General features: G+C 40.3%; 2 protein-coding genes across 2 annotated transcripts in view; one reads left to right on the forward strand and one right to left on the reverse strand.

The window, feature by feature from the left end:
* Positions 1 to 38,566: 38,566 nt before the first annotated feature.
* SYCE2 (synaptonemal complex central element protein 2) lies at positions 38,567 to 94,894 on the forward strand. The gene is made up of 3 exons (XM_053719397.1): positions 38,567 to 38,577; positions 38,731 to 38,917; positions 94,700 to 94,894. The coding sequence occupies exons 1-3, from the start codon at positions 38,567 to 38,569 to the stop codon at positions 94,892 to 94,894; spliced, it is 393 nt and encodes a 130-aa protein (XP_053575372.1).
* A 46,889-nt stretch (positions 94,895 to 141,783) lies between these two features.
* The window catches only part of GCDH (glutaryl-CoA dehydrogenase), a 26,683-nt gene continuing 24,287 nt past the window's right edge, over positions 141,784 to 144,179 (reverse strand). The window contains exons 11-12 of the mRNA XM_053717877.1: positions 142,820 to 142,980; positions 141,784 to 142,031 (exon numbers count right to left, since the gene is read on the reverse strand). Of these exons, the coding sequence (XP_053573852.1) occupies positions 141,958 to 142,031; positions 142,820 to 142,980 (235 nt within the window). The 3' untranslated portion in view covers positions 141,784 to 141,957. The remainder of the gene's footprint in view (positions 142,032 to 142,819; positions 142,981 to 144,179) is intronic.

The following is a 144,179-nucleotide window of genomic DNA, read 5'->3' on the forward strand; positions in this document are numbered from 1 at the left end:
GAACCCACATGGCTAGTTTAAAACCGCTCTGGTGCGGTTCTTTGAGGCTGTAGAGACATCGAGTGAGATGGGCGGGGCCTATTTTCGCGCCTCAGATGCGCAGTTGTTTTCACTCAGCAAGCAGCAAGCTCCAACTCCTGAGGGCCCTTGTGGATGTTTTGGGCCAAATCGAAGCTTTAATCCCATATTTACCATCCCTGAGGGCAGGTAGGCGCCACAGCAGGGCTGTGGCAAGGTGCTGGGGGTGTTTTTTCCGGATTTAGGCCTCATTTCAATCCGGTTTGCACATTAAAGGGTTAAATGTTAAATTTCCTTGTGGGGCAAACTTAACTACACAAATTGAGTCTGCTATAAAAAATTTGAAACGATTGGTGTATTTTAAAGCAGTTTTGCAGAACGTGTATGCTTTTTTTCTCTTAAAGGCGCAGTACCGTTTTTTAAGATTGTTATTTTTTTCACTAAATAAAGTGTTTTCATGCTTGTTTGTAGTCATTACTAGCCTGTTCAACATGTCTGACATTGAGGAAAGTCATTGTTCAATATGTTTAGAAGCCATTGTGGAACCCCCACTTAGAATGTGTCCCTCATGCACTGAAAGGGCAATAAATTGCAAAGAACATATTTTAGCTACTAAAAGTATGTCGCAGGATGATTCTCAGTCAGAAGGGAATCAGGTTATGCCATCTAATTCTCCCCAAGTGTCACAACCATTAACGCCCGCATAAGCGACGCCAAGTACTTCTAGTGCGTCTAATTCTTTTACCCTGCAAGATATGGCCACAGTTATGAATACTACCCTCACAGAGGTTTTATCTAAGCTGCCTGGGTTGCAGGGGAAGCGCAGTAGGTCTGGTGTGAGAACAAATGCTGAGCCCTCTGACGCTTTATTAGCCATATCCGATGTACCCTCACAATGTTCTGAGTTGGGGGTGAGGGATTTGCTGTCTGAGGGAGAAATTTCTGATTCAGGAAAGATGTTCCCTCAGACAGACTCAGATATGACGGCTTTTAAATTTAAACTAGAACACCTCCGCTTATTGCTCAGGGAGGTTTTAGCGACTCTGGACGAGTGTGACCCTATTGTAGTTCCAGAGAAATAGTGTAAAATGTACAGATTTCTAGAGGGTCCTGTCTACACTGATGTTTTTCCGGTCCCTAAGAGGATTTCGGACATTGTTACTAAGGAGTGGAATAGAACAGGTATTCCGTTCGCTCCCCCTCCTACTTTTAAGAAAATGTTTCCCATATCAGACACCATGCGGGACTCGTGGCAGACGGTCCTTAAGGTGGAGGGAGCTATTTCTACCCTGGCTAAGCGTACAACTATACCTATTGAGGACAGTTGTGCTTTCAAAGATCCTATGGATAAAAAATTAGAGGGTCTCCTAAAGAAAATATTTGTTCATCAGGGTTTTCTTCTCCACCTATAGCGTGCATTGTTCCTGTAACTACTGCAGCTGCTTTTTGGTTCGAGGCTCTGGAGGAGGCTCTTCAGGTTGAGACCCCATTAGATGATATTCTGGATAGAATTAGGGCTCTCAAGCTAGCTAATTCTTTCATTACAGATGAAATCAATTAAATCAACCAATCGGATTTTTCCTACCTTAATTCTGATTGGCTGATAGAATCCTATCAGTCAATCAGAATTCGAGGGACGCCATCTTGGATGACGTCATTTAAAGGAACCATCATTCGTCGTTAGTCCGTCGTGCTGGAAGGATGCTCCGCGCCGGATGTCTTCAAGATGGAGTCGCTCCTCGTCGGATGGAAGAAGATAGAAGATGCCGCTTGGATGAAGCCTTCTCCCGGTCCGGATGTCCTCTTCTGCCCGGATAGGATAAAGACTTCTGCCGGTCTGGATGTCCTCTTCTGCCCCATTGGATGAAGACTTCTGGCCGGATTGGTTGACCACTTGTGCCCGGCAGGGTGAAGACGGCTCAAGGTAGGGTGATCTTCAGTGGGGTAGTGTTAGGTTTTTTAAGGGGGTATTGGGTGGGTTTTAGAGTAGGGGTGTGTGGGTGGTGGGTTGTAATGTTGGGGGGGTATTGTATTTTTTTTTACAGGTAAAAGAGCTGATTACTTTGGGGCAATGCCCCGCAAAAGGCCCTTTTAAGGGCTATTTGTAATTAAGTATAGGGTAGGGCATTTTATTATTTTTGGGGGCTTTTTTATTTTAGTAGGGGGCTTAGATTAGGTGTAATTAGTTTAAACTTCTTGTAATTTTTTTTTCTTTCTGTAATTTAGTGTTTGTTTGTTTTCGTAATTTAGTTTATTGAATTTAATTGTAATTAATTGTAGGTAGTTTAGGTAATTTATTTAATGATAGTGTAGTGTTAGATGTAATTGTAATTTAGGTTAGGATTTATTTTACAGGTCATTTTTTACTTATTTTTGCTAGGTAGTTATTAAATAGTTAATAACTATTTAATAACTATTGTACCTAGTTAAAATAAATACAAAATTGCCTGTGAAATAAATTTAAATCCTAAGCTAGCTACAATGTAACTATTAGTTATATTGTAGCTAGTTTAGGGTTTATTTTATCAATAAGTATTTAGTTTTAAATAGGAATAATTTATTTAATTTTGTTAAATTTATTTCGTTTAATTTAAATTATATTTAAGTTGGGGGGGTTAGGGTTAGGTTTAGACTTAGGTTTAGGGGTTAATACCTTTAATATAGTAGCGGCGACGTTGGGGGTGGCAGATTAGGGGTTAATAAATGTAAGTAGGTGTCAGTGATGTTAGGGCAGGCAGATTAGGGGTTAATAAAATTTAACTAGTGTTTGTGAGGCGGGAGTGCGGTGGTTTAGGGGTTAATACATTTATTAAAGTGGCCGCAATGTCCTGTTGGCAGATTAGGGGTTAATAATTGTAGGTAGTTGGCGGCGACGTTGGGGGCGGCAGATTAGGGGTTAATAAATATAATGTAGGTGTCGGCGATGTTAGGGGCAGCAGATTAGGGGTTCATAGGTATAATGTAGGTGGCGGCGATGTCCAGTCGGCAGATTAGGGGTTACATTTTTTTATTATAGTGTTTGCGATGTGGGGGGGGGCCTCGCTTTAGGGGTTAATAGGTAGTTTATGGGTGTTAGTGTACTTTTTAGCACTTTAGTTAAGATTTTTATGTTCCGGCGTTAGCCCATAAAACTCTTAACTACTGACTTTTAAATGCGGTAGAAGTCTTGACAGGAGAGGGTCTACCGCTCACTTCTTCCAAGAATCGTAATACCAGCGTTAGGCAAGTCCCATTAAAAAGATAGGATACGCAATTGACGTAAGGGGATTTGCGGTAGCCTCGAGTCGCGGAAGAAAAGTGAGCGGTAGACCCTTTCCTGCCTGACTCGTAATACCAGCGGGCGTTAAAAAGCAGCGTTGGGACCTCTCAAAGCTGCTTTTTAAGGCTAACGCCAAACTCGTAATCTAGGCGAATGTTTGTTAGTTCTGTAGACTTTTGCATGCTATTTTGTAATGAATAGGCACTTGTTTGGGGTCCCTCCTCCAATTTTACCATTTGTTCCAGTAGTTCCTAGTTATACCCTTCGATTTGTATGCTGCTACTGTGCAACCACTGAACAAAGCACACCTTTATATCAAATATAAAATGAAAAAAGAAGCAAGTTTAGTAAGCCATACATCTGTTTTGGAGTCTTTTGTGGCATATGCTTGGTATTATTGGTACATGAGGTCCATACATTAGGTCAGGGGTTTAATGTGGCATAAAACTGACATAAAAGTGCAGAGGGCTTATGTATGTATCTTATCTGCTTTAACCATATTGTCTGGTGTCTGAGGTGAAATATAGTTGCCATAAGTGCTGCAGATGCATACATTTACAATAGGGTTTCGGTTTATGCATCTGTTCAGAGATGTAAGAAGACTGATATTTTGAAATACACAATTTTATTACACAATCTGTTTTGGACTTCAACGTGTATGTTCAAACAAATGTGGAAGTACGGTCTGTGAACAGTACTTATTCAGCCTTAGACCAGAGAATTACTGGAATAGCATACTATGCCAGCAAGTTTTATTCAGTTCAGGGGGGATTTTAAAACTATTTTTTAAAATTTCTTAATCAGTGTTGGTTATGTAAAAAAAAAATGGATTCCCCCATAGCTTTATCACCCGAATTCAAGCCCTCTTCAAAAACCCAACAGCCAGAATAAGAGCCAACAATACTCTTTCACAAACATTCCAAATAGAAACGGAACGAGACAGGGCTGCCCCTTATCACCCTTATTATTCGCCCTTACTGTTGAAATTCTAGCCATGCAAATTAGAACAAACCCTGACATCATTAGAATAAACTTTGGTGAAATAAACCAGAAATGCCTACCATTCGCAGATGACATAATCCTAACTCTACAGTCACCTCACACCACTATACCCACATTAAAGCAGATACTATTATGGTACAAACAAATCTCCAATTTCTCAATTAATGCAGAAAAATCTACTCTTTTCACGATTAACCTCCCATAACATGAGAGACAATTCATTATGCAAAACACAGACTTCTGACAGACTCAACATATCTAGGACTCACTATACCTGCTGACCCATTAAATCTTTTTGAATACAATTATAGGCCACTTAATACAGAAACCTTTAAACTTCTAGAAACCTGGCACAAACAAAACCAGTTATCATGGTTAGGCTGAATTAATGCGGTCAAAATGACGATAGTTCCTAAATATCTTTATCTGTTCCAAACCCTCCCCTAGCCCTACCTGACAGGTACCTTACAGCACAGCAACGTATGATAAACTCATATGGGCTTACAAGAAACCGAGAATCACTAAGCATACACTATACTTAGACAAAGAGGATGGAGGCCTAGGGGTTCCTTATCTCACTTACTATTACAGAGCGACTCACATGAGCAGCATCGTAACTTGGAATCACGACACTCAGTCAAAAATATGGGTAAAAATCGTAGCGCACTCTTCTAATCTACAACATTTGAGAGACATATGTTGGCTACCCAAGCAACATAGACCACCCTTAGTTTACCAAAATAAATATAATAAATATACTCTAGACACCTGGGATAGAGTAATCAAAGACACCCCATACATATCTAGCTCTATTTCACCCCTAACTCCGCTACACCGGATCATGTCCGCCAGACACTTGATAAATCGGCCCCTAAAGATACTGCATAAAACTAAAATTATATTATAATCAAATTTTTGGTTAAAAATTACATAGAAAACAATTAAATGAGGTATTAATTTAACTCGACTGGATATACTACTCAAATTTCCATAGCATAAAAATATAGATGTTTGATTACCTAATGATAAGCGTGAAACTGCTTTTTTACTTTTAAATTATTAATGCCCATTTTTGTTCAGTGGTGCTGAACAAAATCTCTTGGAGATCTGGAAGTGGCCTGTGGTACATAATTTGGACTTTCATGTTCTAGAAGCTAGAATGGGGTTTCTTTTAGCTCACCTATTGACAATGCACAGTTGCTATTAATAATTAATAGAAATACAGAAAACTAGAATTCAAATAATGCACATTATTTCTATCTTTAAAGGTTCAAATACTAAACTGAAAATTATAATTATTGCAACGCCAATATTTGCGCTGGTTTGGTATCCTATATACGGCTTAACTTAGAAGTTACGCGCGTAGATTTCTGGCGTCGCCCGTAGTTTTTTGGGCCATAGACTGACATACAAAACACGCGCAGTTTGGTATCCAATATACGGCGTAAGTACTTACGCGCGCAGAGTTCAGAAAATCTACTCCAATCTCATCTCGCCACAAATTTCAGCCGCAGGAACCCTTGCACTGACTTAGAAACCAACGTAACTCTCGGAAGGCCTAACAAGTGCATGCTTAACAACATACATATCAGCAGCTTGATCACAATAGTTAACCTCTTAAAAGCATTTAATATTCCTGCCCCTGCAAGTTTGTCAAACCAATCACAAAGGGGTGCATCATGGGGCCCAGGGGGACATCATGGGGCCCAGGGGGACATCATGGGGCCCAGGGGGATATCATGGGGCCCAAGGGGTGCTGGAAGCCCTACAATCCCCTGTTGTTCTGTCTACACATGCTGAATCTATAGTTGTTGCTGAGGTCCATGGTGATGGTGCTGCCCCTGCTACAGCTGGTCATCGAATTACATACTGCGGAGTTCCACTGCATGTAAGTGAAACTACTACATCCCACCTCCATTCCCTTAACCACCCTAATTACTGAAAATATATCATTAGTTCAATTCATGTTTTGGTCACTATGATTTATTGACTATCATTTTGAGGAATGAAAATGGATGTTTATACCTTATGTTCACACCTTCTGTAAAAACATTATTATTTAGATATATATATATATACCCATGTGCAGGGATAGGCAAGGTGTCCTTCACTAAAACTCTTTACCTTAGAAAATGTCAGCAACAGCCTTGGCTCGTGCCTATCCCTGCACATGGGTCAATTTCTATTGGATGTGAGAAACCTTGATTTACATCTTAAAAGTGAATATCACTATATGTACCCTTCATACACAACTATGTGATGTGGTTTAGAGAACATGAATATGTCATAAACATGATTATATTACCTTTTCTGGGCCATTTCCACACAGGCCTTATTACATTTTTCAAAGATATTAGTGTACTAAAACACCCCTCACATGGATGTGGATGACAATTATATGGAAAATAACAGAGGACAAGATTTAGGATTAAATATAACAAGATTTATTTTCTTTTAGGCTTCTTAGATGAGGGGGCTGAGGGGCCTGGAGTGGGTCTCCTGCCTCTCCTGGGTTGTGTTGATTCCGAGGATCCTGCAGGAGTGCTGGCCACAGATGAGATGCTGGAGGCAATGTCCTGCTGGTGGGTGGAATGCTCCACCAACACACCCAACAGTTGGTTCTGTTCCCTCCATCGGTTGTCACTCTGAATCTGCATGTCAGACATTACTCTCAGCATCTGAGATTGATTCTGGACCATAGCAGTTAAAGATGCTGCCATGTCCCGTTGCAGCTCAATGGAACGCTGTTGTAAAGTCTGTTGACTCCTGTAAAACCTGCGTTGGTCCCTCTGCATTCTCTCGCAGGTTGATGTGAGACTCTCGCAGGTTAGTGTTTGCCTCCTCTGTAGGGCAATGTATTCATCGCCCATGGCGGAAGTCAGCGGATCCATGGGCTCTTCCCCAGCAGGGACTCTAGGCACCGGTTCGATTTCTATATCCTCAGCTGGTGGTGCGGGCTGTGAAATCTCAGCTGGTGGTGCAGGCTGTGGAATCTCAGCTGGTGGTGCGGGCTGTGGAATCTCAGCTGGTGGTGCGGGCTGTGGAATCTCAGCTGGTGGTGCGGGCTGTGGAATCTCAGCTGGTGGAGCTCTTCCAAGTGCAGCAGATGGTGCAGATGTCCGGATGAACTGATAGTCCCATTGCCTGCTGGTGTGCACCCACTCAGCCTGCTGGTAGAATCCCGGAGTGGCCTGATATTGTTGGGGGGGGGTAAAGGCATCTACCCTTCGGGGCTGGCTTGGCTCCCCCTCCAAGCCAAAGGAATAGTCCTCCAGCCAGGGCTCCTGCCAGGTATCCTCATGTAATGCTGGTGGCATGACATTCGGATTGTCAATTGAGGCAGTCCAACCCAGGTCATGCCTGGTATACTCCTGCTGGACTCTCCGGACCGGTGGTTGAGGTGGAGAAATACTTTGTTCCGGTGGTGGAGGGGGATGCATGGGCGTTGGCACCCTGGTGACTGGAGGTTCTGTGGAGGAGTCAAATGATGAGAGGGATTAGTACAGTCAGATATATATCCATGTGGGCATACAATGTACATGCTAGGGCCTATACACATTCTCATGTCAAACTCTATAACATGCATGTGCATATTGAGATTTGTGATATGAGGGTTTTTAATATGCAAAGTATACATGTATGTGTTTCATACAGTAGTTCTGTGTACATGTCAGTGATGGAGAAAATGTGTTCTTTAAGTGACACTATTGTTGTGATGACTATAGTGTCCATTTACTGAAAACTCTACATGTGGCTTGTGGCCTGTGTTACTCTGAGATATGTTAGTATTTCACTATTCCACCTAATATCATGAATTTCAATGTGTTAAGTAGCATTAAATGGACATTAAACCCATTTTGATTATTTCATGATTCAGCTAGAGCATGCACTTGTAAACAACTTTGTAATTTACTTCCATTACCTAATTTGCTTCATTCTCTTGATATTCTTAGCTGAAAAGCATATCTAGATAGGCCCAGAAGCTGCTGATTGGTGGCTGCACATCAATGCCTCGTGTGATTGCCTCACCCATGTGCATTGATATTTAATAAACAAAGATTAAGAAAATAATGAAGCAAAATAGATAATAGAAGTAAATTGGGATGTTGTTGAAAACTGTATTCTCTATCTGAATAATGAAATAAAAAGATTTGGTTTCATGTCCCTTTAATGTTAAATCTCATTGTAGATGTTTTTGTTAGTAGGCCAAATACCATGCTCCTCATTGTGTACATGAATGTGTGACAATATAGGATGTTATAACTCAAATACATATAATACTGGTGTGTGGGATGTTACTCACCAGCATGCTGTGCTGATGTTGCAATCCCTGAGTCACGAGCCCCTGGAAGTCCACGGACTGCTGTGACGCTCAGGGACCTACGAATCAGCTCCTGCCACTCGTTGTATTCCGCCTCATAGTGAGGCCCACCTCCTGTTGCCCTCTGGGACATTGCTTCTTGGCCCATCTTCTCCTTAACTCTCCTCTTACAATCGTTCCACCTCTTCTTTAGGCCATCCACATTCCTCCTCTGCTGGGACACACCATTAACAGCCTCCACCACCTTCTGCCAGGCATCTTTACGCCTACGGGCAACTCCTTTGCCCTTCTCTTGGCCAAAGAGGGCGGTATGGTTCTCCAGGACATCCTGGACTAGAGCGAGGTTTTCAGCGAATGTGAAGTTGGGGCACCTCATACGCTCATCGTCCTGGTCCGCCTAGCTCCCTCCCTGGGATGTCCCTGGTGTGGGTTCCTCCCTATCCTCTCCCTCCTCCCCCCTTCTATCCCCATGTGCACCCTCTATCCCTCTTCTGAGTGCGCCTGGCCTTGGGGCAACCCCACTCCCATCCTCCCTTCTAGCTCTCCCTCTCCCCACTCCGCTCACTCCCTGACGGGGACCCTGCTGCTCCTCCTGTCCATAATCCTCTCCCTGCAACTCCCCTTCCCTCCTCCTCCCCGCCCTAGCTCTCCCTGACATCCTCACACTACACACACTCACACTCACTCCCACTTCAATCACACACAATCACAACCAAACACTCAGCCTTTCACACTGTAAAAGATAAATAAAATGTGTAAGGTGTTATAAAAAAAAAGTGTGGTGTATTTTGTATATGTGTGTATGCAAAATGTGTGCAATATGTAAAAAAGTGACAGTAATGTACAAGCTTAACAAATCCACCAAATCCGACCTAACTAAATATTATGCAATGCGCCTCTCTCTCTACTCTAACGACTGTCTCCTACTCACTGTAGTGTGCTGTAGCTCCAAGAATCGACCAAACACACTAAAGAAAATGGCGGCTGCGCAGGGGTTTAAGTATGAATTTTGAATCTCGTAATTACGTGGCGCATCTCTTAGAACTGGCGTAATTTTTTACGAGTCGTAGGCTAATTTGCATAAAACTACACTTTATTGAGACTTTACGTGAACAAAATACTGGCGTAAGTACTTGCGACGACTAAAATGTGTATTTGCGCACATTTTTGATGATCGCCGGTTTTTCCTACTTACGCCAGTTTAGCATCTGACGGCGCTGTATATTGGATAGCTCAAGTTGCGAGCTGAAACTGCGGGCGACGCGGGTTCCCTCGCTTGCGCCGAAAACTACGCCGTATATCGGATCGCGCCCCCTATGTGTAATAAAGTGCAATGTGTGTACTCCGTTGCAGTACGTGTTTATAACTGTTTGTTGGCTTTTCTCTGAAATATAAATATTAAGCATAATTTTGCAACTTGTAGGGTGTGTACTTATACTTATCTGGCTGCTCCAAATCTGTACCACAGTTATTGTTCCTCTGCATTACTAATGACGACTCCACAAGGATGGATTATGCAGCACTGCTATGTAAACTACTACACATGCTTGCCAGTTTTGGTGCTTTTTATATAATTCCAAATATAACATCAATTCTATTTTACATCTGTTTTCCGATAAAAAAAAATTGAAATTAGATCTCATTAAATAAGTTATGCATAATTATTTCTTAAGACATGGTGAGTCCACGGATCATCAATTACTGTTGGGAATATCACTCCTGGCCAGCAGGAGGAGGCAAAGAGCACCACAGCAAAGCTGTTAAAGGGACAGTCTACACCAGAATTTGTATTATTTAAAAAGATAGATAATCGCTTTATTTCCTATTCCCCAGTTTTGCATAACCAACACAGTTATATTAATATATGTTTTACCTCTATGATTACCTCTGCAGACTGCCCCTTATCTAAGTGCTTTTGACAGACATGCAGTGTAGCCAATCAGTACAGACTCCTAAATAACTCCACAGGAGTGAGCACAATGTTATCTATATGACACAAATGAACTAGTACTGTCTAACTGTGAAAACCTTTTAAAATGCTCTGAGCTAAAAGGTGTTTTCAACGGTTTAGAAATCAGTTTGAGCTTACCTAGGTTTAGCTTTTCAAAAATACCACCAAGGGAACAAAGCAAATTTGATAATAAAAGTAAATTGGTAAGTAGTTTAAAATTGCATGTCCTATCTGAATCATGAAAGTTTAATTTTGAATAGACTGTCCCTTTAAGTATCACTTCCCTTCCCACAACCCCCAGTCATTCTCTTTGCCTTTAGTGCAAGGAGGAGGTGCTGTCGTTGTCAACCCTTGGAAGTCAGGTTCACTTTATCATTCTATATTGTTCCTTCTTCTGAGGAAGTGTTTATAGACGTTCTGTGGATATTTTCACAGAAATTAGGAAAGCTAGGGATAACTTTTGTCCCTGTCTCCTGTCTGCGTATGAATTTTTCCTGTCACTGACTTCGTTTGATGTTCTGTGCCCTAGTGGACTTTTCTACTATGGCACAGAGTACTTTGATCTCTATGGGGGATAGCTGCTCCTTTACAGATCCAATGCATAAGAAGCTATGTCTTGTCTTACCTGACTTGCTTTGATACCCGGGGGGCATGGTGGCTGATGGTCAGTTAAGGGGCCTTCTTGTGACTTAGTGGTACAGCCTAGGCCTTATAGTTCTGCAGTTGCAGATTCAATACTTTATTTCCATAATTACTGTTGGGAATTAAGAACCTGGCCACCAGGAGGAGGCAAAGACACCCCAGCCAAAGACTTAAATACCTCCCCCACTTCCCTCATCCCCCAGTTATTCTTTGCCTTTCGTCACAGGGACATCCTTCTTGAGACCGTCCTGGGAGATTGTGACCATGGACACGAGTCTGGCAGGATGGGGAGCTGTTTGGGGTGCCAGGATGGCACAAGGAAAATGGTCCCTGGAGGAGTCTCTCCTTTCAAAAAATATTCTGAAACTCTGAGCAATCTACAATGCTCTGAAGGCATCAGCTTCATCAGATTCCAGACCGACAACATTACCTTGGTAGCTTACATTAACCATCGGGGGGGGGGGGGGTACGAGGAGCTCCCTAGCTATGAGGGAGGTGTCTCGGATCTTGGAGTGGGCCACAGAGTCCCACAGCTGCTCGCTCTAAGCGATTCACATTCCAGGTGTGGACAACTGGGAAGCAGAATTTCTCAGCAGGCAATCCTTCCATCTGGGGGAATGGTCTCTTCACCCCGAGGTGTTTGCAAAGATTTGTCTCAGGTGGGAATCATCAGAGATAGATCTCATGGCGTCCAGACTCAATTGCAAGCTACCCCGATACGGGTCGAGGTCCAGGGATCCCCAGGCAAAGCTAATAGATGCCTTAGCGGTGCCTTGGGGGTTCAGCCTAGCTAACATTTCTACCTCATGTAGTGGCTCGTATCAAACAGGAGCGAGCTTTGGCCATTCTGATTGTTCCATCGTTGCCACGGAGGACGTGGTTCCACCGCTACCACTTCTACCTCATGTAGTGGCTCGCATCAAACAGGAACAAGCTTCGGCCATTCTGATTGTTCCATCGTTGCCACGGAGGACGTGGTTTGCGGATATGGTGGGGATGTCATCCTCTCCGCCGTGGAGGTTACCCTGTCGCATGGATCTGCTGGAACAGGGCCCCTTTCAACATCAAAATCTCGATTCTCTGCATGGAAATTGAACGCCTAGTCTTAGCCAAGAGAGGCTTTTCGGAAAGTGTGATTGATACTCTAATTCAGACAAGGAAGCCAGTCACTTGTCTCATCTACCATAAGGTGTGGAGGACTTACTTGTCCTGGTGTGAGAAGCATGGATATCCTTAACATAAGGTGAGGGTATCCAGGATTCTGTCCTTTCTTCAAGAGGGCCTGGAGAAGGGTCTTGCCGCCAGTTCCTTAAATGAACAGATTTTGGCATTATTAGTCTTGTTGCATAGGAGACTCGCTGAGCTCCCTGACATACAATCTTTTGTTCAGACTCTGTCTAGAATCAGGCTTGTATTTAGACAGTCTGCTCCCCCATGGAGCTTAAACTTGGTCCTTAAGGTATTGCAGAAGGTAACGTTTGAGCCTATGCACTCCATTGACATTAAGATTCTGTCCTGGAAGGTTCTTTTCCTGTTGGCCATTGCATCGCCACGCAGAGTATCTGAACTGACTGCCTTGCAATGTGAGCATCCGTATCTGGTTTTTCATGCGGGTAAGGCTGTGCTTTGTACTAGTTTGGGGTTTCTTCCCAAGGTGGTGTCTAACTGTAACATCAATCAGGAAATAGTTTCCTAACCCTTCTTCTTCTAAGGTGAGGTTACTTCATAATCTGGATGTGGTTCATGCCTTAAAGTTCTATCTTCAGGCTACAAAGGATTTCAGACAGTCTACATCTCTTTTTGTGGTGTATTCAGGGAAGCGCAAGGAGCAGAAATCCTCTTCTACTTCTTTGTCCTTTTGGTTGAGGAGCTTGATTCGCAGACAGCAGGACATAAGCCTCCTCAGAGGATCCCGGCTCATTCAACTAGAGCTATGGCTTTGTCTTGGGCCGTCAAGAATGAGGCCTCTATGGAGCAAATTTGTAAGGCGCCACCTGGTCCTGCTCACACACTTTTACAAAGTTTTACAAATGTTACGTTTTTGCTTCTGCGGAAGCTGTCTTTGGGAGAAAGGTTTTGCAGGCTGTGGTGCCCTCAGATTAGGGTCTGCCTTTTCCCTCCCTGTTTCATTCAGTGTCCTCTAGAGCTTGGGTATATGTTCCCAACAGTAATGAATGAAGCCCTTTAGATGGGAAACATAAATTATGCTTACCTGATAATTTAATTTCCATCCGATGGGCGGACCTAAATTTAATTATCTTCTGGCACCATTTATACCCTGTTATTTCTCCTACTGTTGCTTGTTCCCTCGGCAGAATGACTGGGGGATGAGGGAAGTGGGGGAGGTATTTAAGCCTTTGGCTGAGGTGTCTTTGCCTCCTCCTGGTGGCCAGGTTCTTAATTCCCAACAGTAATGAATGAAGCCGTGGACTCTCCTCCCGTTGATGGAAATTAAATTATCAGGCAAGCATAATTTATGTTTTTTCATCCAAAATCACGCTTCTGGCGTTTCCCTTCAAAGGATGGTTGGTCTTGGCCTGGCAGACTTATCCTCTGACTTTGCGAAAAGAGGTTATTCTACCTCTCGCCAAGAGTAAGTCTAAAAGTTTTTCTTTTTCCTCCTTTATGCATCCAATTAATTTTAGTTCAATCTAAAATTCCTCCCAGGGGCAGATTAATCCTTCTGGAGTATCTGCAATCTAGGAGTGATAATCCCAGTCCCAGTCTGGGAAAGGGATCTAGGTTTTTACCTCAAGTTGCTCAGGTTTTGACCTTCAAAGTTTTTGTTTTTCCCTGTTATTTTTCTGCTTGGAGGGTTTCTGAACTCTCAGCTTTGCAGTGTGTTTCTCCTTATCTCATATTTCATGCAGATAAGGCAGTTCTTCGTACCAAGTTTGGTTTTCTTCCTAAGGTTGTTTCGGACAGAAATATTAATCAGGAATTGTTGTTCCTTCTCTTTGTCCTAATCCTTCTTCCAGAAGAAGAGTGTTTGCACAACTTACATGTTGTGAGGGCTCTTAAATTCTTTTTGCAGGCGTCTAAGGTTTTTTCGTTGTCTGCTGCTTTGTTGTTTGCCTTTTTGGGAAACGTAAAGTACAGAAAGCTTTTGCCTCTTCTTTTTCTTTATAGTGAGAGGTATTAGTCGTTTGGTGTACGAGACTGCTGGTCAGCAGCCTCCTGAGAGAATTACAGCTCATTCCGCTAGGGCTGTTTCTTCTTCTTGGGCCTTCAAGAATGAGGCCTCTGTGGAACAGATTTGCGAGGCTGAGACTTGGTCTTCTTTGCGCACTTTTTCAAAATTCTATAATTTTGATACTTTTGCCTCGGCTGAGTTTTCTAATGGGAAAGGTTCTTTAAGTAGTGGTGCCTTCTGTTTAGGTTACTTGTCTTGCCCTCCCTTATCATCTGTGTCCTCTAGCTTGGGTATTGATTCCTAACAGTAATTGATGATCCGTGGACTCACCATGTCTTATGAAAGAAAATAAAATATATGCTTACCTGCTAAATTTATTTATTTCTTGACACGGTCATGGCCCACGGCCCTCCCTGTTTTCAGACAGTTTTTTTTATAAACCTCAGGCACCTCTGCACCTTGTGTTATTTCCTTTCTCTCCTTTTCCTTCGGTCGAATGACTGGGGGTTGTGGGAAGGGAAGTGATACTTAACAGCTTTGTTGTGGTGCTCTTTGCCTCTTCCTGCTGGCCAGGAGTGATATTCCCAACAGTAATTGATGATCCGTGGACTCACCGTGTCAAGAAAGAAAGAAATTTAGCAGGTAAGCATACATTTTCTTTTTTCATCTCTCGTTAAGAAATCTGCTAATATCTGTTTCATGGAGCTTTCTAATAATGCAATATGTACTGTATGTACTGTGCATACCTCCAAACACTTCAGGTGGCAAAGATATTAATCTTGATGTCAGCCAAAAGCAATATTGCTAATTACTTATACTGATATAATACTATAATGTCCCTTGCAAAAAAAGTTCTGAATATACATTATAAATATACTGAATACTAACTGCTCTTTATTAGTATATGTAAAGCAGCGCAAGCTTAGTTTTCTTACAGTAACCTAAATTCCAATATTACAGCTACATCTCTTAATTATTTATATTGCTATTCAGAAATTGTAATATTTAGACAGTATTCCACTTCACAATTGATTGATGCTGTTACTGTTTTTGATATATATCACAGATAAGTGTAACAACATCTGTTTCCTACTTGCATTCATGTGTCCAGAATTATATTTCTCTTGTAAGGTGTATCCAGTCACGGGTTCATCCATTACTTGTGGGATATTCTCCTTCCCAACAGGAAGTTGCAAGAGGACACCCACAGCAGAGCTGTCTATATAGCTCCTCCCCTAACTGCCACTCCCAGTCATTCTCTTGCAACTCTCGACAAGAAAGGAAGTATCAAGAGATATGTGGTGACTTAGTGTAGTTTTACCTTCAATCAAAAGTTTGTTATTTTTAAAACGGTACCGGCGTTGTACTGTTTTACTCTCAGGCAGAAATTAGAAGAAGAATTCTGCCTGGAGGTTTGATGATCTTAGCGGTTTGTAACTAAGGTCCATTACTGTTCTCACACATAACTGAAGAATATGGGAAAACTTCAGTTGGGGGAACGGTCTGCAGATTACCTGCTTTGAGGTATGTTCAGTATTTTTATTTCTAGAGAGATGAATAAGTTCTAGAAAATGCTGACAGAGCCTTGTGTATTTGAGGTAAGCCTGATGCAGTGATTTAACAGCGACTGGGATCATGCTTACAAAACAGGGCAATACTCATGTTAATATTCATATTACTTAGTGACAAAACGTTTACATGATTTCATAAATAGGACGTTTTTTCTCTGAGGGAGATAAGTCTTTATTTGGGGCCTAGTTTCCACATGGCTAGTCAGATTCTCCTAGGAGTATTTTCTTAAGGCCCTTCTTACATCCAGTAACATAGTGGGAGGGGCCTATGTTAGCACTCTAACTACGCAGTTTTAATTCAGACTGAGACATCCAGCTTCCCTAGAGATTTCAAAGGGGTTATTTCTGCACAAAATCGTTTTTGAGGGCAGGTAGGAGCCTCAGCAGAGCTGTGGCAAGGTGCTCAATTGACTTTTAACGTTTTTTAACGTTTTTCAATCCGGTTTGGGGCCTAAGGGGTTAATCATTCATTTTCAAGTGAGTGCAATGTTGCTTTAGTCCTTTAGACACACTGTCAAACTTTCAAAGAATTTACTATATTTTTACACTGTTTTGCAGTTTAAGTGCTAGTTTTTTTCTCTTAAAGGCACAGTAACGTTTTTGTTTAATTGCTGTTTCACCTTTATTAAAGTGTTTTCCAAGCTTGCTTGTCTCACTACTAGTCTGTTAAACATGTCTGACATAGAGGAAACTCCTTGTTCAATATGTTTTGAAGCCATGGTGGAACCCCCTCTTAGAATGTGTACCAAATGTACTGATATTTCTATAAACTATAAAGACCATATTATGGCGCTTAAAAATTTATCTCCAGGGGATTCTCTGACTGAAAAGAGGGAGATTATGCCATCTAGCTCTCCCCATGTGTCAGAACCTATAATTCCCGCTCAAGTGACGCCAAGTACATCTAGCGCGTCTAATTCTTTTACCTTACAGGACATAGCGGCAGTTATGAATGCTACCCTCTCAGAGTTATTCTCCAAACTGCCAGGGCTACAAGGAAAGCGAGACAGCTCTGGGGCTAGAACTAATACAGAGCTTTCTGACGCTTTAATGCCTGTGTCCGATATACCCTCACAATACTCAGAAGCCGAGGCAGGTGAGCTTCTATCTGTGGGTGACATTTCAGACTCAGGGAAGGCGTTACTTCAGTCTGATTCTGAAATGACAGCGTTTAAATTTAAGCTTGAACACCTCCGCTTATTGCTTAGGGAGGTTTTAGCGACTCTGGATGACTGTGACCCCATTGTGGTTCCAGAGAAATTGTGTAAAATGGACAAATACTTTGCAGTGCCTGTTTACACTGATGTTTTTCCAGTCCCTAAGAGGTTTTCGGAAATTATTACTAAGGAATGGGATAGACCAGGTGTGCCGTTCTCTCCCCCTCCTGCTTTCAAAAAGATGTTTCCCATAGATGCCGCCATACGGGACTCGTGGCAGACGGTTCCTAAGGTGGAGGGAGCAGTCTCTACCCTAGCTAAGCGTACAACTATCCCCGCCGAGGACAGTTGTGCTTTCCTAGATCCTATGGATAAAAAATTGGAGGGTCTCCTTAAGAAAATTTTTATACATCAAGGTTTTATTCTCCAGCCTCTTGCATGCATTGCCCCAGTTTCTGCTGCAGCGGCTTTTTGGTTTGAGTCTCTTGAGGAGGCTCTACAGGTAGAGACCCCGCTAGACGATATTCTAGACAGGATTAAAGCTCTTAAGTTAGCTAACTCCTTTATTTCTGACGCCATCTTTCATTTAGCCAAGCTAACGGCTAAGAATTCAGGTTTTGCCATTTTGGCGCGTAGGGCGCTATGGCTTAAGTCCTGGTCAGCAGACGTTACTTCAAAGTCTAAGCTTCTTAACATCCCCTTCAAGGGACAGACCCTATTCGGGCCTTGTCTGAAGGAGATCATTTCTGATATTACTGGAGGAAAAGGTCACGCCCTTCCTCAGGATAGGTCCAATAAGTTAAGGACCAAACAGAATAATTTTCGTTCCTTTCGAAACTTCAAGAGTGGTGCAGCTTCAGTTTCCTCTAATGCAAAACAAGAGGGAAATTTCGCCCAGTCCAAACCGGTCTGGAGACCTAACCAGGCTTGGAACAAGGGGAAGCAGGCCAGGAAACCTGCGGCTGCCTCTAAGACAGCATGAAGGAGTAGCCCCCGATCCGGGACCGGATCTAGTAGGGGGCAGACTTTCTCTCTTCGCCCAGGCTTGGACAAGAGACGTCCAGGATCCCTGGGCATTAGAGATTGTTTCCCAGGGATATCTTCTGGACTTCAAAGCTTCATCTCCAAAGGGGAGATTTCATCTCTCACAATTATCTGTAAACCAGATAAAGAGAGAGGCATTCTTACGTTGTGTTCAAGACCTACTGGTTATGGGAGTGATCCACCCAGTTCCAAGGGAGGAACAGGGGCAGGGCTTCTATTCAAATCTGTTTATAGTTCCCAAAAAAGAGGGAACTTTCAGACCAATCTTGGATCTCAAGATCCTAAACAAATTTCTCAGGGTCCCATCCTTCAGGATGGAGACTATCCGAACCATCCTCCCTATGATCCAGGAGGGTCAATATATGACTACCGTGGACGTAAAGGATGCTTATCTCCACATTCCGATTCACAGAGATCATCATCAGTTCCTCGGGTTCGCCTTCTTAGACAGGCATTACCAGTTTGTGGCTCTTCCCTTCGGGTTAGCCACGGCACCAAGAATCTTTACGAAGGTTCTAGGGTCCCTACTTGCGGTTCTAAGGCCACGGGGCATAGCAGTGGCTCCTTACCTAGACGACATTCTGATACAGGCGTCGACTTTTCAAATCGCCAAGTCCCATACGGACATTGTTCTGGCCTTTCTGAGGTCTCACGGGTGGAAGGTTAACGAAGAAAAGAGTTCTCTCTCCCCTCTCACAAGAGTTTCCTTCCTAGGAACACTGATAGACTCAGTAGAAATGAAAATTTTTCTGACAGAGGTCAGGTTATCAAAGCTTCTAACTTCCTGCCTTGCTCTTTATTCTACTTCTCGCCCTTCAGTGGCTCAGTGTATGGAAGTAATCGGCCTAATGGTAGCGGCAATGGACATAGTTCCGTTTGCCCGCCTACATCTCAGACCACTGCAACTTTGCATGCTCAATCAGTGGAATGGGGATTACACAGATTTGTCCCCTCTGCTAAATCTGGATCAAGAGACCAGGGATTCTCTTCTCTGGTGGTTATCTCGGGTCCATCTGTCCAGGGGAATGAGTTTCCGCAGGCCAGAGTGGACTATAGTGATGACAGATGCCAGTCTTCTGGGCTGGGGCGCGGTCTAGAACTCCCTGAAGGCTCAGGGTTTGTGGACTCAGGAGGAAGCCCTCCTTCCGATAAACATTCTGGAACTGAGAGCGATATTCAATGCTCTTCAGGCTTGGCCTCAACTAGCTGCGGTCAGGGTCATCAGTTTTCAGTCGGACAATATCACGACTGTAGCCTATATCAACCATCAGGGGGGAACAAGAAGCCCCCTGGCAATGTTGGAGGTTTCAAAGATAATTCTATGGGCAGAGGTTCACTCTTGCCATCTCTCAGCTATCCATATCCCAGGAGTAGAGAACTGGGAGGCGGATTTTCTAAGTTGGCAGACTTTTCATCCTGGGGAGTGGGAGCTCCATCCTGAGGTATTTGCCCAGCTGATTCAACTATGGGGTTAACCAGAACTGGATCTGATGGCGTCTCGTCAGAACGCCAAGCTTCCTTGTTACGGGTCCAGTTCAAGGGGTCCCCAGGCAGCGCTGATAGATGCTCTAGCAGTGCCCTGGTCCTTCAGCCTGGCTTATGTGTTCCCACCATTTCATCTCCTCCCTCGTCTGATTGCCAAGATCAAGCAGGAGAGAGCTTCGGTGATTTTGATAGCACCTGCGTGGCCACGCAGGACTTGGTATGCAGATCTGGTGGACATGTCATCCCTTCCACCATGGACTCTGCCGCTGAGGCAGGACCTTCTACTCCAAGGTCCTTTCAAACATCCAAATCTAATTTCTCTGCGACTGACTGCTTGGAGATTGAATGCTTGATTTTATCAAAACGCGGTTTCTCCGAGTCGGTCATTGATACCTTAATTCAGGCTCGAAAACCTGTCACCAGGAAAATCTATCATAAGATATGGTGTAAATATCTTCATTGGTGTGAATCCAAGGGTTACTCATGGAGTAAAGTCAGGATTCCTAGGATATTATCCTTTCTCCAAGAAGGATTGGAGAAGGGATTGTCAGCTAGTTCCTTAAAGGGACAGATTTCTGCTCTGTCTATTCTTCTGCACAAACGTCTGACAGATGTTCCAGACGTTCAGGCATTTTGTCAGGCTTTAGTTAGAATCAAGCCTGTGTTTAAACCTGTTGCACCACCATGGAGTTTAAATTTAGTTCTTAAAGTTCTTCAAGGGGTTCCGTTTGAACCTCTGCATTCCATAGATATCAAGCTTTTATCTTGGAAAGTTCTGTTTTTGGTAGCTATCTCTTCGGCTCAAAGAGTTTCAGAGTTATCTGCTTTACAGTGTGATTCCCCTTATCTGATCTTCCATGCTGATAAGGTAGTTTTGCGTACCAAACCTGGGTTTCTTCCTAAGGTGGTATCTAATAAGAATATCAATCAGGAGATTGTTGTTCCGTCACTGTGTCCTAATCCTTCTTCAAAGAAGAAACATCTATTACACAATCTTGACGTGGTTCGTGCTTTAAAGTTTTATTTACAAGCTACTAAGGATTTTCGTCAAACATCTGCATTGTTTGTTGTCTACTCTGGACAGAGGAGAGGCTAAAAGGCTTCGGCATCTTCTCTTTCTTTTTGGCTGAGAAGCATAATCCGTTTAGCTTATGAGACTGCTGGCCAGCAGCCTCCTCACAGAATTACAGCTCATTCCACTAGAGCGGTAGCTTCCACATGGGCTTTTAAAAATGAGGCCTCTGTTGAACAGATTTGTAAGGCGGCGACTTGGTCTTCGTTTCATACTTTTTCTAAATTCTACAAATTTGATACTTTTGCTTCCTCGGAGGCTATTTTTGGGAGAAAGGTCTTGCAGGCAGTGGTGCCTTCCGTTTAAGTTCCTGCCTTGTCCCTCCCTTCATCCGTGTCCTAAAGCTTTGGTATTGGTATCCCACAAGTAATGGATGAACCCGTGGACTGGATACACCTTACAAGAGAAAACAAAATTTATGCTTACCTGATAAATTTATTTCTCTTGTGGTGTATCCAGTCCACGGCCCGCTCTGTCACTTTAAGGCAGGTGTTTTTTATTTTTAAACTACAGTCACCACTGCACCCTATAGTTTCTCCTTTTTCTCCTACATAGGTGTGTCCGGTCCACGGCTTCATCCTTACTTGTGGGAATATTCTCTTCCCTAACAGGAAATGGCAAAGAGGCACACAGCAAAAGCTGTCCACATAGCCCCTCCTCTGGCCCCGCCCCCCAGTCATTCTCTTTGCCGCTCTGAACAAGTAGCATCTCCACGGGGATGGTGAAGAGTTTGTGGTGTTTAGTTGTAGTTTTTTATTCTTCTATCAAGAGTTTGTTATTTTAAAATAGTGCCGGTTTGTACTATTTACTCTACAACAGAAAGTGATGAAGATTTCTGTTAAAGAGGATTATGATTTTAGCACAAGTAACTAGAATCCATTGCTGTTACCACACAGGACTGTTGAGCCAGAGAACTTCAGTTGGGGGTAACAGTTTGCAGAATCATCTGCTCCAGGTATGACCAGTCTCTTTTCTAACAACACATGATACTGCTAGAAGACTGTCAGTTTTTTCCCTCAGGGGACCGGTAAGCCATTTTCTTAGACTGAGTAACAGATTACAAGGCTTATTTTGTTGGGCTTTTGTACTGGTAGACACTGTTGTGGGCCCAATCGATTCACTTATATCACATTTTTATGGCTTTTCAAATGTTTTTGTGAACATATATACACTTTGGGGAACGTTTTAATTATGCCTGGCATGGTTTAGACGCCTAATCTAGTCAGGAAGGCCCCTTCACTCTAGTATGCAGAGGGAGGAGACCCCATTTTCGCGCCTCAGTTGCGCAGTTAATATCTAAGGCAGGGCATGCAGCTTCATGTGAGAGGGTCCTGTGGATAACAGACAGACTCCGGAAGGCTTATTTCTGAGGAGAATAACCCCTAAGGAAGGTAAAAGCTACAGCAAAGGCTGTAGCAGGGACTGTAGTGTGTAAAACCGGTTAAATAGAACAATTAGCTCCGGTTTGCTCATTTAAGGGTCTAGAGACTTCATTTTTTGTGTGCAATACTTTCAAAGCATTAAGACACTGGGGTGTAAATTTCATAAAGATCGGATATTGCCTTCATAGTTTTTTGAACATTCAGATATAAAGTGTCATTTTATTATTTAAAGAGACAGTAACGGTTTTCGTTTAAAATCGTTTTATTGTATTAATAGCCTGCCTAAATCTGCCTAACATGTCTGTGCCATCAGATAGCTTATGTTCTGTGTGTATAGAGGCCAAGGTGGTCCCCCCTTTAAGTGTATGTGATAATTGTGCCATTGCGTCCAAACAAAGTAAGGACAATTCTGTCACATTTAATAAAATTGCCCAAGATGATTCTTCTAATGAAGGTAGTGGGGATAGTTCTACATCCTCTCCTTCTGTGTCTACACCAGTTATGCCCGCGCAGGCGATACCTAGTACATCTAGCGCGCCAATGCTTGTTACTATGCAGCAGTTAACAGCAGTAGTGGATAATTCTGTAGCAAATCTTTTATCCAAACTGCCAGCATTTCAGAGAAAGCGTGATTGTTCAGTTTTAAATACAGAAAAGGATGAACAAGTAGACGCTGACGATACCTTATCTATTTTACCCTCACATCAATCGGAATTGGCTGTGAGGGAGGGGCTGTCTGAGGGAGAAATTTCTGACTCAGGAAAAATTTCTCAACAGGCAGATCATGATATTGTAGCATTTAAATTTAGGCTAGAACATCTCTGCGCTCTGCTTAAGGAGGTACTAGCTACTCTGGATGATTGTGATTCTTCGGTAATTCCAGAGAAGTTGTGCAAATTGGACAAATTCTTAGAGGTCCCTGTGCACGCCGATGCCTTTCCGATACCCAAGAGGGTAGCGGACATAGTGAATAAGGAGTGGGAGAAGCCGGGTATACTGTTTGCCCCACCTCCTATATTTAAGAAAATGTTCCCCATTGTAGACCCCAGAAGGGACGCCTGGCAGACGGTCCCTAAGGTAGAGGGGGCAGTTTCAACGTTAGCTAAGCGCACAACTATTCCTATAGAGGACAGTTGCGCTTTCAAAGATCCTATGGATAAAAAATTGGAAGGATTGCTTAAAGGATTACTTTCCGTTATAATTTTTAAGCCAAACAACTAACATATTAAAGTTAATAAACATTAATTAAAACATACTGACCTATATTTTCTCCAAAACGAAGTTTCATAACGTTCTAAAAGTTATATCTTTTATTCGCCGATGATGTCACGTTATCCTGCCCACTATTTTCAGCACTGCATGTTCAAAATACTTAAACCAATGAAATTGTGTTTAAAGCGCCATTTTGAAACCTAGGTATTGTAAACGGATTGGTACAGAGCAAAGGATAACCGCAGAGTGGGTGTGGAAAACAATTAAATTTGCAGACAAGATTTCTGATATACGGTAGAGATATGTTAATGAAATGCTATTGATAAAAAGTGTATTTGGGGTAGTTAGTAACAGGTATAGAAAATATTTGTAGTGGGGAAACAGGAAGGCGCCAATAGGGTGATAACGTAAAGAACCCTGACAGGTAAGTATGAGGAGAGAAAGGTACTCACAAGCAGGGCGGCACTTGAACGTGCCTAACCAAGCGGGCCGGGACCACAGCGTCACCTGGAAGACTCACAACGGCAACAACAACCAATCCTCGAGCCGGACCAAGTTCCGTGTGGCCAATCAGGAACGCTGGATGATAACACACCTCCCTCTTCGTATGCCGATTCCGAACACGCAGCTCAGCAGCGTTACGTCACTCCAGACAAAAAAAATTGTCTGGAGTGACGTAACGCTGCTGAGCTGCGTGTTCGGAATCGGCATACGAAGAGGGAGGTGTGTTATCATCCAGCGTTCCTGATTGGCCACACGGAACTTGGTCCGGCTCGAGGATTGGTTGTTGTTGCCGTTGTGAGTCTTCCGGGTGACGCTGTGGTCCCGGCCCGCTTGGTTAGGCACGTTCAAGTGCCGCCCTGCTTGTGAGTACCTTTCTCTCCTCATACTTACCTGTCAGGGTTCTTTACGTTATCACCCTATTGGCGCCTTCCTGTTTCCCCACTACAGATTTCCTAACCGTCGACGCACGCTACAGAAGAGCAGCCTTATATCGGATTGTTTGTTATTGATTTTCGCATTCGTCACCGTGGGCGCACCTCCATCAAGGACTTTTCTTGTTTTTGATTTCTTTCCCATAGAAAATATTTACTTACAGTGGCCCTTTAAAAAGATTTTTGTTCAGCAAGGTTTCCTTCTTCAACCAATTGCGTGCATTATTACTGTCACCTCAGCGGCGTCTTTTTGGTTCGAGGAATTAGAAAGCTCGCTCCAGAAGGAGACTTCATATGATGAAGTCATGGACAGGGTTCACGCACTTAAGTTAGCTAATTCCTTTATATTGGATGCCGCTTTTCAAATAACGAAATTAGCGGCGAAAAACTCAGGTTTTGCTATAGTGGCGCGCAGGGCGCTTTGGCTAAAATCATGGTCGGCAGATGTGTCGTCCAAGACTAAATTACTTAATATTCCCTTCAAAGGTAAGACCCTTTTTGGGCCAGAATTGAAGGAGATTATTTCAGACATCACTGGGGGAAAGGGCCATGGCTAAGAATAAGTCTAATTTTCGTTCCTTTCGCAATTTCAGGAACGGACCAGCTTCTAACTCTGCAGCCTCTAGACAAGAGGGCAATGCTGCCCAGCCCAAACCTGCGTGGAAACCCGTGCAAGGCTGGAACAAGGGTAAACAGAACAAGAAGCCTGCTGCTGCTACCAAGACAGCATGAAGGGGTAGCCCCCGATCCGGGACCGGATCTAGTAGGGGGCAGATTATCTCTCTTTGCTCAGGCTTGGGCAAGAGATGTTCCAGATCCCTGGGCACTAGAAATAGTCTCCCAAGGATATCTTTTAGAGTTCAAGGAACTTCCTCCAAGGGGAAGGTTCCACGTGTCTCGCTTATCTTTAGACCAGATAAAGAGAAAGGCATTCTTACATTGTGTAGGAGACCTATTAAAGATGGGAGTGATATTCCCAGTTCCAACAGCGGAACAAGGTCTGGGTTTTTACTCAAACCTGTTTGTAGTTCCCAAAAAAGAGGGAACTTTCAGGCCAATTCTGGATTTAAAAATACTAAACAAATTCCTCAGAGTTCCATCGTTCAAGATGGAAACCATTCGGACGATCTTACCAACAATCCAGGAGGGTCAATATATGACTACCGTGGACTTAAAGGATGCGTACCTGCATATTCCTATCCACAAAGATCACCATCAGTTCCTAAGGTTCGCCTTTTTGGACAAACATTACCAGTTCGTGGCTCTTCCATTCGGTTTATCCACTGCTCCCAGAATTTTCACAAAGGTACTAGGGTCCCTTCTAGCGGTTCTAAGGCCGAGGGGCATTGCTGTAGCACCTTACCTAGACGACATTCTAATCCAAGCGTCGTCCCTTTCCAAAGCAAGGGCTCATACAGACATTGTGTTAGCCTTTCTAAGATCTCACGGGTGGAAGGTGAACATAGGAAAGAGTTCACTGTCCCCGTCCACAAGGGTTCCCTTTCTGGGAACAATATTAGATTCTGTGGAAATGAAGATTTTTCTGACAGAAGTCAGAAAGTTAAAACTTCTAAAAGCTTGTCGAGTTCTTCATTCTATTCCTCAGCCTTCCATAGCTCAGTGCATGGAAGTTATAGGACTTATGGTTGCAGCAATGGACGTGGTTCCTTTTGCTCGAATTCATTTAAGACCATTGCAGCTGTGCATGCTCAAACAGTGGAATGGGGATTATGCAGACTTGTCTCCCCAAATTCAAGTAGACCAGGTAACCAGAGACTCACTTCTCTGGTGGTTGACTCAAGATCACCTGTCTCAAGGAATGAGTTTCCGCAGACCGGAGTGGGTCATTGTCACGACCGATGCCAGCCTCTTGGGCTGGGGCGCGGTCTGGGACTCTCTGAAAGCTCAGGGTCTATGGTCTTGGGAAGAGTCACTTCTCCCGATAAACATTTTAGAACTGAGAGCGATATTCAATGCGCTCCTAGCTTGGCCTCAACTAGCGAAGGCCAGGTTCATAAGATTTCAGTCGGACAACATGACGACTGTAGCGTACATCAATCATCAGGGGGGAACAAAGAGTTCCTTGGCGATGAGAGAGGTATCCAAGATCATCAAATGGGCGGAGGATCACTCCTGCCATCTATCTGCAATTCACATCCCAGGAGTAGACAACTGGGAGGCGGATTTTCTGAGTCGTCAGACCTTCCATCCGGGGGAGTGGGAACTTCACCCGGAGGTCTTTGCCCAGTTAACTCAACTGTGGGGCATTCCAGATGTGGATCTGATGGCGTCCCGTCAGAACTCCAAGGTTCCTCGGTACAAGTCCAGATCCAGGGATCCCAAGGCGACACTAGTGGATGCATTGGTGGCGCCTTGGTCGTTCAATCTAGCTTATGTGTTTCCACCGTTCCCTCTCCTTCCCAGGCTAGTAGCCAGGATCAAACAGGAGAAGGCTTCGGTGATTCTAATAGCTCCTGCATGGCCACGCAGGACTTGGTATGCAGACCTGGTGAATATGTCATCTGCTCCACCATGGAAGCTATCTTTGAGGCAGGACCTTCTAGTACAAGATCCATTCAAACATCCAAATCTAGTTTCTCTGCAACTGACTGCTAGGAAATTGAACGCTTGATTCTATCTAAGCGTGGGTTTTCAGAATCTGTTATAGATACTCTGGTTCAGGCCAGAAAACCGGTGACTAGGAAAAGTTACCATAAAATATGGAAAAAATATATCTGTTGGTGCGAAACCAAAGATTACTCATGGAGTAAAATTAGGATTCCTAGGATACTCTCCTTTCTCCAAGAAGGTTTGGATAAAGGCTTGTCAGCTAGTTCTCTAAAAGGACAGATATCTGCTCTGTCTGTCTTGTTGCACAAACGTCTGGCAGCCGTGCCAGATGTACAGGCGTTTGTACAGGCGTTAGTTAGCATCAAGCCTGTCTACAGACCTATGACTCCTCCATGGAGTCTAAACTTAGTTATTTCAGTTCTTCAAGGGGTTCCGTTTGAACCCTTACATTCCATAGATATTAAGTTACTATCTTGGAAAGTTTTGTTTTTGGTTGCTATTTCTTCTGCTAGAAGAGTTTCTGAATTGTCTGCTTTGCAGTGTTCTTCTCCCTATCTGGTGTTCCATACAGATAAGGTAGTTTTACGTACCAAACCTGGTTTTCTTCCAAAAGTGGTTTCCAACAGGAATATTAACCAGGAGATAGTTGTTCCTTCCCTGTGCCCGAATCCAGTTTCAAAGAAGGAACGTTTGTTACACAACCTAGATGTGGTTCGTGCTCTAAAATTCTACTTGGATGCAACTAAGGATTTCAGACAGACTTCATCCTTGTTTGTCGTTTATTCTGGTAAGAGGAGAGGGCAGAAAGCTACTGCTACCTCTCTTTCCTTTTGGCTGAAAAGCATCATCCGATTGGCTTATGAGACTGCCGGACAGCAGCCTCCTGAACGAATTACAGCTCACTCTACTAGGGCTGTGGCTTCCACGTGGGCCTTCAAGAACGAGGCTTCTGTTGATCAGATCTGTAAGGCAGTGACTTGGTCTTCACTGCACACCTTTACAAAATTTTCCAAATTCGATACTTTTGCTTCTTCGGAGGCTGTTTTTGGGAGAAAGGTTTTGCAAGCCGTGGTGCCTTCCGTTTAGGTTGCCTGACTTGTTCCCTCCCTTCATCCGTGTCCTAAAGCTTTGGTATTGGTTCCCACAAGTAAGGATGAAGCCGTGGACCGGACACACCTATGTAGGAGAAAACAGAATTTATATCTTACCTGATAAATTCCTTTCTCCTACGGTGTGTCCGGTCCACGGCCCGCCCTGATTTTTTGTCAGGCTTAATAAATTTTTATCTCTATACACTACAGTCACCACGGCACCCTATAGTTTCTCCTTTTTCTCCTAACCGTCGGTCGAATGACTGGGGGGCGGGGCCAGAGGAGGGGCTATGTGGACAGCTTTTGCTGTGTGCCTCTTTGCCATTTCCTGTTAGGGAAGAGAATATTCCCACAAGTAAGGATGAAGCCGTGGACCGGACACACCGTAGGAGAAAGGAATTTATCAGGTAATATATAAATTCTGTTTTCTTGCTTGTCTTCGGTCGAATGACTGGGAGTGGCAGTTAGTGGAGAAGCTATATAGACAGCTCTGCTGTGGGTGTCCTCTTGCAACTTCCTGTTGGGAAGGAGAATATCCCACAAGTAATGGATGAACCCGTGGACTGGATACACCACAAGAGAAAGAAATTTATCAGGTAAGCATAAATTTTGTTTTTTTACTCTGTTTATGCAATAATTATCAATAAAAAAAAAAAAAAAATCCTGTGGTGAGGGTGACTCCACATTCTACTCCCTGGAAGAGTGCTACATGTAAGCGAAGGCACTGCATCATATTGACAGAGCCTCTTCCAACTGATAACCAATTGTTGTAGATTCAAAATCTTGATGAAAAGCTGTTGTAACCAAGCTCACAGAGCAGCTAGTGGGTCCTACATTAGAGGAACCATTAACATTGTCATATATCCAAAATTAATATGTGTTTCTATCTGTGAAAATGTCATGCCACATTTAGCTACCAAATGGGTCAAATTTACTGTAATTTCTGGAGAATTTCTGGAGAAATGGTGCAAATTCCACAGGGCCTGGTATCTTGCTGAATAAGAGTAGTTACCTTTTTGAGTTCCTGATATAAAACAATTGTTTGTGTAAGTGCAGTACTATTGTTCCTAGCATTTTATCTTTTAAACAAGTTTTCAATGTACTTCTATTTTGATATTTGTCTTGTTCTTTTGGTAGCCTTTGTTGAAAAGCATACATAGGTAGGCTCATGAGCAGCTATTGCACTACTGGGTGCTAGCTGCTAATTGGTGGCTGCACCTATATGCATCTTGTTATTGGCTTAACTCATGTGTTCAGCTAGCTCCTAGTAGTGCAATGCAGCCAAAAGGTTGAGAGCTACTGAAATTCTATTGGCTGATTTGAATAGATGAAGACTTCTCGCCGCCTGGACGAAGACTTCTCACCGCCTGGATGGATGTCCGGACTTCAGAAACTGTGAGTGAATTTTTGGGGGTTAGTGTTAGTGTTTTTTTCTTTAATCTTTTTGGGTGTTTTTTTCTTAGATTAGGGTTTTGGGCTTTAGGTAAAAGAGCTGAATGCCCTTTTCAGGGCAATGGATAGCTTAGGTTTTTGTTAGAGTTAGGTTTTTTATTTTGGGGGGTTGGTTGGGTGGTGGGTTTCACTGTTGGGGGATCTTTGTATTTTTTTCCAGGTAAAAGAGCTGATTTCTTTAGGGCTATGCCCTACAAAAGGCCATTTTAAGGGCTATTGGTAGTTTATTGTATTGTTTTTTATTTTTATAGGGCTATTAGATTAGGTGTAATTGCTTTTATTTTTGATAACTAACAGCTAGATTACGAGTTCGGCGTTATGAGTGAAAAAGCAGCGTTATGCTTCATAACGCTGCTTTTTCCCTACTGCTGCTTTTACAAGTCTTGTAGGTATATCTCTGATGAAACGCATGTACGCGTGCGCGAAACGTGTCAGATAGGAGCTTACCTTGAGATTGTGAAACCTGTATCCCAATAAATGGTGGATATACAAAGAGACTCGGCGTTTTCTCTTTCCTCATCATCTTGTAGGTATAGCTGTACCGCACACTTTTTTGGCCGTCACGCAACGTCAGTACGGCACTTTTAAAAAAGTCCTTATTCAATGGGACTTCCATAGCGCCAGTATTACGAGTTTTGCCTGGGAGGCCAAAAAGTGAGCGGTACAGCCTATACCGACAAGATTCGTACCGCCATCTAAAGTCAGTAGTTATGAGTTTTACGTTACAAAGCTGTTTCATAAAACTCATAACTAAAGTGTTAAAAAGTACACTAACACCCATAAACTACATATTAACCCCTAAACCGAGGCCCTCCTGCATCGCAAATACTAAAATAAAATGATTAACCCCTAATCTGCCGCTCCAGACATCGCCGCCACTTTAAGAATTTATTAACCCCTATTCCGCCACTCCCCGCCATTGTCGCCCCTAGAATAAAATTATTACCCCCTAAACCGACGCCCTCCAGCATAAAAAACACTATTTAAATATAATTAACCCCTAATCTGCCTTCCGCCCACTCCGCCGCTATAATAAACCTATTAACCCCTAAACCTAACCTAACACCCCCTAACTTAAATATAATTAAAATAAATCTAAATAAAACCTACTATTAACCCCTTAAGGACAAGGCCATTTTTCAGTTTCTTTCCCTTAAGGACCAGGGCTATTTTTACATTTCTGCAGTGTTTGTGTTTAACCTTAATTTTCCTCTTACTCTTTTACTGTAGCCACACATATTCTATACTGTTTTTCTCGCCATTAAATGGACTTTGTAAAGATACCATTATTTTCATCATATTTTATAATTTACCATAAAATATTTAATAAAATGAGGAAAAAATGGAAAACACACTTTTTCTAACTTTGACCCCCAAAATCTGTTACACATCTACAACCACCAAAAAACACCCATGCTAAATAGTTTCTAAATTTTGTCCTGAGTTTAGAAATACCCAATGTTTACATGTTCTTTGCTTTTTTAGCAAGTTATAGGGCAATAAATACAAGTAGCACTTTGCTATTTCCAAACCATTTTTTTTTTCAAAACTAGCTATAGTTACATTGGAACACTGATATCTGTCAGGAATCCCTGAATATCCCTTGACATGTGTATATTTTTTTTTAGTGGACAACCCAAAGTATTGATCTAGGCCCATTTTGGTATATTTCATGCCACCATTTCACCGCCAAATGTGATCAAATAAAAAAAATTGTTCACTTTTTCACACACACACACACAATCTTTAGGATTCTCTGAAATTATTTACAAACAACTTGTGCAATTATGGCACAAATGGTTGTAAATGCTTCTCTGGGATCCCCTTTGTTCAGAAATAGCAGACATTTATGGCTGTGTCATTGCTTTTTGGTAATTAGCTAAATGCCGCTGCGCACCACACTTGTATTAGACCCAGCAGTGAAGGGGTTAATTAGGTAGCTTGTAGGGAGCTTGTAGGGTTAATATTAGCTTTAGGATAGTGTAGTAGACAACCCAAAGTATTGATCTAGGCCCATTTTGATATATTTTATGCCACTATTTCACCGCCAAATTTGATCAAATAAAAAAAATTGTTCACTTTTTCACTAACTTCGGGTTTCTTACTGAAATTATTTACAAACAGCTTGTGCAATTATGGCACAAATGGTTGTAAATGCTTCTTTGGGATCCCCTTTCTTCAGAAATAGCAGACATATATGGCTGTGACGTTACTTTTTGGTAAATAGAAGGCTGCTAAATGCCGCTGCGCACCACACTTGTATTATGCCCAGCAGTGACGGGGTTAATTAGGGAGCTTGAAGGGTTAATTTTAGCTTTAGTGTAGAGATCAGCCTCCCACCTGACACATCCCACCCCCTGATCCCTCCCAAACATCTCTCTTCCCTCCCCCACCACACAGTTGTCCCCGCCATCTAAAATAAAAGGCTTTTTTTTTTTAATTATTTAAAAAAAAATAAAAAAAAAATATCTGTTTAGCTGTGATGGACCCCCCTTAGCCCCCAACCTCTCTGATCCCTCCCAAACAGCTCTATAACCCTCGCCCACTGCCATCTTGGGTACTAGCAGCTGTCTACCAGTACCCAATTTGCCTCCCAAAAAATTCCCTGAAGGCCCCCCCGCACGCTCCCGGCACCCGGCGTGCACATTGCACATTCAGGAACCGGATGCCGGGTAGCGATGGGCCGCCCACCGCCTCCCTGCAGCTGCTCCCACCCACCAACGATCGACTCCATCGCTACTGGTGCAGAGAGGGCCACAGAGTGGCTCTCTCTGCATCGTTCTTGGAAAAAAGGTATTGCAGTGATGCCTCAATATCGAGGCATCACAGCAATACCTTGAAAGCAGCTGGAAGCGATCAGGATCGCTTCCAGCCGCTTTAAACCCTAATGTCGTACAGGGTACATCGCTGGTCTTTAAAGACCAGTTTGTGTGTGACGTACCCTGTACGACATGCGTCTTTTAGGGGTTAATAACTAAATAATTCCTATTTAAAACTAAATACTTACCTATAAAATAAAACCTAAGCTAGCTACAATATAACTAATAGTTATATGGTATCTATCTTAGGTTTTATTTTTATTTCACAGCTAAGTTTGTATTTATTTTAACTAGGTAGACTAGTTAGTAAATAGTTATTAACTATTTACTTGCAACCTAGTTAAGATAAATAAAAATTTACCTGTAAAATAAAACCTAACCTGCCTTACACTAACACCTAACATTACAATAAAATTAAATAAATTAAATTAAGAAAATACAATTATCTAAAGTACAAAAAATAATAAACACTAAATTACACAAAATAAAAAATATAAATGATCAAAAATAAAAATGAATTACTCTAATAGCCCTATCAAAATAAAAAAGCCCCCCCCAAAATAAAAAAACCCTAGCCTACACTAAACTGCCAATAGCCCTTAAAATCAGCTCTTTTACCAGTAAAAAAAATACAAACAACCCCCCAACAGTAAAACCCACCACCCACACAACCAACCCCCCAAATAAAATCCTTTCTAAATAAACCTAAGCTCCCCATTGCCCTGAAAAGGGCATTTGGATAGGCATTGCCCTGAAAAGGGCATTTAGCTCTTTTACACCGCCCAAAACCCTAAGCTAAAAATAAAACCCACCCAATAAACCCTTAAAAAAAACCTGACACTAACCCCCGAAGATCCACTTACAGTTTTTGAAGACCGGACATCCATCCTCATCCAGCCGGCAAAGTCTTCATCCAAGCGGCAAAAATCCTCAACGAAGTCCTCAACGAAGCCGGGAGAAGTCTTCATCCAAGCGGCAAGATGTCCTCAACAAAGCTGGGAGAAGTCTTCATCCAAGCAGTAAGAAGTCATCATCCAGGCGGGCAGAAATCTTCATCCAGACAGCATCTTCTATCTTCATCCTTCCAGCGCGGAGCGGGTCCATCTTCAAGACATCCGGCGGGGAGCATCCTCTTTATACGGTCCCAGCAGTACACTGAAGGTTGCCTTTAAGGGACGTTATCCAAGATGAGAATTCTATCAGCCAATAGGAATTAAAGGGTAAAAAATCCTATTGGATGATTCAATCAGCCAATAGGATTGAGCTTTAATCCTATTGGCTGATCCAATCAGCCAATAGAATGCGAGCTCAATCTCATTGGCTGATTGGGTCCGGCAATAGGATTGAAGCTCAATCCTATTGACTGATTGCATCAGCCAATAGGATTTTTTACCCTTTAATCCCTATTGGCTGATAGAATTCTTATCTTGGATAACGTCCCTTAAAGGCAACCTTCAGTGTACGGCTGGGACCGTATAAAGAGGATGCTCCGCGCCGGATGTCTTGAAGATGGACCCGCTCCGGGCCGGAAGGATGAAGATAGAAGATGCCGTCTGGATGAAGACTTCTGCCCGCCTGGATGATGACTTCTTGCCACTTGGATGAAGACTTCTCCCGGCTTCGTTGAGTACTTCTTTCCGCTTGGATGAAGACTTTGCCGGCTGGATGAGGATAGATGTCTGGTCTTCAAAAACTGTAAGTGGATCTTTGGGGGTTAGTGTTAGTTTTTTTTAAGGGTTTATTGGGTGAGTTTTATTTTAACTTAGGGTTTTGGGCAATGTAAAAGAGCTAAATGCCCTTTTCAGGGCAATGCCCATCCAAATGCCCTTTTCAGGGCAATGGGGAGCTTAGGTTTATTTAGATAGGATTTTATTTGGGGGGTTGGTTGTGTGGGTGGTGGGTTTTACTGTTGGGGAGTTGGTTGTATTTTTTTTACAGGTAAAAGAGCTAATTTCTTTGGGGCAATGCCCTGCCAAAAAACCCTTTTAAGGGCTATTGGCAGTTTAGTGTAGGCTAGGGTTTTTTTATCTTGGGGGCTTTTTTATTTTGATAGGGCTATTAGATTAGGAGTAATTCGTTTTTATTTCTGATAATTTCTTTTTTTATTTTGTGTAATTTAGTGTTTATTATTTTTTGTAATTTAGATAAATGTAATTTTTTAAATTTAATTTATTACATTTTATTGTAATGTTAGGTGTTAGTGTGAGGCAGGTAAGGTTTTATTTTACAGGTAACTTCGTATTTATTTTAACTAGGTAGCTAGTAAATAGTTAATAACTATTTACTAACTAGTCAACCTAGTTAAAATAAACACAAACTTACCTGTGAAATAAAAATAAAACTGTAACTATTAGTTATATTGTAGCTAGCTTAGGGTTTATTTTACAGGTAAGTATTTAGTTTTAAATAGGAATTATTTAGTTATTAATGGGTTAGTGGGGGCGTCAGATTAGGAGTTAATAAAATTATGTAGGTGGCGGTGACATTGGGGGCGGCAGATTAGGGGTTAATAAGTGTAATGTAGGTGTCGGCGATGTCGTGGGCAGAAGATTAGGGGTGTTTAGACTTTTTGTTAGGGTGTTAGGTTTAAACATACATTTTCTTTCCCCATAGACATCAATGGGGCTGCGTTACGGGGCTTTATGCTCCGCGATTGCAGATGTTAGGCTTTTTTTTAGCCAGCTCTCCCCATTGATGTCTATGGGGAAATCGTGCACGAGCACGTAACAGCAGCTCAAAGCAGCGCTGGTATTTGTGTGCAGTATGGAGCTCAACACAGCCATATAGCCCGCAAACACCGGGTTTTTGCAAACCTGTAATAGCAGCGCTATTAAAGGTGAGCGGTGGAAATAACTTGCAAGTTATTAGCGAGCCAGCCATAACGCAAAACTCGTAATCTGGCTGTTTCTTTATTTTTTGTAATTTAATATTTTACATTTTTTTGTAATTTAGTATTTTAATTTTTTTGTAATTTCAGACTTTAAGTTTTTTTTAGTAGTGTTAGTTTTTTTTAATGTGCAATTTAGTTTTGTTTTTTTTTTAAATAGTTTTTTTATTGAGGTTATACAGAAAAAAATACACTTAAATGAAATACCATAAAATACACATGACAAAATCTATGCCAGACAAATGTTGTTAAATAAGGTAAAAGTAAAACATTGAGTTACTATAGGTAGTTGTCTAGAACCTCAGTTTTATATTATTTTCTTAAATGGGTTCCTCCTTTGGCACTAGGGGTTACTCATGAACCCAATAAAGCTTGTATAGTCTGGGGGAGGAAATTGGTTTTGAAGTTGGTCACTTTTGGACCTAGTTAAGCAATAAAAGGATATCAACTGGAATTAAGTAAGTATGATAGTATAAGGTGTGTAATAGTAGGTTACAGCAAATAAGGAGAGGGTTGGGGAAAATCAGCAGGTAAGCACTGCTTTATGTTAAAGGAGGGGAGGGGGTGGGCCCTTGTTAGGATTGCGTAATGTCTGAGATAAAGGCAATGAAGATGAGGACGGAGAGATGGAGTTCAGCTAAATGTTACAGTGAAGGTGGAAGGTGCTCTAATGGAAATATATGCTCAATGATATCCATATACTCTGGGGAATGACTATTGGTGCATATATGCCGAATATAGGGTAACATAAATTAGTGGCTTGCTAGGTGAATTAATGAGAAATGCCGGGTATGGGACAAGTAGAGTAGTGACCAAAATATAATGGTGTGTGCGAACCAGGTAATTGGCGTAATCTGCATCTATGCGGGTAATTTAAGGTAAGATAGCCCCCAGCAGTAAAGAATATATAATCTCCACAGACTTGAGGGCAGCACAGGTAGCTAAGTAACTAGGATAGGCTGAGGGAGATTATTATCCTGTGAGAAATCGTAGTTGGCGCTATAGGGTAGCTAATTTGGCCCGGAGTTAAGGTAGGATACCTAACATGTTTCCTAAATACACAGGTTAAAATTATCAGTTAGGGTCCAGATGGTTTAGAGAATCTACTTCAAGATTATGAGTAGATTGTGGTCTTCTCTAATGTCAAGCCCAGTGAGTCTAGGGGTTATAGAGTGTTAGTATTCTTTGGTTCTCTGATGTATCTAAAACCTAAAGACATGACCTGAAGATACATATCTGCCAAATAATTACTGAGACAACTCATATTGCTAATATCAGGCGTGCAAGTGGAATAAGCTGAAAGAAAGTATTATCAAATAAAGCATTTCAGTGTTATTCTTACGGCCAAAGGGTATATATAACAAAGTGAAACATCAGGTACCTCTGTAGATAACCCTTAATGGGCTGACCCATAGGTAGGAAGCATGTATAAGGCTGGAAACATAATATACAGGACCTCTCTAATGCCACTTTTCAACAATCAACGCTAACACTAAACATGAGAAGCAGGTAAACTAGTGAATATATATAGTCCCAATTATCTAAATATGTGCTTATGGCAAACAAGAAAATTTAAACAGTTTTCATGAGTTCTCATACATATAGGCTTGTTATTCCACCTATTCTGTTTTTCGAATCTAACCTACTCCGGATTGGGTTAATCCTGCCGGGCAATAAAGTGAGTCCCTCTGTCCATCAATATTTTCATACCCAGCTGGAAGAAAGTCTCGGAGGATCTCCAATGTGTAACACCTCTGGGGGTTGTATATCCAGATCACCTCCAGCCTGCGCCGTTGCTCAGGGGCCATGTGGACATTAACTAGACCCAAACTCCCTGCCCGGGGATCGTCCGCCTCTCCCGAGCAGAAAATCCGGGGCACATAGGTGAGTATAGGCTTCTCATCTGAAGCAGTAGTGAGAGCGAGTAGCTGTCTAGATGTCAAAAGCTCCACACCAGGGGAACTCACTGGATCAAGTAGAAGTGCGGCGCTCATCATTCTGACAGGCGGTGTTACAGTTCCGGGAGCCGGATGGGGTGCCAGAGTGTGTTCCTCAGAGCTGCTTTCGGTATATTCGTTCCAGGTAAGGTCTGGGATCTGACCACATTTATCGGGTCTATAGTTTGGGGTCATTTTTGTGGTGTAGGAGTCTTCCACTGGATCAATGGCGTCGCACTCAAGCAGTGGCGGGTGTCGAGCGTCATCTTTTATGCGAGTCCCTTTAGCTGCAGCAATCAGGTCACCAAAGTTTCTATCCATTTTGCGCTCTAGAGCAAGTAGCAAAGCTGTTATACTTGAGCCGAACTCCTCCATCATGCTGTCATAGAGTGGCGTTTAGCTGGGCCCACTATACCCGGGATACACGGGGGGGGGGATTGCGAATGTATGTGCAGGCCGTCGGTCAGACCGCAATTTAGTTTTTTTAATTGGTAGTTATTTTAATTTTAGTATAATAGTTTATTACTATATAATAGTTATGTTAGGTTAATTGTTAGTTTAAACTTAGGTTTTTTTAATTTCACAGGTAAGTTTTTATTTATTTTAAGATAGGGATATTGAAATTTTAATTTAAAGTTAGGGGGTGATAGGTTTAGGGGTTAATAGTTTAATTTATTAGTGGCGATGTGGGGGGGCTGGCGGTTTAGGGGTGAATAGGTTTATTTAGTAGTGGCGATGTGGGGGCTGGCGGTTTAGGGGTAATAGGTTAAGTTAGTATCGGCGGTGTCGGGGAGCGGCGGAATAGGGGTTACTAACTTTATTATAGTGGCAGGGATGTGGGTGGGGTTAGGGGATAATAAGTTTTAAATAGTGTTTGCGATGCAGGAGGGCCTCGGTTTAAGGGTTAATAGGTAGTTTATTAGTGTTAGTGTACTTTGTAACACTTTAGTTATGAGTTTTGTGAAACATTTTTGTTACACAAAATCCATAACTATTGCTCTCAGATGGCAGTATGGATCATGTTGGTATAGGCTGTAACGCAAGCATTTTAGCCTCACCGCACAACCTGTAATACCGGCACTATGGAAATCCCACACAAAAACGTTATTTTTTTGAGTGCGGGATTGACGTTGTGTTACAGGCTACAATGCTTGCAGTATAGCTATACTGACACGACTCGTTATGGCTACATTACTGTTTTTACGCTGAAATTACCATTTTTTCAGCGATAAAACCGTAATGCAAAACTCGTAATCTAGGTGATTGCTAATTAAAAAAAAAATGGGAAGAAAGTAAATAACAGAGTTTTAGGGCTCAATTTATCAATCAACCCCAGCTCTTCTCTTGTGGGCAGCAATCCGCTGCCTGAATTTTGCTATTTTGCGCTCACGTTCAACCCCGCCCATGCCCGCTCACAGCCATTTATGTGCGGGCAGGAGCTGCCAATCTCCCTGGTCTGACGAGACTAGGGAGATTGAAATTCTCCACCTAAGAAGTAGAGAAGAGGGTAGGGAAGCAGCGGTCTAATGACCGCTGCTTGATAAATCCTGTCTGGAGGTCTTCTTGTGATAATCTGCAGTCGAAGGGAGGAGAAGGGCTTGGTAAATCGAGCCCTTTACAACTGAATGTACACAAGGTTTGAATATAATCTCTAATATGTTTTTTGTAATTAAAAAAAATACACAAAAACACATATTTCACTGGTTTAGCTGTATATTTTAAAAATATAAACACTTTGTACAAAATTATTAACTTAGCACATTTCTTTCTTATTTGCTTTTTTTTTTAGCTCTCAAAGCCCCTTACTGTTTAACCCTTCCGCTGATTTTGCCTCCTGTAACAACTACTTTGCTGCACTGGATGCTACTGTGGAAGATCTGCAGAGTCGGGCACAAAATCTGATTGATAAGGTTAATGAGGGTCGTAACAAGGACCAGGCCCTGATAAAAAACTTTAATGAAAGCCTCTCCGTGAAGGTGCATCACTATGAATAAGATATAGTCTCAAACATTTACCAATTGTCCTTATAGCATTGAGAAAAAAATAAATAAATGCAAAATATTGTTTTGTGAGAATTCAGTAAAGAATAAAAACAACTTTACTAAAGGATTTTTCTAAACATAAATCCATTTAAAGATTAACTGGTTTTAACATGTATTTCTAATCAGCTTTGAACACATTACATTTAATCCCCTGGAGCACGGGTAGCAGTGGCAATTAGCTAGAAAGCTTGTGAAGTGAGATTTACCATCCAATGATACCAAATGAAAAAATGAACACACTCACAAAAAACAAAATAGGGTTTACAGGTCTTAATATGACAATTTATATCTAAAGGGACAGTAAACACTGCAAACTTCTTTAAACATTTAAAAATGCAAACTGTAGATAATTTAGCCAATCTCCTAGCTACTGAAAGTATGCTTCCTGTTGTTCTGGCTGTGCATCTGAAGAAGCTGGGCAGACAGGAAACCTACATGCTTGTGTTAGAAGAGAAGGGACAGTTGGCAGTCTTCTTGTGGCTGGACCATTTGCTTGAAACATTCTCTACTAGTAGGTGCTGTCTTGGGTTGCCAGCTAATGAAAGACAAATGTACAGCTTTCAGGGACTCAGTCAGTTAACCCCAGACAAGCCTGGGTGCAAAGCCCATAGGGAAAATTACAAAACAAAATCCAGCTGTTTGCTTGCAAGAGAGTGCCAGACTTTCTATGTGTTAGGTTAAAGGGACATAATACTCATATGCTAAATCACTTGAAACTGATGCAGTATAACTGTAAAAAGCTGACAGGAAAATATCACCTGAGCATCTCTATGTAAAAAAGGAAGATATTTTACCTCACAATCTCCTCAGCTCAGCAGAGTAAGTTCTGTGTAAAAAGTTATACTTCACCTACTCCCAGCTGCAGGTAAAAATAAAAAAAAAATGAAGAAATGAACTGCAGCCAATCAGCATCAGCAGTGCTGAGGTCATGAACTCTTACTGTGATCTCATGAGATTTGACTAAACTCTCATGAGATTTTATAGTAAGCTTCCTTTACCTGATTGGTGAAATAATATGAGAGTTCACGAGGCTCATCCTTTCAGATGTCCCGGGACAGACACACTTAAATGCTGCTTAGAAATCCTTTACAATGGGAGGTGGCTACTGAGGAACTTTTGAGGTAAAATATCTTTCTTTTTTACATAGAGATGTTCAGGAGATATTTTCTAGTCAGCTTTTTACAGCTATGCTGCATCACTTTCAAGTGTTTAAACATTTGGGTATTATGGCCCTTTAATCATTTTATTTTGTCATTTTCCCTATGGGCTTTGCACCCAGGCTTGTCCCTCAAAGCTGTGCAACTGTCTATGAGTGCTAGTGAGCACCCAGGGCTGTGAGTTTTGCAGGGTCATAGGATGTATACCCAGTCTGGTTTTAAAAGAGTGTTGGCCATTTCTGTGTTTTGTATTTGTCTATGGAAATCACAAAGGGCATGTGTCACCCTTGTTTGTATCTCAGTGTGTTTGGTTGAAGGCATGCATTGTGTGGCTGTAGGATAGGGACCCAGAGAGGAAGAGACTTTGACGTGGTCCTGGCCCTATCACCATTTGGCCTTATGCTGTATCTAACTTACATTTTGATTTTAATACAGACTTTATAAGTGTTGTGTGTATATATATATATATAAGAATGAAGTTTAGACAAGCGCACAAGAAAGCACACCTAGTGAAGCCTGTTTACAACAATGAATTCACTGTATACAAGTATAATTAACCACTCACGTGATTTAACCTCATCCAGTATGAGGTATAGATAAGACACTTTTGTTAGAGTTGATGTCTACTTCCGCTCTCCTTATGCTCTCCCCCCTGTTGTCCTTCTGTTCCTCTCCAGCTAGTTGACAGGCTGTATATACCCAAACGTGGAGATAAATTAACTTGAAGGGTTAATCCACTTTATTATTCCAGGGGTTTGTAAAGGAAGGTGATTGTTCCAAACTTAGTGTATATATATTGAAACACACTTTATTCGAATACAGATTAAAATGTATGTATATATACACTTGGCAAATACAATTCAAAAGGTTAAAAGCCACAAACAATGGCCGTGTAATAGAGCAGCACGAACGGAATGAACTGGCAAATGTAATAATATACCTGATGTTATGCCGTTATTTTGCTGCTATTAAATATATTTAAAATGAATATATACACCGAGTGCTAGTACTTCCAGATCACACAATCTTGTATGTAATGCTGGCTACTAAATCGCACCGGTTCTGCAGTATTACAAACTGTGCGTGTGGCGGGGGGCAGCACTCACAAAATTTCGGCCAATACCAATGTCACTGCATTTTCAGTCTGCAGTTACACAAGATATTTACACTCTTGTAGCAACAGTGGAATTACGTGTGGTATTTCTCTTGTAAGGTGTATCCAGTCCACGGATCATCCATTACTTGTGGGATATTCTCATTCCCAACAGGAAGTTGCAAGAGGACACCCACAGCAGAGCTGTCTATATAGCTCCTCCCCTCACTACCATATCCAGTCATTCTCTTGCAACTCTCAACAAGCATGGAGGTAGTAAGAGATAAGTGGTGAAATGTAGCTGCTATTTTGCTTCAATCAAGAGTTTATTATTTTTAAATAGTACAGAAGTTGTGCTATTTTGTTCCAGGCAGAAAAAAAGAAGAATCTGCCTGTGTTTTTTATGATGTTAGCAGGTTGTAACTAAGATCCATTGCTGTTCTCACACATGACTGAAGAGAGCGATAACTTCAGCGGGGGAATGACGTGCAGGTTATCCTGCTATGAGGTATGTGCAGTTAATATTTTTCTAGAAGATGTGAAGGCTAGAAAATGCTGCTGATACCAAATTTATGTAAGGTAAGCCTGAATACAGTGATTTAATAACGACTGGTATCATGCTTACTTTCTGAGGTAATACTCTTTTATATTTACAATATAAAACGTTTGCTGGCATGTTTAAACGTTTTTATATATACTTTGGTGATAAAACTTTATTGGGGCCTAGTTTTTTTCCACATGGCTGGCTTAAATTTGCCTAGAAACAGTTTCCTGAGGCTTTCCACTGTGTTACTATGAGTGGGAGGGGCCTAGTTTAGTGCTTTTTTGAGCATTAACTATTACAGACTGAGACATCCAGCTTCCTCCAGGAGTCCCCTGAATGCTAAAGGACATCTCTAAAGGGCTCTTAGGCTTCCAAAATCGTTTGTTGGGGAAGGTAGGCCCACAGCAAGGCTGTGGCAGTTTGGTGTGTCTGTTAAAAAACGTCTATATTGTTTTTTTGATCCGTTTTTTGAACTAAGGGGTTAATCATCCATTTGCAAGTGGGTGCAATGCTCTGTTAGCTTATTATACACACTGTAAAAATTTCGTTTGATTTACTGCCTTTTTTCACTGTTTTTCAAATTCTGACAAAATTTGTTTCTCTTAAAGGCACAGTACCGTTTTTTATATTTGCTTGTTAGCTTGATTTAAAGTGTTTTCCAAGCTTGCTAGTCTCATTGCTAGTCTGTATAAACATGTCTGACATAGAGGAAACTCCTTGTTCATTATGTACTGAGAAAAGAGAGTTGGAACCTAGTTATAATGATAGAATGGATAAAATTACTACTTGGGTGTTATGCAATATTATAAATGTAATATGTCAACTTTTATTATTCAACACTCAAGGAGCAGTGCGTAAGCATATAGGATACAATATAGTACAGTTTGTGACTACCCTTGCTGAGTAAGCAGGTTAGTCACCCAAAAAAAGGGATGCTTATATACACTGGGATAATATCATTTTAAGTTATGAATTATAGGTTACTGTGACTTTAAGAACAAGAATATTTTTGTGTATAAAAAATAACCTTTATTAGTATCTTTTAAAAAGACAGCTTTTGTGGATGATGATGCTGCCCTCGAAAATTAAAAACACTCTCACTGTGTTAGTTGAATCAACAGCATATGCTCTTAATTTTAGAAAATTGTAACTGATCTTAGTACAGCTTTTAGCAATAGATTTCAGATGAGCAGTGTACTAAAGAGTCATATTATATCACAGAATCCTCTTTGGCATTTATTGGCTCTTTAATAGTATCCAAATTATTGTGCCCATATATATAGAAATCTATATGTTATTAATAGATATATGCTTAAGCTCAGTAAATTCCTGCTTGTGATGTAACAATCTAAAACTTCTGATATATTTAGGTACAACCAATCTATAGTGTACCTATGGAGGTGTCAGCCTATAACAAACCAATAAAACTTTAATTACTAATCCAGATAGTTTGTTTAAACCACACTCTGTGGTGGATAAATCATAGAATAGTGTGACAACAAAATATAATGTGTTTTATTGTGGCTGATTTTTTCCATTAAATATCACTGGTTATGGTGATAATGCTCATAATACTTGATAAGTGATACCTAGGGCGGTATTCTTAATACTGCAGGGTGTGCAAAGAATAGCCTTAACAAATATATTTGAGTTAATCAGTTTTTTGTTACAAATCATAATCTATTATATTTCAAGCTTATAAAATTGTTACTGCCCACTAGATTGTATTATTCCACCAAATAAAGGGCTAGTGAATTATAACTTGTAATATAAGATTTATAAAATATATAGAACGTTATGTAGCTTGATTAAGTCTAAGCTCTAGTTAGAGGCTAGTTCTTTGTTCCGTATGTGTTAGCTAATGCTAACTGCTATTAGTATTATAATACCTCCTAAGGCTGTAACATAAATCAACGTGAGAGAAAGAGAACCTATCTCTCTATTTCACAGTACCAAACACCAAACCGAAGCTAGATTGTTTGTGCTATGTTTAGCTAAACTCAGTTAAAGTATTGAGCGTAAATACATATATCTGGCATAAGAGCCTATTCAGAGCTAAAGCGGCTAAGTCTTATATTAGTATTATTAATTAAGCATGCTGGTATTCTTATATTTTAACAACGAGTGAGGCTGATTAAAAGGAGACCCCTGACGCGGCGTTTCACTAACGCTTCCTCAGAGGGGTTACGCGGCCCGACTAACATCCGGTGTTATATACCCGTATGTTGTACTTGGCTCTGAGTCCTGATTGGGCTATAGATTGAATTGTCTAATTGGTTAGAGTACATGTCAATCTTCCTTAGTGAGGTGGAATATCTTTGTCAGATGAATAACGGTAAGGAAACATAGTTGCAATTACTGGATAAACTATGTAACATTATGTATTCGGCAAACACAGAGTTTATACTTTGAAAATAATGTGAGCAACCGCACTATCCTTAGATATTGAAGGTATACCAGATTGGATTAAAAAATTATATTAACTAAGATGCTAGCTTAACTTCTTGTAATAAAAGGAGGGGGAAAAAAGAAAAGAAATAAAGAAAAGAAGAAAAAATGTGTATAAAGAACGGATGAATGCTATACAGCTGATGAAGACCGACAATAAAAAATAATAAATAAAAAATATATTAATAACCTAAAGGATATATATAATCCGTGAAATTTTAAATGAAAAAATGTATATTCTATGAATTGGATTAAAAAATAATAATTGACTGTGATTTGTATGGTGTGTGAATTATTTTATTTAAGTGATGTAAAAAACATTAGCGTTGTGTCATTATTTTGTAAAGTGCAATACTACTTTATATGTGTGCAATTTATATAAATAAATTAATTGAATGTAAAATTCAAAAAAGTGAAATAAATAAATCCTGTGTTATCACTATATAAAAGTATCTCTTAATCACTATAAATAAATACTTGTGTGTCAAAGTGAGAGTAGTGAATTTTTACACTCAACATTCTGGACTTATGTGCATCCAGATGTGATGCTACCTGAGTATATATTACTGGGTTAAGTAAACTAGAGTGCATGAAAAAAATACAAATAAAAAATATGTACAATGTGGTTAAAATTTTACATACGTTATCTGAAGTGAAAATATCCTAAAAACCTGTGTTGAAATCTATTTAACTAAAAAATAAAAATAAAATATGTTTAAAAATGTTTTAAATGGAAATCTGGTGTTGTAGTGACTTTGTACAAATTTAGGTTGCTTAGAGTACATTTTACATATATAGTCAGGAGCGATATATTTAATGTGGGAAATAGATTATATATCCCCTAATGGTTAAAATAAATTGTCTGTCTTGTTTTTATTTAACCATTATGTGTTTTAACCTAATATGTTAATATAATTTTGTTATGTAGGATACTAGGACTGATTTACAAATACACATGATAATTGTTATGATCATTAAGTCCATATGGTTTTACACTATTTAATAAGTGTATCCATCTACACTCCATTTTCAACAGTGTTTGCTCTAGGTTCCCTCCTCTTATTCCAAGGGTGGCCTTTTGTAATACTGAGAATTTGAGTAGGGAATCATTACTGTTGTGTTTATGGTAAAAATGTTTGGCCACACTGGTTATCTGTCTGTTTTTTTCCAGGTCTTTATGAGCATTTTTTATATTTCTGCTATGTTCCATTATTCTAGTTCTGGCCTGACGTGTCGTCATCCCGACATAGAATAGTTTACATGGACACTGGAGGACATACACAACTCCTGCTGTGGTGCAGGAGAAGTGTGCCGATAATACGTGTTGATTTGCATATTTATCAGTTATTTCCTTCATTTTCCACACTTTAGGGCATGTACTGCATGTTCCACATGGGAACATGCCTTTGGATTGACATGCTCTCTTTGGCATGTGAGTGTAATGGCTTGAAACTAGAGTATCTTTCAGATTTCTGGGTCTTTTATAACCTATGGATACTCTGTCCCCAATCTGACTTGAGAGTAGAGGATCATTTTGTAGTATATGCCAATGTTCATTCATAATTTTGGTTATTTGTTTGATCTGTGGGTTATATGATGTTATCAGTCTGGGTTTGTTATCAGTCTTTTTTTGCCTTGGTTGTAATAATGCTTGGCGATCTGTACACATAGCTAACGTTTTTGCTTTTTTAATGGAACGTTTACTATAGCCACGATCCTGGAGTCTATTTGATAATTTAGTTGCTTCATGCCTGAATGTACCAAGGTCAGAACAGTTTCTACGCAACCTAATAAATTCCCCTTTGGGAATGGCTTTCAGGGTACAGGGTGCATGGGCACTTGTGTGATGTAGCAAGGTATTGGTGGCAGTTTTTTTCCTGTATATGGTCGTGCTTACTATTCCTTGTGGATCTACTAGTATTTGTAAATCTAGGAAGTTTACCATATGCTGACTGTACTCATAAGTGAGTTTTATATTCAGCTTGTTGTTATTCAAAATATTCATAAATTCCATCAATTCACATTCTGGGCCTTCCCAGATGAACAGGATGTCATCTATGTAGCGCATTCAACAAGGAATGTGCTGCATATATTTGTCATTGTCGCACGTAAAAACTGTTAAGTTCTCCCACCACCCCAAAAACAAATTAGCGTATGTGGGTGCACATGCTGTGCCCATGGCGGTACCCTGTGTTTGCAAATAGAATCGATATTTGAATGTGAAATAGATGTGATGTAGCACGAAGTGTAATAGATCTTTAATGAATTGGTTATGGTCATGATTGTCTGTAACATTTGTCCATAGAAAATGGGAGATAGCTTGTTCTCCTAAGTGATGTTTAATATTTGTATACAGTGACTCGACGTCTGCTGTAACAATAAAAGAATTTGGTGTTAATATCATGTTGTTCAATTTTTGAAGCACTTCCATTGTATCTTTTACATATGAAGGTAAGGTATATAGATATTCCCTGAGTCTCTGATCAATGTATTGACTGGGTTTTTCAGTGAGACTGCCATTGCCTGACACAATGGGACGGCCTGGAGGTTTATGAATGTCTTTATGTATTTTAGGAATTAAATAAAATGTTGCAGTAGTTGGATGTGATTGAGATAAAAACTGTTTTTCTGTAGCATTGATAATTTGGTCCTTATAGGCCTTTTCTATGATTTTATTATATTTCTCACTGTACATATAGGTTGGATTACCTAGTAGTTTTTTGTAACATTGATCATTATCCAGTTGTTTAGTGGCTTCTTCAAGATACATGTTTCTCTCCCATAGGACTATATTACCACCTTTATCCGATGATTTTATGATGGTACTACAGGATCTACAAGACCTATTGGAGGAAAATATGGGTAATACACCTCCAGATATAAACTGGAGGCAGCAAATCAAAAATAAATCCAAATATATTCCTCCAAATAACTTATCACCTCAAATTCAAGTATTTCAGGAAATAGTGTGTGCAGAAATTGAAAAATTACCAGTGTATAAAACCAATTCCAATCTGTCAAAACAAGAACAATCAGCACTGAAAGACATTAATACATGGCATGATACCATCATAAAATCATCGGATAAAGGTGGTAATATAGTCCTATGGGAGAGAAACATGTATCTTGAAGAAGCCACCAAACAACTGGATAATGATCAATGTTACAAAAAACTACTAGGTAATCCAACCTATATGTACAGTGAGAAATATAATAAAATCATAGAAAAGGCCTATAAGGACCAAATTATCAATGCTACAGAAAAACAGTTTTTATCTCAATCACATCCAACTACTGCAACATTTTATTTAATTCCTAAAATACATAAAGACATTCATAAACCTCCAGGCCGTCCCATTGTGTCAGGCAATGGCAGTCTCACTGAAAAACCCAGTCAATACATTGATCAGAGACTCAGGGAATATCTATATACCTTACCTTCATATGTAAAAGATACAATGGAAGTGCTTCAAAAATTGAACAACATGATATTAACACCAAATTCTTTTATTGTTACAGCAGACGTCGAGTCACTGTATACAAATATTAAACATCACTTAGGAGAACAAGCTATCTCCCATTTTCTATGGACAAATGTTACAGACAATCATGACCATAACCAATTCATTAAAGATCTATTACACTTCGTGCTACATCACAACTATTTCACATTCAAAGATCGATTCTATTTGCAAACACAGGGTACCGCCATGGGCACAGCATGTGCACCCACATACGCTAATTTGTTTTTGGGGTGGTGGGAGAACTTAACAGTTTTTACGTGCGACAATGACAAATATATGCAGCACATTCCTTGTTGGATGCGCTACATAGATGACATCCTGTTCATCTGGGAAGGCCCAGAATGTGAATTGATGGAATTTATGAATATTTTGAATAACAACAAGCTGAATATAAAACTCACTTATGAGTACAGTCAGCATATGGTAAACTTCCTAGATTTACAAATACTAGTAGATCCACAAGGAATAGTAAGCACGACCATATACAGGAAAAAAACTGCCACCAATACCTTGCTACATCACACAAGTGCCCATGCACCCTGTACCCTGAAAGCCATTCCCAAAGGGGAATTTATTAGGTTGCGTAGAAACTGTTCTGACCTTGGTACATTCAGGCATGAAGCAACTAAATTATCAAATAGACTCCAGGATCGTGGCTATAGTAAACGTTCCATTAAAAAAGCAAAAACGTTAGCTATGTGTACAGATCGCCAAGCATTATTACAACCAAGGCAAAAAAAGACTGATAACAAACCCAGACTGATAACATCATATAACCCACAGATCAAACAAATAACCAAAATTATGAATGAACATTGGCATATACTACAAAATGATCCTCTACTCTCAAGTCAGATTGGGGACAGAGTATCCATAGGTTATAAAAGACCCAGAAATCGGAAAGATACTCTAGTTTCAAGCCATTACACTCACATGGCAAAGAGAGCATGTCAATCCAAAGGCATGTTCCCATGTGGAACATGCAGTACATGCCCTAAAGTGTGGAAAATAAAGGAAATAACTGATAAATATGCAAATCAACACGTATTATCGGCACACTTCTCCTGCACCACAGCAGGAGTTGTGTATGTCCTCCAGTGTCCATGTAAACTATTCTATGTCGGGATGACGACACGTCAGGCCAGAACTAGAATAATGGAACATAGCAGAAATATAAAAAATGCTCATAAAGACCTGGAAAAAAACAGACAGATAACCAGTGTGGCCAAACATTTTTACCATAAACACAACAGTAATGATTCCCTACTCAAATTCTCAGTATTACAAAAGGCCACCCTTGGAATAAGAGGAGGGAACCTAGAGCAAACACTGTTGAAAATGGAGTGTAGATGGATACACTTATTAAATAGTGTAAAACCATATGGACTTAATGATCATAACAATTATCATGTGTATTTGTAAATCAGTCCTAGTATCCTACATAACAAAATTATATTAACATATTAGGTTAAAACACATAATGGTTAAATAAAATCAAGACAGACAATTTATTTTAACCATTAGGGGATATATAATCTATTTCCCACATTAAATATATCGCTCCTGACTATATATGTAAAATGTACTCTAAGCAACCTAAATTTGTACAAAGTCACTACAACACCAGATTTCCATTTAAAAACATTTTTAAACATATTTTATTTTTGTTTTTTAGTTAAATAGATTTCAACACAGGTTTTCAGGATATTTTCACTTCAGATAACGTATGTACAATTTTAACCACATTGTACATATTTTTTATTTGTATTTTTTCATGCACTCTAGTTTACTTAACCCAGTAATATATACTCAGGTAGCATCACATCTGGATGCACATAAGTCCAGAATGTTGAGTGTAAAAATTCACTACTCTCACTTTGACACACAAGTATTTATTTATAATGATTAAGAGATACTTTTATATAGTGATAACACAGGATTTATTTATTTCACTTTTTTGAATTTTACATTCAATTAATTTATTTATATAAATTGCACACATATAAAGTAGTATTGCACTTTACAAAATAATGACACAACGCTAATGTTTTTTACATCACCTAAATAAAATAATTCACACAACACCATACAAATCAGTCAATTATTATTTTTTAATCCAATTCATAGAATATACATTTTTTCATTTAAAATTTCACGGATTATATATATCCTTTAGGTTATTAATATATTTTTTATTTATTATTTTTTATTGTCGGTCTTCATCAGCTGTATAGCATTCATCCGTTCTTTATACACATTTCTCCTGTTAAGTGTAGTCAGTCCACGGGTCATCCATTACTTATGGGATTATAACTCCTCCCTAACAGGAAGTGCAAGAGGATCACCCAAGCAGAGCTGCTATATAGCTCCTCCCCTCTACGTCATACCCAGTCATTCTCTTGCACCTAACTAATAGATAGGACGTGTGAGAGGACTGTGGTTGTTAAACTTAGTTTTTATTTCTTCAATCAAAAGTTTGTTATTTTAAACAGCACCGGAGTGTGTTGTTTTTTCTCAGGCAGCATTAGAAGAAGAATCTACCTGAGTTGTGTATGATCTTAGCGGACGTAACTAAGATCCATTTGCTGTTCTCGGCCATTCTGAGGAGCGAGGTAACTTCAGAACAGGGGACAGCGGGCAGGGTTCACCTGCAAGGAGGCATGTTGCAGTATATTATTTTCTAAGGAATGGAATTGACTGAGAAAATACTGCTAATACCGATGTAATGTAAGTGCAGCCTTAAATGCAGTAGTAGCAACTGGTATCAGGCTGATATGTATGTATATTTACACTGAAGTATTTCTGGGGAATGGCACTTCACTAAGAAAATACTGTATACATATAACTTATAGCCTATTCTGCAGTGAAAGCGACTAGCAACAGGCTTTTTAATAACATTTCATAAATTTATGTTTAAAACGTTTACTGGCATGTTAATCGTTTTTTCCCTGAGGTACTTGGTGAAAAATTTTATGGGCATTATTTTCCACATGGCTGTTGTTTGTTTTTGAATAAAATCAGTTTACTGAGCTTCCCCACTGTTGTATTATGAGTGGGAGGGGCCTATTTTGGCGCTTTATTGCGCAGTAGAAATTCAGTCACAGTCTTCCTTGTTCTCCCTGCATGATCCAGGACGTCTCTACAGAGCTCAGGGGTCTCCAAAACTAGTTTTGAGGGAGGTAATCACTCACAGCAGACCTGTGAGACTGTGCTTTGACTGTGATAAAAACGTATATATATTTTTAATTGTTATCCGTTTTTTGGTATTAAGGGGTTAATCATCCATTTGCTAGTGGGTGCAATCCTTTGCTAAATTAATGCATTTACTGTGAAAATTTGGTTGCTATAACTAATCCGGTTCATTGTTATTTCAACTGTGACAGTTTTTGTGTGCTTCTTAAAGGCACAGTAACGTTTTTTATATTGCTTGTAAATTTATTTGAAAAGTATTTTCCAAGCTTGCTAGTCTAATTGCTAGTTTGTTTAAACATGTCCGACACAGAGGAATCTCTTTGTGCTATATGTTCAAAGGCTAATGTGGAGCCCAATAGAAATTTGTGTACTAATTGCATTGATGCTACTTTAAGTAAAAGCCAATCTGTACATGTCAAGAAAATTTCACCAGACAACGAGGGGGAAGTTATGCCGACTAACTCTCCTCACGTGTCAGTACCTGCATCTCCCGCTCAGGAGGTGCGTGATATTGTGGCGCCAAGTACATCAGGGCGGCCCTTACAAATCACTTTGCAAGACATGGCTAATGTTATGACTGAAGTTTTATCTAAATTGCCAGAACTTAGGGGTAAACGCGACCACTCTGGGGTGAGAACAGAGTGCGCTGATAATACTAGGGCCATGTCTGATACTGCGTCACAATTTGCAGAACATGAAGACGGAGAGCTTCATTCTGTGGGTGACGGATCTGATCCAAATAAACTGGATTCAGACATTTCAAATTTTAAATTTAAGCTTGAGAACCTCTGTGTGCTACTAGGGGAGGTATTAGCGGCTCTGAATGATTGTAACACGGTTGCAATCCCAGAGAAAATATGTAGGCTGGATAAATATTTTGCGGTACCAACGTGTACTGACGTTTTTCCTATACCTAAAAGGCTTACAGAAATTGTTAACAAGGAGTGGGATAGACCCGGTGTGCCTTTCTCACCCCCTCCTATATTTAGAAAAATGTTTCCAATAGACGCCACCACACGGGACTTATGGCAGACGGTCCCTAAGGTGGAGGGAGCAGTTTCTACGTTGGCTAAGCGCACCACTATCCCGGTGGAGGATAGCTGTGCTTTTTCAGATCCAATGGACAAAAAGTTAGAGGGTTACCTTAAGAAAATGTTTGTTCAACAAGGTTTTATATTGCAACCCCTTGCATGCATTGCGCCTGTCACGGCTGCGGCGGCATTCTGGTTTGAGTCTCTGGAAGAGACCATTAGCTCAGCTACGTTGGATGAGATTACAGACAAGCTTAGAGTCCTTAAGCTAGCTAATTCATTTATTTCTGATGCCATAGTACATTTAACTAAACTTACGGCTAAGAACTCCGGATTCGCCATTCAGGCGCGCAGAGCGCTGTGGCTTAAATCCTGGTCAGCTGATGTGACTTCTAAATCTAAATTGCTTAACATACCTTTCAAGGGGCAGACATTATTCGGGCCCGGTTTGAAAGAAATTATCGCTGACATTACTGGAGGTAAGGGCCATGCCCTGCCTCAAGACAGAGCCAAACCAAGGGCTAGACAGTCTAATTTTCGTGCCTTTCGTAACTTCAAGGCAGGAGCAGCATCAACTTCCTCCGCTCCAAAACAGGAAGGAACTGTTGCTCGCTACAGACAGGGCTGGAAACCTAACCAGACCTGGAACAAGGGCAAGCAGGCCAGAAAACCTGCTGCTGCCCCTAAGACAGCATAAAGTGAGGGCCCCCAATCCGGAAACGGATCTAGTGGGGGGCAGACTTTCTCTCTTCGCCCAGGCTTGGGCAAGAGATGTCCAGGATCCCTGGGCGTTAGAGATCATATCTCAGGGATATCTTCTGGACTTCAAAGCTTCTCCTCCAAAAGGGAGATTTCATCTTTCAAGGTTGTCAACAAACCAGATAAAGAAAGAGGCGTTTCTACGCTGTGTACAAGATCTTTTACTAATGGGAGTGATCCACCCGGTTCCGCAGTCGGAACACGGACAAGGGTTTTACTCAAATCTGTTTGTGGTTCCCAAGAAAGAAGGAACCTTCAGACCAATCTTGGATTTAAAGATCCTAAACAAATTTTCCTAAGAGTTCCATCGTTCAAAATGGAAACTATTCGGACAATCTTACCCATGATCCAAAAGGGTCAGTACATGACCACAGTGGATTTAAAGGATGCCTACCTTCACATACCGATTCACAAAGATCATTACCGGTACCTAAGGTTTGCCTTCCTAGACAGGCATTACCAGTTTGTAGCTCTTCCCTTCGGGTTAGCTACTGCTCCAAGAATCTTCACAAAGGTTCTGGGTTCTCTTCTGGCGGTACTAAGACCGCGAGGAATATCGGTAGCTCCGTACCTAGACGACATTCTGATACAAGCGTCAAGTTTCCAAGTTGCCAAGTCTCATACAGAGTTAGTACTGGCATTTCTAAGGTCACATGGGTGGAAGGTGAACGAAGAAAAGAGTTCTCTATTGCCACTCACAAGAGTTCCCTTCTTAGGGACTCTTATAGATTCGGTGGAAATGAAAATTTACCTGACAGAGGACAGGTTAACAAAACTCCTAAATGCTTGCCGTGTCCTTCATTCCATTCCACACCCGTCAGTGGCTCAATGCATGGAGGTAATCAGCTTAATGGTAGCGGCAATGGACATAGTACCCTTTGCACGCCTGCATCTCAGACCACTGCAATTGTGCATGCTAAGTCAGTGGAATGGGGATTACTCAGATTTGTCCCCTATGCTGAATCTGGATCAAGAGACCAGAAATTCTCTTCTATGGTGGCTCTCTCGGCCACATCTGTCCAAGGGGATGCCCTTCAGCAGACCAGATTGGACGATTGTAACAACAGACGCCAGCCTGCTAGGTTGGGGCGCTGTCTGGAATTCCCTGAAGACTCAGGGATCATGGACTCAGGAGGAGAGTCTCCTCCCCATAAACATTCTGGAATTAAGAGCAGTTTTCCATGCCCTTCTAGCTTGGCCTCAGTTAGCAACTCTGAGGTTCATCAGGTTTCAGTCGGACAACATCACGACTGTGGCTTACATCAACCATCAAGGAGGGACAAGGAGTTCCCTAGCGATGATGGAAGTCTCAAAGATAATTCACTGGGCAGAGTCTCACTCTTGCCACCTATCAGCGATCCACATCCCAGGCGTGGAGAACTGGGAGGCGGATTTTCTAAGTCGCCAGACTTTTCATCCGGGGGAGTGGGAACTTCATCCGGAGGTCTTTGCCCAAATACTTCGGCGTTGGGGCAAACCAGATCTGGATCTCATGGCGTCTCGCCAGAACGCCAAGCTTCCTTGTTACGGGTCCAGGTCCAGGGACCCGGGAGCGGTTCTGATAGATGCTCTGACAGCACCTTGGGCCTTCAACATGGCTTATGTGTTTCCACCCTTCCCGATGCTTCCTCGATTGATTGCCAGGATCAAACAGGAGAGAGCATCGGTGATTCTAATAGTGCCTGCGTGGCCACGCAGGACCTGGTATGCAGATCTAGTGGACATGTCATCCTGTCCACCCTGGTCTCTGCCTCTGAGACAGGACCTTCTAATTCAGGGTCCTTTCAAACATCAAAATCTAATTTCTCTGAGGCTGACTGCATGGAGATTGAACGCTTGATTTTATCAAAGCGTGGATTTTCGGAGTCAGTAATTGATACCTTAATACAGGCTAGGAAACCTGTTACCAGGAAAATTTACCATAAAATATGGCGTAAATACTTACATTGGTGCGAATCCAAGAGTTACTCATGGAGTAAGGTTAGGATTCCTAGGATATTGTCTTTTCTACAAGAAGGTTTAGAAAAGGGTTTATCTGCTAGTTCTTTAAAGGGACAGATCTCAGCTCTGTCCATCCTTTTACACAAACGTCTGTCAGAAGTTCCAGACGTTCAGGCTTTTTGTCAGGCCTTGGCCAGGATTAAGCCTGTGTTTAAGACTGTTGCTCCGCCGTGGAGCTTAAACTTAGTTCTTAACGTTTTACAGGGTGTTCCGTTTGAACCCCTTCATTCCATTGATATCAAGCTGTTATCTTGGAAAGTTCTGTTTTTAATGGCTATTTCCTCGGCTCGAAGAGTCTCTGAGTTATCGGCCTTACATTGTGATTCTCCTTATCTGATTTTTCATTCAGACAAGGTAGTTCTGCGTACTAAACCTGGGTTCTTACCTAAGGTAGTCACTAACAGGAATATCAATCAAGAGATTGTTGTTCCATCATTGTGCCCTAACCCTTCTTCAAAGAAGGAACGACTTCTACACAATCTGGACGTAGTCCGTGCCCTGAAATTTTATTTACAGGCAACTAAAGATTTTCGCCAAACTTCTTCCCTGTTTGTCGTTTATTCTGGACAGAGGAGAGGTCAAAAAGCTTCTGCTACCTCTCTCTCTTTCTGGCTTCGTAGCATAATACGTTTAGCCTATGAGACTGCTGGACAGCAGCCTCCTGAAAGAATTACAGCTCATTCTACTAGAGCTGTGGCTTCCACTTGGGCCTTTAAGAATGAGGCCTCTGTTGAACAGATTTGCAAGGCTGCAACTTGGTCTTCACTTCACACTTTTTCCAAATTTTACAAATTTGACACTTTTGCTTCTTCGGAGGCTGTTTTTGGGAGAAAGGTTCTTCAGGCAGTGGTTCCTTCCGTGTAAAGATCCTGCCTGTCCCTCCCGTCATCCGTGTACTTTTAGCTTTGGTATTGGTATCCCATAAGTAATGGATGACCCGTGGACTGACTACACTTAACAGGAGAAAACAAAATTTATGCTTACCTGATAAATTCCTTTCTCCTGTAGTGTAGTCAGTCCACGGCCCGCCCTGTTTTTTATGGCAGGTCTAAATTTTAAATTAAACTCCAGTCACCACTGCACCCTATAGTTTCTCCTTTCTCGTTTGGTTTCGGTCGAATGACTGGGTATGACGTAGAGGGGAGGAGCTATATAGCAGCTCTGCTTGGGTGATCCTCTTGCACTTCCTGTTAGGGAGGAGTTATAATCCCATAAGTAATGGGTGACCCGTGGACTGACTACACTACAGGAGAAAGGAATTTATCAGGTAAGCATAAATTTTGTTTTTTCTTCTTTTCTTCTTTATTTCTTTTCTTTTTTCCCCCTCCTTTTATTACAAGAAGTTAAGCTAGCATCTTAGTTAATATAATTTTTTAATCCAATCTGGTATACCTTCAATATCTAAGGATAGTGCGGTTGCTCACATTATTTTCAAAGTATAAACTCTGTGTTTGCCGAATACATAATGTTACATAGTTTATCCAGTAATTGCAACTATGTTTCCTTACCGTTATTCATCTGACAAAGATATTCCACCTCACTAAGGAAGATTGACATGTACTCTAACCAATTAGACAATTCAATCTATAGCCCAATCAGGACTCAGAGCCAAGTACAACATACGGGTATATAACACCGGATGTTAGTCGGCCCGCGTAACCCCTCTGAGGAAGCGTTAGTGAAACGCCGCGTCAGGGGTCTCCTTTTAATCAGCCTCACTCGTTGTTAAAATATAAGAATACCAGCATGCTTAATTAATAATACTAATATAAGACTTAGCCGCTTTAGCTCTGAATAGGCTCTTATGCCAGATATATGTATTTACGCTCAATACTTTAACTGAGTTTAGCTAAACATAGCACAAACAATCTAGCTTCGGTTTGGTGTTTGGTACTGTGAAATAGAGAGATAGGTTCTCTTTCTCTCACGTTGATTTATGTTACCGCCTTAGGAGGTATTATAATACTAATAGCAGTTAGCATTAGCTAACACATACGGAACAAAGAACTAGCCTCTAACTAGAGCTTAGACTTAATCAAGCTACATAACGTTTTATATATTTTATAAATCTTATATTACAAGTTATAATTCACTAGCCCTTTATTTGGTGGAATAATACAATCTAGTGGGCAGTAACAATTTTATAAGCTTGAAATATAATAGATTATGATTTGTAACAAAAAACTGATTAACTCAAATATATTTGTTAAGGCTATTCTTTGCACACCCTGCAGTATTAAGAATACCGCCCTAGGTATCACTTATCAAGTATTATGAGCATTATCACCATAACCAGTGATAACCACCATAACCAAAAAATCAGCCACAATAAAACACATTATATTTTGTTGTCACACTATTCTATGATTTATCCACCACAGAGTGTGGTTTAAACAAACTATCTGGATTAGTAATTAAAGTTTTATTGGTTTGTTATAGGCTGACACCTCCATAGGTACACTATAGATTGGTTGTACCTAAATATATCAGAAGTTTTAGATTGTTACATCACAAGCAGGAATTTACTGAGCTTAAGCATATATCTATTAATAACATATAGATTTCTATATATATGGGCACAATAATTTGGATACTATTAAAGAGCCAATAAATGCCAAAGAGGATTCTGTGATATAATATGACTCTTTAGTACACTGCTCATCTGAAATCTATTGCTAAAAGCTGTACTAAGATCAGTTACAATTTTCTAAAATTAAGAGCATATGCTGTTGATTCAACTAACACAGTGAGAGTGTTTTTAATTTTCGAGGGCAGCATCATCATCCACAAAAGCTGTCTTTTTAAAAGATACTAATAAAGGTTATTTTTTATACACAAAAATATTCTTGTTCTTGAAGTCACAGTAACCTATAATTCATAACTTAAAATGATATTATCCCAGTGTATATAAGCATCCCTTTTTTTGGGTGACTAACCTGCTTACTCAGCAAGGGTAGTCACAATCTGTACTTCCTTGTTCATTATGTTTAAAAGCCATGGTGGAACCCCCTCTTAGAATGTGTACCAGATGTACTGATTTCACTTTAAGCAATAAAGATCATATTCTGTCTTTAAAAAATTTATCACCAGAGGAATCTGACGAGGGGGAAGTTATGCCGACTAACTCTCCCCACGTGTCAGATCCTTTGACTCCCGCTCAAGGGACTCACGCTCAAATGGCGCCAAGTACATCCAGGGCGCCCATAGCGTTTACTTTACAAGACATGGCGGCAGTCATGGATAATACACTGTCAGCGGTATTAGCCAGACTACCTGTATTTAGAGGAAATCGAGATAGCTCTGGAGTTAGACGAAATACAGAGCATACTGACGCTTTAAGAACTATGTCTGATACTGCTTCACAATATGCAGAAGCTGAAGAAGGAGAGCTTCTTTCTGTGGGTGATATTTCTCACTCAGGGAAGATGATGCAACCTGATTCTGATGTTTCTACATTTAAATTTAAGCTTGAACACCTCCGCGTGTTACTCAGGGAGGTTTTAGCTGCTCTGAATGACTGTGATACAATTGCAGTGCCAGAGAAATCGTGTAGACTGGATAAATACTATGCAGTGCCGGTGTGCACTGATGTTTTTCCAATACCTAAAAGGTTTACAGAAATGATTACTAAGGAATGGGATAGACCAGGTGTGCCGTTCTCTCCCCCTCCTATCTTTAGAAAAATGTTTCCAATAGACGCCACCACACGGGACTTATGGCAGACAGTCCCTAAGGTGGAGGGAGCAGTTTCTACTCTAGCAAAGCGTACTACTTTCCCTGTCGAGGACAGTTGTGCTTTCTTAGATCCAATGGATAAAAAGTTAGAGGGTTACCTTAAGAAAATGTTTATTCAACAACGTTTTATCCTACAGCCCCTTGCATGCATTGCGCCTGTCACTGCTGCTGCAGCGTTCTGGTTTGAGTCTCTGGAAGAGGCTTTACAGGTAGCGACTCCATTGGATGACATACTTGACAAGCTTAGAGCACTTAAGCTAGCCAATTCTTTTGTTTCTGATGCCATTGTTCATTTGACTAAACTAACGGCTAAGAATTCTGGTTTTGCTATCCAGGCGCGCAGAGCGCTATGGCTTAAATCATGGTCAGCTGACGTTACTTCAAAATTGAAGCTGCTTAACATTCCCTTCAAGGGGCAGACCCTATTCGGGCCTGGTTTGAAGGAGATTATTGCTGATATCACTGGAGGAAAAGGTCATGCCCTTCCTCAGGATAGGTCCAAACAAGGGCCAAACAGTCTAATTTTCGTGCCTTTCGAAACTTCAAGGCAAGTGCGGCATCAACTTCCTCTAATGCAAACCAAGAGGGAACTTTTGCTCAGCCCAAGACGGTCTGGAGACCTAACCAGACCTGGAACAAGGGTAAGCAGGCCAAAAAGCCTGCTGCTGCCTCTAAGACAGCATGAAGGAACGGCCCCCTATCCGGTAACGGATCTAGTAGGGGGCAGACTTTCGCTCTTCGCCCAAGCGTGGGCAAGAGATGTCCAGGATCCCTGGGCGTTGGAAATTATATCCCAGGGATATATTCTGGACTTCAAGGCTTCCCCCCCAAAAGGGAGATTTCACCTTTCACAATTATCTGCAAACCAGATAAAGAGAGAGGCATTCTTACACTGTGTACAAGACCTCCTAGTAATGGGAGTGATCCATCCAGTTCCAAAGGAGGAACAGGGACAGGGATTTTACTCAAATCTGTTTGTGGTTCCCAAAAAAGAGGGAACCTTCAGACCAATCAGACCAATTTTGGATCTAAAGATCTTAAACAAATTCCTCAGAGTTCCATCATTCAAGATGGAGACTATTCGTACCATCCTACCTATGATCCAGGAGGGTCAATACATGACTGTGGATTTAAAGGATGCTTATCTGCACATTCCGATACACAAAGATCATCATCGGTTTCTCAGGTTTGCCTTCCTAGACAGGCATTACCAGTTTGTAGCTCTTCCCTTTGGGTTAGCTACAGCCCCAAGAATTTTTACGAAGGTTCTGGGGTCGCTTCTGGCGGTCCTAAGGCCACGGGGCATAGCAGTGGCCCCTTATTTAGACGACATCCTGATTCAGGCGTCAAACTTCCAAATTGCCAAGTCTCATACGGACATAGTGTTGGCATTTCTGAGGTCGCATGGGTGGAAGGTGAACGAGAAAAAGAGTTCTCTATCCCCCCTCACAAGAGTTTCCTTCCTAGGGACTCTGATAGATTCTGTAGAAATGAAAATTTACCTGACGGAGTCCAGGTTATCAAAACCTCTAAATTCCTGCCGTGTTCTTTATTCCATTCCTCGCCCTTCGGTGGCTCAGTGCATGGAAGTAATCGGCTTAATGGTAGCGGCAATGGACATAGTGCCGTTTGCACGCCTACATCTCAGACCGCTGCAACTATGCATGCTCAGTCAGTGGAATGGGGATTACACAGATTTGTCCCCTTTACTGAATCTGGATCAAGAGACCAGGGATTCTCTTCTCTGGTGGCTATCTCGGGTCCATCTGTCCAAAGGTATGACCTTTCGCAGGCCAGATTGGACAATTGTAACGACAGATGCCAGCCTTCTAGGTTGGGGTGCAGTCTGGAACTTCCTGAAGGCTCAGGGATCGTGGACTCAGGAGGAGTCTCTCCTTCCAATAAACATTCTGGAATTAAGAGCGATATTCAATGCTCTTCAGTCTTGGCCTCAGCTAGCGACAATGAGGTTCATCAGATTTCAGTCGGACAACATCACGACTGTGGCTTACATCAACGATGCACAATTGGTTCATCGTTGGGGCAAACCAGAACTGGATCTCATGGCGTCTCGCCAGAACGCTAAGCTTCCTTGTTATGGATCCAGGTCCAGGGACCCCAAGGCAACGCTGATAGATGCTCTAGCAGCGCCTTGGTCCTTCAACCTGGCTTATGTGTTTCCACCGTTTCCTCTGATCCCTCGTCTGATTGCCAAAATCAAGCAGGAGAGAGCATTGGTGATCTTGATAGCACCTGCGTGGCCACGCAGGACTTGGTATGCAGATCTGGTGGACATGTCATCCTTTCCACCATGGACTCTGCCGCTGAGACAGGACCTTCTACTTCAAGGTCCTTTTAACCATCCAAATCTAATTTCTCTGAGGCTGACTGCATGGTGATTGAACGCTTGATTTTATCAAAGCGTGGTTTCTCCGAGTCAGTCATTGATACCTTAATTCAGGCACAAAAGCCTGTCACCAGGAAAATCTATCATAAAATATGGTGTAAATATTTTATTGGTGTGAATCCAAGGGCTACTCATGGAGTAAGGTCAGGATTCCCAGGATATTATCTTTTCTCCAAGAAGGATTGGAGAAAGGATTATCAGCTAGTTCCTTAAAGGGACAGATTTCTGCGCTATCTATTCATTTGCACAAGCGTCTGGCGGATGTCCCAGACGTTCAGGCATTTTGTCAGGCTTTAGTTAGAATCAAGCCTGTGTTTAAACCTGTTGCTCCACCTTGGAGCTTAAATTTGGTTCTTAAAGTTCTTCATTCCATAGATATCAAACTTTTATCTTGGAAGGTTTTTTTGGGTTTTTTTTTGGTAGCTTTTTCCTCGGCTCGTAGAGTTTCCGAGTTATCTGCCTTACAATGTGATTCTCCTTATCTGATCTTCCATGTGGATAAGGTAGTTCTGCGTACCAAACCTGGGTTTTTACCTAAGGTGGTATCTAATTTGGCTAAGGAGTGTAATACGCTTAGCTTATGAGACTGCTGGCCAGCAGCGTCCTGCAAGGATTACAGCTCATTCTACTAGAGCTGTGGCTTCCACATGGGCCTTTAAGAATGAGGCTTCTGTTGAACAGATTTGCAAGGCGGCGACTTGGTCTTCGCTTCATAGTTTTTCAAAATTCTACGAATTTTATATTTTTGCTTCTTCGGAGGCTATTTTTGGGAGAAAGGTTTTTCAGACAGTGGTACCTTCCGTTTAAGTACCTGCCTTGTCCCTCCCTTCATCCGTGTACTTTAGCTTTGGTATTGGTATCCCACAAGTAATGGATGATCCGTGGACTGGATACACCTTACAAGAGAAAACATAATTTATGCTTACCTGATAAATTTATTTCTCTTGTGGTGTATCCAGTCCACGGCCCGCCCTGTCATTTTAAGGCAGGTATTTTTTAATTTTAAACTACAGTCACCACTGCACCCTATGGTTTCCCCTTTCTCTGCTTGTTTTCGGTCGAATGACTGGATATGGTAGTGAGGGGAGGAGCTATATAGACAGCTCTGCTGTGGGTGTCCTCTTGCAACTTCCTGTTGGGAATGAGAATATCCCACAAGTAATGGATGATCCGTGGACTGGATACACCACAACAGAAATAAATTTATCAGGTAAGCATAAATTATGTTTTTTACACGAGGGCATAATATGGGCTAGATTTATTAATGCTTTTTTGGCTATACGGAGCAGCTTTGCATAAACGAGCCTGCTGCCACATATTTAAGAAGCTAAAACTGCTTATTTTTTTCCTCTCTGCCACCTCACTCGGTTGTTCAGGGTGATTGACATGCCCTGCACTAGTGGCAATGCACAAGAATCCTCTTGTATAAATAATGTTAAATTTCGCCCTGTGATGAAACATCACAAGTAACGATTGCAGGATAGGTTCACTCCTTGCAAACCTGTCTGCCTCCAGGGATGGTAAATTTACCCATATGGATTATATGAATGATATTAGTAACAAGATTTCTTAATTCTAATAGTCCATAAAAACTACTGTATAAATGCCTAAACTTTGGACAAAGTAGTTGGGCATTTGTCTCCTCCTTGTTTAATTTTCTTTTACCTTATACGTTGGTTCTGAAAATGTTGAAGGAACACTAAAATCAAAATTATACTTTTGTGATTTAGATAGAGCATGCAGTTTTAACCCCTTCACCCATATGGACATATATATATATATACATCTTGCAGTACTTTGCTCATCGTACCACGAGACGTATATATACGCTGGAGTTCCAGCAGTCTTGGGTTTTAAGTTACAGCCGAGAGCTGGAGTTCCTGAGCTCCAGGCATCTGCCCACATATGGAACTGGAGCAGGATCGGTGCTCTGGTTCCATATGAGGACCGATGCCAGATCGTTACACACAGTGATCCTGTCTGTGTCACTGTGTGTAACGATCATCTGCTGGTGCTGGTGGAAGGTGAAGGAGGGAATCCGGGAGGCGGGTGGGAGGACCCTACACACAAAAAAAATAATAATAAAGGGAGAGTGAGGGAAGGAGCGCTACGCTACAGAAAAATGGAGAAGTACCTAAGATGGCCATCTTAGGTACTTCTCCATTTCTTTCATGTAATTAGCAAGAGTCCATGAGCTAGTGACGTATGGGATATACATTCCTACCAGGAGGGGCAAAGTTTCCCAAACCTCAAAATGCCTACAAATACACCCCTCACCACACCCACAAATCAGTTTTACAAACTTTGCCTCCCATGGAGGTGGTGAAGTAAGTTTGTGCTAGATTCTACGTTGATATGCGCTTCGCAGCAGGCTGGAGCCCGGTTTTCCTCTCAGTGTGCAGTGAATGTCAGAGGGATGTGAGGAGAGTATTGCCTATTTGAATTCAATGGTCTCCTTCTACGGGATCTTTTTCATAGGTTCTCTGTTATCGGTCGTAGAGATTCATCTCTTACCTCCCTTTTCAGATCGACGATATACTCTTATATACCATTACCTCTACTGATTCTCGTTTCAGTACTGGTTTGGCTTTCTACTACATGTAGATGAGTGTCCTGGGGTAAGTAATCTTATTTTTTGTGACACTCTAAGCTATGGTTGGGCACTTTTATGTAAAAGTTCTAAATATATGTGTTTAAACATTTATTTGCCTTGATTCAGGATGATCAATATTCCTTATTTCAGACAGACAGTTTCATTATTGGGATAATGCATATGAATTATCAATTTTTTTCTTACCTTTAAATTGACTTTTTTTCTCTGTGGGCTGTTAGGCTCGCGGGGGCTGAAAATGCTTCATTTTATTGCGTCATTCTTGGCGCAGACTTTTTTGGCGCAAAAAATTTCCTTGTCATTTCCGGCGTCATACTTGTCGCCGGAAGTTCGTGATTGCGTCATTTTTTTGACGTTTTGCGTCAAAAGTGTCGGCGTCACCGGATGTGGCGTCATTCTCTGTGCCAAAAGCATTTAGGCGCCAATAATGTGGGCGTCTTTTTTGGCGCTAAAAAATGTGGGCGTCATTTTTGTCTCCACCTTTTTTTTTCTCATTATTTAAGTCTCATTTTTCTTTTGCTTCTGGTTACTAGAAGCTTATTCATTGGCATTTTTTCCCATTCCTGAAACTGTCATTTAAGGAATTTGATAGATTTTGCTTTATATGTTGTTTTTTCTCTTACATATTGCAAGATGTCTCAGATTGACCCTGGATCAGAAGCTACTTCTGGAAAAACGCTGCCTGATGCTGGCTCTACCAAAGTTAAGTGCATTTGTTGTAAACTTGTGGTATCTGTTCCTCCGGCTGTAGTTTGTGATGTATGTCATGATAAACTTGCTAATGCAGATTCAATTTCCATTAGTAATATTCCATTACCTGTTGCTGTTCCATCAACATCTAATACTCAGGATGTTCCTGTTAATATAAGAGATTCTGTTTCTAAATCTATTTGGAAGGCTATGTCTGTTATTCCTCCTTCCAGTAAGCGTAAAAGGTCTTTTAAAACTTCTCATTTCTCAGATGAATTTTTAAATGAACATCATCATTCTGATTTGTCTGTTTCTGATGAGGATTTTTCTGGTTCAGAGGATTCTGTCTCAGATATTGACACTGATAAATCTTCATTTCTCCAACATAGGTGTGTCCGGTCCACGGCGTCATCCTTACTTGTGGGATATTCTCTTCCCCAACAGGAAATGGCAAAGAGCCCAGCAAAGCTGGTCACATGATCCCTCCTAGGCTCCGCCTACCCCAGTCATTCTCTTTGCCGTTGTACAGGCAACATCTCCACGGAGATGGCTTAGAGTTTTTTAGTGTTTAACTGTAGTTTTTATTATTCAATCAAGAGTTTGTTATTTTAAAATAGTGCTGGTATGTACTATTTACTCTGAAACAGAAAAGAGATGAAGATTTCTGTTTGTATGAGGAAAATGATTTTAGCAACCGTTACTAAAATCCATGGCTGTTCCACACAGGACTGTTGAGAGGAATTAACTTCAGTTGGGGGAACAGTGAGCAGTCTCTTGCTGCTTGAGGTATGACACATTCTAACAAGACGATGTAATGCTGGAAGCTGTCATTTTCCCTATGGGATCCGGTAAGCCATGTTTATTAAGATAGTAAATAAGGGCTTCACAAGGGCTTATTAAGACTGTAGACTTTTTCTGGGCTAAATCGATTCATATATTACACATATTTAGCCTTGAGGAATCATTTAATCTGGGTATTTTGATAAAATTATATCGGCAGGCACTGTTTTAGACACCTTATTCTTTAGGGGCTTTCCCTAATCATAGGCAGAGCCTCATTTTCGCGCCGGTATTGCGCACTTGTTTTTGAGAGGCATGACATGCAGTCGCATGTGTGAGGAGCTCTGATACATAGAAAAGACTTCTGAAGGCGTCATTTGGTATCGTATTCCCCTTTGGGCTTGGTTGGGTCTCAGCAAAGCAAGATACCAGGGACTGTAAAGGGGTTAAAGTTAAAAACGGCTCCGGTTCCGTTATTTTAAGGGTTAAAGCTTCCAAATTTGGTGTGCAATACTTTTAAGGCTTTAAGACACTGTGGTGAAATTTTGGTGAATTTTGAACAATTCCTTCATACTTTTTCGCAATTGCAGTAATAAAGTGTGTTCAGTTTAAAATTTAAAGTGACAGTAACGGTTTTATTTTAAAAGTTTTTTGTACTTTGTTATCAAGTTTATGCCTGTTTAACATGTCTGAACTACCAGATAGACTGTGTTCTGAATGTGGGGAAGCCAGGGTTCCTTCTCTTTTAAATAAATGTGATTTATGTGACAATGAAAATGATGCCCAAGATGATTCCTCAAGTGAGGGGAGTAAGCATGGTACTGCATCATTCCCTCCTTCGTCTACACGAGTCTTGCCCACTCAGGAGGCCCCTAGTACATCTAGCGCGCCAATACTCCTTACTATGCAACAATTAACGGCTGTAATGGATAATTCTATCAAAAACATTTTAGCCAAAATGCCCTCTTATCAGCGTAAGCGCGACTGCTCTGTTTTAGATACTGAAGAGCATGACGACGCTGATGATAATGGTTCTGAAATGCCCCTACACCAGTCTGATGGGGCCAGGGAGGTTTTGTCTGAGGGAGAAATTTCAGATTCAGGGAAAATTTCTCAACAAGCTGAACCCGATGTGATTACATTTAAATTTAAGTTGGAACATCTCCGCGCTCTGCTTAAGGAGGTATTATCCACTCTGGATGATTGTGAGAATTTGATCATCCCAGAGAAACTATGTAAAATGGACAAGTTCCTAGAGGTCCCGGGGCTCCCAGAAGCTTTTCCTATACCCAAGCGGGTGGCGGACATTGTAAATAAAGAATGGGAAAGGCCCGGTATACCTTTCGTCCCTCCCCCCATATTTAAAAAATTGTTTCCTATGGTCGACCCCAGAAAGGACTTATGGCAGACAGTCCCCAAGGTCGAGGGAGCGGTTTCCACTTTAAACAAACGCACCACTATACCCATAGAAGATAGTTGTGCTTTCAAAGATCCTATGGATAAAAAATTAGAAGGTTTACTTAAAAAGATGTTTGTTCAGCAGGGTTACCTTCTACAACCAATTTCATGCATTGTCCCTGTCACTACAGCCGCGTGTTTCTGGTTCGATGAGCTAGTAAAGGCGGTCGATAGTGATTCTCCTCCTTATGAGGAGATTATGGACAGAATCCGTGCTCTCAAATTGGCTAATTCTTTCACCCTAGACGCCACTTTGCAATTGGCTAGGTTAGCGGCTAAGAATTCTGGGTTTGCTATTGTGGCGCGCAGAGCGCTTTGGTTGAAATCTTGGTCAGCTGACGCGTCTTCCAAGAACAAACTACTTAACATTCCTTTCAAGGGGAAAACGCTGTTTGGCCCTGACTTGAAAGAGATTATCTCTGATATCACTGGGGGTAAGGGCCACGCCCTTCCTCAGGTTCGGCCTTTCAAGGCCAAAAATAAACCTAATTTTCGTCCCTTTCGTAGAAACGGACCAGCCCAAAGTGCTACGTCCTCTAAGCAAGAGGGTAATACTTCTCAAGCCAAGCCAGCTTGGAGACCAATGCAAGGCTGGAACAAGGGAAAGCAGGCCAAGAAACCTGCCACTGCTACCAAGACAGCATGAAATGTTGGCCCCCGATCCGGGACCGGATCTGGTGGGGGGCAGACTCTCTCTCTTCGCTCAGGCTTGGGCAAGAGATGTTCTGGATCCTTGGGCACTAGAAATAGTCTCCCAAGGTTATCTTCTGGAATTCAAGGGGCTTCCCCCAAGGGGGAGGTTCCACAGGTCTCAGTTGTCTTCAGACCACATAAAAAGACAGGCATTCTTACATTGTGTAGAAGACCTGTTAAAAATGGGAGTGATTCATCCTGTTCCATTAGGAGAACAAGGGATGGGGTTCTACTCCAATCTGTTCATAGTTCCCAAAAAAGAGGGAACGTTCAGACCAATCTTAGATCTCAAGATCTTAAACAAGTTTCTCAAGGTTCCATCGTTCAAAATGGAAGCCATTCGAACAATTCTTCCTTCCATCCAGGAAGGTCAATTCATGACCACGGTGGATTTAAAGGATGCGTATCTACATATTCCTATCCACAAGGAACATCATCGGTTCCTAAGGTTCGCATTCCTGGACAAGCATTACCAGTTCGTGGCGCTTCCTTTCGGATTAGCCACTGCTCCAAGGATTTTCACAAAGGTACTAGGGTCCCTTCTAGCGGTGCTAAGACCAAGGGGCATTGCAGTAGTACCTTACTTGGACGACATTCTGATTCAAGCGTCGTCCCTTCCTCAAGCAAAGGCTCACACGGACATAGTCCTGGCCTTTCTCAGATCTCACGGATGGAAAGTGAACGTGGAAAAGAGTTCTCTATCTCCGTCGACAAGGGTTCCCTTCTTGGGAACAATAATAGACTCCTTAGAAATGAGGATTTTTCTGACAGAGGCCAGAAAAACGAAACTTCTAAACTCTTGTCGGATACTTCATTCCGTTCCTCTTCCTTCCATAGCGCAGTGCATGGAAGTGATAGGTTTGATGGTAGCGGCAATGGACATAGTTCCTTTTGCGCGCATTCATCTAAGACCATTACAACTGTGCATGCTCAGTCAGTGGAATGGGGACTATACAGACTTGTCTCCGAAGATACAAGTAAATCAGAGGACCAGAGACTCACTCCGTTGGTGGCTGTCCCTGGACAACCTGTCACAAGGGATGACCTTCCGCAGACCAGAGTGGGTCATTGTCACGACCGACGCCAGTCTGATGGGCTGGGGCGCGGTCTGGGGATCCCTGAAAGCTCAGGGTCTTTGGTCTCGGGAAGAATCTCTTCTACCGATAAATATTCTGGAACTGAGAGCGATATTCAATGCTCTCAAGGCTTGGCCTCAGCTAGCGAGGGCCAAGTTCATACGGTTTCAATCAGACAACATGACGACTGTTGCGTACATCAACCATCAGGGGGGAACAAGGAGTTCCCTGGCGATGGAAGAAGTGACCAAAATCATTCAATGGGCGGAGACTCACTCCTGCCACCTGTCTGCAATCCACATCCCAGGAGTGGAAAATTGGGAAGCGGATTTTCTGAGTCGTCAGACATTGCATCCGGGGGAGTGGGAACTCCATCCGGAAATCTTTGCCCAAATCACTCAACTGTGGGGCATTCCAGACATGGATCTGATGGCCTCTCGTCAGAACTTCAAGGTTCCTTGCTACGGGTCCAGATCCAGGGATCCCAAGGCGACTCTAGTAGATGCACTAGTAGCACCTTGGACCTTCAAACTAGCTTATGTATTCCCGCCGTTTCCTCTCATCCCCAGGCTGGTAGCCAGGATCAATCAGGAGAGGGCGTCGGTGATCTTGATAGCTCCTGCGTGGCCACGCAGGACTTGGTATGCAGATCTGGTGAATATGTCATCGGCTCCACCATGGAAGCTACCTTTGAGACGAGACCTTCTTGTTCAAGGTCCGTTCGAACATCCGAATCTGGTCTCACTCCAGCTGACTGCTTGGAGATTGAACGCTTGATCTTATCAAAGCGAGGGTTCTCAGATTCTGTTATTGATACTCTTGTTCAGGCCAGAAAGCCTGTAACTAGAAAAATTTACCACAAAATTTGGAAAAAATATATCTGTTGGTGTGAATCTAAAGGATTCCCTTGGGACAAGGTTAAGATTCCTAAGATTCTATCCTTCCTTCAAGAAGGATTGGAAAAAGGATTATCTGCAAGTTCCTTGAAGGGACAGATTTCTGCCTTGTCTGTGTTACTTCACAAAAAGCTGGCAGCTGTGCCAGATGTTCAAGCCTTTGTTCAGGCTCTGGTTAGAATCAAGCCTGTTTACAAACCTTTGACTCCTCCTTGGAGTCTCAACTTAGTTCTTTCAGTTCTTCAGGGGGTTCCGTTTGAACCCTTACATTCCGTTGATATTAAGTTATTATCTTGGAAAGTTTTGTTTTTGGTTGCAATTTCTTCTGCTAGAAGAGTTTCAGAATTATCTGCTCTGCAGTGTTCTCCTCCTTATCTGGTGTTCCATGCAGATAAGGTGGTTTTACGTACTAAACCTGGTTTTCTTCCAAAAGTTGTTTCTAACAAAAACATTAACCAGGAGATAGTCGTGCCTTCTCTGTGTCCGAAACCAGTTTCGAAGAAGGAACGTTTGTTGCACAATTTGGATGTTGTTCGCGCTCTAAAATTCTATTTAGATGCTACAAAGGATTTTAGACAAACATCTTCCTTGTTTGTTGTTTATTCTGGTAAAAGGAGAGGTCAAAAAGCAACTTCTACCTCTCTCTCTTTTTGGATTAAAAGCATCATCAGATTGGCTTACGAGACTGCCGGACGGCAGCCTCCTGAAAGAATCACAGCTCATTCCACTAGGGCTGTGGCTTCAACATGGGCCTTCAAGAACGAGGCTTCTGTTGATCAGATATGTAGGGCAGCGACTTGGTCTTCACTGCACACTTTTACCAAATTTTACAAGTTTGATACTTTTGCTTCTTCTGAGGCTATTTTTGGGAGAAAGGTTTTGCAAGCCGTGGTGCCTTCCATTTAGGTGACCTGATTTGCTCCCTCCCTTCATCCGTGTCCTAAAGCTTTGGTATTGGTTCCCACAAGTAAGGATGACGCCGTGGACCGGACACACCTATGTTGGAGAAAACAGAATTTATGTTTACCTGATAAATTACTTTCTCCAACGGTGTGTCCGGTCCACGGCCCGCCCTGGTTTTTTTAATCAGGTCTGATAATTTATTTTCTTTAACTACAGTCACCACGGTATCATATGGTTTCTCCTATGCAAATATTCCTCCTTAACGTCGGTCGAATGACTGGGGTAGGCGGAGCCTAGGAGGGATCATGTGACCAGCTTTGCTGGGCTCTTTGCCATTTCCTGTTGGGGAAGAGAATATCCCACAAGTAAGGATGACGCCGTGGACCGGACACACCGTTGGAGAAAGTAATTTATCAGGTAAACATAAATTCTGTTATTTATTTAAAATGGAATTTATTCGTTCTTTACTTAAAGAAGTTTTAATCGCTTTAGAAATTGAGGATTCTAGTCCTCTTGATACTAAATCTAATAAGCGTTTAAATTCGGTTTTTAAACCTCCTGTAGTTATTCCGGAAGTTTTTCCTGTCCCTGATGCTATTTCTGAAGTAATTTCTAGGGAATGGAATAATCTGGGTAATTCTTTTACTCCTAAAAGATTTAAGAAATTGTATCCTGTGCCATCTGACAGATTAGAGTTTTGGGACAAAATCCCTAAAGTTTATGGGGCTATCTCTACTCTTGCTAAGCGTACTACTATTCCTACGGCAGATAGTACTTCCTTTAAGGATCCTTTAGATAGGAAGATTGATTCCTTTCTAAGGAAAGCTTATTTATGTTCAGGTAATCTTCTTAGGCCTGCTATTTCTTTGGCTGATGTTGCTGCAGCTTTCACTTTTTGGTTGGAGGCTTTGGCGCAACAAGTGTCAGATCATAATTCTCATAGCATTGTTAAACTTCTTCAACATGCTAATAACTTTATTTGTGATGCCATCTTTGATATCATCAGAGTTGATGTCAGGTATATGTCTTTAGCTATTCTAGCTTGAAGAGCTTTATGGCTTAAAACTTGGAATGCTGATATGTCTTCTAAGTCAACTTTGCTTTCCCTTTCTTTCCAAGGTAATACATTGTTTGGTTCTCAGTTGGATTCTATTATTTCAACTGTTACTGGGGGGAAAGGAACTTTTTTACCTCAGGATAAAAAATCTAAAGGTAAATATAGGGCTGCTAATCGTTTTCGCTCCTTTCGTCAGAATAAGGAACAGAAGCCTGACCCTTCCCCTAAAGGAACGGTTTCTGTTTGGAAACCGTCTCCAGTCTGGAATAAATCCAAGCCTTTTAGAAAGCCAAAGCCAGCTCCCAAGTCCACATGAAGGTGCGGCCCTCATTCCAGCGCAGCTGGTAGGGGGCAGATTACAATTTTTCAAAGAAATTTGGATCAAATCGATTCACAGTCTTTGGATTCAGAACATTGTTTCACAAGGGTACAGAATAGGTTTCAAAGTAAGGCCACCTGCAAGAAGATTTTTTCTTTCTCGCATTCCAATAAATCCAGTGAAAGCTCAGGCATTTCTGAAATGTGTTTCAGATCTAGAGTTGGCTGGAGTAATTATGCCAGTTCCAGTTCTGGAACAGGGGCTGGTGTTTTACTCAAATCTATTCATTGTACCAAAGAAGGAGAATTCCTTCAGACCAGTTCTGGATTTAAAAATATTGAATCGTTATGTAAGGATACCAACATTCAAAATGGTAACTATAAGGACTATTCTGCCTTTTGTTCAGCAAGGGCATTATATGTCCACAATAGATTTGCAGGTTGCATATCTGCATATTCCGATTCATCCAGATCACTTTCAGTTTCTGAGATTCTCTTTTGTAGACAAGCATTACCAATTTGTGCCTCTGCCGTTTGGCCTAGCAACGGCTCCAAGGATCTTTTCAAAAGTTCTCGGTGCCCTTCTATCTGTAATCAGAGAACAGGGTATTGTGGTATTTCCTTATTTGGACGATATCTTGGTACTTGCTCAGTCTTCACATTTAGCAGAATCTCATACGAATCGACTTGTGTCGTTTCTTCAAGAACATGGTTGGAGGATCAATTTACCAAAGAGTTCATTGATTCCTCAGACAAGGGTAACCTTTTTAGGTTTCCAAATAGATTCAGTGTCCATGACTTTGTCTCTGACGGACAAGAGACGTCTGAAATTGATTTCAGCCTGTCGAAACCTTTGGTTTCAATCATTCCCTTCGGTAGCCTTATGCATGGAAATTCTCGGTCTTATGACTGCTGCATCGGACGCGATCCCCTTTGCTCGTTTTCACATGCAACCTCTTCAGCTCTGTATGCTGAACCAGTGGTGCAGGGATTATACAAAGATATCACAGTTAATATCTTTAAATCCGATTGTACGACACTCTCTGATGTGGTGGACAGGTCACCATCGTTTAATTCAAGGGGCTTCTTTTGTTCTTCCAACCTGGACTGTGATCTCAACAGATGCGAGTCTGACAGGTTGGGGAGCGGTATGGGGGTCTCTGACAGCGCAGGGGGTTTGGGAATCTCAGGAGGCGAGATTACCAATAAACATTTTGGAACTCTGTGCGATTTTCAGAGCTCTTCAGTCGTGGCCTCTTCTGAAGAGAGAATCGTTCATTTGTTTTCAGACGGATAATGTCACAACCGTGGCATATATCAATCATCAAGGGGGGACTCACAGTCCTCTGGCTATGAAAGAAGTATCTCGAATACTTGTATGGGCGGAATCCAGCTCCTAATTTCTGCGGTTCACATCCCAGGTATAGACAATTGGGAAGCGGATTATCTCAGTCGGCATACGTTGCATCCGGGGAATGGTCTCTTCACCCAGAGGTATTTCTCCAGATTGTTCAAATCTGGGGTCTTCCAGAAATAGATCTGATGGCTTCTCATCTAAACAAGAAACTTCCCAGGTATCTGTCCAGATCCAGGGATCCTCAGGCGGAGGCAGTGGATGCATTGTCGCTTCCTTGGAAGTATCATCCTGCCTATATCTTTCCGCCTCTAGTTCTTCTTCCAAAAGTGATTTCCAAGATTCTAAAGGAGCGTTCGTTTGTACTGCTGGTGGCTCCAGCATGGCCTCACAGGTTTTGGTATGCGGATCTTGTTCGGATGGCCAGTTGCCAACCTTGGACTCTTCCGTTAAGACCAGACCTTCTATCTCAAGGCCCATTTTTCCATCAGGATCTCAAATCATTAAATTTGAAGGTATGGAGATTGAACGCTTGATTCTTAGTCATAGAGGTTTCTCTGACTCCGTAATTAATACTATGTTACAGGCTCGTAAATCTGTGTCTAGGAAGATATATTATCGAGTCTGGAAGACTTACATTTCTTGGTGTTCTTCTCATCAATTTTCCTGGCATTCTTTTAGAATTCCTAGAATTTTACAGTTTCTTCAGGATGGTCTGGATAAAGGTTTGTCTGCCAGTTCCTTGAAAGGACAAATTCCTGCTCTTTCTGTGCTGTTTCACAGAAAGATTGCTAATCTTCCTGATATTCATTGTTTTGTACAGGCTTTGGTTCGTATCAAACCTGTCATTAAGTCAATTTCTCCTCCTTGGAGTTTGAATTTGGTTCTGGGAGCTCTACAAGCTCCTCCTTTTGAACCTATGCATTCTCTAGATATTAAATTACTTTCTTGGAAAGTTTTCTTTCTTTTGGCCATCTCTTCTGCTAGAAGAGTTTCTGAGTTATCTGCTCTTTCTTGTGAATCTCCTTTTCTGATTTTTCATCAGGATAAGGCAGTGTTGCGGACTTCATTTAAATTTTTACCTAAGGTTGTGAATTCTAACAACATTAGTAGAGAGATTGTGGTTCCTTCATTGTGTCCTAATCCTAAGAATTCTAAGGAAAGATCATTACATTCTTTGGATGTAGTAAGAGCTTTGAAATATTATGTTGAAGCTACTAAAGATTTCCAAAAGACTTCTAGTCTATTTGTTATCTTTTATGGTTCTAGGAAAGGTCAGAAGGCTTCTGCCATTTCTTTGGCGTCTTGGTTAAAGTCTTTGATTCATCATGCTTATGTTGAGTCAGGTAGAACTCCGCCTCAAAGGATTACAGCTCATTCAACTAGGTCAGTTTCTACTTCCTGGGCATTTAGGAATGAAGCTTCGGTTGATCAAATTTGCAAAGCAGCAACTTGGTCTTCTTTGCATACTTTTACTAAATTCTACCATTTTGATGTGTTTTCTTCTTCTGAAGCAGTTTTTGGTAGAAAAGTACTTCAAGCAGCTGTTTCAGTTTGATTCTTCTGCTTATAATTTCAGTTTTTTTCATTATAAGATTTAAACTTTGTTTGGGGGTGTGGATTATTTTTCAGCGGAATTGGCTGTCTTTATTTTATCCCTCCCTCTCTAGTGACTCTTGCGTGGAAGTTCCACATCTTGGGTATTTATTATCCCATACGTCACTAGCTCATGGACTCTTGCTAATTATATGAAAGAAAACATAATTTATGTAAGAACTTACCTGATAAATTCATTTCTTTCATATTAGCAAGAGTCCATGAGACCCACCCTTTTTTTGTGGTGATTATGATTTTTTTGTATAAAGCACAACTATTCCAATTCCTTATTTTTTATGCTTTCGCACTTTTTTTCTTATCACCCCACTTCTTGGCTATTCGTTAAACTGATTTGTGGGTGTGGTGAGGGGTGTATTTGTAGGCATTTTGAGGTTTGGGAAACTTTGCCCCTCCTGGTAGGAATGTATATCCCATACGTCACTAGCTCATGGACTCTTGCTAATATGAAAGAAATGAATTTATCAGGTAAGTTCTTACATAAATTATGTTTTTCTGTCGTGTAGCGTTCCTTCCCTCGCTCTCCCTTTATTATTATTTTTTTTGTGTGTAGGGTCCTCACACCCGCCTCCCGGATTCCCGACTGCACCTCCCACCGGCACCAGCAGATGATCGTTACACACAGTGACACAGACTAATTAGATGGGGGAGGGTTACAGAGGTGTTTGGGAGGGATCAGGGAGGTTGGAGGGTAAGGGGTATCCTACCCTGCAGAAAAAAATAAAAAAATGTATTTAAAAAAAAAGGTCTTAAAATGTTATATTGGCAGACTGTCTGCCAGTAATTAAGATGGGGATGACCAGTGGGGGGTGAGGGAGGGAAGAGGGCTGTTTAGGAGGGATCAGGTAGAGATCAGGGGGTGGGAAGTGTCAGGTAAGAGGGTAATCTCTACGCTAAAGCTTACAAGTTGCTGCCTTCACTGCGGGGAATAATAGAAGTGTGGTGCACATCTGCAATTAGAGGCCTTCTTATTACCAAAAAGCAACTACAAAGCCATATATGTCTACTATTTATGAACAAAGAAGATACCAGAGAAGCTTTTACAACCATTTGATGATTGCACAAGCAATATGTAAATAATTTCAGTGAGAAACCCAGTTTGTGGGAAAAAATTTTTTTATTTTACCGCATTTGGCAGGGAAATGGTGGCATGAAATATACCAAAATAGACCTAGATCAATGCTTCTGGTTGTCTACTTAAAAATATATATAGTTTTGACAGGTAAATAAAAAATAAAAAAAGCAAGGCTCTTTTTGTGTTTAAATGGAATTGTAGCAAAAATCCTAAAAAAATCTATGGTATTTTGGGCAATTTTTTCTCTGAAAGTCCGGTAGGGAAGGAGTTAAGAGATCGTCTACTTTATTTCAAATATAAAACTGCACAGTCTTTTTATATGCACACTTTATGTGGCACTAGCAGCTACTGAGCATGTGCAAGACTTCAAAGAGTATACATATATAAGTCTGTGATTGGCTGCTGGCTGTCACATGATACATGAGGCCGGCAGATAAAAAAAAATGAAATTTGTTAGAAAACAAATCTATTGTTCATTTAAAATTCACTGTATGTGTTATTGCATTGCTTTTTATTAGGCACTTTATTATGCAATGCTACTGTATCTAATGGTCTTTTAATGGCCAAAAACTATCATTCCAGACACTAACATTTTAGCCCATATTAACAGAGCAGTACTCCACCACCTAAACTCCTGCTTGTTCCATCCACCCTTTAAAAGTAAGTTTTAGCATGGGCTGATTATAGCCTATTGTCTAGTAACTGTAGTGACCAGTGAGAGGCACCATAGCACACCTTTAACAGCATGTCTGGTGGCCCTCTCTGATGAAGCATACACAAGCTTATATAGCAACCTGTACTATATGTGCTTAAAACAAAACAAAAAAACACAGATTTTCTTTCCAATGGCATGGAGAGTCCACGATTCCATTCATAACTGTTGGGAAAATTCACCACCTGGCCACCAGGAGGAGGCAAAGACACCCCAGCCAGAGGTTAAGTATCCTCCCATTACACATACTCCCCAAGTCATTCTTTGCCTCTGTAACTAGGAGGAGATGAAGATGGTGCTCGGAAAAAAATTATGTCCTTCAATGGGTAGCTTCCCTTTAAGATAGGACTGGGTTAATGCTGTGTCCATGTAAACCTCTTAGTAAGAGTATTGGTAGCTGTTAACTGCTGGAAGTCGCAGGGAACCTCTCTCCAGCAAATCTGTGCTAACTCCCCCATCAGGCAACCAGTGTTAAGTCAGGTCCCTGTCAGAATTCTGGATGAAGCTGTCAGACCTGGAAATGCTGTGTCTGTCCCACATTAGAGTCCCACATTAGAGGCTCCAAATGTAAATGTTTTTCCTTTTTAGGGGACCTCTATGGCATATTCAGTTTGTCTATCTCCTAGAAGCCTTTATTTCTGAGCCTGGGGACTTTAGTTTACCCCTTATGTTAAGGGGCTTACTAACAGGGCAGTTCTAATCCAGGGCACTGCATACTACTTGCACATAGATTCTTTCTTTAGGATTGTTATCTGCAAGAGGGACTGAGGCTGTCTGGGCTTTTTTTATTTTTTATTATTTAAGAGTTAGTGAGCTCTAGGGGCATATTTATCAAGCTCCGTATGGAGCTTGAGGCCCCTTGTTTCCAGAAGGGGCCTCTAAAGACCACTGCTCCATAACTTGTCCGTCTGCTCTGAGGTGGCAGACAGAAATCAACCAGATCAAATTCGATCGGGTTGATTGACACCCCCTGCTAGTGGCAGATTTGCCGCAAATCTGCAGGGGATGGCATTGCACCAGCAGTTCACAAGAACTGCTGGTGCAATGATAAATTCCGACAGCGTATACTGTCGGAATTTAGCGATGGGCAGCAGACATGATACGCTACTTCGTATCATGTCTGCTCGCACATTGTTAAATATGCCCCCTAGTCTGAAGTGGATCCTGTTCTTAGTAGTACGATGTGGATGTGTGTTTCACAATATATGTTTTTAGTCAAGGGAGCGCTGTTATTTCTTTATTTATATTCATAACGCAGGCAGTACAATATGGCGATGCCTCTATATTGTGACGTATTTCTTTCAAATGGCATGGAGAGTCCACAATTCAATTCAATTACTGTTGGGGAAAATTCAACTCATGGCCACCAGGAAGAAGCAAAGACACCCCAGCAAAGCTTAAATATCCATCCCCCTTCCCATACTCCCCCATCATTCTTTGCTTCTGTAACAAGGAGGAAGTGAAGATAGTGTTCTGAAGAAATATTGAACTAAGTCCTTTAATGTATAGCTTTCCTTCAAGTAGGACTGGAGTAATGCTGTGTCCATGTAATCCTCTTTAGTAAGAGTATTGGTAGCTGTTAGCTGCTGGAGGTTGCAGGGAGGCTTCTCCTTTCTTCAGCAATCTAGACTAACCCCCACCCGGCAACCAGTGTTAGTTACACTGCTTTCCTTCTACTTAAAGGGACACGGAACCCACATTTTTTCTTTCGTGATTCAGATAGAGCATGAAATTTTAAGCAACTTTCTAATTTACTCCTATTATCAAATTTTCTTCATTCTCTTGGTATCTTTATTTGAAATGCAAGAATGTAAGTTTAGATGCCGGTCCATTTTTGGTTAACAAACTGGGTTGTTCTTGCTGATTGGTTATTAAATTCATCAACCAATAAAAAGTGCTGTCCAGAGTCTGAACCAAAAAAACCTTAGTTGCCTTCTTTTTCAAATAAAGATAGCAAGAGAACGAAGAAAAATTAATAATAGGAGTAAATTAGAAAGTTGCTTAAAATGTCATGCTCTATCTGAATCACGAAAGAAAAAATTTTGGGTTCAGTGTCCCTTTAAGGCACTGTCAGAAGTCTGGATGAAGCTGTCAGACCTAAAAGTGCTATGTCTGCTCCACATTAGAGGCTCCAAAGGTAAATGTTTTTCCTTTTTAGGGGACCTCTATGGCATATTCAGTTTGTCTATCTCCTAGAAGCCTTTATTTCTGAGCCTGGGGACTTTAGTTTACCCCTTATGTTATTGGCTTTTTAATAATTTTATAGGACACTGAGAAGATAGGCCTTACTATAGGTGACTAGATGGCACCTGATATCCTCTGACTGGGTCTGTGGATACTAATGGAAAATGCCTGATGGGTTTTCCACTTTATTTAGGGATTGCCTGTGTTTAGGGACTTGGCTATCAGAAGGCTCTTTGTTTATTTTAATTATGTTATTACATCTAAGGTGGTGTTGTGCCTTTCAATATGTATGACCACAGCGTCTGCTCATTTATTAAGCATGTTAGACGCTAAGGGTGTGTAGACTTTTGCAACCGTGAACGTGGGAGCGACATTTTCACGGGTGTGTAGATTTTTGCGGCCGTGCCATTTTCAGATATTTTATTTGATAAGGAAATAAAAGAACTAAAAATGGATCTTTTATTTATTTTGTTCCTTTGTTACTGTTGGGTTATCTGTTTTCTCATGATGGAGGACGGTATGAACAATTTGGAATTGGAAGATTCAACCTTATTTATTGCAAATACATGCCTTTATTGTGAAGAGCAAACAGTTGGCCTCCTGCACAACTTTGTAACATATGTTTGTCTTCTGTCTTGCAAGCCAGACCCCAGGGAAATAAATCTCTGACATCAGGAATAGATAACCCCTCAATGCCTTCTACCTTGAAACTATTAAAAGGCCATTTAGAAAATAAAAGTTAAAATTTTTCCTTTTTATTTCTATATTTCTCCAGTATGAAGGGCACAATGGATTTAGGGTCAAATTTACCATTATCTTTTGATAAATGTTTATATTGTGAAGAGGCCCATTTGATTCTCCCTGCTCAATTGTGTACATGTTTAGCTTCTATGTTGCAGAAAAAAAATGAAAGATCTGCTATTGCTAAACAAGTTAACCTCTTAGAGCCTTCTACCTCTCAGGACTCTGTTGTGCTCTGAGCAGGTGGACACACATCGCCGAAAATCAACCCGATCGAGTACGATCAGGTTGATTGACACCTCCCTGCTGACGGCCGTGAATCTGCAGGGGATGGAGTTGCACCAGCAGCTCACAAGAGCTGCTGGTGCAATGCTGAATATGGAGAGCGTATTGCTCTCCGCATTCAGCGAGGTCTGGCGGACCTGATCCGCACTGTCGGATCAAGTCCGCCAGACCTTTGATAAATATTCCCCTAAACATGTTTCCTCTGATTCAGGAATCTCGTCTATCACTAAGGCTGCTTTAGTCAGTTTATCTCCTATTTCTAAGGATGACCATTCCTCAGCGACCTCTGAAGGGGAAATCTCTGCTTCTGACTCTGCTTCATACAGTCCAGTAAAATTAAAGGAAGTTAATTTTAGGTTTAAGCTTGAACACCTTCGCTTACCTTTGATGTCCCGGAGCACAAACCATCTGAAACTCCTAACATCCCTTTATTTTAAGTTTATGATGTCAGGCCTAAGACTGTGGAGGTTTTTCCAGTCTCGACTCGCATGTCAGACATCATCTTTAAGGAAAGGGAAAGACTGGGGATTCCTTTTTCTCTATCTCCTATATTTAAAAAGATGGAATACAATTCCTAAAGTGGACGGAGTTATCTCCACCCTGGCTAAGGGAACTACTATACCTTTAGTGGATAGTACTTCATTTAAGGACCCCATGGATCGGAAGTTGGAAGGGTACTTAAGGAAAATTTTCCAGCATCTTAGTCTTCTATGGCAGCCAGCTGCGGGTATAGCAGCAGTAGCTGTAGCTGCCGACTCCATATCTGAGGTGATTTTGCAGGAGACTCCTTTGGACGAGATTCAGTATTGGATTAAGGCTTTAAAGATAGCCAATTCCTTTATTTGTGATGCTAATATGCAAATTGTCATTCTGAGTGCAAAGTCCTCAGGTCTGGCATTTCTATCTCACAGAGCCTTGTGGCTAAAGTCCTGGTTAGCGGATATGGTTTCTAAATTCAAGGCTTCTTTTCTTACCTGTTAAGGTGAAGTCTTTATTTGGTCCTGGTCTTAACTCAATTATCTCCACGGTGACTGGAGGAAAAGGGGCCTTCCTTACACAGGATAAGAAGACTAGATCAAAGGGTCATCAGTCTTCTAATTTTTGTTCTTTTTGCAACTATAAGGGACAAAAATCCTAATTCTCCAATAAATTAGATCAGCCCAAGTGTTCCTGGAAGCCTAACCATGCTTGGAACAAAATATAAACAGTCCAAAAGACTTCCTCTGAGAATAAGACAGAATGAAGGGGCAGCCCTCGATCCGGGATCAGGTCAGGACGGGGGCAGACTATATTTCTTTCTGGATACTTGAGTTTGCAATGTCCCAGATCCTTGGGCAGTGGACATTGTCTCCCAAAGATACAAGATAGGTTTCAAATTGGGGCAGCAGATTTCTCTTATCAAGACTCTCATCAAATCAAGTGAAAAAAGAAGCTTTCTTAAATTGTGTAAAGGACCTCACTTCCTTGGGAGTGATCGTTCTGGTCCCTCCTTCAGAACAGGGATTAGGTTTTTATTTAAACATTTTCATAGTTCCCAAGAAGGAGGGAACCTTCTGTCCTGTTCTGGATCTAAAATGTCTCAACAAGTTTCTCAAGGTCCTTCAAGATGGAGACTATCAGATCCATTTTCCCCTTTGGTCTTGGAGGGTCAGCTCATGACCACTATAGACCTGAAGGATGCGTAACTCCATGATCCTATTCAAGGAACACTTTAAATTCCTGCGGTTTGCCTTTCTAGACAAACACTTTCAATTTGTATTCCTTCCCTTTGGTCTAGCTACAGCTCCCAGAATCTTTACAAAGGTACTGGGGGCTCTTTTAGTGGTGGCCCAGTCTCAGGGATTCGCTGTGACCCCGTACCTGCACGATATCTTAGTAAGGCTCCATCTTTTCATTTTAACTCTGTTATTTCTTCTTCTCTCTCATGGGTGGAAGATAAACCTGGACAAGAGTTCCCTGATTCGCAATACCAGGGTCGTTTTTTTGGGGACAATCATAGATTCCGTCTCTATGAAGATCTTCCTGACAGGTTTGAGAAAGTCCAGACCTCTCTGCCTGTCTCTCCCTTCAGTTCTCGGCACACCCTTCAGTGGCGCAGTGCATGCAAGTAATTGGTCTCATGGTGGCCTCCATGGACATTTACCTTTTTGCCCGCTTCTATCTGATACCTCTCCAACTATGTATGCTCAGACAATGGAATGGCGATCATTCGGATCTGTCACAGCAAATCGTCCTAGACAATCACACAAGAGAATCTCTGTACGATTTTTTCAGATTCCAATCAGACAATATAACTTCTGTGGCTTACATCAATCATCAGGGAGGAACAAGGAGTTCCCTGGCAATAAAGGAAATCTCTTGCATCCTTCAGTAGGCGGAGTCCCACAATTATCACATTTCGGCCATTCATATCCCGGGAGTGGACAACTGGGAAGCGGACTATCTGAGCAGACAGGCGTTCCATCCAGGGGAGTGGGCTCTTCATCCGAGGTGTTTTTCGAGATAACCCTCAGGTGGGGTGTCCGGAGATAGACCTAATGGCTTCTCACCTCAATACCAAGCTACCCAGATACGGGTCCAGATCGAGGGACCCTCAGGATGCACTAGCATTTCTGTGGGAGTTCAGTCTAATATATATGTTCTCTTTGTTTGCCGTTCTTCCCATGGTCATAGCCAGAATCAAGGAGGAGCGGACCTCTGTGATCCTAATTGCTCCAGCTTGGCCGCGCAGGATTTGGTTTGCGGATTTGGTGAAGATGTCGTCCTTCCCTTCCTTCTACTTCAAGGTCCATTCCTTCGTCAAAATTCTATGAGGCTGATTGTGTGGAGATTAAACGCTTAGAGGTTTTTTAGATAGGGTCATTGACACGAGTCTCAAGGTTTTCCTTGGCACAAGGTACAAGTTCCTCAAATTCTTTTGTTTCTCCAAGAGGGTTTGGAGAAAAGTTTGTCTGCTAGTTCTTTAAAGGGACAGATCTCTGCCCTTTCAGTTTTGTTGCATAAAGAGTTAGCCAGTTTGCCGGGCGTTCAGTCTTTCTCCTGTTAAGTGTAGTCAGTCCACGGGTCATCCATTACTTATGGAATATATCTCTTCCTAACAGGAAACTGCAAGAGAATTACCCAGCAGAGCTGCTATATAGCTCCTCCCCTCACCTATCATACTCAGTCATTCTCTTGCAGCCTAACTAAAAAGGAAGCTGTGAGAGATCTGTGGAAGTCTCATACAGAGATAGTTCTGGCATTTCTGAGGTCGCATGGGTGGAAGGTGAACGTGGAAAAGAGTTCTCTATTACCACTTACAAGAGTTCCCTTTCTAGGGACTCTTATAGATTCTGTAGAGATGAAAATTTACCTGACAGAGGCCAGGTTATTAAAACTTCTAAATGCTTGCCGTGTCCTTCACTCCATTCCACACCCGTCAGTAGCTCAGTGCATGGAAGTAATCGGCTTAATGGTAGCGGCAATGGACATAGTACCATTTGCGCGCCTGCATCTCAGACCGCTGCAATTGTGCATGCTAAGTCAGTGGAACGGGGATTACTCAGATTTGTCCCCCCTACTAAATCTGGATCAAGAGACCAGAGATTCTCTTCTATGGTGGCTTTCTCGGCCACATCTGTCCAAGGGGATGACCTTTCGAAGGCCAGATTGGACGATTGTAACAACAGACGCCAGCCTTCTAGGCTGGGGAGCAGTCTGGAATTCCCTGAAAGCTCAGGGATTATGGACTCAGGAGGAGAAACTCCTCCCAATAAATATTCTGGAGTTAAGAGCAATATTCAATGCTCTCCTAGCTTGGCCTCAGTTAGCAACTCTGAGGTTCATCAGATTTCAGTCGGACAACATCACGACTGTGGCTTACATCAACCATCAAGGGGGAACCAGAAGTTCCCTAGCGATGTTGGAAGTCTCAAAGATAATTCGCTGGGCAGAGTCTCACTCTTGCCACCTGTCAGCGATCTACATCCCAGGCGTGGAGAACTGGGAGGCGGATTTTCTAAGTCGCCAGACTTTTCATCCGGGGGAGTGGGAGCTTCATCCGGAGGTCTTTGCTCAACTGATTCGTCGTTGGGGCAAACCAGATCTGGATCTCATGGCGTCTCGTCAGAACGCCAAACTTCCTTGTTACGGATCCAGGTCCAGGGACCCGGGAGCGGTGCTGATAGATGCTCTGACAGCCCCTTGGGTCTTCAACATGGCTTATGTGTTTCCACCATTCCCGATGCTTCCTCGTTTGATTGCCAAGATCAAACAGGAGAGAGCTTCGGTGATTCTGATAGCGCCTGCGTGGCCACGCAGGACTTGGTATGCAGACCTAGTGGACATGTCGTCCTGTCCACCGTGGTCTCTGCCTCTGAGACAGGACCTTCTAATTCAGGGTCCTTTCAAACATCCAAATCTAATTTCTCTGAGGCTGACTGCATGGAGATTGAACGCTTGATTCTATCAAAGCGTGGCTTCTCGGAGTCGGTTATTGATACCTTAATACAGGCTAGGAAGCCTGTTACCAGAAAAATTTATCATAAGATATGGCGTAAATATTTACATTGGTGCGAATCCAAGAGTTACTCATGGAGTAAGGTTAGGATTCCTAGGATATTGTCCTTTCTACAAGAGGGTTTAGAAAAGGGCTTATCTACTAGTTCGTTAAAGGGACAGATTTCTGCTCTGTCTATTCTTCTACACAAACGTCTGGCTGAAGTTCCAGACGTTCAGGCTTTCTGTCAGGCTTTAACTAGGATTAAGCCTGTGTTTAAGTCTGTTGCTCCGCCGTGGAGCTTAAACTTAGTTCTTAATGTTCTCCAAGGCGTTCCATTTGAACCCCTTCATTCCATTGATATCAAGCTGTTATCTTGGAAAGTTCTGTTTTTGATGGCTATTTCCTCGGCTCGAAGAGTCTCTGAGTTATCTGCCTTACATTGTGATTCTCCTTATCTGATTTTTCATTCAGACAAGGTAGTCCTGCGTACTAAACCTGGGTTCTTACCTAAGGTAGTTACTAACAGGAATATCAATCAAGAGATTGTTGTTCCATCTCTGTGTCCTAACCCTTCTTCAAAGAAGGAACGACTTTTGCATAATCTGGACGTAGTCCGTGCCCTGAAATTCTATTTGCAGGCATTTTCGTCAAACTTCTTCCCTGTTTGTCGTTACTCTGGACAGAGGAGAGGTCAAAAGGCTTCGGCTACCTCTCTCTCTTTTTGGCTTTGTAGCATAATACGCTTAGCCTATGAGACTGCTGGACAGCAGCCTCCTGAAAGGATTACAGCTCATTCTACTAGAGCTGTGGCTTCCACCTGGGCCTTTAAAAATGAGGCCTCTGTTGAACAGATTTGCAAGGCTGCGACTTGGTCTTCGCTTCACACTTTTTCAAAATTTTACAAATTTGACACTTTTGCTTCGTCGGAGGCTATTTTTGGGAGAAAGGTACTTCAGGCAGTGGTTCCTTCTGTTTAATGTTCCTGCCTTGTCCCTCCCTTCATCCGTGTACTTTAGCTTTGGTATTGGTATTCCATAAGTAATGGATGACCCGTGGACTGACTACACTTAACAGGAGAAAACATAATTTATGCTTACCTGATAAATTCCTTTCTCCTGTAGTGTATTCAGTCCACGGCCCGCCCTGTTTTTACGGCAGGTCTAAATTTTAATTAAACTCCAGTCACCACTGTACCCTATGGTTCCTCCTTTCTCGTCTGCTTTGGTCGAATGACTGAGTATGATAGGTGAGGGGAGGAGCTATATAGCAGCTCTGCTGGGTAATTCTCTTGCAGTTTCCTGTTAGGAAGAGATATATTCCATAAGTAATGGATGACCCGTGGACTGACTACACTACAGGAGAAAGGAATTTATCAGGTAAGCATAAATTATGTTTTTGTTCAGGCCCTGGTTAGAATCAGGCCTGTGTTTAAACCTGTTGCTCCTTCCTGGAGCCTTAATCTAGTTCTTCATATTCTGCAACAGACTCCATTTGAGCCTATGCATTCTGTTGATATTAAACTTGTATCTTGGAAAGTTTTGTTTTTGTTAGCTATTTTTTCTGCTCGTAGAGTTTCAGAATTGTTGACCTTATAGTGTGACTCTCCTTATCTTAGTTTCCATGCAGATAAGGCTGTTCTCCGTACTAAGTTAGGTTTCCTTCCCAAGGTGATTTCTGACCGCACTATTAATCAGGAGATTGTAGTTCCTTCCTTCTGCCCTAATCCTTCTTCTCAGAAGGAACATTTGCTTCACAATCTGGATGGGGTTCATACTCTAAAGTTCTATCTCCAGGCTACCAAGGAGTTTAGACAATCTTCTTCACTGTTTGTAATGTATTCCGGTAGGTGCAGGGGCCTAAAAGCCACTACAACTACTCTTTCCTTTTGGCTGAGGAGTTTCATTCGTTTGGCTTCTGAGACTGCTGGACAGCAGCCTCCTGAGAGGACTATGGCTCACTCTACCCGTGCTATTTCTTCTTCCTAGGCTTTTAAGAACAAAGCTCCCATGGAACAAATCTGTAAGGCAGCTACTTGGTGCTCTTTGCATACCATTTAAAAATTTTACAAATTTGGTTTTTTTTTGTCTCAGCTGAGGCTTCTTTTGGGAGAAAGGTACTTCAAGCGGTGGTGCCTTTAGTTTAGGTCTGCAGGCCTTTAGTTCTTCCTCCCTGTCCATTCTGTGTCCTCTCTGCTTGGGTATTGGTTTCCCAACAGTAAGTGAATGGAATCGTGGACTCTCCATGCCATTAGAAAGAAAACAAAATTTATGCTTACCTGATAAATTATTTTCTTACCTGGCAATTTTTAAAGTGGCATTTACATTTATAATCTTCAGGCATGTCCATACCCCTTGTGTTCCTCTTTCTCTTTCCTTATTCCCTCGGCTGAATGACTGGGGAGTATGGGAAGTGGAAGGGATACTTAAGCTTTGTTGTCTTTGCCTCCTCTGGTGGCCAGGAGTTAAATTTGGTGACGTTTTTATCCTTCTGCACTTTTACAGAGCTCTGATCTTCCTGTAGCTCACGTGAACGCTGTAGCGCTACTCTCGCTTCTGCTTCTTACTCTGTCATGGAACTTGCGAGGTTGTGCACTTCTGTCAACTCTGGTTGAAGTTGGTTAAAATTACACTTCGGTACTTGGAGGTGGCAAGTTCCCCAGTCATAGCTGGGGAGTATCTAGGTGCCGCAAATAGTTTTTATTTTTTTAGAATTATTTAATTATTTTTTTCTGTCAAAGTCTAATATTAAATCTGAGGGAACAGAATGCATACGGATAACAATATTTCCCCTTAACCTCTGGGGACAAATGTTTATTCTGTGAAGAGGCCCATGTAGTTCCCCCTGCACAACTATATAGAGGCCCATGTAGTTCCCCCTGCACAACTATATTATCTATGTTTGTCTTCTATGATGCAGTCAAAATCTAAAAAAAAATCTTTGCTTTTTTAAAGAAATTTAACTCCTCAGAGCCTTCTACTTCTAAGGACTCTGTTGCCTTTGACATCCCTAGTAGTTGCACCAGTAGTGCCCTGCGGCTCAGCTCAAACTCTTTATAGGGAAAAAATTTTACCAGGAGATTTTGCAGCACAGCTTTAATCTGATGTACCTGCTGCATTGAGCTCCTTGCCTATTGCAGGTAAGAGGAAGAGAAAAACTAAACATTTCTTCTAATATAGGACTCTCTTCTAACTCCAAGGCTGCGTTAGTCAGTTTATCACAAATTTCACTGCCTCTGAAGGTGAAATCTCTTAACCTGACTCTGCTTCAGACAGTCCAGTAGAATCAGAAGAGGTTCATTTTAGATTTAAGCTTGAACACCTTCATTTATTACTCAAAGAGGTGTTAGCTACCTTGGATGTTCCAGAGCCCAAGCCATCTGAGGCTCCTAAAATTCCTAAATTAAACAGAGGATATAATATCAAACCCAAGTCTGTGGAAGTCTTTCCTGTTCCAGCTCATATCTCTGACATCATTTCTAAGGAACGGGAGAAACGGGGATTCCTTTTTCTTCATCTTCTAATTTTAAAAGAATGTTTCCTGTTTCTGACTCCATCTTAGAGCTATGGAGTAATGTCCCTAAGGTGGATGGGACTATCTCTCTCCACTTTGGCTAAGAGAACTACTATTCAGTTGGAGGATGGTACCTCCTTTAAGGACCCTATGGATAGGAAAATGGAAGGGTACCTAAAGAGAATTTTTAATCAGCTTAGCCTTTTATGGCATCTGGCCGTGAGTATTGCAGCCGTCGCTGGAGTCGCCTCTTACTGTTGTGTCTCCTTATCTGAATTGATCTTGGAAGAAACTCCTTTGGAGGAGATTCAGGATCTGATTAAAGCGTTAAAGTTGGCCAATTCTTTTATTTGTGACGCTAATTTGCAGGTCGTTTGCTTGAGTGCGAAATCCTCAGGTTTCGCAGCCCTGTCTTGCAGGGTCTTATGGTTAAAGTCTTGGTCAGCTGACATGGTGTCTAAATCTAGACTTCTTGTCTTGCGTTTTGAAGGGAAGTCTTTATTGCGCCTGGGCTTGGTTCCATTATTTTTACGGTGACGGGAGGAAAGGGTGCCTTCCTTCCTCAGGATAAAAAGATGAGACCTAAAGGTTGTCAGTATACTAATTTTCATTCCTGGAAAGCTAATCAGTCTTGGAACAATAACAAGCAAACCAAAAAGGGGGCAGACTTTCCTTCTTCCAGGAAGCTTGGATTTGTGATGTTCCAGACCCTTTGGCAGTGGATGTTGTCTCCCAGGGATACAGGATAGGCTTAAAGTCTTGCCCTCCAAGTGGCAAATTCCTTCTATCAAGACTCTCTTCAAACCTGACAAAAAGAGAGGCATTCTTAAAGGGACATAAAACAGGTAAATGCATAGGGATTATCTGCTGGAGCATGCCTAGAAGCTGTGAACTCAGTTGAAATACAATGCCTGTGTCTAAACAATGATAAGGGGGGGGGGGTGGAGTTGGTTTCTCCGGGAAGCTTAGCTATGTAATTAATTTTGCTTGTTTTTGAAAAATATTTTAAAATTCTTGCCAGCAATTTATAAACATTTTTTTTATGCAAACACTTTTTAATTAATTAGCCCTTTTAGGATATGCACAGATCTCAACCTATTTTATGTCCCTTCAAGTTGTATTAGGGGCCTATCCTCTCTGGGAGTGATTGTCCCGGTTCCTCCTGCAGAACATCAGTTCCTGCAGTTTGCCTTTCTAGACAAACACTTCCAATTTGTAGCCCTCCCTTTTGGTCTGGCTACAGCTCCCAGAATCTTTACAAAGGTGCTGGGGACTCTTTTAGCGGTAGCCATGATGCAAGGAATTGCTGTGGCTCCGTACCTGGACGAAATCTTGGTCCAGGCTCTATCTTTTCATTTGGCTAGATCTCACATGGATTCTCTCTTGTCTCTTCTTCACTCTCATGGGTGGAAGATACATTTGGACAAGAGGTCTCTGGTTCCCAATACCAGAGTTTGTTTCTTGGGGACAGTCATAGACTCAATGTCTATGAAGATCTTTTTAACGGATCTAAGACAATCCAAACTTCTTTCTGCCTGTCTCTCTCTTCAATTCTCTGCACGTGCTTCAGTGACTCAGTGCATGGAGGTGATTGGTCTCATAGTAGTGACCATGGACATTATTCCTTTTGCTCGTTTCCATCTGAGACCTCTTCAACTATGTACTGTATGTTCAGACAATGGAACGACGATCATTCAGATCTATCTCAAAGGATCATCCTAGACAACCACACAAGAGAATCGCTTGGTGGCTCTGTCAGGATAATCTGGCTCAAGGCACGTGCTTTTTGCATCTTGGAAGATTGTGACTACAGATGCCAGTCTATCGGGCTGGGGAGCAGTTTGGGGTCCCTTAAGAGCTCAGATATCATGGTTGCCAGAGGAATCCAGCCTTCTTATAAACATGCTGGAGATGAGAGCAATTTTCAATGCTCTGATAGCGTGGCCTCAACTACGTTCGGTCCGATTTATCAGATTTCAATCGGACAACATAACATCTGTGGCTTATATCAAACATCGGGAGGTAACTGGAGTTCCCTGGCCATGAAGGAAGTCTCTCGCATCATTCAGTGGACAGAGTCTCACAATTGTCAAATTTTGGCCATTCATATATCGGGAGTAGACAACTGGGAAGCGGATTATCTGAGCAGACAGACTTTCCACCCAGGGGAGTGGGCTCTTCATCCGGAGGTGTTCTCTGAGATAACCCTCAGATGGAGTGTTCCAAAGATAGAGCTCATGGCTTCTTGCCTCAATTCCAAGTTGCCCAGATACAGTCCAGATTGAGGGACCCTCAGGCGGTGTTGGTGGATGCGTTAGTGGTTCTGTGGGAGTTTAGTCTGATTTACCTGTTCCCTCCGTTTGTTCTTCTTCCCAGGGTCATAGCTCGCATCAAACAGACATCTGTGATTCTAATTGCTCCAGCTTGGCCTCACAGGACTTGGTTTGTGGACCTGGTGAAGATGTCATCCTCCCCTCCATGGAGGTTGCCTCTGAGAACGGACCTTCTATTTCAGGGTCCATTCCTTCATCAAAATCTAGATTCTCTGAAGCTGACTGTGTGGAGATTGAACGCTTAGTCCTGTCTAAAAGAGGTTCTTCAGATAGTGTTATTGACACTCTGATCCAGGCTTGTAAGCCTGTGACTCATCGGATATATCATAAGGTATGGTGCACCTATCTATCCTGGTGCGATTCTCGAGGATTCCCTTGGCACAAGGTGAGAGTTCTTCGAATTCTGTTATTTCTCCAAGAAGGCCTGAAGAAAGGTGTCAAAGAAAAAAAAGAGGGCGCCTCATAGGGTGAGTAGGTCTTGAAAATGTTGTTTATAGTATAAGATGAAAAGGCTTACCGGATGGTAGTGCACCGTACTCTTGACCGGTGCCAGCAGGCGGACTAATACTTAACAATGGTTAGCACACTGGTCTGACTCGTTAGTCACCTGGGTCTTGATTTTCTCTGGATCGGTCTCAGCCGTGCTCCAAAAGTAGCCACTCCGTGGGTATAGACTCAGTGTTGCGATGTGCCTTATCGAACATCCATTAAGCAATAGAACCATATGACAACTTCCGAAAAGTTTGAAGGTTAAAAATGCTTTTATTCTTATCACTGCAATGCGTTTCTCGACCGTATAAGCTGATCGTTTCCTCAGGCAATACAAACTGAGAAAATGCCTTTTTAACACTGAAGAAAGGTGTGTCAGCTAGTTCCTTAAAGGGACAGATTTCTGCCCTTTCGGTTTTGCTTCACAAGAAGCTGGCTAATCTTCCAGAAGTTCAGTCTTTTGTTCAGGCCCTGGTCAGAATCAGGCCTGTGTTTAAATCTGTTGCTCCTTCTTGGAGCCTTAATTAAGTTTGTATGTTCTTTAAGGGGCTCCTTTGAGCCTATGCATTCTGTTGATATTAAACTTTTCTCTTGGAAAGTTTTGTTTTTGTTGGTTATTTCTTCTGCTCGAGTTTCAGAATTATCTGCCTTACAGTGTGATTCCCCTTACCTTATTTTCCATGCAGATAAGGCTGTCTTTTGTACCAAATTGGGTTTTCATCCTAAGGTGGTCTCTGACTGCAATATCAATCAGGAGATCGTAGTTCCTTCCTTTTGTCCAAATCCTTCCTCGGTGTTACCTTCAGTTTAGGTCTGCCTACCTTTAGTTTTCGCTCCCTGTCCATTCTGTGTCCTCTCTGGCTTGGGTATTGATTTCCCAACAGTTATGAATGGACTCTCCATGCCATTGGAAAGAAAACAACATTTATGCTTACCTGTGATGTCTGTACCTTTAAGAGGAGGAGTTGTGTCTCTGATGCCTATTTAATGCCTCACCTGCTGAATCTCATTGCTTGATTAATTGTTGTCTTTGTTGTACTCAGAACAGGACTCTAGCTCTGTCAAGCCTGGTTTGTGATTATTGCAAAGGAACTTTCTTTTCTGCAGAACCAGTTGCTCACCTTGTTTTTCTACAGGATCCCTAACTTGCCTCTAGCCTTTCTAAGCTTAAGACTGCCTGATACTTCTTGTCCTCTGTGTTTACCTTGGGTATAAGGAATTCAGCACATTAGCTGGCCACCCAGGGTCACAAAAGACACTTCAACTACTCAAGAGATCCTTTTGGTGGCCTAATATGGCTAAAGATTGTGACCAACATGTGCAGTCTTGTCATACTTGTGTTACTTCCAAAACTGATAGGCAACATCCTTTCGGCTTACTTCTACCTTTACAAACTCCAGATAGACCATGGAAGGACATAGCTATGGACTTCATAGTGGAACTACCAAGGTCAGAAAAAAAACACACTATTCTAGTCATCGTCGACCTTTTTAGCAAAATGGTGCACTTTATACCCTACCACCGTTTACCAACAGCCAGTGAAACGGCAAGAATGTTCATTGATAACGTGATTAAGCTACATGGTTTTCCTTCTAGTATTACTTCAGATCGCAGAACGCAATTCACGTCAAGGTTTTGGAGAGAACTATGTAAAACTTTCAAGATACAACAGCACCTCACCACTTTGTACCATCCGCAGACCAACGGACAGACAGAAAGGGTAAACCAATGGTTGGAACAGTACATCCGTTGTTATACTAACCTTTTCTGTCCCTAGCGGAGTTTGCATATAACAATTCTACTCATTCTTCTTCCAAATACTCCCCATTCTTTGCAAATTATGGTTTCAACCCAACCTACCATTTCTTTCCATATTTGGAATCAATTTATCCTGCAGTAAACGATCAAGCAAATACTATGTCAGAAATCTTCAAAGTTCTTCAGGATAACATCCAAATAGCCAAATCCAAACAGAAAAAATACTATGACTTGAGGAGACATCCAGCCCCTATCTATCGAACTGGTGATTTAGTATGGCTCGCCACCAGAAATCTCAAGTTGCAATTCCCTAGTCGGAAATTCAGTAGCCTCTTCCATGGACCTGGTAGAATAATTCAGTTATGAATTGATTCGTGGACTCTCCATGTCAGGAAAGAAAATAATTTATCAGGTAAGCATGAATTTTGTTATATCCCCCTGGATAAGATCTCGCTCTTTTCCCAGGCAATCTTGGTCTCATCTAACAATGGATTTAGTTACAGGTATTTCTGTATCTAAGGGGTGTGCTATGACCTGGGTAGTAGTGAACAGATTCTCACATAAAGCACAATTTACACAACTACCTGGCTTTCCACCTGCCCAAGAATTAGCCTCATAGTTTATCAACCATATTATCCATCTACATGGATTTTATTGCAATATTGTGTCTAATAAAAGCTCTCTATTCATCTCTAAGTTCTTCTCAGGAGTTTGCAGAAATTTGAGCATTACTATTTCTTTCCCCCTCTGCATATCATATCCAGTCCCAAGGCCAAACCTAGAGAACCATTAAAAAACTAATCCATCTTAAATTCTTCTCTTCAAACCTCACAATTCTTTGCAGCCATAGAGGCCCATTTATCAAGCTCCGGATGGCCCGTGTTTCTGCAGGCTCGCCAGAAACAGCAGTTATGAAGCAGCGGTCTAAAGACTGCTGCTCCATAACTTGTCCGCCTGCTCTGAGCAGGCTGACAGACATCGCCGCAATTCAACCCGATCGAGTATGATCGGGTTGATTGACACCCCTGCTTGTGGCTGATTGGCCACGAATCTGCAGGGGGCGCGAGTTTCACCAGCAGCTCACAAGAGCTGCTGGTGCAATGCTGAATACAGAGAGCGTATTGCTCTCCGCATTCAGCAAGGTCTGTCGGACCTGACCCGCACTGTCAGATCAGGTCTGACAGACCTTTGTTAAATAGGCCCCATAGGGTAAAACCCTTGAACTTTCTAATTGGAACCACCTTCCTCTGTTTACCCGGTTTATTAGATAACAAAAGAGGGTTGATGACCATAAATGTTGATGGCCTATTTTTCATTCAGCAGACAAGGTATGGCTTTCAATAAGACACTTGACACCATCTGTAAAGCTTAGGCCTTGTTAGGTCTGTCCTCTCTGCGTAGCAAGACAAGTCTACTCAGTCTCATATTGTCTGTTTTTGCCTTCCTCTTTGAAAATACACCCCAGAGTGAGAGACACTACAGCACACCTTACAAGGGACAGTGTACTGTAAAATTGTTTTTCCCTTTATGTGTTTCCAATTACTTTTTTTACCAACTGCAGGGTATAAAATGTATGAGCATTTGCTTTTTAAGGTTTATTTGTGTATGAAATAGCTGATTTTGTGTTTTGAAGCCACAACCTAATAAAATGGGTTGACCTTGTAGGTATACTCAGATCTCATTACTTTATCACTTTGTGTACATATACATGATTATGTTATTGTATATCTGTCTATAAACCAGAGACTAATATTTAGAGAGTACAGTGGAAAATTAACATTTTATTACCTTATCTCTTCTATACCCCACTAGGAGTGTAATTTCTTTTGCTGACTGTGTTTACACAGATTATCTATAGCATGGACCTAAGGCCAGAAACTTTCAGTATAGGTGGGGATACCACAGGCTAAATCAACAATTTCAAATACCAATATAAGGGTAAAGGAAATACTTGGAAACAATTAAATACACTCCAGCAGGTAAAGTGGATCATTGGGAACAAATTAAAGGGGAGAACATATTTTTTTTAGTAAACTGTCCCTTTAAAGGTATGTCTGGCGGCCCTATCTGGTGAAGGATGCTCAAGCTTATGTAGCATCCTGCACCTATACCCAAAATACCTAGTTTACATCCCCCTGATTACTAAAACCTCTCCTTGTGCTCAGGCAACCCTGGTCTCATCTAGCAATGGGCTTTGTTACAGATCTTTTTGCATTCCAGTTGTAATCTAGCCATATAAAGTCACACAACCCTGCCAATCTCAGACTTTATTCTGATTGGGAGTTGCATAGCTAATGGCTCCTGAGTGATACTTTATCTATGTATTTAAAGGGACAGTAAAGTTAAAATTAAACTTTCAGATTCAGACGGAACATGCAATTTTTAACAATTACTTATATTATCTAATTTTGCTTTGTTCTCTTGGTATCCTTTGTGAAAAGCATAACTAGGCAGAAGCAGCAATGCTTGAGGTTAGCTGGTAATTAGTAGCTGCACATATATGCCTCTTGTTATTGACTCCCCCAATGTGTTCAGCTAGTGCTCAGTAGTGCATTGCTGCTCCTTCAACAAAGGATACCAATAAACTTAAGCACATTTGATAAAAGTAATATATGAAAATGTGTAAAAATTGGTTAAATTTGTAGCATAAATTATTATAGTGGTATTTATCATATAGTAAATCGGAAATCCTAGTGCAAAAGAAAATTATCTGATTATAGCATTAGATAGATTAGTGTGTATGACTGTTTTTAAAAATGTTTTGTTATGAGAACAATATTTATTTAAATATCTCTATATCTTTGTAAGGTAAATGAGCTTTGCCAGCGTCTTGAGGACAGGATGTATCTTCTTTATGACCATCACAACAAACTTTTGCAGGATATGCTACAAGAGCTTCCAGAAATTATAGACAGAATCGGGCAGTTGCAAGCAGAGCTGAAACAAGTTTCTGAGACTGTTGCTACTGTCTATAAGGACCTCTGTGTGCAGCCAGAAATATGAAAACTTAGGAGTGTCTCATTTAATATTAGTTTGAAGTTCAAAATAATTATATCAATGCTTCCTTCTTAAGGATCTTATATTGCACAAAAATATACCAGTTGCAATCTTGTTTGGAATTTATAAAATGTATTACTTTCTTACACACAAATAAATACACAGATATTTCATTACTAATCAAAATATTAACTTTGTGTTTTTTTGTAGTTAAATAGTTTTTTTTATATTTTACAAAGAAGAAAATTATAAATAAAAATTAAAGAGGCACACAACAACATTTCTGTTCTAAATAAACAGAAGCACGGTGCAACTACGATTCAAGAGTTTTATTTCTATAAAAATATTGCGTTTCAAACACAATAGTAATGCACTCACATAAATCAAAATAATTGTATTAAGCGTAAGCACCAGGGACCTCTGTAACTCAGCTATATTCCTTTATGCGGTGTTATGTCAGATTCTTGGACCTGTCAAAATGTGCGTCCACGTGACATCACCGCATTCCTGAATGCACTCATCACTGTTGCAGAATCTGACAGATCACACCGCACACCAGATATTGCAGCCTTGAGAGAAGTGCATCCATGAAAATATGATGGGCGGTTTGCTATCAAATAACCCTCCTCCACTTCTGCACATGGCAGGCTCCAGCCTGGAAAGAGTAAGACTGTGCTTGTGTGATAGAAAAGCAGCACCCTTCACAATGATTTTAACCCTGCAGATGCACAGGGACATGGAGAGAATAAACGTTCAGTTAAATTGATAACTGTCATGAATACCTCATTATTTAGATGCTAAAGGGTTAATTTTCTGTAGCTTGTGTGCTAAAAACATTTGTTTTTCAGAAGAAATTTGTTAATGTGTTTTCCCTTTGATACGCCAGAACACTCATAAATACTTTGTAAGATATACAAATGAAGGAATGACTGGGATTTCAGGCTTCAGGAGAGGTTAAAAAGTTCAAGGTGTATTGCACATAAACAACAGTAAAGCAGTCCATCACCACAGTAGCATACATCCATACTTTGTAAGATACACAAGAGAGAACTTTATGGTCTAACTGGTCAGTTTTTATTGCCATAACCTTTCAGCACAGAGAATGATGGAACACAGAGCCTGTATCCAGGAATGGGTAGCTTCCCTTCAAGATAGGACTGGGGTTAATGCTGTGTCCATGTAAACCTCTTAGTAAGAGTATTTCTAGCTGTTAGCTGCTGGATGTCACAGGGATTTTCTCTGTCCTCCTTCCAGCAATCTGTGCTAACACCCCCACCTGGCAACCAGTGTTAGTTTGCACTGCTTTCCTTTCTACTTCAGGTCCCTGTCAGAAGTTGGATGAAGCTGTCAAACCTAGAAGTTCTCTTTCTGTTCCAAAGCAGAGGCTCCAAAGGTAAGTGTCTTTTCCTTGTACAGTGTTGGACATATAAAGACACTTTAAGGAGTTTGAATCTCCTAGATTCCTTATATAGAGCCTGGGGACATATATATCCCTTATGTTAGGGGATCCTTTATATAAGGACAGTTTGCTAATGCAGGGCACTGTGCAACATTTTCTGCTGAAAGATCCGTTTAAGGATCGTATCAGTAAAGGGGATGAGGCTGCCTTGGCTAGAAGTGGTGCGTGACAACTTCGTGTATTATACTGATAAGTTTTTTCATGGAGACTTATTTTATTAGCACGGAGTGTATTGGCTACTTTGTTAGGCAATGTACATTAGATATAGAGCCTTGCTGTCTTGGTATTTATAGTGACTCTGCTCTGAGTTACAGGGCAGGAATAGCGCCGCTTTCGTTTTCCCGCCTCTTTTCCTCAGCACTACGGACCTCCTGTAGGAAACCATGTGACTATGCTCGCATCACTTTCCTTCTGTTTTCTGATTTCAACTACGCAGGTAGAGTGCAGTGCTACAGCGGTTTAGTTTCTGCTGCTAATTTATATATCTGGTCAGGGAGGTTGGTAAGTTTCTCAGTCACTGCTGGGGCATATATAGGAGCTGTTATTTCAAATTTATTTTATCAATATTAAAATATTTTTTACATTGGTTTCTGTGGGGATTTTTTCCTCAATATGGAGGATAGAGTGGACAAAGATGTTTTTTCTTTACCATTGAGGGACAAATGTCTTTATTGTGAGGAAGCCCATGTGATCCCACCTGCACAGTTATGTTCCTCTTGCTTATCTTCCATGTTGCAGTCAAAGTCCAAAAAATCTAAATCTTTGTGCTGTTTCCAAGAGGTTTAACCCTTCACAGCCCACTACCTCTCAATACTCTGTTGCCCTTGACATGCCTCAACTTTCTACTCAGTCCCGTCCCGTTCCTAGTAGTTGCACTGGCAGTTGCAGCCTTAGCTCAGTCTTTTTATGGGGGGAATTTTTTTTTACCAGGAGATTTTGCAGCAGAGCTTCAATCAGCTTCAATCATACCTCAGTAGCCTCTGAAGGTGAGATCTCTGAGTCTGCTGAGGACAGTCCAGTGGAGTCTGAGGACATTAATTTCAGATTTAAACTCAAACACCTTTGTTTGTTACTCAAGGAGGTGCTAGCTACTTTAGATGTCCCGGATCTAAAGCCGTCTGAGGCTCCTAAGATACTAAAACTGGACACAGTTTGATGTCCGGACCCTTGAGTAGTAGACGTGGTATCCCAGGGATACATGATAGGGTTCAAGTCTTGCCTTCCAAGAGGCAGATTCCTTCTGTCCAGACTCTCTTCAAATCCTGTGAAGAGCGAGGCATTCTTATGTTGTGTAAAGGATCTTTCTTCCCTGGGAGGGATTGCCCCGGTCCCTCCTGCAGAATGGGGATTAGGGTTTTATTCAAATATTTTCGTGGTTCCCAAGAAGGAGGGAACTTTCTGAACCCATTCTGGATCTAAAGTGTCTCAACAAGTTCCTTAAAGTTATGTCCTTCAAGATGGAGACTATCAGATCCATTCTTCCGCTGGTCCAGTTCATGACCAATATAGACCTGATGGACGCATACCTTCATGTTCCCATTCACATGGACCATTTTCAGTTTCTAAGGTTTGCCTTTTTAGACAAACATTTCCAATTTGTAGCCCTCCCCTTTTATCTGGCTACAGCTCCCAGGATCTTTACAAAGGTTCTAGGGGCTCTTTTAGCGGTAGCCAGGACACATGGAATCACAGTGACTCTTTACCTGGACAATATCTTGGTTCAGGCTCCATCTTTTCCTTTGGCAAGATCTCACACAAACTATCTTTTGTCTCTTCTTCATACCCACGGGTGGAAGATAAGTCTCAACAAGATTTTCATGCCTCCCAATACCAGGGTTTGTTTTCTGGGGACAATAATAGATTTAGTATCCATGAAAATCTTCCTGATGGATCTGGGACGATTCAAACTTCTCTCTTCCTGTCTCTCTCTTCAATCATATGCACGCCCTTCAGTGGTGCAGTGTATGGAAGTAATTGGACTCATGGTAGCTACCATGTACACTATCCCTTTTGCTCGATTTAATCTGAGACCTTTTCAGCTATGTATGCTCAGACAATAGAACACTGATCATTCTGATCTTTCTCAATGCATTGTCCTGGACAACCACATGAGAGAATCATGGGAGATTGTGCCTACAGATGCCAGCCTTCTGGCCTTGGGTGCAGTTTGGGGTCCCTTGAAAGCTCATGAATACTGGTTGCCAGAGAAGTCTGTCCTCCCCATTAACATTCTGGAGTTGAGAGCCATCTTCAATGCTCTGGTGGCATGGACTCACTTTGTTCTGTCCGGTTTATCAGATTTCAATCGGACAACATAACATTGGTGACATATCAATCATCATGGAGAAACAAGGAGTCTCTTGCATCCTTCAGTGGGCAGAGTCTCACAATTGTCACATTTCGGCCATTCATATCCCAGGAGTGGACAATTGTGGGGCGGACTACCTGAGCAGACAGACGTTTCACCCAGGGGAGTGGATGCTTCATCCGGAGGTGTTCTCCGAGATAACCCTCAGGTGGGGTGCTCAGGAGATAGACCTCATGGTTTTTTATCTCAATACCAGACTGCCCAGATACGGGTCGAAATTGAGGGATCCTCAGGCAGTGTTGGTGGACACATTAGCGGTTCCTTGGAGGTTCAATCTTATTTACCTGTTCCCTCCATTTGCTCTTGTTCCCAGGGTAATAGCCTGCATCAAAGAGGGTCTCCGTGATCCTAATTGTGCCAGCTTGGCCTCGCAGGACTTGGTTTACGGATCTTGTGAAGATGTCATCCTTCCCTCCATGGAGGCTGCCTCTGAGGTCAGACCTTCTACTTCAGGGTCCATTCCTTCATCATAATCTAGATTCTCTGAAGCTGACTGCGTTGAGTTTGAACACTAAGGGGGGTAGTTATCAACGTGTCAACTTTCCTGCCTTCGACGGCCCAATACGCCCGCCTAAGCTCGCCTCACATCTCCGCCGCGGACCTGCAAAATTTCGCCTAAGTTATCAATAAATCTGTCAAAAAGCCGCGCACCAAGTACAGGGCGATGAGCAGCGGATTGTGAGAGTTATCACTCATCCGATCTCGCTGCTCTTCGGCTTTTTTACAGATTTATTGCTAGCCTGTCACTAAGCACCCACACTAAACTACACTGTTCTACCCCCTATACCGGAGCCCCCCGCAACTAAATAAAGTTATTAACCCCTAAACCGCCGCTCCTAGACCCCGCCGCAACTCTTATAAATGTATTAACCCCTAAACCGCCGCTCCCGGACACCGCCGCCACCTACATTATACCTACTAACCCCAATCCTGCCCCCCATATACCGTCGCCCTCTATAATAAAGTTATTAACCCCTATCCTGCTGATCCCGGACCTCGCCGCAACTAAATAAATAGTTTAACCCCTAAACCGCCGCTCCCGGACCCCGCCGCAACCTATATTAAACTTATTAACCCCTAATCTGCCCCCCTTACACCGTCGCCACCTATAATAAATTTATTAACCCCTATCCTGCCCCCCCTACACCGCCGCCACTGTAATAAATGTATTAACCCCTAAACCTAAGTCTAACACTAAACCTAATACCCCCCTAACTTAAATATTAATTAAATAAATCTAAATAATCTTTCTCTTATTAACTAAGTTAATCCTATTTAAAACTAAATACTTACCTGTAAAATAAACCCTAATATAGCTACAATATAAATAATAATTATATTGTAGCTATCTTAGGATTTATTTTTATTTTACAGGCATCTTTCAATTTATTTTAACTAGGTACAATAGCTATTAAATAGTTATTAACTATTTAATAGCTACCTAGTTAAAATAAAGAGAAATTTACCTGTAAAATAAATCCTAACCTAAGTTACAATTACACCTAACACTACACTATACTTTAATAAATTATTCCTATTTAAAACTAAATACTTACCTGTAAAATAAACCCTAAGATAGCTACAATGTAATTAATAATTACATTATAGCTATTTTAGGAGTTATATTTATTTTACAGGTAACTTTGTATTTATTTTAGCTAGTTAGAATAGTTATTAAATAGTTATTAACTATTTAATAACTACCTAGCTAAAAGAAATACAAAATTACCTGTAAAATAAATCCTAACCTAAGTTACAATTAAACCTAAAACTACACTATCATTAAATTAATTAAATAAATTAGCTACAATTAACTACAATTAAATACAATTACATAAACTAACTAAAGTACAAAAAATAAAAAAGCTAAGTTACAAAAAATAAAAAAAATAAGTTACAAACATTTCAAAAATATTACAACAATTTTAAGCTACTTACACCTAATCTAAGCCCCCTAATAAAATAACAAAGCCCCCCAAAATAAAAAAAATCCCTTAGGGTTTATTTTACAGGTAAGTATTTAGTTTTAAATAGGAATAATTTATTAAAGTATAGTGTAGTGTTAGGTGTAATTGTAACTTAGGTTAGGATTTATTTTACAGGTAAATTTCTCTTTATTTTAACTAGGTAGCTAATAAATAGTTAATAACTATTTAATAGCTATTGTACCTAGTTAAAATAAATTGAAAGATGCCTGTAAAATAAAAATAAATCATAAGATAGCTACAATATAATTATTATTTATATTGTAGCTATATTAGGGTTTATTTTAAAGGTAAGTATTTAGTTTTAAATAGGATTAACTTAGTTAATAAGAGAAAGATTATTTAGATTTATTTAATTAATATTTAGGTTAGGGGGGTGTTAGGGTTAGTGTTAGACTTAGGTTTAGGGGTTAATAAATTTATTACAGTGGCGGCGGTGTAGGGGGGGCAGGATAGGGGTTAATAAATTTATTCTAGGTGGCGGCGGTATAGGGGGGGCAGGATAGGGGTTAGTAGGTATAATGTAGGTGGCGGCGGGGTCCGGGAGCGGTGGTTTAGGGGTTAATACATTTATTATAGTTGCGGCAGGGTCTAGGAGCGGCGGTTTAGGGGTTACTAACTTTATTTAGTTGCGGGGGGCGCCGGTATAGGGGGTTAACATGTTTAATATTGTTGCGGTGGGCTCCGGGAGCGGCGGTTTAGGGGTTAATCAGTTTATTATAGTGGCGGTGGGCTCCGGGAGCGCCGGTTTAGGGGGTAATACATTTATTTAGGTGGCGGCGGTGTAGGGGGAGCAGATTAGGGGGTGTTTAGACTCGGGTACATGTTAGGGTGTTAGGTGCAGACATCTCCCATAGGAATCAATGGGATGTCGGGCAGCAGCGAACATGAACTTTCGCTATGGTCAGACTCCCATTGATACCTATGGGATCCGCCGCCTCCAGGGCGGCGGTTTGAAAACCAGGTACGCTGGGCCGGAAAAGTGCCCGAGCGTACCTGCTAGTTTTTTGATAATTAGCAAAAGTAGTCAGATTGTGCCGCACTTGTGTGCGGAACATCTGGAGTGACGTAAGAATCGATCTGTAAGTCCTGTCTAAGAGAGGTTTTTCAGAGAGGGTTATTGATACTCTAATCAAGGCTCGTAAGCTGGTGACTCGTTGGATGTATCATAAGGTGTTGTGCACCTACCTCTCCTGGTGCGAGTCTTGAGGCTTCCCTTGGCACAAAGTGAGAGTTCCTCAGATTGTGTTGTTTCTCCAAGAGGGTTTGGAGAAAGGTTTGTCAGCTAGTTTCCTAAAGGGAAAGATTTCTGTCCTTTCGGTTTTGTTACACAAGAAGTTAGCTAATCTTTCGGACATTCAGTCTTTTGTTCAGGCCCTGGTCAGAATCAGGCCTGTATGTAAATCTGTTACTCCTCCTTGGAACCTTAATCTTGTTCTTCGTGTCCTTCAACAGGCTCCATTTGAGCCTATACACTCTGTTGATATTACAATTTTATCTTGGAAGGTTTTGTTTTTGTTGGCTATTTCTTCTGCTCGTAGAGTTTCAGATTTATGTGCCTTACAGTGTGATCCCCCTTATCTTATTTTCCATGTGGATAAGGCTGTTTTTCATACCAAATTGGATTTTCTTCCCAAGGTGGTCTCTGACCACAATATCAATCAGGAGATAGTAGTTCCTTCTTTTTGTTCTAACTCATCTTCTCGAAAGGAAGGTTTGCTAATAAACCTGTATGTGGTGCGTGCCTTAAAGTTCTATCTCCAGGCTACCAAGGATTTTAGGCAATCTTCTTCCTTGTTTGTGGTGTACGCCGGTAGGTGCAAGGGTCAAAAAGCCACTGCATCTAGCCTTTCATTTTGGCTGAGGAGTGTTATTCGTTTGGCTTATGAGGAGTCTGGTTAACAGCCTCCTGATAGAATTACGGCTCAATCTACCCGTGCGGTATCTTCTTCTTGGGCTTTTAAGAACGAAGCATCTATGCAGGCAGCATTACCAAATCAGCAGCTTGACTTTGAAAAATGTATGTGCGCACAACCTAGAGTGAACGGCACACACAGCACAGCACTGTTGTCACTCAACTTTATTCATTATGGGCGGGGGTCAGGGGAACATGGCCAGGTGCTGGGCGTGTGCGGGCACTACTATTGGGCACAGACAGTTCAGAGAGCTCTGCTCGAGTTACACTTGCACTTTGGCCTGCTGTGCATCGGTTCGGCACTGACTCAGCGTGCGTAGTAACAGACGCCTATGCTGACAGGTCTCCTGTGTTTGTATACTATCCGCAGTCTTATTGGATGAGAGGGACACACCTCCAGCCCTCATACACGCCGGATGTCTCACACGCTAAGGCAATAACAAAAAAATGATAAATAAAGTACAAAATGGGGTTAGAATTATACATTCATCAGAGCCCCCATCATAATAATAATAAATTACGATAGTGCACCATACATCCGTAATTGATGCCAGGAGCGCTATAGAGGGAAAAGAGTAAAACTGCCAGCTAGAAATAACGGTTCTCAGAACAGAGAGACTGCAAAATTCTCATTCAGTACCCAATAATATGGAATTTTGCGGTCTCTCTGGCTCAGACAGTGGAGCTGTTGTGAGAGCGAGGGAAAGACACGTGAGGATGCCTCCTGATTGTAGAGTACTGACTGTGTCACACCTTTTTCTTTTATGATTTTGACATTGAGGCTGAGGGAGCCACGTGAGGGACCCCTACTCACCCCCTGCCCCATATGGCCAATGAGACCGGCGCCGCAATACTGAAATAAAAGACTGCGAGAGAGGTAAGGTAACGGTTGGGGCATAATTATTTTTATTATTTATAAGCACCACTTTTTTTCCCCAAGTCATCCCAACCAATGACACAGACACAGAAGCACACTACGCTGTTTATTTAGTCACTCTAAAAATGAGAGAGCCTAGACGACATGACATCACGGTCACCACACTGTCCACTTCATTCACTTGACTTCTGATATGTGAAGATGAGAACCCAAGTTACCCTAGGAAAGTGTAATTTCTCGGGGGGGGGGGGGCGCTATGGCTATGTTTGGTTGCTGTTCCTTGCTTGCTGCTGGGAAAAAACATCAGTTTTGCCTGATCATGGACATGGGTTATGGTTATGGATAATACATTAAATAACATATATATATATATATATATATATATATATATATATATATATATATATATATATATATATATATATATATATATAATATGTACAGTTGTGCTCATAAGTTTAACCATGAGTGAAAGAAAAGTTTTTGTGTTATCATTCATATCCTCTGATAAATGGCCAGGAAATCATAAATTCTGCCAGGGTATGTAGTGTTTGGCTTAAGCCATTTATCAATCAACTGTGTTTACTCTTTTTAAATCACAATGACAACAGAAACTACCCAAATGACCCTGATCAAAAGTTGACATACCCTGGTGATTTTGGCCTGATAACAAACAAAAGGGGTTTGAATGGCTATTAAAGGTAACCATCCTCACCTGTGATCTGTTTGCTTGTAATTAGTGTGTGTGTATAAAAGGTCAATGAGTTTCTGGACTCCTGACAGACCCTTGCATCTTTCATCCAGTGCTGCACTGACGATTCTGGATTCTGAGTCATGGGGAAAGCAAAATAATTGTCAAAGGATCTTGGAAAAGGTAGTTGAACTGTATAAAACAGGAAAGGGATATAAAAAGATATCCAAGGAATTGAGAATGCAAATCAGCAGTGTTCAAACTCTAATTAAGAAGTGGAAAATGAGGGGTTCTGTTGAAACCAAACCACGGTCAGGTAGACCAACTAAAATTTCAGCCACAACTGCCAGGAAAATTGTTCGGGATGCAAAGACAAACCCACAAATAACTTCAGGTGAAATACAGGACATGTGGTGTGGCTGTTTCAAGATGCACAATAAGAAGGCACTTGAAGAAAGATGGGCTGCATGGTCGAGTCGCCAGAAGAAAGCCATTACTGCGCAAATGCAACAAAGTATCCGGCTTACAATATGCCAAACAGCACAGAGACAAGCCTCAAACCTTCTGGCACAAAGTCATTTGGAGTGATGAGACCAAAATTTAGCTTTTTGGCCACAACCATAAACGCTACATTTGGAGAGGAGTCAACAAGGCCTATGATGAAAGGTACACCATTCCTACTCTGAAACACGGAAGTGGATCGCTGATGTTTTGGGGATGTGTGAGCTACAAAGGCACAGGAAATTTGGTCAGAATTGATGGCAAGATGAATGCAGTATGTTATCAAACAGAACGCCTCATTTTCCACTTCTTGATTAGAGTTTGAACACTGCTGATTTGCATTCTCAATTCCTTGGATATCTTTTATTATCCCTTTCCTGTTTTATACAGTTCAACTACCTTTTTCCCACAGATCCTTTGACAATTCTTTTTCTTTCCCCATGACTCAGAATCCAGAAACGTCAGTGCAGCACTGGATGAAAGATGCAAGGGTCTGTCAGGAGTCCAAAAACTCATTGACCTTTTATACACACACACTAATTACAAGCAAACAGATTACAGGTGAGGATGGTTACCTTTAATAGCCATTCAAACCCCTTTGTGTCAACTTGTGTGCATGTTATCAGGCCAAAATCACCAGGGTATATAAACTTTTGATCAGGGTCATTTGGGTAGTTTCTCTTGTCACTGTAAACACAGTTGATTGATAATAAATGGCTTCAGTCAAACACTAATCATGAGTGAAAGAAAAGTTTTTGTGTTATCATTTATATTCTCTGAAAAATTGCCAAGAAATCATAAATTCTGCCAGGGTATGTAAACTTATGAGCACAACTGTGTGTGTGTAGATATATATATATATATATATATATATATACACACATACATAATGCATATACAGTTTATATGTTATATATACAGTATATATGTGTGTATGTATACGTGTGTGTGTATATATATATATATATATACATATATATGTGTGTGTGTGTGTATGTATATGTATATATATATATGGAATTTGATTATTTTATATATATATATATATATATATATATATATATATATATATATATATATATATATGTGTGTGTATGTGTATACACATATATATATAATATAATTAAATTCCATATATATCTCAAATATGAAATAATATATAACTTCCTTAATTTAATGCTTGAGAGATTAAAAATAAATCTGCATGTATTTTCACCATTTAAGCATTTTAAGGATTGGAGGCGGGGGTAAAAATGCACCTTCGCCTGTGTAGACAAAAATCCTTGCACCGGCCCTGCATCTATGGAACAAATTTGTAAGGCGGCTACTTGGTCCTCTTTGCATAGTTTTTCTAAATTTTACAAGTTTTATATTTTTGCCTTAGCTGAGGCTTCCTTTGGGAGAAAAGTGCTTCAAGTGTTAGTTCCTTCAGTTTAGGTCCGCCTGCTTTTGGTTTTCCCTCCCTGTCCATTCTGTGGCCTCTCTGGCTTGGGTATTGGATTCCCAACAGTAATGAATGGAATCGTGGACTCTCCATGCCATTGGAAAGAAAACAAAATGTATGCTAACCTGATACATTATTTTCTTTTGCCTTTTAAATGTTAAGGCTGCATTTTTCCTAATCTTCTGGCACTTATATACCTCTGGTGTTTCTCCTACCTTTTCCTTATTCCCATGGCTGAATAACTGGGGGAGTATGGAAAGTGGGAGGGATACTTAGGCTTTGTCTGGGGTGTCTGCCTCCCCCTGGTGGCCAGGTGTTGAATTTCCAACAGTAATGAATGGAATCATGGACGCTCCATGCCAGGAAAGAAACTTTTTTATCAGGTAAGCATTTTTTGTGTGTGAACAGCAGCTGTTGTAAAAAAAAGACCTCTGTTGTGATCACAGACCAGGTAGGATGATCACATTATAGGGCCTGCATATATCTTTACTCAGCAACTGGGTTAAATAAGGTTATTTTGTCAGGTAGTGATTTGTAATTAATGTGCTAAAATGACAGGTAGGTACTGCACCGGTGTGAGCGTTTTCTGACAAGCCACGCCCAGTTCCTGGTAGGTCAGGGGGTGGGATGTGTCAAGTGGGAGGCTGATCTCTACACTAAAGCTAAAATTAACCCTACAAGCTACCTAATTAACCCCTTCACTGCTTGACATAATACAAGTGTGGTGCACAGCGGCATTTAGCAGCATTCTAATTACCAAAAAGCAATGCCAAAGCCGTATATGTCTGCTATTTCTGAACAAAGGGGATCCCAGAGAAGCATTTACAACCATTTGTGCCATAATTGCACAAGCTGTATATTCCAGTGAGAACCTAAAGTTTGTGAAAAAGTTAACTTTTTTTTTAATGTGTTCGCATTTGGCGGTGAAATAGTGGCATGAAATATACCAAAATGGGCCTAGATCAATACTTTGGGTTGTCTACTAAAAATACATATATATATATATACATGTGAAGGGTTATTCAGGGATTCCTGACAGATATCAGTATTACAATGTAACTATCGCTAATTTTGAAAAAATAAAAATGGTTTGGAAATAGCAAAGTGCTACTTGTACTTATTGCCCTATAACTTGCAAGAAAACAAAGAAAAAATAAACCTTGGGTATTTCTAAACTCAGGACAAAATTAAGAAACTATTTAGCATGGGTGTTTTTGGTGGTTGTAGATGTGTAACAGATTTTGGGGGTCAAAGTTAGAAAAAGTGTGGGTTTTTTCCATTTTTTTCATCATATTTTATATTTTTTTCTTGTAACTTATAAGATATGATGAAAATAATAGTATCTTTAGAAAGTCAATTTAATGGCGAGAAAAACAGTATATAATATGTGTGGGTACATTAAATGAGTAAGAAGAAAATTACAGCTAAACACAAATACAGCAGAAATGTAAAAATATCCCTGGTCCTTAAAGGGATACTAAACCCACATTTTTTATTTCATGATTCAGATAGAGCATGCAATTTTAAGCAACTTTCTAATTTACTCCTATTAACAATTTTTCTTTGTTCTCTTGCTATCTTTATTTGAAAAATCAAGAATCTAAGCTTAAGAGCCGGCCTATTTTTGGTTCAGAACACTGGGTAGCGCTTCCTGATTGGTGGCTACATTTAGGGTTTAGTATCCCTTTTATGCATTCAACAACTTTCTGCAAATCTGTGAAACTCCAGGACTTATGATATTGTGACAGTGCTATCTTCTTCTCCCCAATAGAGCACGTTATTAAAATAAAACACCCTAACACTTAGGGGCTGATTTACTATGCAGCGTATGCTGCAGTTTCCGAGCGAGCCTTCAGGCTCACCGGAAACAAGTGTTAAGAAACAGCGGTCCTAGGACAGCAATCATCCCAATCAAATACTATCAGGATGATTGACCCCTCTTGCTAGTGGCCGATTGGCCGCGAATGTGCAGGGTGCAGCATTGCACAAGCATTTCACTAAAAATGCTTGTGCAATTATAAATGCTGACAGCGTATCGATGTGGGGCTACAGCGGATCATGTCCGCCCGCACATTCATAAATCAGCCCCTTATCGTTCACACGCTAACCCTACAGCTTTTGACTAAGTGTATTAATTTAATTTAATTGTAATGTATTAATTTACCAGCATATAAGGAGTGCTTCAATTCTTAAAAGAATAGTGATTGCTACTTTGGAACGAAGTTAACGGTAAAAAAATTGAAAAATGGTCTGGTCACTAAGGGGTTAAACATTTCATAAAATACTGATTTGGGATGAACATTAAAACTATAACAGTAACATTTAATATTAAAGGAATATGAAACCCAACATTTTTCTTTTTCTTCTTTTTTATGTTTCAAATAGAGCATGTGATTTTAAACAACTTTCCAATTTACTTCTTTTATCCAATTTGTTTCATTTTCTTGGTATTCTTTATTTGAAGGAGCATCTATGCACTATTGGGAGCTATTGGAAGACATCTGGTAAACCAATGACAAGAAGCATTTGTGTGCAGCCACCAATTAGCAGCTAGCTTCCAGTAATGCATTGCTGCTCCTGAGCAAATTTGTAAGTTGTTTAAAATCACGTTCTATCTGAATCATCAAAGAAAAATGATTATTTTCTGTAGTATGAGTGATTGTTAGTTTATATATATTTTTTTGTGTGTTTATTTGCATATAACAGACTATGTGCAGGGGCGAAACTGTGACCGGCCCCTGAGGGTGGGGGCCCAGCTTAAAAAATAAAAATATTTTTTTTCAATAAGAAACGTTGATCTGCCACTGCCTGCACTGATATGATGTGAGTGTGACATGATGCTTCACTAGTGTCTCTGACTACAGGGGTTAGTGTTTCTGTTTTACACATTGGTTTATGTGTGTGTGTGTGTGTGTGTGTGTGTATGTATGTATGTATGTAACTGTGTGTGTATTTATGCATGTATGTGTGTGTATGTTTGTGACTGTGTGTGTATTTATGCATGTATGTGTGTGTATGTATGTAACTGTGTGTGTATTTATGCATGTATGTGTGTGTATGTATGTGACTGTGTGTGTATTTATGCATGTATGTGTGTGTATGTATGTATGTAACTGTGTGTGTATTTATGTATGTGTGTGTGTGTGTATGTATGTGACTGTGTGTGTATTTATGCATGTGTGTGTGTATATGTTTGTGGAACCAGCAAATTACAGACCTTGTTACTACAGCATGGGGCGGGGGGCAGGGGATAAACAGTGTCACTATACAGTACGACTATATACAGTACGGGGGGGCTGGACCATGTCACTGACTACTGTGGTCACTTTATAAAGTACTGGGGCGGGTAGGGTCAGGCCAGCCATCTCACCGGCAGATTACAAACTGTGTCACTGACTCACTATATACAGTACTGGTGGGTTAAACAGTGTCACTATATACAGTAATAGGGGGTCAGACCATCTCACAGACTGTGAGCATAGGGTACCTCCTTTTGCAGACATGTAATCTGATTCACGTTTTTATTCCCTGTGTTAAATGTTAACAGGGGGCCCTTCTTAGATTCTTGCACCTGGGCCCTGTGGTTTCTAGTTATGCCTCAGACTATGTGACTCCTCTTACCAAAATTAACCCTGCAATACTTTGATTGTTGCAAAAAGAAGGAGCTGAATCTTTATATACTATGGGCTTGATTTATCAAGCCCTTCTCCCTCCCTTTGACTGCAGGTTCGCATAAGCGAACTTGCAGTGAGTATTTATCAAGCAGCGGTGCTTCCCTACCCTGTTCTCCACCACTTAGGTCTCGTCCCACCAGGGAGATTGACAGCTCCTGCCCACATGTGATTAGCTATGAGCGGTCAAGGGGCGGTGTTGCACGCAAGCACAATGGAGCGCTCATTGGCATTGTTAAATGCTGGCATCGGATATATAGCTTGAAATTTCCATTAGTCCCGGACGAGTAAGAATTTGCACCAGACAAGTAGAAAACTTGATCTATTCCTATCTTCAACATTGAGTGGACTAGTAACTTTTTCCCTCTGGGCTAAAATGTAGCCATTAATTTCTATGAAAAAAAGTCAAGATAAATACAGATTACAAGCAAATCAGTATGCCAGTCCTAAGGATCTCAGATCTATACCATTTGTTAAAGTCTAGTATTATGTTCCTTCAAATCTTTCAGAAAGTCATAAAAGTTTTTTTCTTATTTTACCCTACACTACACACATTAATTTCTTACCTATTATACCTGCATTTTTCACTTGTTGGTTGCAGCTACATACAATGATTTACCTATGGATCTAGTACAAGCATAAGCAGCTGATCAGGATGTCTTTCTTGTTTGTTTTTATTTACCAGGTTGATGAAACTGGGTACCAGCTACAAAACAAATCTAGAAAAATGGCAAGTTTGATATTGCAGTGTTATTCTGTAAAATTATTTTTACATAGATTAAACAGAAACACTGCTGCCCCCTAGTGCTTTTTAGTACACATTATTTGATGTAATGTATCAATGAAACAGAGATGTTTAGAAAACTTTGAACTCAAAATCACAAAATATATTTATTTCATAAGACGGTGAGAGCCTACAAACCATCACATGTGGGATTAAAGGGATAGGAAAGTCAAAATTAAACTTGCATGATTCAGATAGACACTTAAAATTAACTTCTATTTTCCTATGTGCTTTGTTCTCTTGATATCTTGATATCCCTTGTTGAAAAAGAATATGCACATATCCTACACTAGTGGAAGCTAGCTGCAGATTGGTGCCTGCACACATTTGTCTCATGTGATTGGCTAATTAGATGTGTTCATCTAGTCACCAGTAGTGCAATTCAGTTCCTTCAGCAAAAGATGACAAAAGAATAAAGCTAATTTGATAATAGAAGTAAATTGGAAAGTTGTTTACAATTGTATGTTCTAACCAAATCATAAAAGAAAAATGTTAAGGTTTTCTGTATCTTTAAACTCCAGTCTACTAAGAGGAGGAAAAAACACTCGACATAGCAGAGCTTTTAATCCATTCCATTTTCCCAGAGTCCCTATTTTTTTGCCACCAGCGAGTGAGGTGAATTCTGAAGTGCTGATCTACAGGTCCTTGACAGGGGTTCTCTAACCAATATGAGACTCTATTCTCCCTCAGAGAACTGGGCAGAGTGGTAGTCAGGAGTTCAGCCAGGCAGTGACTATCTTCTGCCAGTGTGTTGCCGCCACCAGCCTCACAGGTGAAATGTGAGCATGCCTGCCAATCCCCTGGTCTACAGTGTGCTTCTGCTTACAGATCCGTGGCAATATGCTTGCAGTGCCTCGAATGCGCCCCTCTACTGGAAGCAGTCTTCTTCAGCTAAAGTGAGCACAATAGTTAAAGGTGCCGACAGTACTATGCACCTTCATAGCCCGCAGAATTCACATAGCATGGGGAGATAGTCACATAACAAATATCTTTGCTTATAGTTTTAGGCACTATTAAAAAACAATTTTAAAAACTCTGGTACAGTCTTTTTAAAATTACAAGCTCTACCATTTTAATGTGTTTGTCTCTTCTGAGGCTGCTTTTGAGACTGTTGTGTCTGTTCAATAACATACTGGTCTTAAAGAGATATGAAACCCAATTTTTTTCTTTAATGAATCAGATAGAGCAGGCAATTTTAAGCAACTTTCTAATTTACTCCTATTATCAATTTTTTCTCATTATCTTCATATCTTTATTTGAAAAGGCAGGAATGTAAGCCTAGGAGCCGGCACCATTTTTGGTTCCAAACCTAGGTAGCGCTTTCTGATTGCAAGAGAACAAAGAAAAATTTATAATATGAGTGAATTAGAAAGTTGCTTAAAATTGCATGCCCTCTGTCACTGGTTTTCAAACCTGCCCTCAGGTCTCCCTAATAGGCCACATTTTGAAGATATCTGAACTGGAGCACAGGTGACATAATCAGCTTATTAATAAACATGGTTATTTTACCTGCTCTCATTCAAGGTTATCCTGAAAAACTGGCCTGTTGGGGAGGCCTGAGGACAGGTTTGAAAACCAGTGCTCTGTCTGAATCATGAAAGAAAATGCAATTTTAAACAACTTTCAGATTTACTTCTATTTTCTAATTTGCTTCATTCTATTGATATCCTTTGTTGAAAAGCATATATAAATATGCTCAGTAGCTGCTGATTGGTGGCTGCACATAGATGCCTTGTGTGATTGTCTCACCCATGTGCATTGCTATTTCTTCAACAGAGGATAGCTGAAGAATGAAGCAAATTAAATAATAGAAGTGAATTGGAATGTTTAAAATTGTATTTTCTATCTAAATTATGAAAGAAAAATGAGGGGTTTTGTGTTCATTTAACTGTCATCTTGCCCTATTTCTTGGTGGTCTCATTGACTTCACAATTTGGGTATAGGATCCCACATGTGATGACTTGTGGACTCTTACTACCTTTTGAAAGAAAACAAATATTAAGCATACCTGATAAGTTTATTTTTTTCATGTTGGTGAGAGTCCATGAGACCCATCCTAGTTTTTTTGTTTTTTGTACAGTTAGTGGCAGTACCGGTTTGTACTTCACTTTTACCCTGCTTTATCTTTCCTGCTTTTCTAATGTCTCCTTTCTCTTGGTCATATGTATGACTGAGGGATTATGGGAAAGTGGGAGGAATATAAAGATATTATATTGGGTGTTTTTGCCTCCTCCTAGTAAACTGGAGTTTTATCCCTTATGATGGCCCATGGTTTCTCACCATGATGAAAATAATTTATCAGGTAAGCATAAATGTTGTTTTTACAAAGATTTGCTTGATACCAATTTACAATAACAACAATTACTGAATTTACAACATACACACAAAAGTGGGACATAAGCTATATAAAATTGTGTAAGATTATTAAGACTTTTTTCCACAGGAATTAAAGAAACTTTGTACTTAAAAGTGACATTTTTATACTTTATTTTTACTTTTTTATAGCTATTGGCTTTAAATAACAAAAAAAAGGTAAGTATAATCCAGTTTTTTAATCATAAATAACTACCTGCCTATAGCAAAGGACACTATCGGTTAGATTACGAGTCTTGCGTTAGGGTTAAAAAGCAGTGTTGAGAGGTCCCAACACTGCTTTTTAACGCCCGCTGGTATTACGAGTCTTGCAGGTACAGGTGTACCGCTCACTTTTTTGGCCAGACTTGGAAATACCACAAATCCACTTACGTCAATTGCGTATCCTATATTTTCAATGGGACTTGCATAGCGCCGGTATTACAAGTCTTCCAAAAAGTGAGCGGTACAGCCTCTCCTGTCAAGACTGGTACCGCATTTTAAAGTCAGTAGTTAAGAGTTTTACACTACAATGCCGTAGCATAAAACTCTTAACTAAAGTGCTAAAAAGTACACTAACACCCATAAACTACCTATTAACCCCTAAGCCGAGGCCCCCCCACATCGCAAACACTAAAATACATTTTTTAACCCATAATCTGCCAAACCGGACATCGCCGCCACTATAATAAACATAACCCCTAGACCGCTGCACTTCCGCATCGCAAACATTAGTTAAATATTATTAACCCCTAATCTGCCGTCCCTAACATCGCCGCCACCTACCTACATTTATTAACCCCTAATCTGCCGCCCCCAACGTCGCCACCACTATAATAAAGTTATTAACCCCTAAACCTAAGTCTAACCCTAACACCCCCTAACTTATATATAATTTAAATAAATCTAAATAAAATTACTACAATTCACTAAATAATTCCTATTTAAAACTAAAAACTTACCTATAAAATAAACCCTAAGCTAGCTACAATATAACTAATAGTTACATTGTAGCTAGCTTAGGGTTTATTTTTACTTTGTATTTATTTTAACTAGGTACAATAGTTATTAAATAGTTATTCTCCATAATTCCTTCAATTGGTCCTCACATTGCGAGTCCACTTTTAACCAACTAAAACAAAGTTTTGTCACTGCACCCATCCTACAAATACCATATACTTCATGCCAGTTTGTTCTCGAGGTAGATGCCTCAGGCTATGCAATAGCCTCTGTGCTGTCCCAGAGATCCTCTTTGAAAGACCCCCTACATCCTGTTGCGTATTTTTCAAGGCTCATGACTCCATCTGAGATGAATTATCCGGTTGGGGAAAAGGAGTTGCTTGCCATCAAAAGCTGCTTCGATCAGTGGAGACATCTACTGGAGGGGGCTTTACTCCCCATAGTGATTCTTACTGATCACAAAAAATCTCCAATACCTCCAAACTAACCGCACTTTATCAGCACGACAACTCCGCTGGAGCATTTACTTCCCCCGGGTTTGATTTTGTGATCTCCTATTGTCCTGGCAACAAAAACGGCAAAGCCGATGCCTTAACTCGAAAAGATCTCAAACCAGAATCCATTGATACCCCTTCCACGGTCATCCCAAAAAACAGTGGTGTTATCACTGATGTTCTCAGAGACCTAACAAACAACAGTCTGATAACACTAAGCCACTTGATCTCCTTCACCCGGACGAGAACGGATTGCTCTGTTTCGCTTCACGATACTATGTACCCCCACAGTTACCTATACTTTCTACTACACATAAATCTCCTTTAGCCGGACATCTAGGCTACAAAAGGACTGCTGATCTACTTCATAGGTCCTTTTGGTGGCCTTCCATGAATTCTCGGGTAAAGGAATATATATCGTCATGCACCATTTGTGCCACCTCTAAACCCTCTCACCAATGACCGGTCGGTTTGTTAGTTCCATTACCAATTGGAAACCGACCATGGTCCAGTATGTCCATAGACTTTAAAGTTGACCTACCCATGTCCGAAGGCTATACAGGAGTTTTTGTCATTGTAGATTTGTTTTAAAAAATGGCTCACTTTTTACCAAAACTTTACCGTCTGCTCAACAAACTGCTGATCTATTTCTTAGAGAAATAGTTTGGCTACATGGTGTGCCTAAAACAGTTCTCAGCAACAGGGGATCCCAGTTTACCTCCAGGTTCTGGAGGTCCTTATGTAAAGCACTCAACATCCATCAAGCTCTGACTTCTGGGTATCATCCGCAGACCAATGGCCAATGCGAAAGGACTAATCAATGGTTGATACAATATTTGCATTGTTATTGCTCACATCAACAGGATACCTGGTCCTCCTTCCTATCCCTAGCGGAATTCGCATACAATAACTCCACAAACACCAGTACAGGGTTCTCGCCATTCTACATTAATTATGGTTACCATCCTCATTTTCATCCTCTACATAAAGCCGACTCCAATAACCCTCAAGTCACAGATCTTGTTAATGAAATCAACCAGACCTTCTCCCTCGTACAAGACAACTTGAGACATGCACAGGCTTCTCAAAAGAGATTCTACGACCTACGGCATAGACCCCATCCCGAATATAAGGTTGGACAGATGGTATGACTTTCAACAAAGAACTTGAAACTGCACACACCTTGCAGGAATCTTACATAACATTTAATCAGACCTTTCCCTGTAACCACCGTTCTCAACACTGTCACGTTACAGTTGCCTCCCACTTTCCGCATTCATCCAACCTTTCATGTTTCCCTAGTCAAACCCTGTTCAGCTTCTGCACAAGTACAGGCTTCTTCCCAAGATATTCCTTTACCAGACACTGATTATGAGGTGGACAGTATTTTGGATTCCAGACGCTTCCGTGGACATCTCCAATACCTCATACATTGGACCGGTTATGATTCATCAGAGGACTCTTGGGAACCCGCATCTAACCTCTCTGCCCCTCATCTTGTCTCACAGTTCCATAACCATCATCCAGATAGACCTGGTCCATGAAACCTCTCTGTGGTTTCTTTGTAGGGGGAGTATGTCAGGATCATCTTCCTATTCCTCCTTAAAACTTCATTCCAATCATCCCTCACCACCACCTTAACTAAATTACCCACAAACCACTAAGTGCATCTGTATAAATCCGACCAGCTGTCATTTCTCCTTGCTGGTTTACTGAAGTCATTTGTCTCCAATAGTTTGCTAGCCTATTCCAGTCTGGAGTTGTTAACTCCTTGTTGCTAATCTAGCTACCTTGTATTTTAACTTTAGATCCTATCTACAGCAGTCACTGCTCTTCACTCCTGGGTCGTGACCTCATCAGACACGGTCACATCTGCTCAGCATACCTGCAGCTTTCCCATCACGCTGTGAGAAATTCCAGACAGAACACTTCACTTTTTCTCTGCTCTCCAGGGACAGCTGTTCAGAGCCTAATCAGCATAACTAGCCTGCTCCACTGACCCCGCTCCCTATCCAGCTCGGGAGGTCGTGAGTAAAACACATATTGATAGATGTGTTAGATCTTCCAGTTAAGATTCTGCCGTTGCTCCTGTTAAGTGATTCTGTTATTCTAAGATTCTTATTCTCACTGACTACAACCGTTTATCCTTGCTGTGTTAATATTTTCCTCTTTACCATTACTTTGTAAGTTGCTGCCTTTAGCCAGCATTGTTCATGTACTTCTGATGCATGTAATAAGCTTGTTTTAGGCTATATCAAGCTGAGTAGTAACTTCCTATCTACTTGGTAGTAGATAGTGTTAACTACTTGTCACATATACCAAGATACTTCAAGATATATACCAAGATACTTCAGTTGATTGTGCTCCTTGTTCACAAGTTTGTGTTGTTCTTAGACATGGACATCATTTCCTTTGCCAGGTTTCACCTCAGACTGTTGCAACTGTGCATGCTGAAGCAGTGGAACGGTGATCATTCAGATGTCTCCACAGATTTCTCTGGACAACCGATTGAGAGAATCGCTCTCTTGGTGTTTTTGTCTGGATCTCTTATCCCAAAGGATGTCAGTCTCAAAACCATCCTGAGTGATTGTGACTACGGTTGCGAGTCTGTCAGGATGGGGAGCTGTTTGGGGTGCCAGGAAGGCACAGGGCCTATGGACTCAGGAGGAAATGCTCCTTCCCAATCGCATTTTGGATCTTCAAGCAATATACAATGCTCTGAAGGCTTGGCCTCTGATGGGTATCAGATTCCAATCAGTCAATATATCCTTGGTGGCTTCCATCAACCACCAGGGGGAATGAGAAGCTCCCTAGCTATGAGGGAAGTATCTCAGTTTTTGGAGTGGACGGAGACCCACATTGCTTGCTGTCAGCAATCCACATTCCCGGTGAGGACAACTGGAAAGGGGGTTCCTCAAGCAGACATTCCTTTTATCCGGGGAAATGGGCTCTCCATCCCGAGTGTTGGCGGAGATTTGCCAGTGGAAGATCTTATGACGTCTCAATGCAAATCTACCCAGATATGGGTCGATGTACAGGGATCCTCAGGCAGTGCTAACAGATGCATTAGCAGTGCCTTGAAAGTTCAATCTAATTTATCTTTTCCGGCCGTTACCACGACTTTGTAGTGTAGTGGCTCAAATCAAGCAGGCATCAGTGATACTGATTGCTCCGTCTGGCCGTGAAGGATATGGTTCATGGACTAGTGGGGATGTCGTTATCTCCTCCGTGGAAGCTGCCTTGTTGCAAGGATCTGCTGTCCAAGGTCTCTTTGTTTATCTGTGTCTAGTTCTCTGAGGCTGACTGCGTGGAGATTGAACGCTTAGTCCTAGACAAGAGAGGGTTTTCTGAGAGTGTTATTTTACTCTCATTCAAGCTCGTAGCTGGTTGCTCGTTGCATCTATTATAAGGTGTGGAGGACCTACTTATTCTGTTCTCCAGGATAAACTGGAGGAGGGCTTTTCTGCAAGTCCCCTGAGGAGACAAATTTCGGCCCTGTCTGTGTTACTGCACAGGAGGTTTGCTGAGCTTCCTGATGTGCAGTCACTTGTTAAGGCTCTGCTAGGATCAGACCTGTGTTTAGATCTATTGCTCCTCCTTGGAGTTTAAATCTTGTTCTTTGGGTTTTGCACGGGCTCCATTGGAGCCTATGCATGAAGTGGACATTAAATTATGTCTTGGAAGGTTTTTTTTTTCTATGGGCTATTGCTTCTGCGCGCAGAATATCTATGATTACTGCCTTGCAATGCATCCCTCCTTATTTGGCTTTCTATGCTGATAAGGCTGTTCTACAAACCTAGTTAAGTTTTCTTCCTAAGGTTGTGTCAATTTGCAACATAAATCAAGAGATAGTGGTTCCTTCCTATCAATCAAGAGATGGCGGTTCCTTCCTATGTCCTACTTTTTCTACGTCATAGGAACGTTTTCAACGTATTTCTGGATGTGGTTTGTGCCTTGAAGTTCTATCTTCAGACCACGAAGGAATTTAGACAAACTTATTTCTCTGTTTGTTCTCTTTCCGGGAAGCATGGGGTCAGAGGTCCTTTTCTACTTCCTTATCTTTTTGACTGAGGAGTGTCCTCCGTTTCGCAATGAGACAGCGTGACATAAGCCTCCTCTGAGGATTACGGCTCATTCAACTAGAGCTGTGGTCTGTTCTTGGGCCCTAAGAACAAGGCTTCTATGGAGCAGTTTTGTAAGGCGGCTACTTGGTCCTCTTTACATGCTTTTGCAAGATTTTACAAATTTGATGTTTTTGCTTCGGCGGAAGCAGCTTTTGGGAGAAAAGTTCTGCAGGATGTGGTGCCCTCAGTATAGGGTCCGCGTCCTTTTTCCATCCCGTTTTTTTCATTCAAGTGTACCCTAGAGCTTGGGTATTTGTTCCCACAAGTAATGAATGAAGCAGTGGACTCACCTCCCATTAAGATGGAAAACATAAATTATGCTTACCTGATAATTTAATTTCCATCTGTGGGAGGAGAGTCCACTGCTCCAGCTCGTTTCTCTGGGGACGGACCTAAATTTAATATTATTCTTCTGGCACCATTTATACCCTGATATTTCTCCTACTGTTCCTTGTTCCCTTGGCAGCGTAAATGGGGGATGAGGGGAGTGGGGGACGTATTTAAGCCTTTGGCTGGGGTGCCTTTGCCTCCTCCTGGTGGCCAGGTTCTTAATTCCCACAAGTAATGAATGAAGCAGTGGACTCTCCTCCCACAGATGGAAATTACATTATCAGGTAAGCATAATTTATGTTTTTTCCCCCTTGGCCTTACAAGCCCATATAACAGTCATACCAAAACCAAACAAACCTCTAGACCAAATCCCTAATTATAGGCCAATATCTCTTAGGAATTCTGATGTTAAAATATTTGCAAAGATGTTATCAAATAGACTAAATTCTTTTCTCCCGTTAATAAAACATCAAGATCAGGTTGGCTTTATACCAAATAGAGAGGCAAAAGATAACTCGGTGCGCAAATTACACCTGATTTGGCACACTAAGAAAATAGGAACCACGATAGTATGGCTTTCAACTGACGCAGAGAAAGCATTCGATCGGGTCAGTTGGTCATTCCTAAAAGCGACATTACAGACATTCGGTTTAGGGAACTCCATGATACATAAAATATTTGCTCCATATGATTCCCCCAATGCTTGCATTTCTCTTAATGGTATTCATTCGTCCCCATTCCACATCTCTAATGGTACAAGGCAAGGTTGCCCCTTGTCTTCCTTGCTATTTGTGTGTCTATTAGAAGCCTTAGCTACTAAAATAAGAAATAACCAGGGCATAATAATCGGTGATGAGGAATACAAGCTATCTTTATTTGCCGATGATGTGCTGTTCACGTTCAGCAGTCCCGATAAATCAATCCTCCTCGTATTAGAGGAATTAGAACTTTTCAATAAACTTACTAACTTTTTGATCAATAACACAAAGTCTGAGATTCTGAAGTCTCTCTTACCCCCTCCATAGAACACCAGATTAAAAACAATTGCCCTTTCCGATGGTGCAAGAAATCTTTGAAATACCTCGGTATCTATTTGGCAGAAGACTTTGACACAATATAATTTAAATTATATTCCGATAAAGTTGGCATTGTCGCAAGATCTTTCCTCCTGGAACTCCAAACGCCTTACTTGGATAGGTAGGATTAACACTATCAAAATGAATGCCTTTCTTTACATTCTACAAACTCTCCCTATCCCTCTCCCACCCATATATACTACACAAGTGCAACAACTATTTAGCTCCTTCATTTGGAGGGGAGGACCCCCTAGAATCAATAGATTTATTATGGATGCGCGCTAAAGACCAAGGAGGATTAGGGGTTCCTAATATAGACTTGTATAGATTAGCTATATTCCTCCAGCGTATTTTGGACTGGAGGATTCATAGAGCGCAGAAAGATGGATTGAGCTAGAGGAAAATTTAAACCATGGGGTAAACTGATCTATCGTATGTTGGCACCCAAACTTCAGACAAATAGTCAAACATATTATTAACCCCATCACTAAAGAAACCACACACCAATGGGAAGTAGCAAACAGACAAAATCCATACATCTCCTCGAGACCATCCCCCCTAACCTTCCTGACTTACAATAATGAATTCTCCTTAACTGATCTGCGGATACAATCCACTCAAAACAAACCAACTTTAAATATAGCTATTCATCAAATAATAGATGAGGACCACATATATTCCCACACACAACTACAAAAGAAATGGTTTACATGGGCCTATAACTGGTTTAATTATAGAAGAGTACACCACTATTTAACAACACACAAAAAAACATAATTTATGTAAGAACTTACCTGATAAATTAATTTCTTTCATATTGGCAACAGTCCATGAGCTAGTGACGTATGGGATATACAATCCTACCAGGAGGGGCAAAGTTTCCCAAACCTCAAAATGCCTATAAATACACCCCTCACCACACCCACAATTCAGTTTAACGAATAGCCAAGAAGTGGGGTGAAAAAGAAAGGAGTAAAAAGCATCAACAAAGGAATTTGGAAATAATTGTGCTTTATACAAAAAAATCATAACCACCAAAAAAAGGGTGGGCCTCATGGACTCTTGCCAATATGAAAGAAATTAATTTATCAGGTAAGTTCTTACATAAATTATGTTTTCTTTCATGTAATTGGCAAGAGTCCATGAGCTAGTGACGTATGGGATAGCAATACCCAAGATGTGGAACTCCACGCAAGAGTCACTAGAGAGGGAGGGACAAAATAAAAACAGCCATTTTGCTGAAAAAAATTAATCCACAACCCAAATATAAGTTTATTCTCAAAAAAGAAAAAGAAAAACTTAAAACATAAGCAGAAGAATCAAACAAACTGCTGCCTGAAGAACTTTCCTACCAAAAACTGCTTCCGATTAAGCAAATACATCAAAATGGTAGAATTTAGTAAAAGTATGCAAAGAAGACCAAGTTGCTGCTTTGCAAATCTGATCAACCGAAGCTTCATTCTTAAAAGCCCAAGAAGTTGAAACTGATCTAGTAGAATGAGCTGTAATTCTCTGAGGTGGGGCTTTACGCGACTCCTAATAACCTTGATGAATCAAAAGCTTTAACCTTGATGACAAAGAAACGTCAGAAGCCTTCTGACCTTTCCTGGAACCAGAAAAGATAACAAATAGACTAGAAGTCTTCCTGAAATCTTTAGTAGCTTCAACATAATATTTCAGAGCTCTCACCACATCCAAAGAATGTAAAGATCTCTCCAAAGAATTCTTAGGATTAGGACACAAAGAAGGGAAAACAATTTCTCTATTAATGTTGTTAGAATTCACAACCTTAGGTAAGAATTTAAATGAAGTCAGCAAAACTGCCTTATCCTGATGAAAAATCAGAAAAGGAGAATCACAAGAGAGAGCAGATAATTCAGAAACTCTTCTAGCAGAAGAGATGGCCAAAAGGAACAACATTTTACAAGAAAGTAGTTTAATGTCCAAAGAATGCATAGGCACCAATGGAGGAGCCAGTAAAGCCTTCAAAACCAAATTAAGACTCCAAGGAGGAGAGATTGATTTGATGACAGGCTTGATATGAACAAAGCCTGTACAAAACAGTGAATATCTGGAAGTTTAGCAATTTTTCTGTGAAATAAAACAGAAAGAGCAGAAATTTGTCCTTTCAAGGAACTTGCAGACAAACCTTTATCCAAACCATCCTGAAGAAACTGTAAACTTCTAGGAATTCTAAAAGAATGCCAAGAAAATTTATGAGAAGAACACCATGAAATATAAGTCTTCCAAACTCGATAATAAATCTTTCTAGAAATAGGATTTACGAGCCTGCAACATAGTATTAAACTATTAATCACTGAGTCAGAGAAACCTCTATGACTAAGCACTAAGCATTCAATTTCCATACCTTCAAATTTAATGATTTGAGATCCTGATGGAAAAACTGACCTTGAGACAGAAGGTCTGGCCTTAATTGAAGTGGCCAAGGTTGGCAACTGGACATCCGAACAAGATCCGCATTCCAAAACCTGTGAGGCCATGCTGGAGTCACCAGCAGCACAAACGATTGCTCCATGATGATTTTGGAGATCACTCTTGGAAGAAGAACTAGAGGCGGGAGAATATAAGCAGGTTGATAACACAAAGGAAGTGTCAACGCATCCACTGCTTCCGCCTGAGGATCCCTGGACCTGGACAGGTACCTGGGAAGATTTTTGTTTAGATGAGATGCCATCAGATCTATTTCTGAAAGCCCCCCATCTGAACAATTTGAGAAAACACATCTGGGTGGAGAGAGTATTCTCCCGGATGTAAAGTCTGATGACTGAGATAATCCGCTTCCCAATTGTCTATACCTGGGATATGAACCGCAGAAATTAAACAGGAGCTGGATTCTGCCCAAACAAGTATCCAGGATACTTCTTTTATAGCTTGAGGGCTGTGAGTCCCACCCTGATGATTGACATATGCCACAGTTGTGATATTGTCGGTCTGAAAACAAATGAATGGTTTTCTCTTCAAAAGAGGCCAAAACTGAAGAGCCCTGAGAATTGCAAGGAGTTCCAAAATATTGATTGGTAATCTCGCCTCTTGAGATTTCCAAACCCCTTGTGCTGTCAGAGAACCCCAACCTGAAAGACTTGCATCTGTTGTGATCACAGTCCAGGTTGGACAAACGAAAGAGGCCCCTAGAATTATACGATGGTGATCTAACCACCAAGTCAGAGAAAGTCGAACATTGGGATTTAAGGATATTAATTGTGATATCCTTGTATAATCCCTGCACCATTGGTTCAGCATACAAAGATGGAGAGGTTTCATATGAAAACGAGCAAAGGGTATCGCGTCCGATGCTGCAGTCATGAGACCTAAAACTTCCATGCACATAGCTACTGAAGGGAATGACTGAGACTGAAGGTTCTGACAGGCTGCAACCAATTTCAAACGTCTCTTGCCTATTAGAGACAAAGTCATGGACACTGAATCTATCTGGAAACTTAAAAAGGTTACCCTTGTCTGAGGAGTCAAAGAACTTTTTGGTAAATTGATCCTCCAACCATGTCCTTAAAGAAACAACATTAGTTGATTCGTGTAAGATTCTGCAGAACGTAAAGACTGAGCGAGTATCAAGATATCGTCTAAATAAGGAAACACCGCAATACCCTGCTCTCTGATTACAGAGAGTAGGGCACTGAGAACCTTTGAAAAGATTCTTGGAGCTGTCGCTAGGCCAAAAGGAAGAGCAACAAATTGGGAATGCTTGTCTAGAAAAGAGAATTTTAGGAACTGATAGTGATCCGGATGAATCGGAATATGAAGAAATGCATCCTGTAAGTCTATTGTGGACATATAAAGCCCTTGCTGAACAAAAGGCAGAATAGTCCTTATAGTCACCATTTTGAAAGTTGGTACTCTTACATATTGATTCAAGATCTTTAGATCCAGAACTGGTCTGAATGAATTTTCTTTTTTTGGGACAATGAATAGATTTGAATAAAACCCCAGACCCTGTTCCTGAAACGGAACTGGCATGATTACCACTGATAACTCCAGGTCTGAAACACACTTCAGGAAAGCCTGAGCCTTTACTGGGTTCACGGGAATGCGTGAGAGAGAAAAAATCTTCTCACAGGCAGTCTTACTCTGAATCCCATTCTGTACCCCTTAGAGACAATACTCTGAATCCAATGATTTTGGACTGAATTGATCCAAACATCTTTGAAAAATTTTAATCTGCCCCCTACCAGCTGAGCTGGAATGAGGGCCGCACCTTCATGCAGACTTGGGGGCTGGCTTTTATCTGTTAAATAGCTTGGATTTATTCCAATTTGAGGAAGGCTTCCAATTGGAAACAGATTCCTTTGGGGAAGGATTAGATTTCTGTTCCTTATTATGTTAAAAAGGAACAAAAACGGTTAGAAGCTTTAGATTTACCCTTAGTTTTTTTTATCCTGAGGCATAAAGACTCCCTTCCCCCAGTGACAGTTGAAATTGTTGAATCCATCTGAGAACCAAATAATTTATTACCTTGGAAAGAAAGAGATAGCAATCTGGGCTAAAATAGCTAAAGACATATATCTAACATCAATTTTGATGATATCAAAAATGGCATCACAAATGAAATTATTAGCATGTTGAATCAACTTAACAATGCTAGACAAATCACGATCCGAGACTTGCTGCGCTAAAGTTTCCAACCAAAAAGTTGAAGCAGCTGCAATATCAGCCAAAGAAATTGCAGGCCTAAGAAGATGACCTGAATATAAATAAGCCTTCCTTAGATAAGATCAAAGGTTTCTATCTAAAGGATCTTTAAAAGAAGTACTATCTTCCATAGGAATAGTAGTACGTTTAGCAAGAGTAGAGATACCCCATCAACTTTGGGGATCTTTTCCCAAAACTCCAGTCTAACTGCTGGCAAAGGATACAATTTTTTAAACCTTGAAGAAGGAATAAAAGGAGTACCAGGCCTTATCCATTCTTTAGAAATCATATCAGAAATAGCATCAGGAACTGGAAAAACCTCTGGAATAACCACAGGAGGTTTATAAACAGAATTTAAACGTTTACTAGTTTTAATATCAAGAGGACTAGTTTCCTCCATATCTAATGTAATCAACACTTCCTTTAATAAAGAACGAATATACTCCATTTTAAATAAATTGGAGGATTTGTCAGTGTCAATATCTGAGGCAGGATCTTCTGAATCAGATAGATCCTCATCGGAGAAAGATAAATCAGTATGTTGCCGGTCATTTGAAATTTCATCAACTCTATGAGAAGTTTTAAAAGACCTTTTATGTTTATTAGAAGGCGGAATGGCAGACAAAGCCTTCTGAATAGAATCAGAAATAAATTCTTTTAAATTTACAGGTATATCTTGTGCATTAGATGTTGAAGGAACAGCAACAGGTAATGAACTACTACTGATGGATACATTTTCTGCATGTAAAAGTTTATCATGACAACTAATTACAAAACACAGCTGTAGGTATAATCTCCACAAGTTTACAACAAATGCACTTAGCTTTGGTAGAACTGTTATCAGGCAGCAGGGATCCAACAGTGAATTCTGAGACATCTTGCAAATGTAAGAGAAAAAACAACATATAAAGCAAAATTATCAATTTCTTTATATGGCAGTTTCAGGAATGGGAAAAAATGCAAACAGAATAGCCCTCTGACATAGAAAAAAGCAAGAGGCAAATAGGAATGGGTTCTTAAATAATGAAAATATTTGGCGCCAAGTATGACGCACAACAAACAGAAAAATATTTTTTGGCGCCAAAAACGTCCGTAAACGACACACTCACGTCATAGATGACGCAACCTTGTTAAGGACTAGGCGTCAACTAAGATGCCAGAAATGACGAATTTTGCGTAAATGAACATAACTTTGCGCAAAAAAATCTTGCACCAAGAATGACGCAATAAACTTTGGCATTTTGCGCCCTCGCAAGCCTAATTCTGCCCACGAATTTGAAAGACAGTCAATTTGAAAAAGAGACTATACCCCAGGTAAGAAATACATTTTCATAAAAAAGCATTTCCCAGATATGAAACTGACAGTCTGCAACTCTGAGAGGAATCGGGCTTCAAAAATTCTGAGAAGCGCATATCAACGTAGAAATCTTAGCACAAACTTACTTCACCACCTCCATAGGAGGCAAAGTTTGTAAAACTGAATTGTGGGTGTGGTGAGGGGTGTATTTATAGGCATTTTGAGGTTTGTGAAACTTTGCCCCTCCTTGTATGATTGTATATCCCATACGTCACTTGCTCATGGACTCTTGCCAAGCAGAGAGAAAGGGCGCCTCCTAGTGTAGCCAATAAATCACAAATGGAGTATAAGAGAAAAAACATACTCACAGTGTAGAAAGGCAAAGATAATGAATAGGAGAGTGGTCTGGGAACTTCACAGTGTCCCAGTAAACTGTGCACCGTGCTGTGGCTGCTCCTCCCAAAATCAGAAAAAGAATCTGTAGTTTGAAAAGATGTGAAAAAAGAGGGCGACCCCTAGTGCAAATCAATTATGGAGATATAATGAGTATCTATTTAGTAACAAGGGAATACTCACAAATTGTATTGCACATTGTAGTGCAAATGGAGCATACTAGGTATATTATGGTGACCTAGTGCACATTTAAACCAAGGTAGTGCTGCTGCAATGGGAGATGAACTCCAAGTGAACTGCTGATGAACGTCAGGACCAAAAAGAAGAAGACTCCAGTGTAGAAATGAATATAAAAGATTTAATAAAAACAGGGTTTTTTTAGAATACACAGATCAGGCAATAAACCTGTGTTGAATGCTACGCGTTTCTAAGCGCTAACCGCGCTTTTTCCTCAGGCAAATGATACTAGCTGAACTGGAGTCTCCTACATATATACCCATGCACATTTGGTGATAGGCAGCTGTGTTTGATTAAACAGGTGTTACATTAATTATAAGAAGAAAGGGTTAAAAGGGAAGCACTAAAACAAAAGCTAAAGGTAATCTCTCACTTAATATATATACAGTTTATTTAAACATATATAATTCACATCAAAGGGACATCTCCCCAAATGACACTGTCATAAAAATGTTAATACAGTATATAACAAGGCCGCTATATATAAAATCAATAAAATATATTGCACATTGATTGACGGTTCTAAAACATATCATAAATCAGAGTTCAGTTAAAAGTTCATGAAATTGACAATTAAAACCACCAAGCTGCCAGAGGAAAAAGTTAATATGGTAGGTCTACCAATCAAAGTGTTCTGAATACTCCACACTTCCTTAAGAGAGATACAAGACCAGCGTATGCACAGAGATGTTATGTTATGAGTTCTTGACAGTTACTTTACCCACGATCTCCTGATCGTCTGCAGTACACCTTCCCTGTTCGGTATCTCCCTCGAGTGGATCCGACTGGGGTTTCTCGGCGTCTGACGTCATGGAATCGAGATCCGGCAAAGAGAAGCGGTCAGAGCTTAGCGCTTCACAGGTGCGATTCTTTCACATCCACCCTGCACTTAGTGCTTAATGCATGCAAGGGTGTATACAGGTATTGTAGAGAGATGTTGTAAAGAGGTATTGTGGTGAATATTCCAACTTCATTCAAACCACAAAACATGTAGTAGAAATTCCAAATAGGAAAATGAGTTCCATTACTTATAACCCGGGTTAAGTTTAAGAAATCCAAATGATGTAGATATATTGCACATATGACAAAGGGTAGTCCTGCCTTCACAGCCGACGCGTTTCGCCCTCTTCAGGGCTTGAAGAGGGCGAAACGCGTCGGCTGTGAAGGCAGGACTACCCTTTGTCATATGTGCAATATATCTACACCATTTGGATTTCTTAAACTTAACCCGGGTTATAAGTAATGGAACTCATTTTCCTATTTGGAATTTCTACTACATGTTTTGTGGTTTGAATGAAGTTGGAATATTCACCACAATACCTCTTTACAGCATCTCTCTACAATACCTGTATACACCCTTGCATGCATTAAGCACTAAGTGCAGGGTGGATGTGAAAGAATCGCACCTGTGAAGCGCTAAGCTCTGACCGCTTCTCTTTGCCGGATCTCGATTCCATGACGTCAGACGCCGAGAAACCCCAGTCGGATCCACTCGAGGGAGATACCGAACAGGGAAGGTGTACTGCAGACGATCAGGAGATCGTGGGTAAAGTAACTGTCAAGAACTCATAACATAACATCTCTGTGCATACGCTGGTCTTGTATCTCTCTTAAGGAAGTGTGGAGTATTCAGAACACTTTGATTGGTAGACCTACCATATTAACTTTTTCCTCTGGCAGCTTGGTGGTTTTAATTGTCAATTTCATGAACTTTTAACTGAACTCTGATTTATGATATGTTTTAGAACCGTCAATCAATGTGCAATATATTTTATTGATTTTATATATAGCGGCCTTGTTATATACTGTATTAACATTTTTATGACAGTGTCATTTGGGGAGACGTCCCTTTGATGTGAATTATATATGTTTAAATAAACTGTATATATATTAAGTGAGAGATTACCTTTAGCTTTTGTTTTAGCGCTTCCCTTTTAACCCTTTCTTCTTATATTTATACTTTGTGACAATTTTAGGGATATTGTCATTTAGGGGGAGTTTGTTAATCTCTTTTTTGTCTTAGCGCACCTTAGACCCCTTTTTTTCCAATATGTTACATTAATTAGCCACAATGGTTGCTAACAACAAGTTGGAAATTTACAAACACATTTTTTTTAAAAACTAATACATATTCAAAACTGCAATGTAAAGATGTAACAAAATGGCAAAAATGATACAGTGATTTAATTATAAATATTATGAACCGTCTAGCTTTCAAACATATAGTATTGACATATAGTGTTCGATGCAATATTGGGAAATGTGTATCAAGTATATCTACATAATGAGCTGTAATGTTTCACAAATACCAATGCTTGGTGAAAAGACCTTAGAAATAGTAGTAACATCGCTATAAAATATATCACGAAAACATAAAATTATAAAGGTTGACGGGTGAAAAATGTTCACAAATGAAAAAAGGGGGTGTGTGAAACTCAACCAATGGGAACATTCTAATGAATTCCTCTGAGCTTGATACATTGATCGTTTCTTCATTAAAATATTATGAGTAGATAAGTTGTGCTCTATATATATTACTTAAAAGTGTGTACAGATTAGACCTTTATACTATTACAATGTATTAACGAGGAACCGGTAATTATACAAAATGTGGCGATATTATCAATTTTTTGTCTTTATCAATGATATAGTACAATGCTGTGATCCTAATACTATATGAACTGAATTTATTAGCAAACTGTATCTAATCTCTGATGTTTGAGAGGCTAAAAAATATAAGAAAAATAACTGGAAAAAAGTAACTGATTTTTACTAATTGCTTGCATTGGTTTAAAATGGAGTATGTAACTATTGAGCGTGAAAAGCTCATCTATTGGTTAATACAGAGTGTGTGTCCTGTGACGTGTGAGCTGCATCAATGGACTAATGGAGTATGTACATATAATTTGAACTTATATGTTGGGAATTCTAAAATGGAAAGAAATATGTAAAATAGAACTAGAAATGTGCTGTATAAATGGGTGGTGTGAATGAAGGCTGTGCGTAACTGAAGTGTGAAGCGTGTATGGTTGATGGAACTAGTGGCAGAAAGAAAGTGGTGAGATACTAAGAAATGTAGTTATAATAAGTGATCCAATACTATTAAACCAACTGTGTCGGGATGTTGGAGATATGTGATAAATGTTATACCTATAACAGAACTATATGTAGTGAATGTAATTCTAAATCTAAAGTGCATGTTCCGTGAGGTGGAGATAACGTCTAATAGTTATGGAGTGTTGTATAAATATGTGCTCTGAAGAAGAAACTGAAAAGAAAATTAAGTGGATGATGTGTACTAAGACATAAATAATATGTCTGTTGATAATAATAACATAAATTAAACATCTATTTTAATGGCCCCAAGGCAAAAAGATAACTATATGATGGAACGTGCTAATAAACATACATTGAATCTAGGTGACTGACTAAAAATGTGAAAAAGATATAATAGGGGAGAAAATAATATATATGTGAAGTGTGTCTATATCATGTATATGGCCATAAGTGATATGAAACTAGAAGGCAGCGGAGTCAATAACTTCATTAAGACCTTCAGGATGTAGGGATTTGAACTTATATATCCAAAAGGTTTCCCTCTGGCGTAACTTAGTCATTCTATTCTGGGAGCTAACAGCAGGGATAGTTTCTAATGGGGTAATGGTCATGACACATTTGTTTTTGCCATGTATGGAAAAATGGTGTCTGGAAGTGCTATATTTGTCAGATCCCCTCAAGATACATCTCAAGTGTTCTGACCATCTCTGTCTGATTTTTCTACAGGTGCGGCCTATATATTGTAGTCCACACAAGCATGTTATGCAATAAATAACATAGTTGGAATTGCATGTTATTCTTTGAGTAATCTCAAAGGATTCCCCTGTACTGTTAGATATAATGTTTTTTGAGCCATTAGTGATATACTTGCACATGTGGCATCTATTTTTGTTACATCTAAAGGTTCCTATATTTGACATCATTGGAGTTGATACATTTTTGTTGGAGGTTTTCAATACACGTTTGCACATAACCACCTTACTAGGTGCCAACTTTTCTTTAATTGTAGGTGCTCTTTTAAAAGTGCATTTAGGCTTATCTTGTAGAATGAATTTAAATATAGGATCTCGTTTGAGTAATGGCCAATGTTTTGACAAAATTCTTTTAATTTCTTTGTGATTATTGTTATATCTAGTGATGAATGAGGTTTCATAATTTACATCATCATTAGTTACCTTATTATTAACTTTAGGTTTTAATAGGTCCTCTCTATTGAGAGAACGTGCTTTTTGAAAGCCAAATTCTATTAGTTCATCTGGGTAATGTTTTTCTTTAAACTTGTTCATAAGAATAAGACTTTGTGAGTCATATGTGTTGATATCGGTGCAATTGCGCCGGATTCTTCGAAACTGGCTATATGGAATATTTGTTTTCCAACTTGTGTAATGATTGCTGTAGTAATCTAAAAAATTGTTACTGTCTACTTTTTTAAAAAAAAGTACACGTCTGAACACAATTATCCTCGCCCCACATTAGGGTGACATCTAGAAAATCAATCTTATCTCTTTGGATATTCCAAGTAAATTGGATACCCATGTTGTTATTATTGAGTTTATTTTGAAAAGAGGTAAGTGACTCCAATGATCCCCTCCAAACAAATAGCAGATCATCTATATAACGGCCATAGAAGACCAGATTTTGCTCCCACTCTGCATTATAGATGTATCTGGATTCAAAAGTTCCCATAAGTAAATTTGCAAAGCTGGGAGCAAATCTGGTCCCCATGGCAGTTCCTTTGATCTGAAGAAAAAAATTATCTAAAAATTTAAAATAATTATGAGTTAGTATGAAGTGAATCAATTCGAGCAAGTAATTCTTTTGTATATCAGGCATATATGGATCATCACTCAGATAACTGTCTATGGAGTTAATACCTATATTATGTTTAATATTTGAATATAGTGAGCTTACATCACAAGATACCCAAAAAAACTGTTGTTCTTTCTTAATATTAGATAATTTGAGCAAAAGATCAGTAGTATCTTTGATATAGGATTTTAATTGAATTACGTATCGTTGAAGAAAAAAATCAATGTATAGTGAAAAATTATCGGTTAGACTATTCATCCCTGCGATGATTGGTCTACCGGGTGGGTTCTGAATCTGTTTATGAATTTTTGGTAAGTGGTAGTAGTATGGAATATTAGGGTTTGTAGGAATCAGAAATTTTCTTTCCTTATTAGTCAAAATACCATGGTCATATCCATAAGTGATTAGTTTTATAAGCTCCTTGGTAAATGAATTAGTGGGATCAATTCTAAGTTTTTTATAATATTCTTTATCCAATAGTATTCTGTTTGCTTCACATATATAATCCTCATAATTTTGTATTACAAGGCCACCGCCTTTGTCAGCCTGGCGAATTATGATCGTGTTATCTTTTGTGAGATTACGTAAAGCCTTTTGTTCATTTGGCCAAATATTGCTGTGTTTATGAAGAGGAAGTTTCTCAAAATCCTCTAACACCAAATTTTGGAATATGTCCAGATAAGCTAAATTGTCTCTATTGGGATTAAATGACGAGGGGGGGCTAGATCAGTGTGGATTACTCTTTCGAACAGTTGTTCGGATAGATCTTCAGGGTCTATATATATAACTGGCATATTTCTTTGTGCTGTCATATTATCTGTAAGGATAGGATAGCCTACAGTTTTCTGTGATTTTAATTGTTTATTAACAAAAAAATGTTGCAAAGCTAGTTTTCTTGTATATTTGTTTAAATCAACAAACAGTTCGAACATCTGATGGGAATTGGAGGGGCAAAAACTCAAACCCTTTCCTAAAATTCTAATCTCATCATTAGACAGTATTCTGTCTGATAAATTGAATATGCCTTTGCTTAATTGTTGTAACTTCTTTTTCTTGGTGGTAACTCCCCTTCTCCTGTGTCCCCGTTTGTGTGTGTTCTTTTGTTTTTCCCTGGTTGTTGGTATGGGGTGTTTGGGCCCTCTCTCCTCCAAAGTGGAGCTAGTGGTATACGTTCTTCTAAAAAAGAAGTAGAATTGTGAGGGGTGGGTGAATTTTGAAAGGATATAGTATCCCTATTGTGATTTAAATGATCAGTTTGTGAATTGGAAGATCCTGATAAGTGTTCTCTATTTGGTTTTTGAAACTGTTGATTATTCTGATTGTTATGATATGAGCTAGAGGCAGATTTTGGTATATGACGTTGTTGTGATGTGTCTCTAAAATCAAGATGAGACATTACTGGCCAAATGGTTTTCAGCTCTAGATAATTGTTCATTTAATCTTATTGATATTCTTATCACTCATAGAGAGAAACTAGTTGAGGACATAGCGACAAAAATCGAAAATACACAAAAACTTTTAGAACAATACAGGGAGTGCAGAATTATTAGGCAAGTTGTATTTTTGAGGATTAATTTTATTATTGAACAACAACCATGTTCTCAATGAACCCAAAAAACTAATTAATATCAAAGCTGAATAGTTTTGGAAGTAGTTTTTAGTTTGTTTTTAGTTATAGCTATTTTAGGGGGATATATGTGTGTGCATGTGACTATTACTGTGCATAATTATTAGGCAACTTAACAAAAAACAAATATATACCCATTTCAATTATTTATTTTTACCAGTGAAACCAATATAACATCTCAACATTCAAAAATATACATTTCTGACATTCAAAAACAAAACAAAAACAAATCAGTGACCAATATAGCCACCTTTCTTTGCAAGGACACTCAAAAGCCTGCCATCCATGGATTCTGTCAGTGTTTTGATCTGTTCACCATCAATATTGCGTGCAGCAGCAACCACAGCCTCCCAGACACTGTTCAGAGAGGTGTACTGTTTTCCCTCCTTGTAAATCTCACATTTGATGATGGACCACAGGTTCTCAATGGGGTTCAGATCAGGTGAACAAGGAGGCCATGTCATTAGATTTTCTTCTTTTATACCCTTTCTTGCCAGCCACGCTGTGGAGTACTTGGACGCGTGTGATGGAGCATTGTCCTGCATGAAAATCATGTTTTTCTTGAAGGATGCAGACTTCTTCCTGTACCACTGCTTGAAGAAGGTGTCTTCCAGAAACTGGCAGTAGGACTGGAAGTTGAGCTTGACTCCATCCTCAACCCGAAAAGGCCCCACAAGCTCATCTTTGATGATACCAGCCCAAACCAGTACTCCACCTCCACCTTGCTGGCGTCTGAGTCGGACTGGAGCTCTCTGCCCTTTACCAATCCAGCCACGGGCCCATCCATCTGGCCCATCAAGACTTACTCTCATTTCATCAGTCCATAAAACCTTAGAAAAATCAGTCTTGAGATATTTCTTGGCCCAGTCTTGACGTTTCAGCTTGTGTGTCTTGTTCAGTGGTGGTCGTCTTTCAGCCTTTCTTACCTCGGCCATGTCTCTGAGTATTGCACACCTTGTGCTTTTGGGCACTCCAGTGATGTTGCAGCTCTGAAATATGGCCAAACTGGTGGCAAGTGGCATCTTGGCAGCTGCACGCTTGACTTTTCTCAGTTCATGGGCAGTTATTTTGTGCCTTGGTTTTTCCACACGCTTCTTGCGACCCTGTTGACTATTTTGAATGAAACGCTTGATTGTTCGATGATCACGCTTCAGAAGCTTTGCAATTTTAAGAGTGCTGCATCCCTCTGCAAGATATCTCACTATTTTCGACTTTTCTGAGCCTGTCAAGTCCTTCTTTTAACCCATTTTGCCAAAGGAAAGGAAGTTGCCTAATAATTATGCACACCTGATATAGGGTGTTGATGTCATTAGACCACACCCCTTCTCATTACAGAGATGCACATCACCTAATATGCTTAATTGGTAGTAGGCTTTCGAGCCTATACAGCTTGTAGTAAGACAACATGCATAAAGAGGATGATGTGGTCAAAATCCTTATTTGCCTAATAATTCTGCACTCCCTGTATAAAGATCATTCCGAATATCTATCTCTAAATTAAAGAACTATTAAAGCTACAGATGATTATCAGGATGAAATCATTCTGAGAAAGAAGAAGAAAAAGGAGAGAGATGAGAGTAATTACCTTAAAGGTACAGTTTATACATACAATAAGATTGACAATAATGAAACTAAAGAATCAACTTGGACTAAAGTCACATACAACAACAAAAATAGAAACAAACATCATAATACAAATCAATACAATAGACATAAGCCGGAAAATTCAGGACATAGATCTCATTCCACTTATGAGTCATCTAATGTCTATGGATCAAATAGAGATCATGCCTATGGATCAAATAGAGATCATGAAAGATTTCACATTTCTACTCATAATAGATATTCCCCTTTTACTGAACAAGATTATAGTTATCAACACAATCAAAGAAATCAACATAGATCAAACGCCAATGCACACTACAAGGATCAACCACCACAACAACATACCACAATTGATTTTAGAGACACATCACAACAACGTCATATACCAAAATCTGCCTCTAGCTCATATCATAACAATCAGAATAATCAACAGTTTCAAAAACCAAATAGAGAACACTTATCAGGATCTTCCAATGCACAAACTGATCATTTAAATCACAATAGGGATACTATATCCTTTCAAAATTCACCCACCCCTCACAATTCTTTTTCTTTTTTAGAAGAACGTATACCACTAGCTCCACTTTGGAGGAGAGAGGGCCCAAACACCCCATACCAACAACCAGGGAAAAACAAAAGAACACACACAAACGGGGACACAGGGGAAGGGGAGTTACCACCAAGAAAAAGAAGTTACAACAATTAAGCAAAGGCATATTCAATTTATCAGACAGAATACTGTCTAATGATGAGATTAGAATTTTAGGAAAGGGTTTGAGTTTTTGCCCCTCCAATTCCCATCAGATGTTCGAACTGTTTGTTGATTTAAACAAATATACAAGAAAACTAGCTTTGCAACATTTTTTTGTTAATAAACGATTAAAATCACAGAAAACTGTAGGCTATCCTATCCTTACAGATAATATGACAGCACAAAGAAATATGCCAGTTATATATATAGACCCTGAAGATCTCTCCGAACAACTGTTTGAAGGAGTAATCCACACTGATCTAGCCCCCCCCCCTCGTCATTTAATCCCAATAGAGACAATTTAGCTTATCTGGACATATTCCAAAATTTGGTGTTAGAGGATTTTGAGAAACTTCCTCTTCATAAACACAGCAATATTTGGCCAAATGAACAAAAGGCTTTACGTAATCTCACAAAAGATAACACGATCATAATTCGCCAGGCTGACAAAGGCGGTGGCCTTGTAATACAAAATTATGAGGATTATATATGTGAAGCAAACAGAATACTATTGGATAAAGAATATTATAAAAAACTTAGAATTGATCCCACTAATTCATTTACCAAGGAGCTTATAAAACTAATCACTTATGGATATGACCATGGTATTTTGACTAATAAGGAAAGAAAATTTCTGATTCCTACAAACCCTAATATTCCATACTACTACCACTTACCAAAAATTCATAAACAGATTCAGAACCCACCCGGTAGACCAATCATCGCAGAGATGAATAGTCTAACCGATAATCTTTCACTATACATTGATTTTTTTCTTCAACGATACGTAATTCAATTAAAATCCTATATCAAAGATACTACTGATCTTTTGCTCAAATGATCTAATATTAAGAAAGAACAACAGTTTTTTTGGGTATCTTGTGACGTAAGCTCACTATATTCAAATATTAAACATAATATAGGTATTAACTCCATAGACAGTTATCTGAGTGATGATCCATATATGCCTGATATACAAAAGAATTACTTGCTCGAATTGATTCACTTCATACTAACTCATAATTATTTTACATTTTTAGATAATTTTTGTCTTCAGATCAAAGGAACGGCCATGGGGACCAGATTTGCTCCCAGCTTTGCAAATTTATTTATGGGAACTTTTGAATCCAGATACATCTATAATGCAGAGTGGGAGCAAAATCTGGTCTTCTATGGCCGTTATATAGATGATCTGCTATTTGTTTGGAGGGGATCATTGGAGTCACTTACCTCTTTTCAAAATAAACTCAATAATAACAACATGGGTATCCAATTTACTTGGAATATCCAAAGAGATAAGATTGATTTTCTAGATGTCACCCTAATGTGGGGCGAGGATAATTGTGTTCAGACGTGTATTTTTTTTAAAAAAGTAGACAGTAACAATTTTTTAGATTACTACAGCAATCATTACACAAGTTGGAAAACAAATATTCCATATAGCCAGTTTCGAAGAATCCGGCGGAATTGCACCGATATCAACACATATGACTCACAAAGTCTTATTCTTATGAACAAGTTTAAAGAAAAACATTACCCAGATGAACTAATAGAATTTGGCTTTCAAAAAGCACGTTCTCTCAATAGAGAGGACCTATTAAAACCTAAAGTTAATAATAAGGCAACTAATGATGATGTAAATTATGAATCCTCATTCATCACTAGATATAACAATAATCACAAAGAAATTAAAAGAATTTTATCAAAACATTGGCCATTACTAAAACGAGATCCTATATTTAAATTCATTCTACAAGATAAGCCTAAATGCACTTTTAAAAGAGCACCTACAATTAAAGAAAAGTTGGCACCTAGTAAGGTGGTTATGTGCAAACGTGTATTGAAAACCTCCAACAAAAATGTATCAACTCCAATGATGTCAAATATAGGAACCTTTAGATGTAACAAAAATAGATGCCACATGTGCAAGTATATCACTAATGGCTCAAAAAACATTATATCTAACAGTACAGGGGAATCCTTTGAGATTACTCAAAGAATAACATGCAATTCCAACTATGTTATTTATTGCATAACATGCTTGTGTGGACTACAATATATAGGCCGCACCTGTAGAAAAATCAGACAGAGATGGTCAGAACACTTGAGATGTATCTTGAGGGGATCTGACAAATATAGCACTTCCAGACACCATTTTTCCATACATGGCAAAAACAAATGTATCATGACCATTACCCCATTAGAAACTATCCCTGCTGTTAGCTCCCAGAATAGAATGACTAAGTTACGCCAGAGGGAAACCTTTTGGATATATAAGTTCAAATCCCTACATCCTGAAGGTCTTAATGAAGTTATTGACTCCGCTGCCTTCTAGTTTCATATCACTTATGGCCATATACATGATATAGACACACTTCACATATATATTATTTTCTCCCCTATTATATCTTTTTCACATTTTTAGTCAGTCACCTAGATTCAATGTATGTTTATTAGCACGTTCCATCATATAGTTATCTTTTTGCATTGGGGCCATTAAAATAGATGTTTAATTTATGTTATTATTATCAACAGACATATTATTTATGTCTTAGTACACATCATCCACTTAATTTTCTATTCAGTTTCTTCTTCAGAGCACATATTTATACAACACTTTATAACTATTAGACGTTATCTCCACCTCACGGAACATGCACTTTAGATTTAGAATTACATTCACTACATATAGTTCTGTTATAGGTATAACATTTATCACATATCTCCAACATCCCGACACAGTTGGTTTAATAGTATTGGATCACTTATTATAACTACATTTCTTAGTATCTCACCACTTTCTTTCTGCCACTAGTTCCATCAACCATACACGCTTCACACTTCAGTTACGCACAGCCTTCATTCACACCACCCATTTATACAGCACATTTCTAGTTCTATTTTACATATTTCTTTCCATTTTAGAATTCCCAACATATAAGTTCATATTATATGTACATACTCCATTAGTCCATTGATGCAGCTCACACGTCACAGGACACACACTCTGTATTAACCAATAGATGAGCTTTTCACGCTCTATAGTTACATACTCCATTTTAAACCAATGCAAGCAATTAGTAAAAATCAGTTACTTTTTTCCAGTTATTTTTCTTATATTTTTTAGACTCTCAAACATCAGAGATTAGATACAGTTTGCTAATAAATTCAGTTCATATAGTATTAGGATCACAGCATTGTACTATATCATTGATAAAGACGAAAAATTGATAATATCGCCACATTTGGTATAATTACCGGTTTCTCGTTAATACATTGTAATAGTATAAAGGTCTAATGTGTACACACTTTTAAGAAATATATATAGAGCACGACTTATCTACTCATAATATTTTAATGAAGGAACGATCAATGTATCAAGCTCAGAGGAATTCATTAGAATGTTCCCATTGGTTGAGTTTCACACACCCCCTTTTTTCATTTGTGAACATTTTTCACCCGTCAACCTTTATAATTTTATGTTTTCGTGATATATTTTATAGCGATGTTACTACTATTTCTAAGGTCTTTTCACCAAGCATTGGTATTTGTGAAACATTACAGCTCATTATGTAGATATACTTGATACACATTTCCCAATATCGCATCGTACACTATATGTCAATACTATATGTTTGAAAGCTAGACGGTTCATAATATTTATAATTAATTCACTGTATCATTTTTGCCATTTTGTTACATCTTTACATTGCAGTTTTGAATATGTATTAGTTTTTTAAAAAAATGTGTTTGTAAATTTCCAACTTGTTGTTAGCAACCATTGTGGCTAATTAATGTAACACCTGTTTAATCAAATACAGCTGCCTATCACCAAATGTGCATGGGTATATATGTAGGAGACTCCAGTTCAGCTAGTATCATTTGCCTGAGGAAAAAGCGCGGTTAGCGCTTAGAAACGCGTAGCATTCAACACAGGTTTATTGCCTGATCTGTGTATTTTAAAAACCCCTGTTTTTATTAAATCTTTTATATTCATTTCTACACTGGAGTCTTCTTCTTTTTGGTCCTGACGTTCATCAGCAGTTCACTTGGAGTTCCTCTCCCGTTGCAGCAGCACTACCTTGGTTTAAATGTGCACTAGGTCACCATAATATACCTAGTATGCTCCATTTGCACTACAGTGTGCAATACAATTTGTGAGTATTCCCTTGTTACTAAATAGATACTCATTATGTCGCCATAATTGATTTGCACTAGGGGTCGCCCTCTTTTTTCACATCTTTTCACACATTATTCAAACTCTATAACATCATATATCAGCCTCCTCCAGGTAATCTACCACAGAATTGAGAGAAAGGGAACTAGGGGTCATTATACTGCCCCAAACAGCTTTCAATTTTTTCAGCAATACAAAATCATCCTTCTCCTCGGCGTCCATACTAGAATTAAATTACAAAATACTTCATAATTGGTACCTTACCCCCAGAAGACTACACAAACTGTACCCTATGACTAACAATCATCGTTGGAGATGTGGATACGTGGGCAGTGGAATGGGACATATGTGGTGGTGGTGGTGCAATATTGTGAATTACTTCTGGAGGAACATAACTGATGAAATAGGAGGCTTTCCAAATTCTCATCCCCCTAGACCCATTCATATTTTTAAGCAACAAACATATAAAACTCCCTTCCAAAACTCATAAAATTTTATTTAGAATAATGACAAATAGTGTGAAAACACTTATAGTATAGTATTGGAAATTTAGATACCTCCCCTACATTGTCCTTGTGGAGACACAAGGTCACAGACCTCATAGAATTAGAGGAGTACAGATCTTATAAGCTTGACATAAGGGACTCCTTTATTACATTGCAGGCTATTTGGGAACAATAGAAAAATAGCAAAGGAGAAAAGCGCAAGACACCAGATCTCTGTGCAGCGTTAAAAACACCTTTAATAAATTAACTCCTAACATGAGGTAATATACTCACAAGATAAAAACGTATATTATGCATTTAGTGCATAAATGTGCACAAACATATATCACTGTATGTCTTGTATTCTTATCCGGTTCCCATATGGTCCCCAGAGTAATCCGATTCAGTCCACAGTCCGCCCTGTGTGTTCAACTTCTAGGTACGGAAGCCTCACTGGGACCCAATTCCTCCTAAAGCGGATGTTCCGCCTGGCAACTGACAAACATCTGATTGTAACTTGACGCGCGTTTCGTTAACGACGGAACTTTCTCAAGAGACTCTTGAGAAAGTTCCGTCGTTAACAGAACGAAACGCGCGTCAAGTAACAACCAGCTGTTGAACACACAGGGCGCTGTGAAGCCGATCGTTACCTCTCCTCAGGAATTCTTTAGTAAGTTTATGTTAGTTTATTTGTTGTTCATTGGACTTTATACAACAACAACATCATTTGTAACACATCTGTGGACCGAATCGGATTACTCTGGGGACCATTTAGGAACCGGATAAGAATACAAGACCTACGGTGATATATGTTTGTGCACATTTATGCACTAAATGCACATATACGTTTTTATCTTGTGAGTGTATTAACTCATGTTAGGCGTTTATTATAGGTGTTTTTAACGCTGCACAGAGATCTGGTATCTTGCGCTTTTCTCCTTTGCTACTTTTCTACAGCTCCTTGTGGATTACCTTCCGTTAGAAGAGCTGCATCAACATAATTTCCTAACTATCTTTGAGGACTATTTCAGTTTATCTCCTGTGACTGTGCGGACATCTACAGATCATTTTTAAAGGACAGTAACCTTTTTACATAAGTTTTTACTATATTCATTGCATTTATTTATATATTTTTATATGCGATTATATGGTTATTTATTGTTTTGCAGTACAGTTTTAAATTCATATAGGCGCTATATATGAACTTAAGTGTCTATATTTATAAGTATTTATATATTTTTATACATTATATTTTATGCATTATGATTTTAGATAGATTGTCTCCCACCTTAGATAGATAGCGCCGAGTATTTATTTTGTTTTTATTTTGAAAAAAAAAACACTTAAAACAAAGACAGGACTACATTATGGCACAAACCTGATACTTACCTTAGAAAGACTCATAGGTCACTATTCATAGACAATGTTAGACACCAATATTTAAATAATATTGGTTTCGACACAACCGAAAAAGGACAAAGCCTACAGTAATTGAAAACAACTCCTATGCAATAGACCACCAGCTTAGTTAACCTAAAGGTTTTTATAAATGGAACAAGACTATGCAAATTTCTTGTTTATAATTTTTTTTTTCTTTTCTATTTGATGATAAAAGAGAATCTTTTGTTGCATTTAAATTATATGTTACAATCAACACTGATAATGTTAAGTGTTCAACGGTTTCGAAATATGTAACAAAGTTTCTCAATAAAAAGAGTTTGGACTAAAAAAATTGGATCACTGAGGAAACATTAAAAAAAATTTTTTACAGTACACGGTCCCTTTTATTGTAGAAGAAATATGTTTAATTGATAGACAAAGACAAACAGTATGACAAGATTCAGTCTACATTAAAATTCTGTTCTGAAAGTTCAAGATTTAATTTCATAACCGTTGCAATCTCCTCCTCAGTTCCCAGATTCCCTTTTCTCAACATCATTTATTTACAGTGAATGCCTGCAGTCCTGTAATAGCTCTTCCAAGAATTAAAGCATGGACATCATGTGTACCTACAAAAAAAAAACAACAACAAAAAAAACTATTATTACAATTTAAAAAAAACACAAATTATATAAAAGGAATGTTATCAAACTGTTCTGTATCAAAAGAACAATTTATTTTTGACTAATCAACCTTAAAATGTTTATTAAAAGATAAAAACGGTTTCAGAGCATTGATACAAAGTCTGTAGCTCAGCACAAAGAGCCTAGCAGTCATGTGGGGCAGTGAAGGTACCCAATACTCAGAGCCTGGCACATATAGGGCAGCACAGGGACAAAGAGCCTAACACGTATTTGACGGCCTAGTCAGGGCCGGACTGGAAAAATCAGTCTGGCCCTGGAAATATTTGAAGACTAGACCCAGAACCCCCCCTCAATCCTGCTTTTACCCCCCCCCCCCCCTTACCTTAAATGCCTCTTTTCAGCCACAACATGCCCCAACACCCTCATCAGGAGCGGAACAGCTTTGAAGAAATGCGCTACGCATGCACACAAGGCTTGCTCCATGACCTCCCTGATGAAGGATGTGGCTCTATGGTGACAAGAGCCCACCAGTAACATAAAAATTCTCCATAATGAAGATAAATGTTTTTACCATCCGTTTTCAAACTTTTTCTTCTCAATGGAAACTAGGCCAGTATGTTTGGATAACAGATTGCCACACCTATATCAATTAGCACAGGGTTGCATATCAATACCTGTGGCTATGATGGAGAACTTTTCGGTGGGGAAGAATTATGAAATTATAGGTGTCATAAGTATATATAGACCGGTTAGCTACAAAATGTTTTTCATACCTTCATATGTGTTAACAGCCTCCAGATTCATGACGTGCCTGATGATATGATACTCATCTGAAATACCATTTCCCCCTAGCATGTCCCTTGCTTGCCTGGCTATATCAAGCGCCTTGCCACATGAATTCCTTTTTAGCATAGATATCATTTCTGGGGTGGCTCTAAAAAACGAGGGAGAAAGAGTTGTGTGAATTGCCGATATTATTCCATCTACCCTACCTTTATTTAAATCTATTCTTACTTGTTGAACAAACAGAAAATAATGAATTATACAAATAAGAAACTTGGAGTTCTTGTACCTTAATAATAAAAAAATAGGACAGTCAGTTGCAAAAACGAACTAATTTTTTTGTGTAAAAATTCTGCTTGTCCTATGTTCCCTAGAGAGGACAATAAGCAAAATTCTGTGACCTAATGATTTGCAAAAAGATACAAAATTGCCTTAACCAGGTAACTGATTGCTTACATACTAAATAATATTGGTTTCCTCTCTCTCAATATGTATTATATTTAAATAAATATTAATTGCCACAAAAAGTTTTACGTTTTCTATAAAATGTTTAAAAGCAAGGAAATTCCTAACAAACAGCCCTATTCCCCCTTGGGAGCTTTGAATGACACAGCTTCCTCTTCACCCTGACTCTTTGCAGTCTGCTTTACACCCTTTTACTCTCTCCCTCACACATAGCACCCTCCTCATCTGTTTGTTACACTCAACATCCTCCTTATCCTCTCACCCCTTCTTATTTATACACAGTCCTGCTTATCCTCTCAGCTCACTGCCCCTCACATGCCAGTCCTTGCTCACCCTCTTAGTCGCCCCTCACCGTGCAGCCTCTCCTATAACTCCTGCTCACCCTTCAAAACCACACTGACATTTCTCTAGTGTCATCACCTGTACGGTTACTAAAGTTAAAAAAAAAAAAAAAATTATATATATATATATATATATATAAAAAAAAGTTTCTAAATAAATATATATATATATATATATATTTAGAAGAAAAAAAAAAAGTTATATATATATATATTTAGAAGAAAAAAAGTATATATATATATATATATATATATATATATATATATATATATATATTTAGAAGAAAAAAAGTATATATATATATATATATATATATATATATATTTAGAAGAAAAAAAAAGTTTTATATATATATATATATATATAAACTTTTTTTTTTCTAAATATATAGAAACTTTTTTTTTCTTCTAAATATATATATATAGAAACTTTTTTTTTTTTAAATATATATATATATATATATATAGAAACTTTTTTTTTCTTCTAAATATATATATATATATATATATATATATATATATATATATATAGAAACTTTTTTTT

This window comes from Bombina bombina, chromosome 6, assembly GCF_027579735.1.
Source record: "Bombina bombina isolate aBomBom1 chromosome 6, aBomBom1.pri, whole genome shotgun sequence".
In the NCBI taxonomy this organism is placed as follows: domain Eukaryota; kingdom Metazoa; phylum Chordata; class Amphibia; order Anura; family Bombinatoridae; genus Bombina; species Bombina bombina.

Excerpts from the sequence above, each read along its gene's own strand:
- SYCE2 (XM_053719397.1), top strand. Across the intron at positions 38,918-94,699 it reads ATGAAAGCCTCTCCGTGAAG|GTAAATGAGCTTTGCCAGCG; the intron begins GTGCATCACTAT and ends TATCTTTGTAAG.